Source organism: Mustelus asterias, chromosome 12, assembly GCF_964213995.1.
Source record: "Mustelus asterias chromosome 12, sMusAst1.hap1.1, whole genome shotgun sequence".
Lineage (NCBI taxonomy): Eukaryota > Metazoa > Chordata > Chondrichthyes > Carcharhiniformes > Triakidae > Mustelus > Mustelus asterias.
In genome coordinates, this window is record NC_135812.1 from 44,721,960 (window position 1) to 44,852,521 (window position 130,562).

The 130,562-nt window shown below is 44.4% G+C and overlaps 1 protein-coding gene across 7 annotated transcripts; it reads right to left on the reverse strand.

The window, feature by feature from the left end:
- Positions 1–22,838: 22,838 nt before the first annotated feature.
- rhbdd2 (rhomboid domain containing 2) lies at positions 22,839–110,411 on the reverse strand. 7 transcript variants are annotated; one of them, XR_013499104.1, is made up of 5 exons: positions 110,046–110,411; positions 101,101–101,499; positions 99,455–99,611; positions 49,914–52,323; positions 22,839–22,848 (listed from the first exon to the last, which is right to left on the reverse strand). XR_013499104.1 is itself a non-coding variant. In XM_078225143.1 (5 exons), the coding sequence occupies exons 1-5, from the start codon at positions 110,248–110,250 to the stop codon at positions 51,716–51,718; spliced, it is 1,296 nt and encodes a 431-aa protein (XP_078081269.1). In that variant the 5' UTR covers positions 110,251–110,411; the 3' UTR covers positions 45,937–51,715. The 7 variants fall into 7 exon arrangements, 5 of the variants coding, with proteins under 5 accessions (XP_078081269.1, XP_078081268.1, XP_078081270.1 ...); XR_013499103.1 differs by lacking the exon at positions 22,839–22,848 and adding an exon at positions 41,131–41,238 and having other exon boundaries at positions 48,154–52,323; XM_078225143.1 differs by lacking the exon at positions 22,839–22,848 and having other exon boundaries at positions 45,937–51,987; positions 52,061–52,323.
- Positions 110,412–130,562: the final 20,151 nt, after the last annotated feature.

Below are 130,562 nucleotides of genomic sequence, written 5' to 3' on the forward strand. Positions count from 1 at the left end.
ATCTTATTGCAAACCATTTTATTACAACGACAGTGAAGTGCAGTCACTGTTGTAAAGAAGTTAAAGTTTAGAGTTGATTTATTGGTGTCACAAGTAAGGCTTATATTAACGCTGCAATGAAGTTACTGTGACAATCCCCTAGTCGCCACACTCTGGCGCCTGTTTGGGTACACTGAGGGAGAATTTAGCATGGCCAATACACCTAACCAGCACGTCTTTCAGACTGTAGGAGGAAACCTACGCAGACACGGGGAGAACGTGCTGACTTCGCCCAGACATTAACCCAAGCCGGGAATCGAACTTAGGTCCCTGGCGATGTGAGACAGCAGTGCTAACCACTGTGCCACCGTGCCATACCCATGTGAGGGTTAAGAGTGCTCTTTTGCCCCTGGTCATTCCCCAGTCATGAATGAAATCTAACAGCCAATTCATGCACAGAAAGGCCCTACAAATAGCAAAATGATAATGGCCAGGTCATCTATTTCCGATGGTACTAGTTGAGTGAAAGAAATTGGCCAGGCCAAATCCTTTACTCTTTGAGTAAATTCCGCCCCATTGTCTTTTGCAGGGTGGGCAAAACCTCAATTTAGCATCTCATCTAGCGAACTGTGCCTCCCAAAGTGTAGCGCTGCCCTCAAATATTCGCCCCAGGAGTGTCAGGCCAGAATCGGTGCTGAAGTCTCTGGAATAGGATCTGAACCCACAATCCTGGGCTCACACCTGAGAACGGCACACACTGAGCCTCAGCTGACATTGCACATCTCCACTCCCGGAGTAGAGCTTCAGCAAACTGGAATGCAGGGTTGGACAGAGTCCAGATACACTGCCTCTACCACCCCCACTGCCCAAAATGGAGGCTCTGAGCTAGTGCCTTCGTTGTGTGATGTTATTGAGACAGAGTTGAAGGATCTGACCTCTGCACCCAATTTAGACTCAGTGCCAGCACTGGATGCAAAACTTGGTCAAATATTCTTTCCCCCTTGTCTTGAGCGGATACATCCAGAAAATGTTTTCTATTTTGGACAGAACTATAACAGACAGAACCGTGCTCCTTAAACTTGAGGCTACACTAGACCAGAACATGATAATGACTAAATCACCTGCTTTGTGATGTTGGTTGAGTGATAGATAGATATTGGTTGGAATACTGGAAGAAATCACCATCTTCAAACAATGTCATGGGATCCTTTACACCCACCTCAGTAGGTAGCTAAAGCTTCGATTTAATATCACATGAGGTCATGGCAGAATCTAAGTTGGAGAAATTAGATTGGAATTTTTATTCATTATTTTGTTCATCCGTGGGATGTGGGCATTGCTGGCTGGCCAACATTTATTACCCAACCCTAGTTGCCCTTGGAGGGCAGTTGAGAGTCAACCACATTGCTGTGGCTCTGGAGTCACATGTAGGCCAGACCAGGTAAGGACGGCAGATTTCCTTCCCCAAAGGACATTAGTGAACCAGATGGGTTTTTCCGACAATCGACAATGGTTCCATGGACATCGGTAGAATCTTTATTCCAGATATTTTTTATTGATTTCAAATTCCACCATTTGCCGTGGTGGGATTCGAACCCGGGTCTCCAGAACATTAGCTGAGTTTCTGGATTAATAATCTAGCGATAATACCACTACGCTATCGCCTTCCCTTTTTAAGGAAGTTGACATTCCTAAATTGATGGGACAGCTACCTTGTACCCTCTCATCCTTTCATTATGCTGCAGAAATATTAGTCTTCCTCAAAGACTTAATACACCCATGACTGCCAGTGAGATTTTAGTGAGCTGGACTGTTTCCATTGCTCTGCCTTTCACCTCTGGCAATCTCAGCTGAGTGACAAGTTTCAGAAAATGTCACAGAAGATGCTGTTTTATCAAAGTGGTGGCACACTTTCTGAACACCAAATGGAAGCCTTACATCGTGAATAGATGTATAAAATGTTGCCACATCCCACTGTGGCTTAATCATTTATATATTAATAGAGCTATCAACTTGAAGTGGTAAAAACAAAATAAATATTTACACTTTGGACACTGAGGAGTGCACGGCTCTCACAGTCAATGTGAGCAATCTGCACACACCTCACTTCACTTGTCCTTGTCTTTCATGGGTGTCACTTCAGTCAGGCCAGTAGGAAAAAAGCTATGCAGACAGAAACCAGCGGAATGTGGCAACCTTGTGCATGGGCAACAGTCAATAAAATGTCTCATGGGCCGCACTCAGAACCTTGATGGGTCGCATGTGACCCCCAGGTCGCAGGTTGCCCACTGCTAGCTGGTCTTGACCTATAGTTACCTCTCAACCAACACTTAGAAAGCAGCCATTTTCACATTGCTGGATGTGGAATCTTGCTGTGTTCAATTTGGCTGCCATATTACCCACATTACAAAAGTACCTTAGAGGCTGCGAGGCATTCTGGGGCATCCTGAAGTCATGAAGGGTGCCACACAAGAGCAAATCTCTCTTTCCTGTCGATGTGACTAAAGAAGAAAGGATATATTGAGAGAGATATGACTCAAGTCAATTCAGCAATATGGGTATAACCAGGTTGTTTAAGCTGGACAATGTATATATAACTAGGATGCATTCCTATCGAATTATCAACTTTCAGGCAGATGTCGCAGCCAGAGGGTAATTATTCGAACTTTTCACACTCATCAGGAGTTCTCAGCTACCAGCTGGGAGACAATGGGGGCGATTCTCCCATCAGCGCAGCGGGCCGGGAGACTTCAGCGGGACCAGATTAGCGCGATCCACGCTGGCTGTCCGGTCCCGAGCACCACTCCCAGTGCCAGATTTCTGGCGCCGTCAGCTCTGTGCCAGAAATAGGCGCAGATCTGTATTACGCATTCAGGGATACATTTAAATATGAGCACCTTAGCACCTTGGCACTGCCTATCAGGCATGGGGCAGTGCCAAGGTGTGGGGCATATGGGGGGTGCGGGGCTTAGGGAGTGATTGGTGGGGGTCGGGGGGTCCTGCAGCCACTTTGCAGTCGGGATCAGTGGGGGAATGAGGAAGGCCAGCAATCGGGGCGGGCTGGGGAAGTGGGATAAGCCGGGGGGGGGGGGGGGGGGGGGGGCGGCAGTCAGCCTGCTGGGGGGTCTGATGACAAGGACTGCCCCCTGCCTTTGAGCTCCTGATTGTGTCAATCATTGAACAGCTTTGTCCTGTGACCACAGGATAGGTACCCAAGAAGGTTAACCTCCCCATTGTCCATCACATTAGCTCGAAGTAATCTTTTAATTCTTAGCCTGTATTAGACCTGGGGGTCACATGCGGCCCATCAAGGTTCTGAGTGCGATCCATGAGACATTTTATTGACTGTTGCCCATGCACAAGGTTGCCACATTCCGCTGGTTTCTGTCTGCATGGCTTTTTTCCTACTGGCCTGACTGAAGTGACACCATGAAAAACAAGGACAAGTGAAGTGAGGTGTGTGCAGATTGCTCACATTGACTGTGAGAGCCGTGCGCTCCTCAGTGTCCAAAGTGTAAATATTTATTTTGTTTTTACCACTTCAAGTTGATAGCTCTATTAATATATAAATGACTAAGCCACAGTGGGATGTGGCAACATTTTATACCTCTATTCACGTGTAAGGCTTCCATTTGGTGTTCAGAAAGTGTGCCACCACTTTGAAAAAACAGCATCTTCTGTGACATTTTCTGAAACTTGTCAGCTGAGATTGCCAGGAGTGAAAGGCAGAGCAATGAAAACAGTCCAGCTCACTAAAATCTCACTGGCAGTCATGGGTGTATTAAGTCTTTGAGGAAGACTAATATTTCTGCAGCATAATGAAAGTGGGAGTAAGGTTCTGTCTTTCAGTTCAAAGGCGAAGCAGAGTTTGCTAGCTTAGTACATAATTCAGTGGAGCGTTCCAAAATGTGTGTGACTGTGATAGTCCCCACCCACGCTGAGGTCCTGGTCTTAGCTGTGTTACTAAGTAAACAAGACATGAAGATGGAGATGTACGTGGCCCACAAGCCCATCTTTTTTTACTCCACCATGGGACTTCCTTCAGAGGGACATGTTTGAGTCTGAGGACGGTGGCACAGTGGTTAGTACTGTTGCCTCACAGTGCCAGGGACCCGGGTTCAATTCCCAGCTTGGGTTTCTGTCTTGTGTGGAGTTTGCACATTCTCCCCATGTCTGCGTTTCCTCCGGGTGCTCCCGTTTCTTCCCACAGTCCGAAGATGTGTGGGTTAGGTTGATTGGCCGTGCTAATTTGATCCTAGTGTCAGGGGGATTAACAGGGTAAATGTGTGGGTCTAGGGGAATAGGGCCTGGGTGGGATTGTGGTTAGTGCAGGCTCGATGGGTCGAATGGCCTCCTTCTGCACTGAAGGATTCTTTGAGGACAATGCCAGTCCAAACTTCTCTACCTCTCTGGAAACTGGTCTTGACTGGTGTGTGAAATGTGCGATAAATTCAGCAGCTTGCTTTACACTCTGCCAATGGAATAGACAATTGGGAGGGTATATGCCTCGCTTCTGATTTTTACCCCTCGTTTTCCACGACAACCCAAGAACATCAACCAATACCATTACAATGTTCGCAGAGCAAACTACTTCAATCAAGATTTGGCCATCTTCCATCACTCTCCTCTGAAGATTCAATCACTGATTGAAGGCACTATGTAAATGGAAGTTACTGGAAAAAGAGAGACGGGCCGGAATTTTATCGGGAGTCAGAGTGGGTGAGGGGTGGACAATGGGAAGGTCCGTTTTCCTCGAACAGGATCTTATGTTTTCGGGACGAGCGAGGCTGTATAATCCCTGCCATGATGTCAAAGCTTTTCATCTTGCACTCATCAGGACACTTTGCAATAATGTCAATAGTAGAGGGAACAAATATTTATACTGCATGAGAGTGCTAATTGTTTAGCAAGCAGACTCTGATTGGTAGAGGTGTTGCCATTGGAGAATGCACCAGTGAACAGTTAACTGCCGAGCTTTTGTTCAAATTCAAACCACACAGGTCAAGGCAGTGCCACAGGGAATGAATCAGGAAATGGCTGACCCCCCAAAGCTTTTGATTAGTTGAAGAAAGTGTAATGCGTGGACATGCTCCTTGTGCCTGTATGTTGATGCTGCATGGTAGGATTAGATTGGAGAGCTCTTTCTCAGACAGCACAGATACAATGGGCCAAATGGCCTCCTGTGCTGTAAATATTTCTATGTTTGTATGAGAGTCACGAAGGCTGTATTGCCTACCCAGTGCTAGGGTTAGGGGATCTCAATGCAGGAAAGGAATTTGGAAAGGGAGAGGCAAATCTAACTGGCATCTTGGAACAAACAATGTCGGTAGGATGAGATTGGGTTTACTGGGCTTCTTGTCTGCTCTATACTCTGGAAGTAACATCTGAAACCAACGCTGCATTTGAGTTGCAAGTTAACAGAAGATTATTTGCTGCTTTCACATAGACTGTAACGTGGACAGCAAACAGAGCGATAGTCTTGTCTAGCCATTTATGTGTTGATCATAAAAGCTGATATGAAGAATAGAAAAGAATTTCTTCAATCTGTTATTCCATTCATTTATCAGATCTAATATATTACCTGCTGAGCTTCAGTGGCTAAATCTAAAGCATCTGATTCACAATTCTTGGTATTCTTCCCAATTCTCTTTATAATTCAGACCTGGGTGAGTGCATGTTCAACAACACTCAAAAAGCTCAATACCATCCAGAATAAAACAGCCCACTGGCATCCCATCCACTTTAAACAAGCACTCCCTTCATCAACCCTCAGTGCATAGTGGCAGCAGTGTGTACCATCGACAGGTTGCACAGCAGCAACTTGCCAAGGCTCCTTTGACAGAACCATCCAAATCCAAGTCCTCTACCACCTGGAACAAGGGCAGTGTAGCATATGGCTCTGGCACATATAGGGTTAACCTGGGGCTGAATAAAGTATTGCCCACACAGTGATGTAAGATGGCATTGAACCCGTACCGAGAGGCAGTTGAGTGTTGGGCAGAGCTGCGTGTATCAGCAAGCACAGAGACGACTCCTGGCTTGTATCCTTTACTGTATATTTATATATAGTTCTAAGAGTCAATAAACACTTACAGTTCACCTACATATGATTATGAAGAGTTATTCAGACCTACAAACTGCACCAATTCCCAACAACAGGCAGCACATTCATGGGAACAATACGACCTGGAGGTTTCCTTCCAAACACTGACTTGGAAATATATCGCTGTTCCTTCACTGTCGCAGGGTTAAAATCCTGGAACTCCCTCCCTAACTGCACTGTAGGAGAACCTACAGTACATGCAGTGGCTCAAGAAGGCAGCTCACCACCACCTGCACAAGGGCACTTAGGGATGGGCAACAGTGATGCCCACATCTCATGTATGAATAAAAGCAAGCTCAGGCAGATTCCAGACAATCATTCTCATGTCCAATTTAAAAGTCCAGTTCCACAGGTAAACCCATGCTACCTGCATATGAACAAAAAAGTGACTTTATGCTTGAAGTATTCTGGAACAATGAGCCACCAGGTGAACAATGAACTATGTTTTAATGAGGTATTTCTGTAAATAACACAATTTAGCACAGTAAGCTCCAGTTTGCACTGTCTGATTGCCTTGTAGCACTCATAACAGCTTATAAGTCACTGGCTCCAAACTAGGTAGGTTAGTAAAATTAAACACAAGAAGCTTAATGAAAGCACAGACGAATTCAGTACTAGATTACAGAATTTCTCTTGTTATATAATCCGTTTCAAAATGTTAATATTTATAGTCAGTTGATAGTATAGAACTTGAGTATTGCTGAAAAGAAGTATGTGTTGTCAAAACTTTTTGTCCTGCACCCATCTGGTCAATTTGCAAGAATACCACATGTAGAGGGAACAGCAAATTATACTTCATGACCAACCAACCAACATTCTCTTCTCATGAAGTATAAATTGTTGTTACCTTTACGTTTGGTACTCTTGCAAAAAGTCCTGATGAGTACAACTTGAAAAGCTTTGACAGCACGTGTCTCTTTTCAGCAATATTAATATCTCTGGAAACTCTTAAAGGTCCAGAAATAACTCTTTTCATTTGGAGTATTGACTAAAAGATGAAGTTTGACATGGAATGAGCTCCTTTGGTGTCCTTCATGAACCAAAATCCATAAAACATTATATCTTGCATGCTAGCATAGTGGTTAGCACTGATGCCTCACAGTGCCAGGGACACGGGTTCGATTCCTGGCTTGGGTCACTGACTGTGCGGAGTCTGCACCTTCTCCCCGTGACTGCGTGAGATTCCTCCAGGTGCTCCGGCTTCCTCCCACAGTCCAAAGGACATCCTGGTTAGGTACATTGGCCATGCTAAATTCTCCCTCAGTGTACCCAAACAGGCGCCAGAGTGTGGCGACTCGGGGATTTTCACAGTAACTTCACTGCAGTGTTAATGTAAGTCTACTTGTGACACTAATAAATAAATTTAAAAATCTTTTGGCAAGAGTGGAGCTGAAGGGTCAATATTTTTCCTGTCATTTGTTTTCAGATTGCGACATGGCATCATAATTTAACCGGAGAATTGTTCACAAGGAAATAACATTTGTTAAACATATGTAGATTTTAAAGATTTTTTTCTGACATATCTTTATATCTCTAAATCCAGTGACTGATGCAGACCATGAAAGCGTTTGCCCCCCACCCAGTAGGTCATGCAGCATCACAAACTAATGCCACAGGTGGAGACGGTGGCGTAGTGGTAAAGTCACTGGACTAGTAACCTAGAGGCCCAGGCTAATGCTCTCGTGGGACATGGGTTCAAATCCCACCATAGCAGTTGGTGCAATTTAAATTCAATTACCAAAATCTGGAATTGATAGCTAGTTCCAGTAATGATGACCATGAAACCATTGTTGTAAAAATCCATCTGGTTCACTGCTGTCTCTTTGGGAAGGAAATATGCCATCCTTACCTGTTCTGGCCTGGCCTACATGTGACTCCAGATCCACAGCAATGTGGTTGACTCTGAACCACCCTCTGAAATGGTCTAACGAGCCACTCAGTTCAAGAGGCAATTAGGGATGGGCAACAAATGCTGATCCAGCCAGTGACATCTCATGGAAAAAGAAGTGAGTAATATTTTATGAATCAGGCCATGGATAGACATGTATTTATTTTCTGGATTATGATCAATAATAATCAATTCTAACAACTAGTGAACTTTGCATCTAATGCTTGTTAAGCAGTCCAGCTAGACACAGGCAATCCATCTGCCTTTGAAGTGGTGTCTATATGAGACAGCTGAGGTATATATATTTCAAGCATACACACAGACAACAATTGAAGTAGCTACTAGCTAACTGGATGCCAAAATTCAATAAAGTGCTAAAAATACCTTTTATCCTTTGAAGCAAGAAAGAGCCAAGTCTGGATTTGCAGGTGAATGGGAGAGGATTTAGGATCCCATTTTTTATTCTGTATGTGAGGACCAATTGTTCAGCTTGTGTTCCTGCCAGTGATTCTCAGCCACCAGCTGAATATTTAAGGGAGATCCCAAGGCCACTGTCTAGGATGCAACCACGCATTACAGATGGGCAGCATGGTGGCACAGTGGGTAGCACTGCTGCCTCACAGCGCTAGGGACCCGGGTTTGATTCCTAGCTTGGGTCACTGTCTATGAAGAGTCTGCACGTTCTCCCCGTGTCTGCATGAGTTTCTTCCGGGTGCTCCGGTTTTCTCCTACAGTCCGAAAGATGTGCTGGTTAGGTGCATTGGCCAAGCTAAATTCTCCCTCAGTGTACCCGAACAGGCGCCGGAGTGTAGCGACTTGGGGATTTTCACAAAAACTTCATTGCAGTGTTAATGTAAGACTACTTGTGAGACTAATAAGTAAACTGTAAACTTACATTTATTTAGTAGTGTCACAAGTAGGCTTACATTAACACTACAATGAAATTACTGTGAAAATCCCCTAGTTGCCACACTCCAGTGCTTGTTCGGGTACACTGTGGGAGAATTTAGCACGGCCAATGCACCTAACCAGCACGTCCTTTGGACTGTGGGAGGAAACCAGAGCACCCGGAGGAAACCCACGCAGACACGGGAAGAACGTGCAGACTCCGTACAAACAGTGACCCAAGCTGGGAATCAAACCTGCGTTCCTGGCACTGTGAGGCAGTGGTGCTAACCACTGTGCTGCTGGGAGGCTGAAGGTAAGAGCACCTGAAATGTCCTGCAATGCAAAGCCACTGAAGTGACTCCATGCCAGATTCACAGACTTGTAGAATTTCCACACTATTAACCAACCACTCCTACAGTCAGTTTGAGATAAAGCAATGTGCTGTACCTGATTTTCCTGCCTCTTAAAAGAGCCACAGCAAATTTTACAGAATACACCCTCAGCCCTGGAATCATGTCAGCAACTTGTGCAGAATGTGCAGAACTGCAAACTTCACAAAAGATCACACAAACTGCTTCCCAACTTTCAGAAACTATGTAAGAAGAAAGGGTGACATTTATTTGGTGAACAATCCCCACCAGGGTAGATTGGTATTACTCCCAATTTATCCACTACACACAATCGCCGATAAAACAGATATAGAAAAGTAATCAATATATTTTAGAAAATGGACAATCTCCACTAAGCAACTTCCCCAACTAAACATTATCAGCTGCATCGAGCATCTCATCACCAAAATAAATGTACTTCAACCAACGAAGTGCAAGCAGCTAAATTAAATTGTTTGAATCTCAACTTTGAACAGCCTTTTAAATTGGCATCTGTAATTACTTATTCAACTGTCTGAAATAGCTGATTACCACTTCACTTGTAAGGCTATAAGCGAGGTCTTTGTAATTACATCATGGTTATGATTGGTGTTGTTTGTTTGATACAGATGGCTGCCTGTGATAAATGTGGACTGTGCCACTGGTGGGAAGACTGCATTCATTTTCCAATGGCTGACCCGCTTACTTTATGGCACTGGAGAGAGTGGGGGCGAGAGCCGAAGACATTCCAAATGGTGCGGTCCACTAGTTAGTAAGTTGATAACCACTTGGAGCTTGCCTGAAATACCTATTGTTGATTTAACCTTATTGACTAATCTATTGTTGATTTAACTTTATAGATTAACAGGTTGTTGATTTAACATAGAAACATAGAAAATAGAAGCAGGAGGAGGCCATTCAGCCCTTCGAGCCTACTCCAACATTCATTTTGATCATGGCTGATCATCCAACTCATAGCCTGATCCCCCCCCCCCCGCCATATCCTTTGATTCCCTTCACGCCAAGTGCTATATCTAACTGCTTCTACTTTCTGTGGTAACAAATTCCACAGGCTGACCACTCGATGAAGACATTTCTCCTCATCTCTGTACTAAACAGTCTACCCTGTATCCTCAGATTGTGATCCCTGGTTCTGGACACCCCCACCATGGGGAACATCCTTCCTGCATCTACCCTGTCTAGTCCTGTTAGAATTTTATAAGTTTCTATGAGATCCCCCTTCAATCTTCTGAGCTCCAGCGAATACAATTCAAACTGACTCAATCTCTTCTCATATGTCAGTCCCGCCATCCCCCGAATCAGCCTGGTAAACCTTCGCTGCACTCCCTCAAGAGCAAGAACATCCTTCCTCAGATAAGGAGACCAAAACTGCACACAATATTCTAGGTGTGGCCTCACCAAGGCCATATATAATTGCAGCAAGACATCCCTGCTCCTGTACTTGAATCCCCTCACTATGAAGGCCAACACACCATTTACCTTTTTTACTGCCTGCTGCACCTGCATACTTCAGCAACTGGTGCACGAGGACACAAGTCTTACACATTCCCCTCTCCTAATTTATGGCCATTCAGATAGTAATCTGCCTTCCCATTTTTGCTACCAAACATACCTTAGATTTATCCAAATTATACTGCATCTGCCATGCATTTGCCCACTCAGTCAGCCTGTCCAAATCGGGCTGAAGCATCTCTGCATCCTCCTCCCAGTTTACCCTCCCACACAGTGTAATCTGCAAATTTGGAGATATTACATTTAGTTCCCTCATCTAAATCATTAACATATATAGTGACCAGCTGGCGTCCCAGCACTGATCCTTGGGGTACCCCCCTAGTCACTGCCTGCCATTTGAAAAAAGACCGGTTTCGTCCTACTCTTTGTTTCTTGTCTACCAACCAGTTTTCTATCCATCTCAGTACACTATCCCCAACCCATGTACTTCAATTTTACATGCTAATGTCTATGTGATACTTTGTTGAAAGTCTTCTGAAAGTCCAAATAAACCACATCTACTGGCTCCCCCTCATCAACGCTACTAGTTATATCCTCAAAGAATTCCAGTAGATTTGTCCAGCATCATTTTCTTTTCATAAATCCATGCTGACTTGGTCCGATCTTGCCACTGTTTTCCAAGCACTTCGCTACAAAATCTTTGATAACAGATTCTAGAATTTTCTCCATTACCGACGTCAAGCTTACTGGTTTATAATTTCCTGTTTTCTCTCAACCTCCCTTAGTGGGGTTACATTAGCTACCCTCCAATCTGTAGGAACTGTTCCAGAGTCTATAGAATCTTGAAAGATGACCACCAACCCATCCACTATTTCTTAGGCCACTTCCCTAAATACTCTGGGATGTAGATTATCAGACTCTGGGAATTTATCGGCCTTCAATCCCACCAGTTTCCCCAATGCCATTTCTTTACTAATACTGATCTCCTTCAGTTCCTCCCTCTCACTAAACCCTGTGTTTTCCAACATTTTTGATATATTATTTGTGTCCTCCTTTGAGAAGGCAGAACCAAAGTATGTATTTAGTTGGTGATGATGTGGATTCTAGAATTTCCACTCCATTTCCACTCCATCTGACGAAGGAGCAGCGCTCCGAAAGCTTATGGTATTTGCTACCAAATAAACTTGTTGGACTTTAACCTGGTGTTGTGAGACTTCTTACTTTAGTTGGTCAGCCATTTCTTTGTTCCCCATTATAAATTCCTCTGTTTATGATTAAGGGACCTACATTTGTCTTCATCAATCTTTTTTTCCTCACATACGTATAGAAACTTTTACAGTCAGTTTTTATGTTCCCCGCAAGCTTACTCTCATACTCTATTTTCCCCATCTAAATCCATCCTCTGGTCCTCCTTTGCTGAATTCTAATCTGCTCCCAATCCTCAGGGCTCTTGTTTCTCTTGGCCAATTTGTTTGCCTCTCTCTCGGATCTAACACTTTCTCTAATTTCCCTTGTAAGCCATGGTTTGACCATCTTTCCAGTTTTACTTTTTCACCAGACAGGAACAAAATTATTACAGTTCACCCATGTGCTCCTTGAATGTTTGTCATTGCCTATCCACCATCATCCCTTTAAGTAATGTTTCCCAATCTATCTGTCAACTCGCGCCTCATATCATCGTAGTTTCCTTTGTTAAGATTCAGAACCCTGGTCTCAGAAACAACTACGCCACTCTCCATCTTGATGAAGAATTCTATCATGTTATGGTCACTCATCCCCAAGGGATCTCGCACAACTAGATGACCAATTATTCCTTTCTCATTACACAATACCCAGTCTAGAGTGGCCTTCTCTATAGTTGGTTCCTCAATGCACTGGTCCAGAAAAGCATCCTGTATACATTCTAGGAATTCCTCCTCTACAGTATTGTGACTAATTTGATTTGCCCAATCTATATGCAGATTAAAATCACCCATAATTACAGATGTTCCTTTATTGCATGCATCTCTAATTTCCTGTCTAATGTCATTCCCAACATCACCACTAAATTTGAGGGTCTATATACAACCCCTCCTAACATTTTTTGCCTTTGCTCTATCCAAATAGATTTGACATTTGGATTTTTTTAAAGTATGCTGAACAGTGTGGTTGTAAATTACTGTAGGAATAATTTGGGACAGGCTGTCAAAGAGACAACAATCTCATTAAGAGCTAATTTCCTCTTTAACCAGCAATGCAATTCCCCAGCCTTTATCTTTTTGTCTGTCCTTCCTAAATACTGAATGCCCCTGGATGTACATTTCCCATCCCTGGTCACCCTGCAGCCATGTCTCCGTAATCCCAACTCTTTCATACCTGTTTAAATCAATTTGCACGATTAATTCATCCATTCTATTAGGAATGCTCCATGCAGTGCTCCCTGGTGGTCTAGTGGTTAGGATTCGTCGTTCTCACCGCCGCGGCCCGGGTTCGATTCCCATTCAGGGAATGTTATTTTCATTCCCAAAACAACTGATCACATCACATCGGGCTTTGGAAGAGAACTTAAAACACAAAACCTTTTAAGCTCATCTTTTTAACATTACTGGTTCTATTCCATTATTTTTTTCTGTGGTCCTGTTTGAATCTGACCCTTGGTTTCCAAAAATGTGCAGGTTAGGTTGATTGGCCATGCTAAAAAAAAAATTGCCCTTAGTGTCCTGAGATGCGTAGGTTAGACGGATTAGTGGGTAAATCTGTAGGGATATGGGGGTAGGGCCTGGTGGGATTGTGGTCGGTGCAGACTCGATGGGCTGAATGGCCTCTTTCTGTACTGTAGGGTTTCTATGATTCTCTGCCTATCACTTTTCTTATTCCCCTTTCTGTCTTCGGTTTTTGTCCTTGATTCCCCTTCCTCTGACTCCTTGCATATGTAACCAACCCCCTGCTGTTTTAGTTTAAACCCTCCCCAACCACTCTAGAAAATACTCCCCCTGGGACATCAGTTCCCCTAGGACAACCTTACGAATTGACCTGTGATTTCAAGAGATGGCATTTCAGTTCCATTGTATTCAAGCTGCTTCAAATGAAGTTGGTTTATATCCAATGTTTAAAAGCCTGCTGTTGAAAGCTACACTTAATTTTGACACAAGCTTAGCTAATGAGACACTCTGAGATGACAGGAGACTATCAGCTGCAGCAAATGTGCCGCAAACAGTTACTAATTCGTTCGCTTCAAAGAGTCCATTTGGCACAGGGAATTCATGGCATCCAAGAATAAAGGGCAAACAACAGCAGTCAAGGGCTGGTGTCATGTTCTTGGATAACAGCTAGTTTAGGTTGGAAGGAACATTGATTGTCCTGATTACTCTCTGTGATGTTTGCTAAGATATTGGGATTTGTCTGTGTTGATACATAAGGGCGAAGCTTGCTAATAAAGTTTAGTTATCACATTTCTGAAGTTATTTTTCAATTTAACATAAAAACAAAATACGCTGGGAAAACTTGGCAGCTCTGGCAGCGTCTGTGGAGAGAGAGACACAATTAATGTCCTAAATCCAATATGACTCTTTGTCGGAATTCATTTTCAGTTTGCCCTGGGCATAAAACTAACCTAATAGATTAGCTTTATAGAGGAACATTATTGATTAACTTTATGGATTAACATTACAGATTAACCTTATAGAATAACTTTATTGATTAATTTTATAGATTGATGTTATAGATTAATTTTACAGATTAACTTTATAGATTAACTTTATAGATAAACCCCATAGAGTAACAGTATTGATTAACCTTGCCAATTAACTTTATAGATTAACTTTATGGAGTAACATTATTGTTTAATTTTATGGATTACCTTTATGGATTAACATTACAGAGTAACATTATTGATTATAGATTAATTTTATAGAATAATATTATTGATTAATTTGATAGATTGATGTTATAGATTAACTTTACTGATTAATTTTGTAGATTAATTTAATAGATTAACTTTATAGATTAACCGGTTACTGATTTCAATGGAAATGATCGTTGGGTAGATTCTATAATGGGGAAGCTATCTGAAATGCCAGTTTCATGCTTGCCTGACAAGCTGGGAAGTTGATCATGTGCTATCTTGGGGATTGTGAAAATATGATAGTGCATTTCACAATCCTGGTGGAAGGGCCACTTGAGATCATTGTGGTTGACCTCATAAATGTATCTCAGAGTGGGGGAGCTGGAATTGCTCGGATCACAAGCCCAACTCAAACTTCTCATGTAAATACACTTGAACAGGCTAAGTGGCTGCATTATGAGGGGGCATGTGGATTCACAACCCTTGAAAGGGGCTACAGCTCAAAATAAGAGATCACACTATCCAACAAACATCCATATCCCAGATTGTAGGGACGAGATCCATGTTACATAGTATTACCATCAACCTGCTCTACAAGTTTTCCTTGGTTGGGGAATCTAGAACCGGGGGACAGAGTCTCAGGACACGGGATAGACCATTTAGGACTGAGATGAGGAAAAATTTCTTCAGGGGAGGAGGCGATGGCTTAGTGGTATTATTGCTAGATTATCAATCCAGAAACTCAGCTAATGTTCTGGGGACCTGGGTTTGAATCCCACCATGGCAGGTGGTAGAATTTGAATTCAATAAAAAATATCTGGAATTAAGATTCTACTTATGACCATGAAGCCATTGTCGATTGTCAGAAAAACCCATTTGGTTCACTAATGTCCTTTAGGGAAGGAAATCTGCCATCCTGACCTGGTCTGGCCTACATGTGACTCCAGGGTCACAGCTGCCCCCTGAAATGGCCTAGCCACTCAGTTCAAGGACAACAAAGGATGGACAATAAATGCTGGCCAGCCAGCGACTCCCAAATTAAAAATAACCTGTGGAATTCTCTACCATAGAAGGCTGTGGAAGCCAAGTCACTAAATGTATTCAAAAAAGAGTTTTTTTTTTAGATTTTAATGGCATCAAGGGGTTTGGGGAGAAAGCAGGAATATGGCATTGAGATAGAGGATTAGCCGTGATCATATTGAATGGCTTGAATCAGGCTTGAAGGGCCGAATGGCCTATTGCTGCTCCTACTTTCTAAGTTTCTATGCACTGTTCATCCATGTCAATCCCAAATTTTAAATAAGTACTGTAGATTTTTTTAAATTGCATCTCATGTTTACCCATGAGTAATGAATTGATTCAATCAGTTCACATTTCATGATGATTTTCCAGATTATAAAGTTTCCCTTATATTTACAATGTGGATTAAGAGATTACACTGACAACTTCAATGCAACATGTTTTCCACACGTTTCATTGTTCACTGTAGAAATGCTAAGCAAAGCAAGTGTTCCTTCCCCATTGTGGGAATCATAAGGTTTGTTCTGTGAATGCACAGGAAAATACAAGGAAGAAAGTTCCACAACAACTTATAACCAACAAAGCACTTTTTGAACTTTTAAATAATTTATTCTTGGGACATGGGTGTCCAATATTTGTTGTGCAGAATTGCCCTCAAGGTAATGGTGAGCTTCTTTCTTAAATAAACCGAATGCCTTCAGCTCTGAAGAAATATATTGGACTGGAAACATTAACTCTGTTTCTCTCTCCGCAGATGCTGCCAGAGCTGCTGAGTTTTTCCAGCATTTCCTGTTTATAGCGACTTTGGCTCATGCAGTCAGCAATCAGCACATCTTGCTTTATGTCTGGATCCACACATAGGCCAGACCAGGTAAGGACAACAGATTTCCTGCCCTGAAAGAGATTACTGAACCAGATCCATTGTTCACCATTACCGTCATGGGCGGGACAGACAACTCGATGGATTGTCTAAAGGTCCGTTGATCTTGAGCAGGAATTTCCAATATTGGGGCTGGTGCGACTGGAAAACTCCGTCCCGAGAGTGCCCCATCGCAGACACAGGATATTTCCATGTGCCACAATTCCAGGGAGTGACATCCACCTGAGCAGATAGACAATAGTCTTGATTCAACAGTGCATTGGAAAGACAGCAATATAGCACTCTCTCAGCACTGCCCTGAAGCCTTAGCTCAAATCATGTGCCTCATTCTGCAGCAGGCTCTGAATTGTTTGATTCAACCAACAGAGTTAGAGGCGAAAGTGCTATCAACTCAGCTGGGATAGCACTTTGTTCTTGAACTTAGTCAATCAATTTTTATTTTTAATCAATACCAAATGAAAACTAATTCAAAAGGACAAGTCTATTCTCAATCACAAGGACTGGTTCCAAAGAAACTGAAGATCTAATCCCCTCGTTGTTTTTGTGGCATTTCAAGTAATTAACAAAACAAGGCTTTGATTAATCAGTTTAACAGTCATTGGCAAACTACCCAGGGAGACAATCCATCATGTCCCAGTAAGTTGTACAGTATAGTCAGATCATACTCACCACTGACTGTATCTAATGAACCTACATTTGCTGTATAGCTTCCAGCATCTCAAAGGTTCCAAAGTATCGTAGAATCTTACTGCGTTCGGCTCAGCTCCTTAGGAAGGGTATGATGAACCTTGGATAGAGCGGAGTACAAATTAATGGAATAATACCCGAACCCTAAAGATTAAACAGAGGAGCAGTCACACAGACTAAAGTTGTATTCCCCAGAGTTTAGTGAATTAAGGGATGATTTGATGGAAGTTTTCGGGACATTAGCAAGAATTGATAGGGAGTACCACCTCTTTGTCGCTTCTTTGGACACGGGTGAGGTCCCTGAGGATTGGAGGATAGCGAATGTGGTCCCGTTGTTTAAGAAGGGTAGCAGGGATAACCCAGGAAATTATAGGCCGGTGAGCTTGATGTCCGTGGTAGGGAAGTTGTTGGAGAGGATTCTTAGAGACAGGATGTATGTGCATTTAGAACGGAACAATCTCATTAGTGACAGACAGCATGGTTTTGTAAGAGGGAGGTCGTGTCTTACAAATTTGGTGGAGTTTTTTGAGGAAGTGACAAAAATGGTTGATGAAGGAAGGGCCGTGGATGTCGTCTATATGGATTTCAGTAAGGCATTTGACAAAGTCCCACATGGCAGGTTGGTTAAGAAGGTTAAGGCTCATGGGATACAAGGAGAAGTGGCTAGATGGGTAGAGAACTGGCTTGGCCATAGGAGACAGAGGGTAGTGGTCGAAGGGTCTTTTTCCGGCTGGAGGTCTGTGACCAGTGGTGTTCCGCGGGGCTCTGTACTGGGACCTCTGCTATTTGTGATATATATAAATGATTTGGAAGAAGGTGTAACTGGTGTAATCAGCAAGTTTGCGGATGACACGAAGATGGCTGGAATTGCGGATAGCGAAGAGCATTGTCGGGCAATACAGCAGGATATAGATAGGCTGGAAAATTGGGCGGAGAGGTGGCAGATGGAGTTTAATCCGGATAAATGCGAAGTGATGCATTTTGGAAGAAATAATGTAGGGAGGAGTTATACAATAAACGGCAGAGTCATCAGGAGTATAGAAACACAGAGGGACCTAGGTGTGCAAGTCCACAAATCCTTGAAGGTGGCAACACAGGTGGAGAAGGTGGTGAAGAAGGCATATGGTATGCTTGCCTTTATAGGACGGGGTATAGAGTATAAAAGCTGGAGTCTGATGATGCAGCTGTATAGAACGCTGGTTAGGCCACATTTGGAGTACTGCGTCCAGTTCTGGTCGCCGCACTACCAGAAGGACGTGGAGGCATTGGAGAGAGTGCAGAGAAGGTTTACCAGGATGTTGCCTGGTATGGAGGGTCTTAGCTATGAGGAGAGATTGGGTAGACTGGGGTTGTTCTCCTTGGAAAGACGGAGAATGAGGGGAGATCTAATAGAGGTATACAAGATTATGAAGGGTATAGATAGGGTGAACAGTGGGAAGCTTTTTCCCAGGTCGGAGGTGACGATCACGAGGGTTCACGGGCTCAAGCTGAAAGGGGCGAAGTATAACTCAGATATCAGAGGGATGTTTTTTACACAGAGGGTGGTGGGGGCCTGGAATGCGCTGCCAAGTAGGGTGGTGGAGGCAGGCACGCTGAAATCGTTTAAGACTTACCTGGATAGTCACATGAGCAGCCTGGGAATGGAGGGATACAAACGATTGGTCTAGTTGGACCAAGGAGCGGCACAGGCTTGGAGGGCCGAAGGGCCTGTTTCCTGTGCTGTACTGTTCTTTGTTCTTTGTTCTCTTTGTTCTAAGATGTGCAGCCACAGATGTACCAAGCAGCAAGCAGTGTGATATTAAAGCCTTGCACAAGCAATACTCTTTTTAAGATTCCTGCCTACACACAGCAATCTTGAATGTACCACACAGTGTATACAGGCCACACAGAACAAAGACAAATTAAAGGGTGCCTTGCTGTTGAGGTTGATAGGGAGAAACTATTTCCATTGTTGGGCAATGTAGGATTAGGGGACAGAGATACAGACCTTTTAGGAGGGACATTAGGAAACAACTTCCATGCAAAAAATGGGAGAGGTTTAGAATGCTCCTCCACAAATGTCACTTGATGCCGGGTCAATTATTAATTTAACTCTGTTAAATTTAAATGTTACTTGTTAATTTTCAATTTGAGATGGCTAGGTTTCTGTTAATCAAAGATATTAATGGATATAAGACAAAGGCAGGCAGCTGGAGTTAGGTTACAGATCAGCCATGACTTCACCAGATGACAGAACATGGGAGTAAATGGCCTATTCCTATTACTATGCACAGCACAGTAGGCCATTCAGCCTATCATGTCAGTGCTGGCTCTTTGGAAGAGCTGTGCAGTCAGTCCCATGCCTTTGCTCTTTCCTCATAGCTTGGTAAATGTTTCCAAGATTTATCCAAGTCCCTTTTTAAAGTTCGAATTGAATGTGCTTCCATTGTCCTTTCAGGCAGCGCCTTCCAGATCACAACAACTGTGTGTGTTTAATCAACAGGGACAGGAATAAGCATGTGGGGATGGGAGGGCAGGAAAATAATGGAGAAAGAGGTTGAGCAGGTTTCACAGTGTGTTCCCAACTCCATGTCCTTTTCCCAGAGGCTCCAGACAGGTGACAGCAACCTATCCAGCAGCATTGGAGCAAGTGTAGGCCATCCAGCCCATTGAGCCTACTACACCATTCAAATGGATGATGGTTGATCATTATGCCATTTTCCCACACTATCCCCACATTCCTTGATGTCATTAGTATCCAGAAATCCATCAATTTCTGTCCTGAACATACTCAGTGATTGAGCTTCTACCACCCTCTTAGAGAAGGAGACCAAATCTGTACACAAAACTCCAGGTGCGGTCTCACTGAGACTCTATATAACTACAGCGAGACACTCTTACTCTTGTACTCAAATCCTCTTGCAGTGAAGACCAACATACAATTTTTTTGGACTGTCACATTGCTAATTCCACAGACCAGTCTATCTCACAACATGTCATTCAGGGGTGGCCCGAATTCACTGCTCTGCCAAATATTGCAACCTGGTTAAAAATTTGGTGACCGATTCCCCAGGGGTTTGCGCTGCTGTGTTAAAGCAATGTCACTGGAGTAATACAGAAGGTTTTGGATCATAGCTTTTAACCAAGTCCAACAATTCATTAAAAGTTTTGGAGTCGGGGCATCTGGGTCGGATTTTTATTACACTGAAGGGGGGGAGGGAGGAGGAGCTGACCTAAATCTGCATCGTGTCCTGTCCTCAAACACTCGGTTAAGTTTCAGAGTTGAGAGTTCAGATTTCTGTGGCACTGCAGTTACTGATGTGCTGTAGCCGTCTTCCCCCCCAAATCCTCCTGCTTTCTAGCTGAGCCTGGGTGCCTCCAGCTGTATTGACTCCTCCAGTATATCCAGCCTTCACTATTCCCAATACTGTGCAGAAATTCGCTGCTGCCTTTCTCATATTACAACAGTGATTACATTTCAAAAAGTACTTCACTGGCTGTCAGAAGCTTTGGAGCATCCTGAGGGTATGAAAGGTGCTATATAAATGCAATTCTTATGTGGTATTGGAATGTTTTCTGTTCATGCGTCAGGGTGAGCTATCACCTAAGACTCTTAAAACTAAGGAGATGCTGAAAATAACTCAATCACAAAGTGAGTGAGTCTGATTTTCCTGCTGTTTATGTATTTGGCTAAGTTACCTAGAAACACTATTTGTTTTACATCGCAATTAGCAGCTGACTGAGAGCTTAGCTACACCTAATCGCACACACAGTGAAGGTGGCTGGCCTTGCAGACTCACTCATTGACTGGCCTCGCCATCTCCACAACCTGCTCCTTGTCCCGAATTGGACGGTGATCTTGGGGAGTGGCCTCTTGTGAAATTTGCCCTAAGGGGCAGGCTGCTGCAAAGGAGGTTGGCACCCGAAAATGGTGCCGACTGCAAGAACTTTCCAAAGTCCTCCGAGCCGAAACCTTGCTTCACAAGTTATCTTACTTTGGTGACTGACACACTCAGCAATTTCTTTTTATTTTCTCTATCAAAACTATGTCTACATCAATGGGGACGAAGTAGAAAGGGTCGAGAGCTTCAAGTTTTTAGGTGTCCAGATCACCAACAAACTGTCCTGTTCCCCCCATGCTGACACTATAGTTAAGAAAGCCCACCAATGCCTCTACTTTCTCAGAAGACCAAGGAAATTTGGCATGTCAGCTACGCCTCTCACCAACTTTTACAGATGCACCATAGAAAGCATTCTTTCTGGTTGTATCACAGCTCGGTATGGCTCCTGCTCTGCCCAAGACTGCAAGAAACTACAAAAGATTGTGAATGTAGCCCAATCCATCACGCAAACCAGCCTCCCATCCATTGACTCTGTCTACACTTCCCGCTGCCTTGGCAAAGCAACCAGCATAATTAAGGACCCCACGCACCCCGGACATTCTCTCTTCCACCTTCTTCCTTCGGAAAAAAGATACAAAAGTCTGAGGTCACGTACCAACCGACTCAAGAACAGCTTCTTCCCTGCTGCTGTCAGACTGTTGAATGGACTTACTTTGCATTAAGTTGACCTTTCTCTACACCCTACTTATGACTGTAACGCTACATTCTGCACTCTCTCGTTTCCTTCTCTATGAACGGTATGTTTTGTCTGTATAGTGCGCAAGAAACATGTTAATACATGTGACAATAATTAATCAAATCAAAACCAAGCGCCTCATCCTTGGTTAAAGGCAAAATACTGCAGATGCTGGAATCTGAAACAAAAACAGAAAATGCTGGAAAATCTCAGCAGGTCTGACAGCATCTGTGGAGAGAGAATTTAGCCAATGTTTCGAGTCAGGATGACTCTTCGTCAGAGCTGTACGATGAGTTGTTGGAGCTTCCTCATCCTTGGTGCCAATCTCTTCATAGAGTCATAGAATCGAACCCAAGTCCCTGATGCTGTGAGGCAGCAATGCTAAATTACTGTGTCCACTGTGCTGTGCCTCTTCTTTGAAATCTCTGACCACAGGCTACTGTATATTCTGGCTTCAATGTATGTAAAGGTACATTCTTTCTCTGGACTCATTTACACTATTGTAATAGCCGAAGTTCTCTGACTTCCTCGATAGCTGGGATTCTCCAGTCCCGCTGCAGCGAATGGAGTTTTGGCTGAGCTCCAAATTCTCCATTCTCACTGTCACCGGTGGCAGGGCATCCGACATTGGAGAATTCTGGCCTATGTATTTTAGCTGTGTAGAGAACAGACCAATAGATCTTTGGCTTTTTGATTTCTCTTTTAAGAGGCTTCAGATTTTTCCTTTTGTTTGGTTGGTCCCCTTGCCTAATGTATCCCCCCCCCCAGGCACTCTAACATCTTTTACTTGGAGAAATGCTTCCAAACTTCATTCCTGAAGGACCTCCTCATTGTTAGGCTATGTCTCCTCGATCCTCCCCAATTGGGCAGACATCCCAAAGGATGGGATTGTCCAGCCCCACCCACCACCGGATTCATCCGGTTCCGCCAAAAGTCAATGGACAGTTGGCTGGGCCACCACATCCCCCGAAGGGGTCTCTCCACAGCAGAACCGGAAAATCTGGTCCAGAGCCTGACTGATATGTGACATTGCAACCAGTCACGTGAGGGCACTACACTCTATCTTTGAGCTCTGAACCTCTGCTGTGTGACAATCAAGGTCACGTTACTTTGAATTTTATTTTTTGCAGTTTGAGAATGCACGACCAGTCTTTGTTCAAAAGGGAGGAGACTCCTCTAACTCTATCTTAAGTATGGCTAAAGTGTTACGGAGTAAGCAAAGGGGTCAATGCCCCCTCCCTCCATCCAGAATGCAGGGCACATGCATGCCAGTATCTCAATCCCTGATTTCACAGTATATTAGGACTAAGAAGTCTACATTCAGGAGTTCTGGGTTCAAATCCCGCCTCAGAAACTTGAGCTGTTACACCCAGGGCAGTATTGAGGAAGTGCTGCACTGTTGGCAGTGCCACCTATTGGGTGAATGCTAAATTGAGGTCCCATCTGTCCTCTCAGGTGGGCGTTAAAAAATCCCATGACACAATTTTTGAGGAGGAGCAGAGAGATTTCCCTGGTGTATTTCGCCCCTCAATGGACACCGTGAATGACTAAGCCACACACATTAGAACATTCCGGATTCTATTCCTAGGATTGTGCCATCAACTAATCTAATCCAGGTGCCAGGCCTTGGTCACACCCTCAGGTGGTGGGGCGGGGGTGGGGGGGTTGTGTAACCACTTTAATCAGGCAATTGAGGTTGGCCTGTTAGAATAGGAACTCCCTGATTAAGGGCCAAATTGATGGGCCAATCAGGGAGCATCTTGCTTTGTATTTAACCAGTAGTGTCAGTTCCTCTGGCACTCCTAGTGTAGACTGTTAACTGAAAACAGTATGAAAAAAAAAAATGCTGTTGTCAGACTTGTAAATAAAGGGATTTTGGTGAAGGGACTTCTGCCCCCGGGAACTTATTACAGGTTGCCAGTCTTCCCCAGTCCCAGCCAATATTTATCACTCAATCACCATTAGAAAATGGGTGATCTGGTCACTCTCGCCTGGCTGTTTGTGGGAACTTGCTGCAGAAAGATCAAGGTCACGTCACTGTAACAGTGAATACGTTACTGTGAATACATTTCAAAAAGTATTTCATTGGCTGTGAAGAATTGGAATGTCCTGAGGTTATGAAAGTTGCTATATAAATGCAAGTCTTTCCTATGTAGCAGGTACTGGAATGGTTACTGCTCGAGAGTCAGGGTGGACTGTCACTGATGGAGTAGGCTGATTGTTTTCCAAAGACCTCGCTAAAGCAACAGCCTTTAAAACTAATGGGATCCTGAAACTAAATAAATCACTAAGTGACTGGGTTACATTTTCCTGGTAAATCTATTTATGGATCAGACTAGCTACCAGGAAAAGCTTGTTGCTTTGCATCAAGATTAGCACCTAACTAAGAGGACAAGTGTTCATGTGACGATAGATCTTCCTTAAACACTTCCCCTTATCAATCAAGCCTGGGTTAGCGGTGGAAAGTTAAACTTCCTTACATTCAGTCTGACTACACTCCATCATCGGAGAGTGAATTTCAACGCAATGAGTGTATGAACAACCTGACCTCAACATGATGAAAGCAAAATATGCAGATCTTGGAAATCTAAAATCAAATCAGAAAATGCTGGAAAATCTCAGCTGGTCTGGCAGTATCTGCGGAGAGAGAAACAGAGTTAACGTTTTGAATCTGTGTGACTCTTCTTCAGAGCTAAAGAGGAGAAATATGATGGCTGTTATACTATTTAAGAGGATGTGCAATAGATTTGTTAAATCTCTCCTCTTTCCCACCTACCCTGGATCTATTTTGCTCCACCTCTCAAACAGTGTAAGGCCATCACATTTCTCCCTCTCTTTAGCTCTGAGGAAGAGTCATACAGACTTGGAACGTTGGCTGGAATTTTAAGGAGTGTCTTAAAGGAGTATCGAGGGAGAGAATTTTAGGATTGGTTATGTCAGGAACACAGGACCTAGACATAGCTGCAAACTGAGGTGCTGTAATGACTTTAATCAGGCAATTGAGGTGGGCCATTAGACTATGAACTCCCTGGAGCCTCTTGCTTTGTATTTAACCAAGCGTGTCAGTTCCTCTGGGACTCCTAGTGCAGACTGTTAGCTGAAAGCACTCTGTATGCTGTGGTCAAGCTTGTAAATACGCGGATTTTGGTGAAAGGACTTCTGCCTCCGAGGACTTATTGCAGGTGCAAAGGAAGTGAATGACTCATTAAAAGGCCGGTATTAGAGGAATGTACAGCTCTCCGAGGGTGGTAGCACTGATGAAATTCATACCAGAGATAATGTGAATGGTTGCACAACATGAATAGGGCATAAAAACACCTGTGAAAAGCTGGAATCCCTGTTCCGCAATCTCGATACCAATGGACGTCGTTAAGGAGATGGAAGTGTGGCTGAAGTCAAGAATAGTCTGAGTGGTTTATGGTGCAGAAAGCATGTGTAATCTCTCTGTCCACAGCCATAAATGTGTCAACACTCGAGCACAAAATGTGCATTTTACCAGCTCCGGCCTCTGATAACAACGAGGAGGCTGTGTTTGTTCTGGAGGAGCTGAAGGCAACAGCTCGGCAGTGTGGGGAGGGTGTGTGATGTTAAAACATAAAGCACAAATCAGATTGTGTGGGTCAGAAAGTCACCCGTTCATCAACAGCAAGCCACTCTGATTTCTGTTTTTCTCCCTGCTTCTCAATTTACTTCTGAAAACAAGGAGCTGTGTTAGAGGAAGGTGCAGAAACCAAGTTTTGTTAGCAATTGCCCTGGAATCTTCTGGAATTGAAGGTTAATCTCCCGCACACCGCAATCCTGTACAACAATCATAGGGCCATTCAAATAGATTGTGTGCTTCATTTAATTCTCATTGGACACTTTTGTTCAGTAGTCATTAAGCAGCACAGTGGCACAGTGGTTAGCGCTGCTGCCTCACAGCGCCAGGGACCTGGGTTCAATTCCCAGCTAGGGTCACTATCTGTGTGGAGTTTGCATGTTCTCCCTGTGTCTGTGTGGGTTTCCTCACACATTCTGAAAGACATGCTGGTTAGGTGCATTGATCCGAACAGGCACTGAAGTGTGGCGACAGGGGGAATTTCATAGTAACTTCATTGTAGTGTTAATGTAAGCCTTACTTGTGACTAATAAATAAACTTTAACTTTACTTTAAAAGATATTGGAGAAGCAGGAAAATGGCTATTTGACTGGGTGGGGCAGTTCAAAGTGGGAGGTCACATGATAGCGTTGACAATCTTGTGCTTTGCTGACTTGTCTCTATTTCAGTCCTGAGTATCTAAGGTTTTGGACAACAATTTTCTGTATCCCTTGATTAGATTCCGCTTAACAGACTAAAACTCCTGCTTGTTTTTGGAACCCAAAGACCTCCAGTATTCTCAGAACATAAGAACTAGGAGCAGGAGTAGGCAATTTAGCCCTTCAAGCCTGGTTCACCATTCAATACTGTGGTAAGGTGGCCCCATTAAGGGGCAATCCTTTGAGAACCAGATGATTGGGCTGAACCCTATGGAGCGCCCACGTGGGAACCTGGACCAATCAGGAGCGAGGGCGCAGATCCTGGGATGGGCAAGGGCCTTCAGTTGGAGCCAGGGAGGAAAAGAGAGTAGACCTGTGTCTATGTTCTTTCAGACCCTTGTCTTGTACATATACATTAGTCAATAAACCTTTCCTTGTTGGAGCCACATCGAGACGCCTTCACCAAATACGTTCATGGCTGATTCTATCTCAGCCTCATCTCCACCTTCCTGCCTGTTCCCCACAACCCCTCATCCTGCCACTAATTAAAAACGTATCCATCTCCTCCTTAAATTTGTTTCCTGTTCCGGCGTCCACTGCACTCTGAGGTAGAGGATTCCACAGATTCACAACCCTTCGAGTAAAGTAATTCCTCCTCGTTTTCTGTTTTAAATCTGCCACTCCATAGCCTAAAACTGTGGCCTCTCGTTCTAGAATGTCCAACGGGGAAATAGCCACGCTATGTCTATCCTGTCAATCTTGAATACGTGTGCAGGATTGAGGCAGTCACGCAGCCACCCACAACCTGCTGACCCTGCCACCTTGACAAGAGAATGCAGCAAAAGAATGAAGGGGTGCTTTCCCTCCTCACACAGTGGCACATTTGGAAGGCGTGGTTAAGGGTTTCCTCTCCATGGAGCTTTGACTCTTTGCTCCGTGTATTGTGGCGAAGTCGGGACAGCCTGTGCTGGTACATGGCACACTGAGGTTCATCAGGGTCCATTGTGATTGCCCTTCCATCAGGCTAACTAATTCTGCAGCGCCAAATTTGCCCTTTGGTTTTGCCCCTGTCTGGTTACAAACGGACCTTGAGAAAGTCAATTAGTGATGGACAACAGACTTTGGCCTCACCATAGATGGCCAAATCCCATGAAAGAATTTTTTAAAAGCACAATATACAAACGTAAAGATGCTCAACCCGTCCGAGCATTGACATTAAAATATTTACACAGAAACGCAGATTGCTTGTAGTGCAAAGAGCAGGTGGGCACATGGGTTGGTGCAGTACAGGGTGAAGAGAGTTCGAGGGCACACATGGTATAGAGAGGGAGAGAGAGGGATAATGAAATAGCTGAAGAGAGATAAAGAGATAGAGATTTAGTACTGGATACTGCTGCCCACTGCTGGGTGTGTTTTTGATGGGGGAGAGATAAAATTTGTTGGGTAGCTAGTCCACCATTTCCCTGCCCATCCCCACCCCACCCCTTCGGTCTCCAATATATGGTGGGCGTGGGTAAAACGCCCATTAACCTTCCTGCACTTAGGCCTATTCTCCCCTCACCCCACCACCAGCACCCCTCCCTAGCGTGCCTGATCCCTCCCCACCCCAAATTAGCCCAGTTGCCACGAGCATCTTTATGGAGATGCTTGCAGTACCAGCAACGGCCACTGCTGATTCCTGGTGCTGCTATGATGGCAAGGGCTGCCAGCCAATCATATTGACCCGTAGTTCTCGAGGGCAGGGCGTCCTTCCACTATGGGGAGGAAAGTTTGATAAGGTCACCTAAAATATCGCTGTGGCCTTTTGCTAAACTTTGTCTGTTTCCAGCTGATTTTTTTAAAGTTAGTGTCACAAATAGGCTTGCATTAACACTGCAATGAAGTTACTGTGAAAATCCCCTAGTCGCCAAAGTCCGGTGCCTGTTCGGGTACACTGAGGGAGAATTTAGCATGGCCAATGCACCTAACCAGCACGTCTTTCAGACTGTGGGAGGAAACCGGAGCACCCTGAGGAAACCCACACAGACAGCAGGAGAACATGCAAACTCCACACAGACAGTGACCCAAGCTGGGAATCGAACCCGGGTCCCTGGCGCTGTGAGGCAGCAGTGTTAACCACTGTGCTGCCTTTTTTACAAGGGAGTGAGCAACACACCTGGATGGCAAAGTTGATCTCTCATGAAGCAATATAAAAACATTATTAATTACAGATATGAAGATCCTGAACCCAGGTCCCTGGCTAACCATTGTGCCACCGTGCCCAGTCTGCATCGACTCTACAAGAGAATATCTTACCCAAAATTTATCCCCATAACACCACATATTTACCCCACTAATCACCCTAACCTATACATCTTGGAACATTATATATATGTGAGAGATAGAGAGAGATATATATATTTAAAGAGATGAGATAGACACAGATATATAGAGAGAGACAGAGAGAGATAGTGAAAGATAAAAGGATAGAGAGATATATATATTTAGATAGATTGAGAAATAAAGAGGTAACGATAGAGAATAAAGCATCCCATCAACCCAGAGAGAAAACTGAAAGACTGCTCGCTGTTGTGAACTTGTGACCAATAATGTATCATCTGTGTTTTGCAATAACCACTCGTCACATTTAATTGACTACTCAAAATTGTGTACAAAGAGAGAGGATAATTGTTATAAAATGACACGCAGTTTAAGGAATGAATGACACAATGAGTCTCTCAAAACCTAGACTGTAATATATGTTTGACTTGACATTATCGAACCCCTCAGTATGATATCCCACAGACGGGCATTTAGCCACAAAATATATCATAGAGTTTCCTTTATGTTCCGGTGGATGTTTAATCTTCAGTTAATGAAGGTTCATTGACCCCAAATTCTTTGAATGTTGAATTATGAGTGCTTTTATAAATAATACTGAGAAACGTTTGAACTATGCAGAAGAGTATGCAGTGTTTGTAATAGTTTTATAGTAAATCTGTGGAGAAATACATTCTAACACTAATCTGACTGAAAATAGCAATTTACTGACGCAATTCACTTCACCAACAGCCTGGATTTACATCACGCCTTTGGCATGGTAAATCATGCCCAGTCGCAAACTACATGGTAAATCAGCCCAGAGATCACAGCTGAGGCAAGATTCAGAACCAGATACTGATCTGCAAAACAACTCCACTTCCTCACCTTTCCTTGCTGCTCTCACCCACACAAAAACAATCTCTTGATCTCACTGTAGAAAATTCCAGTCAGTGTAGCATTCCAATTGCCAGCTTGACATTACTGAATGTTGGCAATGCCAACGTGTTACTGGTGCCAGCACTGTTGAGGACAGACACAAGGCACTTTGAAATATTCATCTGCCTCCTACTGGCCAAGTGGGCATTGATACAGGAGTCACTGACTCACTCGGTTCCCATTCACTGAACAGGAAACACCCCCCCCCCCTTATCTACTCCTGAAAGATGCCTCCTCCCTAATCCAAACACCCCCTCCCTACTCCACATATCCCCTCCCTATTCCATTCAGGCACCCCCCTCCCTACTCCAGATATCCCCTCTCTGCTCCGGACACCTCCTCCCTCCTCCAGACACCACTCCCTAATCCAGACACAACTCCCCACTCCAAACACCCGCGTCGCTACTCCAAACACCCGCGTCGCTACTCCGGACACTCCCTCCCTACTCCGGACACTCCCTCCCTACTCCGGACACTCCCTCCCTACTCCAGACACTCCCTCCCTACTCCAGACACTCCCTCCCTACTCCAGGCACCTTCCCTACTCCAGACACTTCCAACCTACTCCAGACATCCCCTTCCCTACTCCAGGCACCTTCTCTACTCCACACAGCCCCTCTCTACTCCAGACACCCCCTCCCTACTCCAGACACCCCCTCCCTGCTTTACACATACAACCACTCCTTGCTCCAATATCCCCTCCATGCTCCAAAAAGTTGATCCCTTCATGGTCCAGACTGATGACCCATCCCGCTCCGGACTGCCAGCCCATCCCTGCTTTACACAGACAACTCCCTCCAGCCTGCTCCAGATAGACAACCCATCACTGCTTTAGACAGGCTCACTCCTACCTGTCCAGACAAAAAACATCCCCATCTTCCAGATTTACTCATCATTCCTGCAGTCAGGCCCTCACTCCTCACTACTCCAGACAGAGGCCCCTCATGTCTCACTAGTCCAGACACAGCCCCTTATGCCTCACTACTCCAGACAGAGGCCCCTCACTCCTCACGACAGAGGCCCCTCACTCCTCCAGACAGTCAGCGCCTCAGTCCTCACTATTCCAGACAGAGACCCCTAACTCCTCACTATTCTAGACAGAGACTCCTCTCTCCCTGAACTCGAAAGTCCTGCTCCAAAGCTGCGGGCACTGACAGCCCTTCTGGAAGGTACGTATAAATGACCCAGTGCCAAGGTCAATGATCGGAAAGTCAGGTGGCATGAATCTCATCCGCTACCCTTACACAGGGATCTGCCAATACAGAGAATCTGCACTGTATGGTTGGACAAGTGGAATGGTCATTTGGAATGCACAGAGTCTGGCAAACCAGACAGCCGTGCACAGGATAAACCGAGGGAGCCATTTCCAGGTGGTGGTTTGAAGGTATTTGAAATTTATTTCCTAGCTGAAGATGATTGAACCGTAGCCAACATGTATCAACAGGATCTGGAGTGACAGGGCAGGGGATTGGTAAATAATTCCATTTGCTTTCCATATCAAACATTCCTAACATTTGATCATCACAATCTGTGGCTGCCTTACTGCAACAACTTCTCTCTGGCTCCGAGAAACAATGTCCCACCCAACAGCTTGTGACTCAGGTGCCTATTAAGAGGCGCCCGTCATCCAAGGCAAACAAAAACACCAGCAACACTCCACCTCAAACAAGTTCCAGCTGCACACAATGCCAGAAGCATTAGCAAATCTTGTCACACTACCGGGGCAGGTGTGGAGTTGACGTGATTCAGGGGCACCAAACCCTCAGAGGCTTGTCACGCCTGTGTTAACTCATAACCCTGTGTCACTGGAACCACGTCAGACTACCAACACCCAGAACAATTTCGCAACACATCTCACTGCTAGCTGAAAGCACAGACATTCCTATGTAATCTCTAAGAGCTTTGCTTTGTACTGTCTCCTCCCGATACCGACCCTCCTGTCAGTGGGTACAGATTCTCCTCATTTATTTCATCAAAGACCCTTAACAAATTTGGATAGCTCAATTAAATCTCACATTTCTGCTCTAAGGAGAACCTAGAGTAATATAAAAAGTTCCAATTATTAGATTTGCACAGACTGCCCTACCTCCTAGCAGCCAGTACAGGTAAAGTATCACAAATCTCTTCAGAAATCCATAAACCTTAACACTATAAATATTTCATTCATTTTGCTTATTTTACAAGGGATTTTCCAATTCCTCTTATTAATCTGGAATAGTTACTGTCAATCCACTTTTTTAACGTTTGGATTTACATAACCTTGCACATAGAATTTGTCACAAAAAGAAAAATATATATTACCCATGCACAGTTACATTAAATTCTGTTTGATTGTGCTCGTGAAGCGACTTGGGAGAGATTCTGCATCGAAAATAAAAGTGGGTTATGCTTTAGCCTGCCAGGTTGGTGAATCTTTCCCTTCTCTCCAATGAGAAGATGACAACAGTGTACAGAAGTCAATAGAACAAAGAAAGGCACAGCACAGGAACAGGCCCTTCGGCCCTTCAAGTTTGTGCCGATCATGATGCCCTAATTAAACTAAAGAAAGCCTTCTGCCCTCACTCGGTCCGTATCCCTCTATTCCCTCCCTATTCATGTACCCATCCAAATACTGCAAATGCTGGAAATCTGAAATAAAGACAGCAAATTGAAACATTCAATACCTCTGGAGAGTGAAACATTGTGGGTGGGATTTTCCAGTCTTTCCCACTGACAGTGATCCCTCTGCCATGTGACTCCAGATCCACAGCAATGTAGTTGATTCTCAAGTGCCATCGGACAACTAGGGATGGGCAATAAATGCCGGCCAGCCAACGATGCCCAGGTCCCACCAATGAAAAAAAAAGGTGTTCCAAATGTTCACTAGATTGGTCCCTTGGGTTGTCCTATGATGAGAGACTGAGTAAATTGGGTTTATATTCTCTGGAGTTGAGAAGGATGAGAGGTGTTCTCATTGAAAGCTACAAAATCCTGAAGGGGCTTGATATATTTGGATAGCTCAACTAAATCTCACATTTCTGCTCTAAGGAGGACCTAGAGTAGAAACATAGAAACATAGAAAAACTACAGCACAAACAGGCCCTTCGGCCCACAAGTTGTGCCGAACATATCCCTACCTTCTAGACCTACCTATAATCCTCCATCCTATTACGCTCCATGTACTCATCCAGGAGTCTCTTAAAAGACCCTATTGAGTTTGCCTCCACCACCACTGACAGCAGCCGATTCCACTCGCCCACCACCCTCTGTGTGAAAAACTTACCCTTAACATCTCCCCTGTACCTACCCCCCAGCACCCTAATCCTGTGTCCTCTCGTAGCAGACATTTCCACCTTGGGGAAAAAGCCTCTGAGAGTCCACCCGATCTATGCCTCTCAACATCTTATATACCTCTATTAGGTCTCCTCTCATCCTTCGTCTCTCCAAGGAGAAAAGACCAAGCTCCCTCAGCCTATCCTCATAAGGCTTGCCACTCAATCCAGGCAACATCCTTGTAAATCTCCTCTGCACCCTTTCAATCTTTTGCACATCCTTCCTATAGTGAGGCGACCAGAACTGAGCACAGTACTCCAAGTGGGATCTGACGAGGGTCTTATATAGCTGCATCATTATCCCCGGACTCCTAAACTCAATCCCTCGATTGATAAAGGCCAGTAATATCAAAAGTTCCAATCATTAGATTTGCACAGACTGCCCTACCTCCTGGCAACCAGTACAGGCAAAGTATCACAAATCTCTTCAGAAATCCATAAACCTTAACACTATAAATACTTCATTCATTTTGTTTAGTTTACAAGGGATTTTCCAATTCCTCTTATTAATCTGGAACAGTTACTGTTAATCCACTTTTTTAAAAACTTTGGACACTGCAAAATTGTTTCCGTTAGTCGGGGGATATAAACTCAGGGGCACAGTCTCGGGATAAGGGGCCAATCGTTTAGGACTGAGAAGAGTGGAAATTACTTCACTCAAAAGGTTGTGAATCTTTGGAATTCTCTGCCCCAGAGGATTATGGATGCTCCATTGTTGGATGGGTGGACAGAGTTTTGGTCTCAGGGAATTAAGGGATACAGGGAGTGGGCAGCAAAATGCAGTTGAAACCTAAGATCAGCCATGATTGTATTGAATGGCAGAGCAGACTCAATGGGCTGAGTGGTCTACTTCTGCTCCAATTTCTTTTGTTCTTGTGCTTTGTTCTGAGTTCTGTTGAGCTTCTCAAGCATTGTTACAGTTACCCTCGTAGAAAATGCAGAGATACTGAATACATAAGCTGAATCCAGGAATCATTAGTGAATTAGCCCAACTCCTGACTTTCTGATGGAGGAATAGGTGATGATGATGCAGTTAGATATGTTTGGGTTCGGGATGTAGCCCTGGAGAACCCCCCGCAGCAAATTCTTGAGGCTGAGAAATGGCCAATCCTCTCAGCCTCACTGTCGCTGGATCAAAATGCTAGAACGCTGCTCCTAACAGTGCTGTGGTTGTACCCACACAATGGAGACTGCAGCGTTTCAACAGGGCAGCTCACCACCACCCTCTCAAGGACAACTAGGGATGAGCAATAAATGTAGACTGATACCCACATCCCATGAATAAACTTTTAAGAATTATATCTGTCTGGCTCATATGGTTGCTAGGTAACCTATTCCCAGGGTTCTGCCTGTACCATAATACAAAAACCTGTATTAATCATATGAGAATTCCTCATGGGTTGGTCTAGTCTCTGGTCTTCTCCCACCTTCAGAGAAGCGTCAGCATCTGGCTCATTAACTCAACCATTCCCCCAATCCAATCTCCCTCGGCAACCAGGCCCAAGAAAGAAATTGTGGGATAAAAGCAAATTGCTGTGGATGCTGGAATCTGAAACAAAAACAGAAAATGCTGGAACATCTCAGCAGGTCTGACAACCTCTGTGGAGAGAGAACAGATGATGACGGAGCAGCGCTTCGAAAGCTAGTGGCTTTTGCCACCAAATAAACCTGTTGGACTTTAACCTGGTGTTGTCACACTTCTTACTGTGTTTACCCCAGTCCAACACCAGCATCTCCACATCGAGAGAGAACAGAGCCAATGTTTCAAGTCAGGATGACCCTTCGTCAGAGCTCAAAGAAATTGTGGGTACCATTTCTGACAAGAATGAGAAATAAGTTATATCTTTACATAAGTTTGGGGCAGGATGGTGACACAGTGGTTAGCACTGCTGTCTCACAGCGCCAGGGACCCGGGTTCGATTCCGGCCTCGAGTGACTGTCTACGTGGAGTTTGCACATTCTGCCCGTGTCTGTGTGGGTTTCCTCCGAGTGCTCCAGTTTCCTCCCACAGTCCGAAAGATGTGCTGGTTAGCTGCATTGGCTATGCTAAATTCTCCCTCAGTGTACCCGAACAGGTGCCGGAGTGTGGCAACTAGGGGATTTTCACAGTAACTTCATTGCAGTGTTAATGTAAGCCTACTTGTGATACTACTGAATAAACTTTTAAAATGTTATCTGTAATGCATGGTTAAATCCCTAGACAGTGTTAATGTAAGCCTCCTTGTGACACTAATAAATGAACTTTAAACTTGCTCATACAAGTTTATTCTGGTTGTGAAACTGGTGATGGTTGATGGGCCAGCCATCTTGACTGTCATTGTTGGATGTTCCCATTGAAAACCAAAGTATTTGTTTGTTTTCATCGAAACACACAAAGGAAAATCCTCACGCCAACTGTGCGTTTGGGAAGATTGCATTTGTGGAGAAGCGTTATGCTATGACGGCCAGGAAGGACATGGGGGGAACCATCGATAGATCTCCCTGTGGACTTCATGGAGTGCCAACTCCCTTATTGAGTGAGCGGAGGTTTGCCCAATGGGAAGTGAACAGCAGGGAGTTAAAACCAGTTGCTCTAACCCGAACAGTTGTAAGTCCCCAGGGTACAGTGTTGTTTGCTGTAATCCACGGGTGTGGTTCTTCCTTTGATTTCCAATAAAGGGTTTCTTGGCTGAATTACTGCAGGTTACAAGGGGAGCTATTCTGGGCATACAGACTGTGCACTAAGATATAGAGCGGGATTTTCCAGCTCCCCCCCCCCCCCCCCTACCCCCACAGCGTGTTTTCCAGCGGTGGAGGTGGCCCGCTGGGATGTTCCAATCCCGCTGATGGGGTTTTGCATGGCTGGCACCCTCCGCTAGAAGATCCTGCTGGCGGGAAGGGCTGGAAAATTCCAGGCATCAATGTTAATGTCATAAATCAGCTGAAAATGACACATCTTCACAATCCGTATGGTTCTTTGTGAGAAATGGGGGACTGAGTCCAATTTCCCAAGAGCCAATCAAACCGCCATTTTGTTTTGCTGAGGAGCAGTCTGATTTGTTTAAATAATGTTGTTCATTGGCTAATAAATTCCAGCACCTCATCACTGCAGTTAGCAGAAAGGTTAGCATGAACATTTTTAACAACAAATTGTTGCACCTTTAATATGTAGTAAAACATTTCAAAATGTTCCATGGGGAGGGAAGGGGGTAGGACCCATCTTGCTGCTCAGTGAGTTGACAAGTTTTCAGCTCTGTGAGAATAACAGAGATCATTGGCTGGATTGTTGAGCTCCAAAATGGCTGGTGTCAAATCGGTGTGGCAACTGGTGTCTGAAACTACAAAGAAACTACAAAGGGTCATAAACAAAGCCCAATCCATCACGCAAACTAATCTCCCTCCCATTGACTCCATCTACACTTCCCCCTACCTCAGAAAAGCAGCCAGCATGATCAAGAACCCCACGCACCCCGGACGTATTCTATTCCACCTTCTATTGATGAGAAAAATATACAAAAGTCTGAAAACACGTATCAACCGACTCAAGAACAGCTTCATCCCTGCTGCCATCAGACTTTTGAAAGGTCTTATCATATATTAAGCTTATCTTTCTATTCACACTTTCTGTAACTGCAACACTACATTCTGCACCCTATCCTTTCTTTCTCCCCCTACATACTCTATGAAAGGTATGTTTTGTCTGTGCGGTACGCAATAAACAATACTTTTCACTGTATCCCAATACATGTGACAATAATAAATCAAATCAAATCAAATTGCGATCTGCCGGGCCTGCATACTTCCCAGCAGTATGAGCCCTAACGTCTGCACCAAATAGCATCTGGTGTGATTCCTCCATACGTATGTGCGCCATTTTGGATCCCTAAGTTCACTCATAGCACCGGGTGCTAACATTTTCCACCAAGTTCTTTCTTTGCTATTTCCTCTCTACATATGGAACAGAACATTGTAAAGCAGAGCTGGCATTTAAAAGGTCTACTAAATCCACAGCCAAGCTCTTGTGTTGATAGGCTAGAATGTGAAGCATTTCTGACCGAGCCTTTGGTAATGCGAACTAAAGTTGTTACTGAGCAAGAGACAATGGAACATGAAATAGTTTTCAGCCTCCCCCAGTTTTCCCAGTCACGAATAAGGCCCGAGGTTCAATTTCTGTGCTGTACTGGTTCCAAGAAGAGTTGATTTGAAAGAGATCGATGTGCCTTGTGCAAAAGGTGGGACCTAGAAACTGAATGCCTCAATCTTTAGAAAACATTAAACAGGTTCAGCTGCCTGGGCTCTGAACTCTGTAATTCCCCCTCCAGCCTTTCACTCTTCACTTTAGATGCTTTTTAAAAACAGACTCCTTCATAGAATCCGACAGTGCAGGAGGAGGCCTTTCAGTTCATTGAGCCTGCACCGACTACAATCCTACCCAGGCCCTATCCCCACAACCCCATGTATTTACCCTTAGCTAGTCCCCCTGACACTAAAAGGGGCCAATTTAGCATAGCCAATCAACCTGAGTCGCACATCTTTGGACTGTGGGAGGAAACCAGAGCACCCGGAGGAAACCCACACAGACACGGGGAGAATGTGCAAACTCCACACAGTGACCCGAGGCTGGAATTGAACCCAGGTCCCTGGTGCTGTGAGGCAGCAGTGCTAACCACTGTGCCACCCCCATGACCGACCATGTCCTGATAACACCAGATGTGTGGTCACTGTCAAGTTTTGTTTGGGAGATGCCAACATTGGACTGGGGTGGGCACGGTAAGAAATGTTATACACCTGAGGGAGGAGCAGCGTTCCGAAAGCTCGTGATTCCAAATAAACCTGTTGGACTTTAACCTGGTGTTGTAAGTTTTGTTAGATGATGCGTGATGGACTGGGCTTTGTTTATGACCCTTTGTAGTTTCTTTGTAGTTTCAGACACCAGTTGCCACACCGATTTGACACCAGCCATTTTGGAGCTCAACAATCCACCCAATGACCTCTCTTATTCTCACAGAGCTGAAAACTTGTCAACTCACTCAGCAGCAAGATGGGTCCTACCCCCTTCCCTCCCCATTAATTTTATTTAAAGGAATGGGATCATGGAATGTGTATAGCAGTGAAGAAATCCAGAAGATTATTAATTACTAAAAGGATGATTTAATTTTTTCTGAGTGTTGCTACAACACTTATAATTCTACAAGTGGTTGGTGCTTTCTACTGTTGTTCCAAATTGCGTACTTTTACAGGGAGTTGGTGTGACAGGTACTCAAGACGTTTTTGCTGATTCTGCACAAAGCTAGCTGCTTCCGAACACGAGTAGCCATTCTCCTGGGAATACCACATGGTGCGGAGAATGAATAGAGATCACACAGAGCAGGACAAGCTGTTGGAAGAGCGAGGAGAAGGGGGTTGGAGGGAAGAGCTCTCCAGAGGAGGCTATATCATAGATTCTCTACAGTACAGAAGGCGGCTATTTGGCTCATCGATCTGTACCGACCACAATCCCACGTAGGCCCTATTCCTGTAACCTCACATATTTACCCTGCTAATCCCCCAACACCAAGGGGCAATTTAGCATTTCCAATCAACCTAACATCTTTGGACTGTGGGAAGAAACCGGAGCACCCGGAAAAAATCCACGCAGACACGGGGAGAATGTGCAAACTCCACACAGTGACCCGAGGCCGGAATTGAACCTGGGTCCCTGGCGCTGTGAGGCAGCAATGCTAACCACTGTGCCACCGTGCCACCCACTCTCTGCTTGAGATGTTCTTAGAATCTTAGAATCTTAGAAACCCTACAGCACAGAGAGAGGCCATTCGGCCCATCGAGTCTGCACCGACCACAATCCCACCCAGGCCCTATCCCCATATCCCTACATATTTTACCCATTAATCCCTCTAACCTACACATCCCAGGACACTAAGGGCAATTTTTAGCATGGCCAATCAACCTAACCCGCACATCTTTGGACTGTGGGAGGAAACCGGAGCACCCGGAGGAAACCCACGCAGACACGAAGAGAATGTGCAAACTCCACACAGACAGTGACCCAAGCCGGGAATCGAACCCAGGTCCCTGGAGCTGTGAAGCAGCAGTGCTAACCACTGTGCTACCGTGCCGCCCCTTCAGGGAGCAATTCCCCTAACTTAACCTGAGGGTGTCCTCACCCTCACATCTGTACCATACTTTCCTCTTGCATCAAAAACAGAAAATGCTGGAAAATCTCAACAGGTCTGACGGCATCTGTGGGGAGAGAATAGAGCCAACGTTTTGAATCTGGGTGACCCTTCATCAGAGCTGAGAGCAAAGAGAATCAGCAGAGATTTATACTGTGAGGGTGGGGGTGGGGGTGGGGGGGGGGGGTGGAATGGATTGTTAAAGGACTGCCTGAGGAATGTGGCAGTAACCCTGAAAGCGGGAGGGAGGGGGCAAGAAGAGCTGCAATGGAGAAGTGGAAAAATGGAGGTGAGACAGAAAGATGATAAAATGGATGAATGAGATGAAACAAAATGAAATAAAATAAATGGAAATGTGGTGAAAGTGGAGGGGAGAGTTCACGCCCTGAAGTTGTTAAACTCAATGTTCTGTCCAGAAGGCTGTAAAGTGCCCAATCGGAAGATGAGCTTCTGTTCCTCCAGTTTGCGTTGGAGTTCACTAGGACATTGCAAAAGGCCAAGGACGGACATGTGGACAGGAGAGCAGGGTGGTGTGTTTGAAATGGCAAGTGACGGGAAGGTTTGGGTCCTACCTGCGGACGGACCGAAGGTGTTCAGCAAAGTGGTCATCCAGTCTGTGTTTGGTCTCTCCGATGTAGAGTAGACCGCAATGGGAGCAGCGAATGTAATAGATCAGATTGAAGGAGGTGCATGTGAAGCACTTCTGTACCTGAAAGGACTGTTTAGGACCTGGGACGGCGAGCAAGGGAGAGGTAAAGGGGCAGGTGTTGCACCTTCTACGATTGAATGGAAAGGTGCCGTGGGCAGGGGATGAGGTGTTGGGTGTGATGGAGGGTGTCCCAGAGAGAACGGTCCCTGTGGAATGCTGACCGGGGGGGCGGGTGGTGGGGGGAAGATGTGTTGAGTTGTGGCATCATACAGGAGTTGGCGGAAATGATGGAGAATGAAACTTTGAAAGCAGAGACTGGTGGGTGAAAAGTGAGGTCAAGGGGGACTCTATCCTGGTTCTGTGAGGGATGGAAGGCAATGAGAGCAGTGGCGTGGGGGATGGGTTGGACACGGTTGAGAGCTCTGTCAATATGTCTTCCTTCTTCCTCAATCGTGGTTTTCTACCCACTGTGGTTGTTAGGGCTCTCAACCGTGTCTGGCCCATCCCCCAGGTTGAATAGCTAAAGGTATGTGCGAGGTTAGAGATGTGGATTTGAGGTGTGTGGCAGTGCCACGAGTGATTTAGGTTAAGAGGAAGTATATCTCCATTATGTATGAGTCCTGATCAATAGAGATGGTAGGTGGGTGAGTGATGAGGAGATTTGAGCAGTAGCTGAGACTTCTGGTGCCATTGGTAGGGTGTAGATTTGAAAACACATTCACTGACCTTGACCACTTCTATGAGGTGATTAGATGTCTTACAGCATTGCTTCCAGATCCATTGCCTGTGTTGTAATCAATGGGCTTTGAATGGTGGAGCTGACTTGATTGGCTGAATGGCCTAGTTCTCCTCCTACATCTTATATCCTGTGGGAGTCCTGCATTGTCGGAGGCTATACAATTTAGCCCCATATAATATATATATTATATAGCATTTTACATACTCAGGCTGCTCTATAATGCTTTGCAGGCACAGAAACATTTTCTGATGTCTCTACCCAAAAGTGACAACCAATTTGTTCACAGCAAGCTTCCACAAAACCAGTGGGATGACGGACAGGGCATTTGCTTTTTATAATGATATCATCTGAGTCATTATTGTTATTGACCCATACACAGGGGGCACAATAAAGTGGAAACCACTTAGAACCGAGATGAGGAGAAATTTCTTTACACAGGGGGTTATGAATCTTTGGAATTCTCTACCCCAGAGGGCTGTGGAAGCTCAGTCATTGAGTATGTTTAACGCAGGGATTGATAGATTTCTGAGTAACAGTAACATGAAAGGTTCTGGGGATAGTGGGTGTAAAAGGCATTGAAGTGTCCAATCAGCCACGATCGTGTTAAATGGTGAAGCAGGCTCAATGGGCTGAATGGCCTACTCCTGTTCCTATGATTCCTCAGCCATGCCCCCAACCCTTGTACAAAATAGTGCCTTGGCATCTTTTAGGCCTATATGACAGGACAGACCTGACATCTGGGGGTAGAACAACAAAGAACAAAAAACAAAGAACAATACAGCACAGGAACAGGCCCTTCGGCCCTCCAAGCCCGCGCTGCTCCCCGGTCCAGGATTGAATCCTGAATCCAGGATCCCTGCCCAATTTTCCAGCCTATCTACATCCTAATATCCTATCCACCGAGCTGTCCCTCACAGCTTCGATGCTTTGTTCATCACAACCTATTAACTCACCCCCACCCCCCATTCCAGACCATGTGATCTCCAGGGAGAGGCGAAAACCCAGAGTGAAAACCCCAGGGCCAATATGGGGAAAAAAAAATCTGGGAAATTCCTCTCCGACCCCCTGAGGCGATCGAAACGAGTCCAGGAGATCACACTGGCCCTGATCAGAAAATGCTTCCCAACCCTATTCATTTCCACTTCTGCTTTACGAACACCATCTGAATTCCCTGCCCCCGAGACAGGTTCCCAACTATCCGCAGTCTCGCTCTGTACTGGCACCAGCAAGATGATCATAGAATGAAGCCTTGAAACGAGAAACAAAGAACAATTAGCCCGCGCCGCTCCCTAGTCCAAACTAGACCACTCTTTTGTATCCCTCCATTCCCACTCCGTTCATATAGCTGTCTAGATAAGTCTTAAACGTTCCCAGTGTGTCCACCTCCACCACCTTGCCCGGCAACACATTCCAGGCCCCCATGACCCTCTGTGTAAAATATGTCCTTCTGATATCTGTGTTAAACCTCCCCCCCTTCACCTTGAACCTATGACCCCTCGTGAACGTCACCACCGACCCGGGGAAAAGCTTCCCACCGTTCACCCTATCTATGCCTTTCATAATTTTATACACCTCTATTAAGTCTCCCCTCATCCTCCGTCTTTCCAAGGAGAACAACCCCAGTTTCCCCAATCTCTCCTCATAACCAAGCCCCTCCATACCAGGCAACATCCTGGTAAACCTCCTCTGTACTCTCTCCAAAGCCTCCACGTCCTTCTGGTAGTGTGGCGACCAGAACTGGACGCAGTATTCCAAATGCGGCCGAACCAACGTTCTATACATCTGCAACATCAGACCCCAACTTTTATACTCTATGTCCCGTCCTATAAAGGCAAGCATGCCATATGCCTTCTTCACCACCTTCTCCACCTGTGACGTCACCTTCAAAGATCTGTGGACTTGCACACCCAGGTCCCTCTGCGTCTCTACACCCTTTATGGTTCTTCCATTTATCGTGTAGCTCCTCCCTACATTATTCCCACCAAAATGCATCACTTCGCATTTATCAGGATTGAACTCCATCTGCCATTTCTTTGCCCAAATTTCCAGCCTATCTATATCCTTCTGTAGCCTCTGACAATGTTCCTCACTATCTGCAAGTCCTGCCAGTTTTGTGTCGTCCGCAAACTTACTGATCACCCCAGTTACTCCTTCTTCCAGATCATTTATATAAATCACAAACAGCAGAGGTCCCAGTACAGAGCCCTGCGGAACACCACTAGTCACAGGCCTCCAGCCGGAAAAAGACCCTTCCACTACCACCCTCTGTCTTCTATGACCAAGCCAGTTCTCCACCCATCTAGCCACCTCCCCCTTTATCCCATGAGATCCAACCTTTTTCACTAGCCTACCATGAGGGACTTTGTCAAACGCTTTACTAAAGTCCATATAGACAACATCCACGGCCCTTCCTTCGTCAACCATTCTGGTCACTTCTTCAAAAAACACCACCAGGTTAGTGAGGCATGACCTCCCTCTCACAAAACCATGCTGACTATCGTTAATGAGTTTATTCCTTTCTAAATGCGCATACATCCTATCTCTAAGAATCTTCTCCAACAACTTCCCCACCACGGACGTCAAGCTCACCGGCCTATAATTACCCGGGTTATCCTTCCTACCCTTCTTAAATAACGGGACCACATTGGCTATCCTCCAATCCTCTGGGACCTCACCTGCGTCCAGTGACGAGACAAAGATTTGCGTCAGAGGCCCAACGATTTCACCTCTCGTCTCCCTGAGCAGCCTTGGATAGATTCCATCAGGCCCTGGGGATTTGTCAGTCTTTATATTCTCTAACAAACCTAACACTTCCTCCTTTGTAATGGAGATTTTCTCCAACGGTTCAACACTCTCCTCCGAGACACTCCCAGTCAACACATCCCTCTCCTTTGTGAATACCGACGCAAAGTATTCATTTAGGATCTCCCCTACTTCTTTGGGCTCCAAGCATAAGGCCCCACTTTTGTCCCTGAGAGGTCCGATTTTTTCCCTAACAACCCTTTTGTTCCTAACGTATGAATAAAATGCCTTGGGATTCTCCTTAATCCTGTCTGCCAAGAACATTTCGTGACCCCTTTTTGCTCTTCTAATTCTCCGTTTGAGTACTTTCCTACTTTCTTTGTACTCCTCCAGAGCTCCCTCCGTTTTTAGCTGCTTGGACCTAACATACGCCTCTCTTTTCTTTTTGAACAGTCCCTCAATTTCCCTGGTTATCCACGGTTCTCGAATCCTACCCTTCCTATCCTTCTTTTTTACAGGCACATGCTTGTCCTGTAGCCCTAACAACTGTTCCTTAAAAGACTGCCACATACCAGATGTGGATTTACCCTCAAACAGCCTCTCCCAATCAAGAGCTGCCAATTTCTGCCTGATCCCACTAAAGTTAGCCTTCCCCCAATCCAACACCTTACCCTTGGGACACCACTCATCCTTTTCCATCACTATCCTAAAGCTAACAGAATTGTGGTCACTATTTGCCACATGTTCCCCTACCAAAACTTTGAAGACCTGACCGGGCTCATTCCCCAGTACTAGGTCCAGTATCGCCCCCTCTCTAGTCGGACTGTCTACATATTGTTCCAATGAACCCTCCTGTACACATTTTACAAATTCCTCCCCATCCAGAGTCCCTGCCCTCAGCGATTTCCAGTCTATACCAGGGAAATTGAAGTCTCCCACTACAACAACCCTATTTTTCCTGCACCTATCCAGTATCTCCTGACATATCCATTCTTCCACTTCCCTTGGGCTGTTGGGGGGCCTGTAGTACACCCCCAACATAGTGACTGCGCCTTTCCTGTTTCTAAGCTCCACCCAGAGTGACTCGTTACACGACCCCTCTGAATTGTCCTCCCTCTGCACCGCTGTAATATGCTCTCCAACTAATACCGCTACTCCCCCACCTCTTTTGGCCCCTCCTCTGTCTCGCCTAAAACACTTGTACCCTGGAATATTCAGCTGCCAGTCCTGTCCCTCTTTCAACCAAGTCTCTGTCACCGCAACCACATCCAAATTCCTCGTGCGCATTAAGGCCCCAAGTTCGTCTGTCTTACCTGCTACGCTCCTTGCATTGAAGTATAAGCACTCCAGACCTCCAGGCCCAGTGAGGTCGTCCTCCCCCAGAGTGCTCTTCTTCTTTGCCAGCCTTGTCCCAGCCCCAAGCTCGTCCCCAGCCTCCACACCTGTAGACCTAATATTTTGATCCCCACCCCCCTGCCATACTAGTTTAAACCCCCCCGAACTGCACTAGCAAAGCTCCCAGCCAGGATATTTGTGCCCTTCCAACTTAGTTGTGACCCCTCCCTCTTGTACAGGTGCCATCCTCTCCTGAAAACTTCCCATTGATCTATGAAAATGAAGCCCTCCCTCCTGGACCAGTCCTTTAGCCAGGCATTCATTTGTACCAACTCCCTATTCTTAGCCTCACTGGCACGAGGCATTGGGAGCAGCCCAGAGATGGCCACCCTAGTGACCCTACTTTTTAACCTATTTCCCAACTCCCTGAATTGCTCTCTTAGGATCCCCCTACTTTTCCTATCTACGTCATTTCCACCAATGTGTATAATGACATCCGTTTCTTTATCTTCCCCTTTTAATATGCCTCCTATCCTCTCGGAGACATCCGTGACCCCAGCACCAGGTAGGCAGACTACCATCCTGGAGTCCCGTTCGCACCCACAGAATCGCCTGTCTGTGCCTCTAACTGATGCATCCCCCACCACTATCGCTCTCCTAACCCCTCTCTTCCCTTTCCGGGCCACAGAGCCTGACTGTGTGCCAGTGACCTGGTCACTGTGTCTTTCCACTGGAGAGGCACACTCCACACTATCCAAAACAATATACCTGTTTTGGAGTGGGACAACCACAGGTGACCCCTCTTCTAACTGTTCACTCCCCTCCCCTCTCACACCTGTCACCAAGCCCTTCCTATTTTGAGAGACCGCCACTGGAGTACTCCCTGGTACTTTACCCTTCTGCCCTTTTCTCCTCCTAACTGTGACCCACGTATCTTCCTCCTGATGCCCCGGTGTAACTAGTTGCCTATAACTCCTGTCAATTTTTCTCCCATTTTCCCTGACTAGACTAAGGTCAGCGATCTGCAGCTCCAGTTCCATGACATGGGTAGCATGGTGGCACAGTGGTTAGCATTACTGCCTCACAGCGGCAGGGACCCAGGTTTAATTCCGGCTGCGGGTCACTGTGTGGAGTTTGCACATTCTCCTCGTGTCTGCGCGAGTTTCCTCTGGGTGTTCCGGTTTCCTCCCACAGTCCAAAGATGTGCGGGTTAGGCTGAATGGCTGTGCTGAATTGACCCTAGCAGGGTAAATTTGTGGGGTTATGGGAATAGGGCCTGTGTGGGATTGTGGTCAGTGCAGACTCGATGGGCTGAATGGTCTCCTCCTGCACTGTAGGGATTCTATAACCACATCTGAAAGGTGACCCCTCTGAGCTCTGCAGCAATTCAGTGCTGCATCAGCCCGTAATTCCGTGCCCCACTCACTGGCATGGGATTTGAACCCACAACCTTCAACTCAAGAGTGCTATCACAGATCCACACGAGTATCAAGTGGCTTTCATTTGTATTTCCAATTAGCGAATCTGGCACGGCCAGTGCTGCAGCTAAGCGTGGCAGGGGCACTGGTGATGGTGGAATGGCAGCAGAAGCAACAAGGGGGATAGGGCAATAGTGGAGGGAGCAAGATGTCGGGGCAAGCGTTGATGGGAAAAGTGATGAAAGGCAAGCAAATCAATTTACTCCGAGAATGACAACCCATTACATATTGGAATGATGTTTGGGAACAGATGGAAGGAAGATGTTATTTCAGTATCTGGGAATGCTATTGAGTCGGATTTTGACACACTCTGAGTAGCATGCGAGTTCAAAATGTTCAAATGGCACAAAAATAAAACACATCACAAGGATTTTAATATTTCCCAGTAATCTAATTTTGTAGTTAAAAGCGGTTAATTAAATAATTGAGGACAACAACAACTTGAATTTAAATAGCAACTTTAATATAATAAAATGTCCCAAAGTGCTTCACGGTGGGCGGTTATCAAAGAAAATTCAGTACCAACACAACAAGATACCAGATCAGATGCCCAAAAGCTTGGTTAAAAAGTTTTGAGGAGCATTGTAAAAGTTGTGATACAGAGCAATAATTTGCATGTGTATTGTCTGGCCATGCAAGTTCTCGGAAGATACTGTGCTGGTCTTGCAAGTTCCAGCAAGGCAATTTTCTATGTATTCAAACCAATGAAAGGATTCGGAGAGGATGATGCCACAGTGGCGATGAGGTTAGGGGAAGGCATTCCAGAGCTTAGGGTCTAGGCAACTAAAAACACACCCACCAGAGTTAAAATCAGGCATGTGCAAGAGGCCCTGGATCTCAGAAGGTTATAGGGTGAAAGAGAGTGACAGAGAAGGGAAGGGGCAAGACCATCGAGTGATTAGAAAACAAGGGGGAGAATTTTTAAATGGTGGTTAGCGGACTGGGAGCCAGTGCAGGTCAGCAAACACCCAGGCAAACAGGACCCAGTGTGAGTTTGGTTACGGGCAGCAGAGTTCTGTTTAAATAAATTGGAAGATGGGAATCCAGCCAGGGGAGCTTTGGAATAGTCAAGTCCAGATGTAACAAAGTTATGGATGAAGGTTCCAACAGCAAATGAGCTAAGACAGTGGCAGTGTCAGACAACATTACAGAGGTGGGAGTAAGCAGTACGCTGGTGGAGCATATATGTGGTTGTTATGATCCAACTGGGGCCATGCAAAGCAAATCCCAAAGGGAAGACAAGACTGAGATGAGCTAGAATATTGCTGAAATGTTACCGAAGCTTTCCATCTTGCATTTATCAGGACAAACATCAGAATGTCAAATTTCAAACAATCACAATTGATACTTCAAGAGAAAAAGGTACTGATTGGTTGGCAAGTCAGCTCTGATTGGCAGAGGTATTCATGCTGGAGAAAGGACAATGGGGAACTTTAGGTTCCCCAAGCTCCTGGGTAATTCAAAATGGCGCAAGGCTGGAATATATTCCTTTCGTTTGTAGGGACTGGGTCCGAGAGTATGAATGTACATCACTTCTCAGAAGTGTAAGTGAGCCACGATATGAGCCCACCTGATTACCTTAAACTGATTGCTAGTGTAGCTATTGGCACACTCAGGATTGTCCAACAAGTGCTGCCCAATCGCAGAATCACATCAAACAACTATTTTATTTTGGATGAAACAAGTGAGTTAGAATCCTGACAGTGCAGGAGGCCATTCAGGCCATCGAGTCTGCACCGACTCTCTGAAAGAGCATCTTACCCAGACCCACCCCATCGCCATAACCCCACATATTACCTCGCTGATCCCCTTAACCTGTACCAAGAGCAATTTAGCAAGGCCAATCCACCTAACCCGCACATCTTTGGACTGTGGGAGGAACAAAATGATGTCAACAAAACGAAGGAGATTGTCATCGACCTCAGGAAGTATAAAGGAGAACATGTCCCTGTCTACAGAAGTAGAAAGGGTCGAGAGCTTCAAGTTTTTAGGTGTCCAGATCACCAACGACCTGTTCTGGTTCCCCCATGCCAACACTATAGTTAAGAAGGCCCACCAACACCTCTACTTTCTCAGAAGACTAAGGAAATTTGGCATGTCAGCCAATTTTTACAGATGCACCATAGAAAGCATTCTTTCTGGTTATTCACAGCTCTGCCCAAGACAAAAGGTCGTGAATGTAGCCCAATCCACCATGCAAACCAGCCTGCCATCCATTGACTCCATCTACACTTCCCGCTGCCTCGGCAAAGCAATCAGTATAATCAAGGACCCCATGCACCCCTGGACATTCTCTCTTCCACCTTCTTCCGTCGGGAAAAAGATACAAAAGTCTGAGGTCACGTACCAACCAACTCAAGAACAGCTTCTTCCCTGCTGCCATCAGACTTTTGAATGGACCTACCTCGCATTAAGTTGATCTTTCTCTCCACCCTAGCTATGACTGTGACACTACATTCTGCACTCTCTCGTTTCCTTCTCTATGAACGGTATGCTTTGTCTGTATAGCGCGCAAGAAATAATACTTTTCACTGTATGTTAATACATGTGACAATAATAAATCAAATCAAATCAAAATCAAAAACCGGAGCACCCGGAGGAAACTCACACAGACACGGGAAACATGTGCAAACTCCACACAGACAGGCCTGAATCGAACTTGGGTCCCTGGTGCTATGAGGCAGCAGTGCTAAGAAACTGTGCCACTGTGTTGCCCAAGTGCATTGCAGATTGAATACAGTTTGTACTCTGCCTATTATGAACAACCAAAGAAACATTCTGTTTGATCCAATGAGTCAACTCACTGGGATGTACAACCTCCATAAATGGCATCGCACTGGCAGAGAATTTCATACATGACATTACTCAACTGTGTGGTAAGTGGAATGTATTTTTGGAATGTGGGTAGCATAGATGGAGGAAATATCTGCTCATGCAATACTGGACATAGATTTGATTTGATTTATTGTCACATGTATTGGCATACAGTGAAAAGTATTGTTTCTTGCGTGCTATACAGACAAAACATACCGTTCATAGAGAAGGAAAGGAGAGAGTACAGAATGTAGTGTTAGAACGTAGAACATGCAGTGTGACAAATCAGGGCTGTGGAGAGATTGAGAGAAGTGGTGATTAGTTAGAGCTGGGTGTTATCAGTGAAAGATTCAATGTAAAAAAAAATTTGCACGGCCTAGTCAACTTCTTTTCAAGCCTTTATCTTTATGGCCTACCCAGGACCGTACCATTGAACCTCAAGAGATGTGATCAACACCCCCATTTCTGTTAATTGCCAGATAGCCGAAGTTAATAATACAAACTGGTCATGTTCCAACTTCAGATTCCTTCACCAATGAGACATCAGCACATTTTCAAGCCCCAAATTCAGCAAACAAATGAGAAGTATAACTGGACGTGGAAGTACAACCATAATTGCCCATTAGTCACGTAGAAGTCACAAATAGTTGGCAGAATTTTGTTCTAAACAAATTGCACTTTAATTCCCTTCTTCACAATGACATTGGCTTCTGCTCCAATCCATACACATGCAGAATTCTCTAACTGAAGTCGGGGGGGGGGGGGGGGGGGGAGATCTGAGGGTTTCCAGGTATAAAACGGTCCTATTTAAAAACACTTAAGGTCCAAATTGTGAATTTCTAACACTAGGATCCTCAGTTTTGCTTGACCTAGCAAGGTACAAATAACAAAAACAAGTTGATTGATGGCCCTGTGGAGGAAAGAGGGGGTGTTATGGGGCGTTGCATTTGGACAAACAAAAAACAAAAATGGGGCAAGATGGAAGGGAAAGTTCACAGGGCCATCTGTCACTCGTTAAGTTTCACTGAGCACTGACCTTTGTTCTGTTAACACATTCTGCTATCTTACCTTTATGCCTCTATCAGCACCTACTTCAGTCCTTAATGCCACCATGAACACATCTTTGTCTTGAGTCCATGACATCTTTGTCACTTCCTCCTTAGCTCTGACCTATTCCTGACCTTCTATTCTGCTCCACCCCCTCTCTCTAACTATATAATCCATCACATTTTTACCCCTCTGCAGTTTCCGAGAAGACTTGAAACATTAACTTTGCTTATCTCTCTACAGGTGCTGCCAGGCCTGCTGAGTTTATCCAGCACTTTGTGGTTTTATTTAAGGTACAAATAACTAGTATGCATGAATCAAGCGGAATTTATTAAACAAGATTTTACATAAAAATTAACACAAAGCAGTGAAGACAACATGGAAGTTCTTCATCCTCAAGTTCCTTGGAGTCCTTGAGGGTTGCCAGTCAGACAGTATCTCGCTCTCTCTCTCTGTTTTTAACGTGACGCAGAACTATGTCCAGAAGAGTCATACTCCACCTCTAACTGCGGCCATAAGGGCTAAAAATAAATATCCATCCCTTGTTTCCTTACACCCCTCACAGTTTACATTCCATTACAAAGAAGGAAGACATTTCCTTTGGATACAATAGTCACAAACAACGTCAACATATTTGAATCCATTCCCACAAATAACAAAACCATTACAAACACTTTGCATCATAATATCAGAAAATAAAGGTTTCCTTCTGGTACAGACGAATCAATGGTTTGTTTAAATATAAGGTGTCATTCTAAGAAAAAGCTGCTTTTAGCCATGTCTTCAAACAGAGCGACAGAATATGACACTCAGCCAACTCAAATCATAAAACAATTCAATGTAATTTCTCACCAACACCAGCTACAGAGAATCCCAACTGCCTTGACTGTCCATTATCTCACTAGCAGAAATTTAAACTGAATCATTTAAAAAGTAAAGGGATAAAACCCACAGACCTTACAGACCCATAACCAACCCTAAAATTAAGCAGAACTATCAAGATCTTACAGCATAAGACAAGTGACATGTTCACATACTCTTACCAATCCTCGTCTACGACAAGGTGCATCAACAGCAACTCACGATAACTCACCCTCTCGTTTCCTCCTCTCACAATTGGGTGAGTTCTGTCAGACCCTTGTCTTGCACATGTACATTAGTTTAATGGGGCACGGTAGCACAGTGATAGCATTGCTGCTTCACAGCGCCAAGGACCCAGGTTCAATTCCAACATCGGGACACTGTCTGTGTGGAGTCTGCATGTGTGGGTTTCCTCCGGGTGCTCTGGTTTCCTCCCACAGTCCAAAGAAGTGTGGGTTAAGTGGATTGGCTATGCTAAATTGACCCTAGTGTCAAAGGAATAAGCAGAGTAAATGAGGGTTACAGGAATAGAATAGGGCCTGGGTGGGATTGTGGTCGGTACAGACTCGATGGGCCGAATGGCCTCCTTCCATACTGTAGGGATTCTATGAAATCCCAGCCACTGCTTTCTACCTTTGGCAATTGAAGGCTTGGCTAATATTAGACTTGACAAAAGTTGAAACATATAGTCCTGGGGCTCTCCACGACTGCTTTCTCTGCCATTCTGTAACTCGTATGGCTGGCCAACATTTCTTTAATCTTGTTTCTTACACTTACATCTTGTAAGTAGCCTGACAAAACACTCAAAGTTGCTGCTCAACAGTGCAAGTCAGGTTCAAACATGCAGCATTGCTGGGACTCAAGACCACCTGGGTTGGAGATTCGTCCTTGTCCGAACAACTGATATTTGTTCATTGGCATATTCATTGAATACAAAATGAGCCAGTTCATGTACTTCAACTGCTCCATTATCCTAGTTGTACTAATGTTGACCTATAGGCACTGCCAGGTGACATTGAAATGGACAATGTAACAGGGTAAAGTCAGGCTCTAAAATTCTATGATACTCTGCAACCACAAACAATGCTCCAATCCATGCAACCTGTCCTAATGAGCAATGATTATAATGCAAATACAAACAAGGAATTGATTGTTAAACTTACTAAAAAATGAAAACTATTGAAAATATGACAAGATTTTTAATAGCAATATTTGGTACAAACATAGTTGTACGTTTTCAAATCTTTCATTCACGCAATGCGCAATTTTCTACTATCCCACCCTTGAACCAGCACTTGGGAACTTCAATGTTTCTTATTATCTGAAAACCAGTCATCAAAAAATAAAATGGTATCTTTGGCAGAATATTGTGTTCTATGATGATGGCATAACATCTGTATGTTGTGCAGAGGCCTGTGCCAGTAAAGGACCAGAGAGTAGAATCTAGTTCATGACGACAGAACAGGAACCTTCAACATCTTTTGTAACAGCAGGGTTCTGATAGTAACTCTGTTGGAGCACAGGAGAATTAAATGGTGCCTTTCCAGCATATTGATAATCATGTTTGCGGTCACAAGTTTGTGCCTGCCCAGGATTATGTCCAAGATCGTGGCTGTGCCCATGCCCAGATGGGTGTCCAAGATCATGGCTGTGCCCGTGTCCAGGTGAGTGTCCAAGATCGTGGCTGTGCCCATGCCCAGATGGGTGTCCAAGATCATGGCTGTGCCCATGTCCAGATGTGTGTCCAAGATCGTGGCTATGCCCATGTCCAGATGTATGTCCAAGATCGTGGCTATGCCCGTGTGCAGATGTGTGCCCAACAAAATGGTCGTGTCCACGTTGTGATATGTAACCGAGATCATGGCTGTGTCCAGGTCCAACATCATATTTAAGGCTCGGAGCAGATGCAACACCATAATTGAAAGGTTGTTGATGACCGGGTCCGAACCAATGTATCTGTTCGTTTGCATGCTGTGAATATTGGTAGTAATGGGAATCAGTGGCTGAAGGAAAGTAATATGTTTGAGTAGGATAGGACCCTGGTTTAGGATTGCACCTAAAATAAAGAGAAAAAAATGTTGAACTGCGGTATATACATATTTATCCAGCAAACATTGTCTGCAAATACGCAAGCCAACATCATGTTTAGTTTTGGTGTGAAGTTGTAGAAAATGACATGAATCACAATATCCAGGATCAATGCCAACGGGCTATTAAAAAAAAACATTTTTCATTTGCAAGAAACTAGTTCCTAATGTAACACTTTCCATTCCAATCGCACCAAGTATCCCATATATGGTTGGATGGTGCAGGAATGTTTGGCAACAGCTACCCCAGTGAAAATATATACAGGCAAGTACATTCTAAACCTCTGTGTTGTATAAACACTGAATAAATTGCTGGAGCTGTGCAAGGCAAATGACAAGCAGTCAGAAATCACATCAACCAATGTCCAAATAGTGAATGCACCCAAATTGAATCCTTCAGACGCTTGTCAGATTCTGAAGCAGTTATTTTGCAATATGCATTAAAAACCAACAAGATTTTACAGTGATACGGTCCAATTATAACTTCCAAAATTAACCCTGTGCTCCCCCTTTCAGGCATCTCCTTGACCTATAGGATGAAGCTTCAATATGTAAACTTGTGTTGCTCCCAGCAGATTCAATTATCATAGAACCTTAATGTCACGATGGACAGCATGGGATTAAAATACACAAGTTCATGTCACGTGTATGGGAAAACATAAATCCAATTGAAGAAACTAATGTCCGGCATGTCCAGCTGTGAAGCTAATAAAACTTTGGGAAATTTACCAAAGGCTGATTAATAAAGTCAGTAGATGCAACATTTAGAACCTAGGAGTGTTCCAGTTCCATGCCAAGTTAGCTGACCTCAGGTAGGTCAGAATGGAGCAGTCATCTTTGGTTAGTGCTGAGAAAATTGGGCAGACTCTGGCATTACAGGCTGGAAGCGAACATGTCGGGAATGAATGAAGGCCTGACTAGAATATTGCTGAAAAGAGAGACATGTTTTTCATCTTGAACTCATCAGAATGTCAAATTTCAAACTATCACAACAATTTGGACCACAGGAGAAAACGATGCTGATTGGTTGGCAAGTCAGCTCTAGTTGACTGAAATCTTGCAATGGAGAAAGGGCAACAAGAAAATACAGACTCCCCAAGTTCCTGCTAATTCAAAAATGGCACGATGCTTGAACATATTCCTTTTGTTTGCAAAGAGCAGGCCACTGTATATGGATGTACATTGCTTCTCGCAAGTGTAGATGACCCATGTTATGAGCTTGACTGATTATCTTAAATTGGTTGTTAGTGTAGGTATTAGTGCCCTCAGGATTGTTTAGCAAGTGCTGCCCAATTACAGAATCACATCTAATAGAAGTTTTGTTTTGGATTTTGTAAGTGTGGGTTGGTTGAGGATGGTTTGTAAACAACTGAATAGCCTGTTAATGTGCAGTGTCATGCATGGAGCGTAACAAGTTAGCTGCGGTTGCTGTGAAACACAAAGTCAACACGTTCAGAAGAGATGATTTTTAAAAATTCAAAAAATCACGCAGAAGTTAATCGACAAATTTTAGAAGTGCATTTTATTTTTATGGATGTTATTAAAATAAGTCAGTTAGAACATTCTATATATAATTACCTAAGTTTATCACTTTTTCATGACATCTTCTGAATTCAAAATATGGCAAAGTTTATTAAACTGTTCTCCTCGATGGAACTGAGAGTTGGATCCTGATTTCCTAGTTTCAGCAGAATGTAATTCAGCTCCAAAAGGGGATGGGTGTAAGAGAGGGCAGAATTATATTGCCCCCTTATGCCAGCGGGATTTCTGAGTGGCTCAGTGTGTTTTCCAACCGCACGGTAAAATTCCTAAAAGTATCCCTCTATTTTACACAGCGAGTTGCTCCAGAGTCCATCGACTTTAGCAGGAATGGAAAATCCTGTCGGCATAAGGGACTGTAAAATTCCATCCCTGTAGGTTTTCCGAGAATTAGATGCAACAACGACACAATAGTTGTGTTCATGGTAAGGCCCACAACGTTGAAGAGAGGGAACACAATACAGCATAGTTTGCAGCACGGTGGCACAGTGGTTAGCACTGCTGCCTCACAGCGCCAGGGACCCAGGTTCAATTCTGGCCTTGGGTCACTGTCTGTGTGGAGTTTGCACATTTTCCCCATGTCTGTGTGGGTTTCATCCGGGTGCTCTGGTTTCCTCCCGCAGTCCAAAGATGTGTAGATTAGGTGGATTGGCCATGCTAAATTGACCCTTGGTGCCCCAAGATATGTAGGTTAAGGGGATTAGCAGGGTAAACATGTGGGGTTACAGGGGTAGGGCCTGGGTGGGATGCTCTGTCAGAGAGTCAGTGCAGACACGATGGGTCGAATGCTCTCCTTCTGCAATGTGGGGATTCTACGAATCGTAACTTTTCAGGACTTAGAAACATGATGCAGGAGTAGGCCATTCGGCCCTTCGATCCTGCTCCGCCATTCATCTTGATCATGGCTGATCATAGAATATAATATCCTGATCTTCCTTCCTCCCATTTCCCTTTAGCTCTAATTTCTTCTTGAAATCAGACGTTTTGGCCTCAACTACATTCTGTGGCTGTGAATTCCACACATTCACCACTCTCTGCGTGAAGAAATTTCTCCTCACCTCAGTTCTAAAAGGTTTACCCCTTATCCTCAAACGATGACCCCTAGTTCTGGACTCCTCCACCATTGGGAACATTCTTCCTGAATCTACCCTGTCTCACCTTGTTAGAATTTTATAAGATCCTATGAGATCCCCTCTCGCTCTTCTGAACTCCAGTGCATATAGTCCTAACCGACTTAGTCTCTCCTCATATGACAGATCTGCCATCCCAGGAATCAGCCTGGTAAACCTTCTCTGCACTCCCTCTATAGCAAGGACATCCTTCCTCAGATAAGGGCACCAAAACTGCACACAAAACTTGATGTGGCCTATCCCCATACTCAAAACCCTTGCTATGAAAGCCAACATATCATTTGCCTTCTTTACTGCCTGCTGTACCTACTTTCAGCATTTTGGGGGGATGAAGAGAAAACTAGAGGCGGTTGATTCAGAACACATTCTTAAAAGGAAGCAAAGTGGAGGATAGAAGGATACTTTGAGGATGTTGCAGAAAACGCAGAGTAGTTGTACAACATTTGAAGAAGAAATGCAAAAGGGAAAGAAAGAATCGATTCTTACATCCACTCAATAAGTTGCTGTATTTCAGGTGTTGTACATCACAATAAAGTGGCGTGCCCAGGGATCACACTGCATCCTGAAATCTATTAGTGATTGCAAAGCGATGATATAAAGGAAGAAATCTGATGTTTTAATTACTCGATAGGTAGTGATAACAAGTCCATCATCTAAATGGTTCACATGGACAATGGTATCGGAGAGCTGCGGTCTCCTCGTGTGGTTCAGTATCATAATGCTCCTGTGAAGCATCCTGGGATGTTTCATTATATTAAACATGCTTTATAAATATAAGCTGCATCTGTTGATGGAACCTCAACCACAGGAGTGACAGACAAGTGGGTTTAGGACAGTGTGCTGTTGACAGTACATGTCAACACACTATTCACCCGAGGATGATGTTAATCTTGAAGTTGTTCCAGGAAATTGTCCATTCTTGTTGTAATACCTATGGTGAGTCTTCATCAAAGGTTTTTATTTCATTCTGACTCGCCATTGTTAGATGGAAAGATTAGTGGCCATGTTGAGATTGCAGCAAGTTTATTAATGGCAATGGACAACCGATGAGGTGAAATAGGACGGGAAAATGTGCCACAGAGCCCTCAACTAAATGAGCCACTCAATTAAATCAAAGAGAAGTCTGACAGACTGGCTAGAAGTCTACCATGGGGATCCATCGGCAGAAAATAATCTGTCAAATGTGAGGTTAAGACGTGTTAAACAGTGAAAGTCTTGAAGATTATTTTTAAACCGTGGAGTGGATTCTGTGATGAGCAAGTAGCTACAGAATTAGTCTACTTTTTACAATAATGCCACGTTGACAGGACGTGACTGGTGTGTATGTTACAATTCAGGCCACTTCCCAATACATCTCTCATAAAAATACAGAAAATGGTGGAAACATTTGACAGAGGAATTTGTGCAATTAAAACATCGATGAAAGGTTAGTGACCCTAACCCTGTTTCTTTCTTCATAGATGCCGCCTGATCTGCTGAGTGTTTCCAAGGTTTTCTCTTTTTTTAAACAAAAAACAGGTTTCCAGCTTCTGCAGTACTTTGGCTTTTGTTTCCAAATATTCCTCAATTGTGTTCTTTATGAAAGCCAGTTTCTACGACCATACAAGCAGGAGTAGGCCGTTCAAACCCTTGAGCACGTTCCGTCATTCAATTTGATTGTGGGTCCAGCTACTTCATGCCCCCTTTCATGGTTCCCTCAGGCCCCATCCCCTTGGCACTGCCCTGCATCCAAAGGTGCCCAACATGGGCATTGCTGGGGTGCCAGGTTGGCACTACCAGGTGTTCACCGCCAAGCCATGTCCCTGGCCACCTGGGGGCTTCAATGGTTTCCTAGTCCCCCGGCATGGCCTTCAGGCCTGGTCTCCATTTGTGGAGATCAGCAATGATTCTCGCTGGGTTCCCTCTGCACCAGAGGGTCAAAGAATCCCGGACGCAGGGAGAATCTGGATTGAAACTGACTGAGCATATTTAAATACTTATTTAGATATGCTCACTGAGCGGGAACCAGATCACATCCAGGTGCGGTGGCTGGGAGAATTCCAACAGGGATTTGCGCAGGCGCTAAACGTGCTAGGCCTCTCGACTGCGATTCTCCGAACCCGCGCCACCCCAATGCAAACTACGCCGGGCGTGACGTGGCCACAGAATCACAGACACGGTCTTTGTTTGCACTTGGCGGCACAGTGGCACAGTGGTTAACATTGCTGTCAAACAGCGTCAGGGACCCAGGTTCAATTCAGGCCTCGGGTCACTGTCTGTGTGGAGTTTGTACATTCTCACCATGTCTGTGTGGGTTTCCTCCGGGTGCTCGGGTTTCCTCCCACAGTCCGAAGATGTGCGGGTTAGATTGATTGGCCACACTAAATTGTCTTTTAGCGTCAGGGATAAATATGTGGAGTTACGGGAATAAGGTCTGGGTGGGTTTGTGGTTGGTGCAAACCTGATGGGCTGAATGGCCTCCTTCTTCACTGTAGGGATTCTATGATTCTATAAAAACTCAATTTTCTCACCCTCTCCCTCACTGGTTACCATTAAAAGATTGTACCAATCTGTACCTAATCTCAGTGCCCAATTGATTATAAGCTGAGTTTCCACCTTCATACCCTTTCCGTCACAGAGATCACCTCATTCCATGTCCATAAGAACAGGAGTAGGCCATTCAGCCCATCGATCCTGCTCTGCCATTTAATTTGATCATGGCTGATTGGATATGTCAGTGCATTTTACACCCGCTATCCCCATAACCCTTTCATTATTGTTAATCAGAAATCTATCAATCTCTACCTTAAACATACTCAATGACTGAGCTTCCACAGTCCTCTGGGGTAGAGAATTCCAAAGATTCACAACCCTCTACGTAATGAAATTTCTCCTCAACTCGATCCTAAGTGGCTTGCCCTTGATTTTGAAATTGTGCCCGATTCTAGATTCCCCCCAACCATGGGAAACATCTTCCCTGCATCTACCCTGTCTATTCATAGAATTATAGGATGTACAGCACGGAGACAGGCCCTTCGGCCCAAACTGGTCCATGCCAACCAAAAAGCTCATCTAAGTTAACCCCATTTGCCTGCATTTGGCCCATATACCTCTAAACTTTTCCTATCCACGTGTCGCTCCTAATGCCTTTTAAATGTTATCAATGTCCCTGTCTGAACCACTTCCTCCAGCAGCTCATTGCATAATTTCATTCCTTTCAACATCTTGTGATTTCCCCATTTCCACAACCGTTTCAGCCCTTCTGATGCTGAAACTATCTCCTTTGTTTTTGGTTTCCTCCAGACTCCATCACCCCAGTGCTCCCCTGACCAGTCGACCAGCTTCCATAGTCCGTAAACTTGAGCTCACCCAGAACTCGGTTGCCTGTATCCGAACACACAACCAAGCCTGTTTACCCCTGTGCTCGCTGGCTGACATTGCTGCTCACTCCGCTAATGCCTGGATTGAAAGATTCTCACCTTCAACCTCAGATGGCTCCATAGCCTCATCCTTCCTTTCCTCTGTAACCTCTTGCAGTATACACCCCACAAGGTGGCACAGTGGTTAGCACTAGTGCCTTACAGTGACAGGGACCTGGGTTCAATTCCAGTCTCGGGTGATTGTGTGGGGTTTGCACGTTTTCTGAGTGGGTTTCCTCCGGGTGCTCCGGTTTCCTCCAAAGATATGCAGGTTAGGTGGATTGGCCATACTAAATTGCTCCTTAGTGTCCAAAAATGTGCAGGTTAGATGGATCGACCATGGTAAATGCACGGGGTTACAGGGATGGGTGGAGTGGTGGGATGATTCTTTCAAAGAGTCGGTGCAGACGCAATGGGCCGGATGGCCTCTTTCTGCACTATATGGTTCTAACTCAGTGCCCCCACCCCACCCCCCCCAACCACAATCTGACCTCTTCTGTATCACCCCCCCCCCCCCCCCCCCCCCCACCGCACTGGCAGTCTTGCCATCAGTCATCTGAGCCTTATTTTCAGAAATTTCCTCCCTAAAACCCAAATGTCCCTTGAAACCTACTGCTTTGATTAAATAGGGATATTCCTTAATCAGTGTCAATCTTTGGCTGATTACTCCCCAGTGAAGTGTCTTTACATTAGAGGCAGTATATAAATCCAAGTTATTTTTGTTACTGCCAATTACAGTTAAATTAAGAAATTGGAAAGTGGGTAATCAAACTTATGAAGAGTTGAAATATGCAGAATTTCCATAATTTGAAACAGAAAGGATCTGCTCCACAGATTTTGCAATCAAATCAACTACTTGGTCTTGGAATAACTTGCTCCTTACAAGAGACTCAGGTTTTTCATCTTAAATATAATTATTATAACTGAGTAAATTAAATATGGAACAATCCTTACCCTCTGTAACCTAGTTAATAAAACAAAACTAGCTGCAGGCTTTCGCATCATGTAGATGTTAGGCACTAGACGTCTAATAAATCATCAATGGCATGGAAAACATATGTGCCCTTTTGAAAGAGCTTCTGTGAATAATTGTAATCTCTCAAGCATTCAGCCATCACATTTGGAGAACTTGTTGGTTCTATATATATTTTGAAAAAACAGGCTCTGAAGAAGGCAGGTGGGATTAGTCTATAGGACCAATATACACAGGGGAGATGCCATACAGAGCTTCTTTGATGGGAGATTTGGACAGAAATAATGAGCACCACTAAACAAACATTGTTCAACCTTGTGTTCAGAGGATGCCAGCTGGTCTGTGACAATGTCACATCTGAAAATAATCCATCAAAGACCCAAGCGAACAAAACTGATGCTCGAAGCAACTAGGATTTTACTACTGTGCTGGCATTGGGCATTTTTGAACTGAGAGTCAGAGGTTTCCAGCATGGAAACAGGCCCTTCTGCCCAACTTGTCCATGCCGCCCTTTTTGTTAAGCACTAAGCTGGACCCAATTGCCCGCGTTTGGCCCGTATCATCTTACCCAGGTAACTATCCAAATGCTTTTTAGAAGACAAAATTGTACCCGCCTCTACTACTACCTCTGGCAGCTCGTTCCATACTCACCACCATCTGTATGAAAAAACTGCCCCTCTGGACCCTTTTGTATCTCTCCCCTCTCACCTTAAACCTGTGCCCTCTAGTTTTAGACTCCCCTACCTTTGGGTAAAGATGTTGACTATCTACCTTATCTATGCCCCTCATTGTTTTATAGACCTCTAATAAGATCACCCTAAACTTCCTACGCTCCAGGGAAAAAAGTCCCAGACTATCCAGCCTCTCCTTATAACTCAAAACCATCAAGTCCTGGTAGCATCCTAGTAAATATTTTCTAAACTCTTTCTAGTTTAATAATATCCTTTCTATACAATGGTGACAAGAACTGTGCACAGTATTCCAAGTGTGGCCTTACCAATGTCTTGTACAACTTCAACAAGATTTCCCAACTCCTGTATTCAATGTTCTGACCAATGAAACCAAGCATGCTGAATGCCTTCTTCACCACCCAGTCAACCTGTGACTCCACTTTCAAGGAGCTATGAACTTGTACCCCTAGATCTCTTTGTTCTATCACTCTCCCCAACGTCATAACATTAACTAAGTCCTGCCCTGGTTCAATCTACCAAAATGCATCATCTCGCATTTATCTAAATTAAACTCCATCTGCCATTCATCAGCCCACTGGCCCAATCGATCAAGATCCCGTTGCAATCCTAAGTAACCTTCTTCACTGTTCACTATGCCACCAATCTTGGTGTCATCAGCAAACGTACTAACTATGCCTCCTAAATTCTCATCCAAATCATTAATATAAATGACAAATAACAGTGGGCCCAGCACTGACCCCTGAGGGACACCACTGGTTACAGGCCTCCAGTTTGAAAAACAACCCTCTGCAACCACCCTCTATCTTCTGTCATCAAGTCAATTTTGTATCCAATTGGCTACCTCACCCTGGATCCCGTGAGATTTAACCTTGTGCAACAACCTACCATGCGGTACATAGAATCATAGAATCATAGAAACCCTACAGTGCAGAAGGAGGCCATTCGGCCCATCGAGTCTGCACCGACCACAATCCCACCCAGGCCCTACCCCCACATATTTACCCGCTAATCCCTCTAACCTATGCATCTCAGGACTCTAAGGGGCAATTTTTAACCTGGCCAATCAACCTAACCCACACATCTTTGGACTGTGGGAGGAAACCGGAGCACCCGGAGGAAGCCCACGCAGACACGAGGAGAATGTGCAAACTCCACACAGACAGTGACCCGAGCCAGGAATCGAACCCGGGACCCTGGAGCTGTGAAGCAGCAGTGCTAACCACTGTGCTACCGTACCTTGTCAAAGACTTTGCTAAAGTCCATGTAGATAATATCGACTGAACTGCTCTCACCCACCTTCTTGGTTATCCCTTCAAAAAACTCAATCCAATTCGAGACATGATTTTCCACTCACAAAGCCATGCTGACTGTCCCTAATCAGTCCTTGCCTCTCTAAATGCCTGTAGATCCTGTCTCTCAAAATACCTTCTCACAACTTCCCTACTACAGATGTTAGGCTCACCGACCTGTAGTTCCCAGGCTTTTCCCTGCAGGCCTTCTTAAACAAAGGCACAATATTTGCCACCCTCCAATCTTTAGGCACCTCACCTGTGGCTGTCGATGATTCAAATATCTCTGCTAGGGGACCTGCAATTTCCTCCCTAGCCACCCACAGTGTCCTGGGATACACGTCATCAGGTCCCGGGGATTTACATTTTAGAAGTTAGATTCTGTTTATAAAGGGTTAACTCCCAAGGCTGTACACAGTATTTCTAAATGTTAGGCAGTGGTTTGGAGTCGGAATTGGCGGAAGGAGGTTGTAGTGTGCAATCTGAAGCATTTCGTGCTAATGTGGGAAAATGGCTCCCTCGCCACACCAGAGCGCCCATTCCATTTGTCCCTGGAACGCTCGGCAAAGGCCACTGCTGGGGAGCCTCGTGCTCACATGTCAAAGGGCAGTCGCTACAATTGGCAGCTCACTGGACCACAAGAACAGAAGAAATAGGAGCAACAATAGGCCATTTAGCCCTTCAAGCCTTTTCCGCCATTTAATGCCATCAAAGCCTCCATTTTTCTGCCTGCCCCTCCCTTGTCAATCAAAAATCTGTTGGACTCAGCCTTGAATATATTCAATGACCCAGCCCCCCCTGACCTCTGAGGAAGAGAATTCCAAAGACCTTCTGAAAAAAGAAATTCTTCCTCATCACAAACTTAATTTGGAAACTCCTTAGTTATAGATTCCCTCAGGAGGGGAACTATCCTCTCATCAACTACCCCGCCCTTAGAATATACTTCAATAAGACCCACTCTCATCCTTCTAAACCCCAATGAGTACAGACCCAACTTGCTCAATGTTTCCTTGTAAGACAACCCCTCCATCCCAGGAATCAGCCTATGGAACCTTCTCTGAACGTCTTCCAATGCAAGTACAACCCTACTAAAGTAAGGAGATCAGAACTGTGACACAGTGCTCCATGTGCAGTCTCACCAATGCCCTATATATAGTAACACATCCCTACTTTTGTACTCCAATTCCTTGCAATAAAGGCCAACATTCTATTTGCTTTCCCAATTACTTGCTGTACCTGAATGCTAACGTTTTGTAATTTATGAGGATCAGCCAGATCACTCTGTACTATAGTCTCTCTCCATTCAAATAATATTCTGCTTTTCTATTCCTTCTGACAAAGTGGACGTCACATTTCTCCATATTACACTCCACCTTGCCTACTCACTTAACCCATCTTAAATCCCTTAGCGCACATTCTGTACCACCCTCATAACTTGTTTTCCTACCCATATCAAAAGATGTGCAGGTTGGGTGGATTAGCCATGGTAAATGTGCGGGGTTACAGGAATAGGATGGAGGTTGGACCTGGGTAAGATGCTCTTTTGGAGATCTCTATTCTGATCCCTCGTGCTTGCTGTTATTCAGTTAGCTATTTGGCAAAACTGCCTGGCAGATCATGAGGAGTACCACAGCCTTAGGATTTTTAAAATGAATCATTTCTGGAATGCACTCACTGATTGCATGGCGGTATTGATTGTCCAGCCTAATTCCTGGAATGGCAGGTCTGTCATATAAGGAGACTAAGTCAGTTAGGTTTATATTCACTGGAGTTAAGAAGAATGAGAGGGGATCTCATAGAAACTTATAAAATTCTAACAGGGTTAGATTGGGTAGATTCAGAAAGAATGTTCCCAGTGGTGGGGGAGTCCAGAACTAGGGGTCATAGTTTGAGGATAAGGGATAAACCTTTTAGATCTGAGGGTGGTGAATGTGTGGAATTCACAACCACAGAATGTAGTTGACGCCAAATACTGTCTGATTTCAAGAAAGAATTAGATATAGCTCTTGGGGCTAAAGGGATCAAGGGATATGGGGGGTGGGGGAATCAGGATATTGAATTTGATGATCAGCCGTGGTCAAAATGAATGGTGTAGCAGGCTCAAAGGGCCGAATGGCCTACTCCTGCTTCTAGCTTCTATGCCCTGGCGAAGAATGATGCAAGGCCATCTTCCTGAACTATTGCAATCCATGTCATGTACAGAGATGGAGACAAACAGTTCCCAGATTGTGACGGAGCAAAGTGAGAGGATAGCAACATATCCCCAAGTTGCATAAATGTTACATGCCACTTATCAGCTCAAGTTTGAATGTCGTCCAGGTCTTGATGCGTGTGAGCACAAACTACTGTATTCTCTGAGGAGTTGCGTACAGTTCTGAGCTTCACACATTAGGAAGATTTGGAGAGACTGCAGAAGAGGTTTACAAGAATGGTTCCAGAGATGAGAACCTTCAGTAATGAGGATAGATTGGAGAGGGTGGGACTATTCTCCTTCGAGAGAAGAAGGCTAAGAGGAGATTTGATAGAGTTGTTCATAATCATGAGGAGGTCGGACAGAGTAGATAAAGAGAAACGCCGCTGTTTAAAAAAGGAAATAGACAAAAGGTGGGTAACTACAGGCCGGTTAGTTTAACGTCTGTAGTTGGGAAAATGCTGGAATCCATCATTAAAGAAGAAATAGCAGGCCATCTGGATAAGAATGGTTCGATTAAGCAGACGCAGCATGGATTCATGTGGGGAAAGTCGTGCTTGACGAACTTGTTGGATTTTTATGAAGATGTGACTAGTGCGGTTGGCGGAGGGGAACCGGTGGATGCGGTGTTTTTGGATTTCCAAAAGGTGTTTGATAAGGTGCCTCACAAAAGGTTGCTGAAGAAGATTGGGTCACACGGAGTTGGGGGTAGGGTGTTCGCGTGGATTGGGGATTGGCTATCCGGCAGGAAGCAGAGAGTTAGCAGAGAGTCGGAATTAATGGGTGCTTTTCTGGTTGGCGGATGGTAACTAGTGGTGTGCCGCAGGGATCGGTACTGGGGCCTCAACTATTTACCATTTATATAGACGATCTGGAGGAGGGGACTGAGTGTAGGGTAACAAAGTTTGCAGACGACACAAAGATAAGTGGAAAAGTGAATCATGTGGAGGGCGTAGAAGGTCTGCAGAGAGATTTGGACAGGCTGACTGAGTGGGTGAGGATCTGGCAGATGGAGTATAACGTTGACAAATGCGAGGTTATTCACTTTGGAAGAAATAATAGCAAATTGGATTATTATCTAAATGGAAAGAAATTACAACATGCTACTGTGCAAAGGGACCTGGGGGTCCTTGTGCATGAGACGCAAAAACCCAGTCTGCAGGTGCAACAGGTGATCAAGAAGGCAAATGGGATGTTGGCCTATATCACAAGGGGGATAGAATATAAAAGCAGAGATGTCTTGCTGCATCTGTACAGGGCATTGGTGAGGCCGCAGCTGGAATACTGTGTGCAGTATTGGTCCCCTTATTTGCGGAAGGATATATTGGCCTTGGAGGGAGTGCAGAGAAGGTTTACCAGGTTGATACCAGAGATGAGGGGTGTTGATTATGAGGAGAGACTGAGCAGATTGGGTTTGTACTCGTTGGAATTTAGAAGGCTGAGGGGGGATCTTATAGAGACCTATAAGATAATGAAGGGGTTGGATAGGGTAGAGGTGGAGAGATTCTTTCCACTTAGAAAGGAAACTAGAACTAGAGGGCACAGCCTCAAAATAAAGGGGGGGTCAGTTTAGGACAGAGTTGAGGAGGAACTTCTTCTCTCAGAGGGTGGTGAATCTCTGGAATTCTCTGCCCACTGAAGTGGTGGAGGCTACCTCGTTGAATATGTTTAAATCACGGATAGATCGATTCCTGATCGGTAAGGGAATTAGGGGTTATAGGGATCAGGCAGGTAAGTGGAACTGATCCACTTCAGATCAGCCATGATCTTATTGAATGGCGGGGCAGGCTCGAGGGGCTAGATGGCCTACTCCTGCTCCTATTTCTTATGTTCTTATGTTCACATAAACTGTTCCTGTTTGGAAAAGGATCAAGAACATGAAGGCACAGATTCAAAGAGATTTGCAAAAGAAGAAAATGTAATGTGAGAAAAAAACTTTTTCACACAACAAGTCGTTTGGGTCTGGAATATACTGCCTGGAAGTGTGATGGAGGCAGGTTCAATCGAGGCATTCAAGAGAGCATTAAATGATTACTTGTTTAGACACAATGTGCAGGAGTATGGGGAAAAGGCAGAGGAATGGCACTAAGTCATGATGCTCATTTGGAGAGCAGGCATAGACATGATGGGCCAAACGGCCTCCTTCTGCACCGCAACAATTCTGTGATTCTGAATTGCGAGTGGAATTGACCACACTCCATCAACAAACATCCCGAACTCCGATGGTAGAAAAGTCATTGCTGATGCAGCTGAAGGTGGTTGGGGCACGGACACTGCTCTGAGGGACTGAAGTGATGTGCTGGGGCTGAGATATTTGGTTTCCAACAATCACAGTCATCCTCTTTTGAACTAGATATGTCTCCAGCCAATGGAGAGTCTCGGAAATGTTCAAAATTTCTCAGCTTCCCCTACCCCTCCCACAAACTCAGCATGTTCCACCTTTGCAGGGGTGGGACTGGAGTTTACATGAATCACAGAGGCAGCTGGCCTTTACAATCACCAACAGCTTTTTCAGACTTCTGATTTCTGAACCCTGGCTGCGTAAATCGAGTGTACAGAGCAGAGTAGGTAAGAGGAAGTAGGAACTTGGTGGATTCTTTGGTTAGCCAGGGTAATCCTTTGGAGATGCAAGATATCAACTTTGTAGGCTCGTGGGACATCTTTCAGTGAGGCAAGACACCTTTAGAGAGCCTTATTGGAACTGTCTAGCTGTCATAGAACTGCCATCACTGTCAAGAAACTGTCAAAGCTGTTCAGGACAGGTGAGTTGACATGGGGTTGAGTGCAAATGGCGGTGTGAGGCTGATATAGGTGGTATGAGTTAACACCAAGTTGGCATGGTAGCATTAGCGACATGGGTTGGGATAAGGAGTTTGTGGATAATGGAGGTGGATAGAGGGACATAGGGAATGCGTGAGGATTTGGGGTGGGAGATGGGAGAGCCGGAGGGATGCTTTTAGTTTTAGTATTTTCTTTAAGTATTTAAACAGTGCTGGAGCACAGAGACTGGCCTTGCACCCAGCTCATCTCTGCACACAACAGCCTCCAATCCACTCTGGGGTTGCCCACCACACCCGACTGAAATTTTGAGCTACGGACAGACAATTTTAAAGGTCATATTTGCCGAGATACCTTGCACCTGACTTGGGAATGAAAATTTGGATCTTTGGGTCCAAGACTGAAATGGCAGGGTTTTAAATGTGTTGAAATCTCACCCTTAGATTCCAAGGGGAACATGGTCTCCCTATTCTCCATACCAAAAGATGGAATTTTCTATATTAAAGTTCATACTTGCCCATTCAGCACATTTACTAATGTCTTCTTGTACATTGTCACAGTATCCCTCTGCATTAACTAGACTTGGCAAATGGGGATCACCCACAAATTCTGAAATTGTAAGTCTGATTTCCTAGTCAATTTATATGTAAATCATAGAATTTACGGCACAAAGACAGGCCCTTTGGTCCAATCTGGTCCATATCGACCAAAATGCCCATCTAAGTTAACTCCATTTGCCTATGTTAACAACAGTGATCCCGCCAATGATCCTTGTGGAACACCTCTTCCCATCTCAGTGACTATCTTTAACTCCTCTCCATTCTGCTGCTCATCCATCCTAGGGGACAGACTCTGGGAGGAGTTTTGCACTCCCATTTTCAGGGGACAGGAATGACGGCGGGAGCAGGAAATCCTGTGGGAGTCCTAAAACGTGGATTGCGCCAGTAGGATTTCCTCTTACGATTGTTTCCCCCCCACCCCCCACCAATGATGCAACGGGAATTCTGACGTTGAACATTGTTCAAAGTTTTAAAGATTAAAGTTTATTTATTAGTGTCACAATTACATTAACACTGCAATGAAGTCAGTGAAAATCCCCCAGTCGCCACACTCTGGCGCCTCTGGGTACACTGAGGGAGAATTTAGCCTGCCAATGCACCTAACCCGCACGTCTTTCAGTCTGTGGGAGGACACCGGAGCACCCGGAGGAAACCCACGCAGACATGAGGAGAACATGCAAACTCCACACAGACAGTGATCCGAACCAGGAATTAAACCTGGGCCCCTGGCGCTCTGAGGCAGCAGTGTTAACCACTGTGCCACCGTGCTGCCCCTAATTGGGATTCCCATTTGAATACATTGAAATATAATTATCCACCCACCATTAAATTGCCCATACATGTCGGCGTGCATCACGACAGGACCTCCACATTGTACACCGAGCAAGCAGAACCTGCCAGAGATGCACACAGGGGGCGATTCTATTTTAAATCGTTTGTAACGGATGCCCCGATCTTTGGAAAGCAAAGTTGCTGACAGGACGGGCTCGGAATTGGCATCATGGGACCCACCCCTTCACTCTTTCTTTTAAACCAAATCCCTAACAATCCAGTGGAGAAAGCCGCCCTTGGGGTCGGTGACTTCCATGCCACTGTGCCCACTGCGCCAGAAAAAGAAAATTCCGCCCTGACTTGATTTAAACTCGTATCTGATGAGCAGAACCTCCCAACAGTGCAACCCTACCAGCACCACATTTGGGAGTGTCAGCCTAGATTCTGTACTCATCTTACTAAAGTGGAATTTGAACCCACAGACATTGACTCAAGAGACAAGAGTGCTACTACTGAGCTGCAGCTACACCCAAAATAATCAAATTTTAACCAGCATTTGTAGTTTACTCTGCCAGACAAAGGCTGGTTTAATATGCTAATGCCAATTGGGTGCAAAATATTTAATGTTATTCTATCCATTATCAGTGTTCCTGATGCTGCCTAGTTAAAGTCTAAGCTAGATCTGAAGTCACATGTAGGCCAAGATGTTAGTTACATGAGACTTTTGCTCTAGTCCCTTTGACTGGAGCAAAGGTCTCATGTAACTAACATCTTGGGAATCCTTTCTGAAGTAAGAGGTTTGATTGACGGCTGTGTCTGAACTGAAGTATTTATTTCAGTTTGGTGCATGGCCTCGAGTCTTTGTCATTCATTTGACAGCACAGCTGTCTGGCCACGAACTACTCATTTGTGGGTTTTGCTTGAAGCTGGCGCCCAGCTCACTGGGCAAGTCTGAAGCAGCAGCCACAGAAGATCTGTAATTATTTCATAAAAGCTTTGGTGTGTCTGCTCTTGGACCACTGGATTTTGTGTGTGATATAGGATATCACATCTGGAGCAGGTGCATTAAAATGTGACTGGAATGATGGTGCTGGTGAGATATTGCAGGTGCCTCAGGAGTCTGAGTTTCTGAGGCAAAATGCATTTTTCCCATGCACGTTGTAGCCTGGAGCACTATGGATAATGATGGTGGAGGTTCCAACGCTCTTTCCCTCACATGGCTGAGCAGAAATCACTCCCGCACTTATCCCCAGCCACTGGCAAACTTTGGAAAGGCTTGCAGGTTGACGCTAATCCTGTGTGGCTGTGTTATGAACATATCTTCATTAGCCATCAAGTCCTGGGATGTCCCAGAACCTTCAGCCTGGAGGCAGGGGAGCTACCCACTGCGCCACAAAACCTCCAAAACTAGAATGATACTTCATCTAATTATGGGTAGAGGCTCCTATACTTAAATATTAATCAGGTGTTTATATCATAAAGGAGTGGATTCTGTCCAGGTGGAGGGTGGAGTGGGGGGCGTAGTAATCCAAAGACACAGGGTAATTCTCTGGAGACCCAGGTTCGAATCCCACCATGGCAGATGTGAAATTTGAATTCAATTAAAATGAATTAAAAGTCTAATGGGTGAAAACTATTGTCAGAAAAACCCACCTAGTTCACTGTCTACTCGGGAAGGAAATCTGCCATCCTTTCCTGGCCTGGCCTACATGTGACTTCAGATCTACAGAAATGTGACTGACTCTCAAATACCCTCTGAAATAGAGGGGGCGGGCATAAATGTTGGCTCTACCAGCAACATTCATGCCCCGTCAATGATTTTTTAAAACGCTGGATAAGTTATTGGAGATGGATTGGGATGCTATGACAGGAAGGCACGGATACAAAATCCATTGGCCATGTTGGACGATATATCAGGAAGTATTTCTCCTGGTTAAAAGTCATCACTCTCCGGAATTGAATTCAATACATAGAGGGGGTCTGGATTTGCTCACTCCTTTCAATCCTGCTCACATAATTCCAGAATGAAGTGGAGGTTCGCAATAGGGGAACACATTGCTAATTAACCGCAATTATTAGGAATTAAACTTCTGAAAGCTAGCTTGATTGCCCTGGGGAGTCAGAGCAATATTCCAGTGACTTGCTGAACGGGCTGCAGGTTTTTATTTTTCTGAACATCTCTCAGAAGATTCTGTAGTTGTTTGGGGGGGGATTGTCAATGATGCACCTTGCTGCACTGTACCAGACAAGGTGGGCTTGATTTAACCACCTTAATTACATGCTTTGCTTTCTATGTGATCTTTATAACCACAAGCAGAACCATTCTCTGCATGCATAGTAACGTTTCAGCTCAAGCGGATTCAACTTCAGTGGGCCTCAGTTTTGCCAACTGAGAAACAATTATATTTTCAACTTCTGCTCTTTCTACTTCATTTTATTTTATTCCAAAAAATGTACTAAGAGTCCAGGTCTGTTTCACAGTAAAGTGGGAGATCTCTTTATTCAAAAGTCATTTATTTAAAGTGCCCAGTTTTCAGAAAATACCCTGTGTATATGGGTGTTCACACTGCATGCCAGGTTTTGTGCTGAATTAATATAATTTAATACAATATTGTGCCAATAGTCAGCTTTATACATTTACCTAAACAGGAGAGTTTCTGCAGCAGTTCAGATATCTCACTATAACATTCAAATGTTTTAAAGTGCCCCCTCTTTTACCCACAACAATTAATTTGCCTGGCCTACACTTGATTCGCTGCAAAACTGCAGAGAGTCTGAACTGTCTCTAGTTTTACCCTACTTGCAAAGGCTGATAGTATAGACACCAATGACGAGGTTTCCCATAATAAGGGTCTTCAAATATTACTTCAGACTATCAACCTTCTGCCCAATTACCAGAGCAGTATGCATGTAAATAAATAATATACACACTGGTACCGTGCCAACTGCATGCCTGGTTTGCTTATACTTTAGATGCAATATTTTTTCCTCATAGTACTTTCAGGCAAAACATTAATTACTGAGTACTACATTTACAAAAGGTTTGCCAGGAGTTTAACGTTCTCCTGGTGCCCTTCTCATTAAATGCAGTTTTCTTACTGATGTAAGTTTGGAGATCTAAGTTTTTATTTCAGTTAGAGTTCTGCTTCTACTTAGCTTCAGTTTTTATATTTGGATTTAGTACAGCAATTAACTCTAAAGCCAAGAACAATACAGATTTACAAGACTTTAAAAAAGAGTGAACTTGGACTATGTAGAAGGTCCGAGGGAATTTCTCTCTATGTGGGAGGTGGCACTTGAAATTAAAACAACAGAAACATATTTTCAAAGGTCAGTTTATAGTGTGTAAAGAACAAAATAAAAGCATTAAACTTGAGACCAAAAGCAGTAACCCAAAAAGATCTGGAATAGCCAAATAACTACAATTCATTCAAAAGATACAAGTCAAAAGAGACCACAAAGAAATAAGTTACAATAAACCAATGTGTAAAACTGGGAAGAGCCCCACCCTTGCTGAAATTGCAATGACTTGGATATCTAGTAAGGCCACGAATGGATTCCACTCTGAAGCTCCAGCTGTTTAAATTTTCAACTCTCTAGCCCAGGGACACTGAGGTCAACTGCAGCACTAAGATAACTACCCAGAGCACGATCAGCTAACTCTGGAGACACAAAGAATCAGAGCTGTGAGCACTAAATTTCATCTCCCCGGCACAAATCCTGTTACGGCCCACTTGCGAGAGTTAGCTGCCTCAAGTCCGAAAGGCGTGCTGGCTAGGTGCACTGGCCATGCCAAATTCTCCCTCAGAGTACCCGAACAGGTGCCGGAGTGTGGTGGCTCGGGGATTTTCACAGTAACTTCATTGCCGTGTTAACGTAAGCCTACTTGTGACACTAATAAATAAACTTCAAGCAACTTGAACTTAAAACTTAAAACAATCGGATTTAAGTCCACGGCAAAGGGACCCAAAAAATCACGACCTACATTCATCATGTAGCTTGGGTTATTTATTATGTGTATTTTCTGTTTGCAAATATGTTGGGAGTGTAGTTTTAAAATAAATTAAATCAATAATACTAGTAAGTTTGCATCTCATAAGCAAAATATTAATGAATAATGTCTGACATTCAAATTGTGAGGATAATATTCAAAGATTGATAATTAAATACTTCTCACAATTATATTTTCATCCAGCCTATAGTGCCTTTGTGGGATATAACAAATGTCATTTACAGAGATTTTTGAAATGCCAGTTGATAACCTGTTACATAAAGTGCTTTGAAAAAATTAAGGCACTTCAGATTAAAGAGAAGGTAGCCAAGGAATGGAAAACAAAATGGATTAAATACAAGCTTTTCTGATTGATGGGATATGGTTTGTCCGAGGGGTCTGTGCTGTGCATTATTTTCCATTTATACGATCTGGACACAGGCACAAATGGGATGGGTTTGAAGTATGCTGACGATAGCAAACTAGAGGGCACAATAAACTGCATGGATAATTGCAGAACACAGAGGTTAAGATGAGTAGGCAGATTGACAGAAGACAGATGCCAATGCAGAGAAATAAGCAGCAAATTTGGGAAAAGAGACTGAAATATCTTGAGTAGATGAATTACAGGTCAGGGTCCAGAGATGATGGGCAGCACGATGGTTAGCACTGCTGCCTCACAGTGCCAGGAACCCGGGTTCAATCCCAGCCTAGGGTCACTGGCTGTGTGAAGTTTGCACATTCTCCCCGTGTCTGCATGGATTTCCTCCGGTTGCTCCGGTTTCCTCCCACAGTCCAAAGATGTGTGGGTTAGGTTGATTGGCCATGCTAAATTGACCCCAGTGCCGGGGGGGATTATCAGGTTAAATGCGTAGAGTTGCAGGAATAGGGCCTGGGTGGGATTGTGGTTGTTGCGGACCCGATGGGCTGAATGGCCTCCTTCTGTACTCCACTGTACTCATTCCATGATTCTATGTGGATATATGGGTCATTAACGGATAGGAATGCATACAGAAAATGTCACATAAAGGGGAATATTGAATCTATACTTAACATTCAAGGACATTGAATATAACAGGACTTGGTGTTCAATTTTTTCATGAAACTGGTTACATTACAGTTTCATTTCTTAACATCTCATTGTAGCAAGGATATTAAATTAGTGGAAAGGGTACGTAACGGACTCGAGAGGTCACAAATATGAAGACTTAGAAAATTAGAGCTCTTTTTAAGAATCTTAACAGTGACAGCTATTGGGAACAAAGAACAAAGAAAATTACAGCACAGGAACAGGCCCTTCGGCCCTCCAAACCGGCACTGACCATGCTGCCCGACTTAACTAAAACCCCCTACCCTTCCGGGGACCATATCCCTCTATTCCCATCCTATTCATGTATTTGTCAAGACGCCCCTTAAAAGTCACTACCGTATCCGCCTCCACTACCTCCCCTGGCAACGAGTTCCGGCACCCACCATCCTCTAGGTAAAAAATCTGCCTCGTACATCTCCTTTAAACCTTGCCCCTCGCACCTTAAACTTGTACACCCTAATAATTGACTCTTCCACCCTGGGAAAAAGCTTCTGATTATCCACTCTGTCCATGCTGCCCATAATCTTGTAGACTTCTATCAGGTCGTCCCTCAACCTCTGTCGTTCCAGTGTGAACAAACTAAGTTTCTCCAACCTCTCCTCATAGCTAATGCCCTCCATACCAGGCAACATCCTGGTAAATCTTTTCTGTACCCTCTCCAAAGCCTCCACATCCTTCTGGTAGTGTGGTGACCAGAATTGAACACTATATTCCAAGTGCAGCCGAACTAAGGTTCTATAAAGCTGCAACATGACTTGCCAATTTTTAAACTCAGTGCCCCGGCCGATGAAGGTAAGCATGCCGTATGCCTTCTTGACTACCTTCTCCACCTGCATTGCCACTTTCAGTGACCTGTGTACCTGTACACCCAGATCCCTTTGCCTATCAGTACTCTTAAGGGTTCTGCCATTTACTGTATCTTTCCGATCTGCATTAGACCTTCCAAAATGCATTACCTCACATTTGTCCGGATTAAACTCCATCTGCCATCTCTCTGCCCAAGTCTCCAACTGATCGATATCCTGCTGTATCCTCTGATGGTCCTCATCGCTATCCGCAAAATCCACCAACCTTTGTGATGTCCGCAAACTTACTAATCAAACGAGTTACATTTTCCTCCAAATCATTTCATAGATCATAGATCACAGTGCAGAAAGAAGCCATTTGACCCATCGAGTCTGCACCGACCACAATCCCACCCAGGCCCTATCCCCATATCCCTCTAACTTTCACATCTCAGGACACTAAGGGGCAATTTTTAGGATGGCCAATCAACCTAACCCGCACATCTTTGGACTGTGGGATGAAACCGGAGCACCCAGAGGAAACCCACACAGACACGAGGAGAATGTGCAAACTCCACACAGACAGTGACCCAAGCCGGGAATCGAACCGAGGTCCCTGGAGCTGTGAAGCAGCAGTGCTAACCACTGTGCCACCCTTATTATTTATATATATTACAAACAGCAAAAGTCCCAGCACTGATCCCTGAGGAACGCCACTTGTCACAGGCCTCCATTCAGAAACGCACCCTTTCGCTGCTACCCTCTGTCTCCTTTGACCGACATGATGTGGAGATGCCGGCGTTGGACTGGGGTAAACACAGTAAGAAGTCTAACAACACCAGGTTAAAGTCCAACAGGTTTATTTGGTAGCAAAAGCCACTAGCTTGCGGAACAGGCTGTTCCTTCGTCAGGTGGGTGGGAGTTCTGATCACAAACAGGGCACATTCATTATTCATGTAAATTGAGTTTGTGTCTTTGTGCCCTGTTTGTGATCAGAACTCCCACCCACCTGACGAAGGAACAGCCTTTTCCGAAAGCTAATGGCTTTTGCTACCAAATAAACCTGTTCGACTTTAACCTGGTGTTGTTAGACTCCTTCCTTTGACCGAGCCAGTTTTGTATCCACCTCGCCAGCTCACCTCTGATCCCATGCGCCTTCACGCTCTGCACCAGTCTGCCATGAGAGCCCTTGTCAAAGGCCTTACTGAAGTCCATGTAGACAACATCCACTGCCCTACCCTCATCAATCATCTTCGTCACTTCCTCGAAAAACTCGATCAAGTTCGTGAGACACGATCTCCCCTTCACAAAACCATGTTGCCTCTCACTAATACATCCACTTATTTCCAAGTGAGAATAAATCCTATCTCGAAGAATCCTCTCCAATAATTTCCCTACCACTGATGTAAGGCTCACCAGCCTGTAATTACCTGGATTATTCTTGCTACCCTTCTTAAACAAAGGAAAAACATTGGCTATTCTCCATTCCTCTGGGACCTCCCCTGTAGCCAGTGAGGATACAAAGATTTCTTTCAAGGCCCCAGTAATTTCCTCCCTTGCCTCTCTCAGTATTCTGGGGTATATCCCATCAGGCCCTGGGGACTTGTCTACTTTAATGTTTCTCAAAAGCCCCAATACCTCCTCCTTTTTGATTTCAACATGACTCAAACTGTCAACACACCCTTGCCCAAACTCATCATCCACCAAGTCCTTCTCTTTGGTGAATACTGACACAAAGTACTCATTTAATACTTCGCCCATTTCCTCTGGCTCCACGTATAGATACCCTCCCTTGTCCTTGGGTGGGCCAACCCTCTCCCTGGCTACCCTCTTGTTCTTTATATATGCATAAAAAGCCTTGGGAATTTCCTTAATCCTGCTGGCCAGTGCTTTTTCATGACCCCTTTTAGCCCTCCTTACTCCTTGCTTAAGTTTCTTTCTACTTTCCTTGTATTCCACACTTGCTTCTTGTGTTCCCAGCCTCCTAGCTTTGACAAATGCTTCCTTTTTCTCTTTGACTAGGCTCACAATATCTCTCGTTATCCAAAGTTCCTAAAACTTGCCATACTTATCCTTCATCCTTTCAGGAATGTGCCGATCCTGAATCCCTCTCAACTTACACTTGAAAGCCTCCCACATGCCAGATGTTGATTTGCCCTCAAACATCTGCCCCCAATCTACATTCTTCAGTTCCTGCCTAATGTTGTTGTAATTATCCTTCCCCCAATTTAGCACCTTAACTTGAGGACTACACTTATCTTTATCCATCAGTACCTTAAAGCTTACTGAATTGTGGTCACTGTTCCCAAACTGCTCCCCTACTGAAACATCAACCACCTGGCCGGGCTCATTCTCCAATACCAGGTCCAGTATGGTCTCTTCCCTAGTTGGACTATCTACATACTGTTTCAAGAAGCCCTCCTGGATGCTCCTTACAAACTGCCCCATCCACGCCCTAGCACTAAGTGAGTCCCAGTCAATATAGGGGAAGTTAAAATCTCCCACCACAACAACCCTGTTACTTTTACACCTTGCCAAAATCTGCCTACATATCTGTTCCCCTATCTCCCGCTGGCAGTTGGGTGGCCTATAGTAAACTCCCAACATTGTGACTACACCCTTCCTATGCCTGAGCTCTACCCATATTGTCTTGCTGTATGAGCTCTCCTAGGTGTCCTCCTGCAGTACAGCTGTGATATTCTCCAACAAATATTTTCACAGTTGTGAGAAGTTTTGCGAGAATAACTAATGAAGTAAACTATGTAGGTGTGAGCTGTGAGTTAGTCAAGGTAGATTGGGAAAACGCATTAAAAGATAGGGAGGTAAACATAGAAACTAGAAGCAGAAGTAGGCCATTCGGCCCTTCAAGCCTGCTCCACCATTCATTTTGACTATGGCTGATCATTGAATTCAATATCCTGATCCCCCAACCTTCCATATGCCTTGATCCCTTTAGCCCCAAGAGCCATTTCTAATTTCTTCTTGAAATCAGACAATGTTTTGGCCTCAACTACATTCTGTGGTAATGAATTCCACACATTCACCACCCTCTGGGTGAAGAAATTTCTCCTCACCTCAGTTCTAAAAGGTTTACCCCTTATCCTCAAACTATGACCCCTAGTTCTGGATTCCCCCACCATTGGGAACATCCTTTCTGAATCTACCCTGTCTAACCCTGTTAGAATTCTAAAAGTTTCTACGAGATCCCCTCTCACTCTTCTAAACTCCAGTGAATGTAATCCTAACTGACTTGATCTCTACTCACATGGCAGGCCTGCCATCCCAGGAATCAGCCTGGTAAACCTTCGCCGGTTTAGCAAGAACATCCTTCCTCAGATAAGGATACCAAAACTGCACACAATACTCCAGGTGTGGCCTCTCCAACACCCTATACAATTGCAGCAAAACATCCCTATCCCTATACTCAAATCCTCTCCCAAGAAGGCCAACATACCATTTGCTTTCTTTACTGTCTGTTGCGCCTACATGCTTACTTTCAGTGACTGATGCACGAGGACAGGTTTCATTGAGTATCCACCTCTCTCAATTTACACCCATTCAAGTAATAATCTGTCTTTCTATTATTGCTACCAGAGTGGATAACCTCACACTTATCCACATTATACTGCATCTGCCATGCATATGCCCACACACAGCCTGTCTAAATCATGCTGAAGCACCTCTGCATCGTCCGCACAGGTCATCCCCCACCCAACTTTGTATCATCTGCAAATTAAGATATAATACATTCAGTTCCCTCTTCCAAATTATTAACATATAATGTGAACAGTTGAGGTCTGAGCACAGATCCCACTAGTCACTGACTGCCACTCAGAAAAAGACCCATTTATGCCAATTCTTTGCTTCCAATCTGTATTCCAGCTGCTATCAATCTCAAGATATTACCTGCTTTAACTTTACATAGATAGACAAGCAATGGCTAGCATTTCAAGAATTAATACACAAGTTTCAACAAACATACATTCCTTCAAGACACAAAGGGCCCGATTTTACCATTTTCATTCTAGTGCTGAATCTAGAAATAATGGAGATCTGACTTAGAAATCTGCTTTCAGGCGCCCCCATATGCACTCAGCCATCTCCAGTCCCATTCGCGCTGTGCGCGGGGCTTAGCGCGGCCGAAACAATCGGAGCTCTGAACTGCGAATGCGCAGTGGAAAAAAATTTGGAAAAGCTTGCCGTGTCAGATCGCTCCCAAGCCGGAGAAAGCGGCACGGGAGCGACAAGCGGGAGCGATGGCCCCCACACATCACTGTCCCCCTTATCCACTTCCCCCCACTACCCACACACATCACTGTCCCCCTTATCAACCCCCCCCCATTACCCACACACATCACTGTCCCCCTTATCCCCCCCCATTACCCACACACATCACTGTCCCCCTTATCCACCCCCACTACCCACACACATCACTGTCCCCCTTATCCACCCCCACTACCCACACACATCACTGTCCCCCTTATCCACCCACACTACCCACACACATCACTGTCCCCCTTATCCGCCCCCCCCCACTACCCACACACATCACTGTCCCCCTTATCCGCCCCCCCCCACTACCCACACACATCATTGTCCCCCTTATCAACCCCCCCACTATCCACACACATCACTGTCCCCCTTATCCATGCCCCCCACTATCCACACACATCACTGACCCCCTTATCCACTCCCCCCACTACCCACACACATCACTGTCCCCCTTATCCACTCCCCCCACTACCCACACACATCACTGTCCCTCTTATCCACCCCCCCACCCACACACATCACTGTCCCCCTTATTCACACCCCCCACTACCCAGACCGATCGCCACCTCTGCCCCCCTCCCCACCCATCGCCTGCAGAATGGCAGCGGACCCCCCTGCCCCCTCCACCAGAGATCCATCTGCCCCCCCCCACCAGTGAGCAATCGCCCCCCCCCCGAGATACATCTTACCCGCCTCCCTCCTCCCCCACCCCCAGACAACGATCTAGCCTCACTCTCCCCCCCCCCCCCCCCCCAAACAACATTCTAGCCTCACTACCCCCTCCCTCCGCCAGAGAATTATCTGGCCTCACTACCCTACACCCCCCTCCCCCGAGGAACATCTGACCCGCCGCCTCCTCCCTCCCCACCAGAGGATGATCGGCCCTCCCCCCACCCTCCACCAGAGATACATCTGACCCGCCTCCTTTTCCTCCCCCCCCCCCCCCCCCCCCCCCCAACCAGACAACGATCTGATCTCATTTCCCGCCAACCAGAGAATGATCTGACCCGCCTCCCCCCCACCCCTCCACACCACTGATCTGAGTCAGGGAGCCATTGGAAGCTCTGAACACGCTCTACAGCAGTTGGAGCGCCCGATTCAGACTTTTATTTAGCAGGCCCATTACGGCGCAGTTCCGGATTGGCAAACGCGGTGGTAAAGGGGGAGATGGGCGGGCAGTTCATTAATTTGATTTAAATGCATGTAACTGCATTTAAATCGTCACTGCGCCCGTTTTGGGCGCAAATCGAATCGCCGCCATTCCCGGGTTTCGGTTAAGTGGTAATCTGCGCGGATGCGGGTGCAGATCGCATTAATGGCCTCACCCCCGACTTTACCACGTTTTACCACGCAATGGTAAAATCGGGCCCAAAGACTCCGCAGAAGAAGGGGTCCAACTGTGACTAATACAATGAGTTAAAGACAGCATTACAAGTTTTTCTTTGGTCAAATGTTGACAGAATAGAAAGCCTGAGGGTCGGAAGGATTTTAGAATTCAGTAAAGGACAACCACGAAATTGATAAGGAAAATGAGAAGAAAATATGACAGTAGGCTAACCAGAGACATTAAAGCAAATTGTAAATTTAGCTATAGGTATGTAAATAGAATAATGTAGGGGCGATGCGCTCCAACAGCAAGTTGAAATAGTATTAAAGGACTTGCGCTCCAGAACTAAACACATCCCCAGTAAAGTTATTCCAGTACAGCTACGACATTAGTATCTACCCAACAATGTGAAAAGTTACCCAGGTGTGTTCTGTCCACAGAAAACAAGATAAATCCACTCTCGCAAAGCTTTATTGCATCAGTCTACTTTCAAACATCAGCAAAGTGTTGGAAGGTGTCATCAACAATGCTATCAAGCAATTACCTGATTGATACTCAATTTGGGTTCTGCCAGGGCCATTCCTGACCTCACTACAGTCTTGGTCCAAGCACAAAACATTCTCTGCACTATAAATCTTTTCTTTCCCTATCCGTCTTTTACTTTTTGAATGCACAGGAGGCAAAGTTGCAACCCACCCTCCCACATTTTGAGTGTGTGCAAATCAACTTTGAGGTCATCCTATCTCAAGTTTACTGTGGGATTAGTAACAGAAATTGAATCACACCAAGGCTGAGAGGCTGGAAATACATCACCACTTATAAAAGAGAGGAGCAAATCATAAGCATCTTTCCATTTAGAGTCGCGTGCTGAGAGGAGAAATTAGTGCTGTTTAAATTAACCGCCCTCCTGTCCGTAACAAAGGAAATAACAGATATTAAACATATGCTTTGTAATCTTATTCATTTTAGAACACAAAAAGACATTCTGCAAATAATGGAGCATGAAGGGTCTAATAAGAATCAGGAGCTCAAAGGAATCAGTACTAAATAGCACTAGATAAATGAATGGAATAGAGTGGTGTCAAACACCCTGGATCCGAGTGTTTTAAAAGAGGTAGCTGCAGAGATAGTGATGCGTTGTTTTTGATCTTTCAGAACTCCTTAAATTTTAGAATAGTTCCCAAGAACTGGAAAGTAGTAAATATAAGGAGGAGGAAGAGTGAAAACATGGACCTATCGGCCATTTAGCCTAACTAATATCAGTGGTCAGCAAAATGCTTGAATCATTCTTTAGCGCCATGGTAACAAGGTGCTTGAGAAAATCATCATATGTTTAGCAGTCAACAGAGACTTAAGAAAGGGAAATCATGTATGACAAATCTGTTAGTCCTTTTTGAGGATGTAACTAGTAAGATGGGTAAAAGGGAGGCAGTGGATGAGTGTAGCTGGACTTTCAAAAAAACATTCAATAAGGTGCCACACAAGAGGTTATTATACAAAAATAGGACTCACCTGGATTGGACAGTGGATTATTACCATGAACTGAAACTAGATAGGAAACAGAGGACAGCAGGAAAAGGGACATTCTTGGGTTGAAAGGCTGTAACTTAGTAATTAGGCCCCAGCTATTTACAATCTACATTAACGACACAGGTGAGGAGACTGAGTAGAACATATTCAAATTTGCTGTCGGTATAAAGTTAGGTGAGAAAGTGAGTGGTGAGGAGGTCACAAAAAAATTGCAGAGGGATATAGACAGGTTGGGTAAGTGAGCAAGAACATGATAGATTGAGTACAATGTGGCGACGTGTGATGTTAAAGATGGGCATTTCCTGGTCCTGTCAGGGGTGGGCATCATTGCAGGCAGGATTGGAAAATGTGGAGACCGGCCAAAAGCCCCTTTCCAAATTTTCCTGTCCCATCCGCAATGATGCTGGCCATTGGCGGGACTGAAGAATTCTGCACAAAGTGTGAATTTTAAAAAAGAGTATTTTCTGAATGGTGACAGACTGAAAAGACAGATTCAAAATGACCTGAGTGCCCTTGTACGTGAACCATGGAAAGTTAACATGCAGTAAAGCAAACAATTAGCAAGGCAAATGTGGTGTCAGCTTTTGTTACAAAGGGATTGACACAACAGTAAAGAAGTTTCCCTACAGACATTAAGGGCATTGGTTAGGCCAAACCTGGAGTATCATGTGCAGTTTTGCTACCCTTACCCAAGGAAGGACATACCTGCCCTAGGAAGAGAGCAATGAAGGTTCCCTAGACTGGTATTAACGATAGAGGGTTGGTAGGAGGAGAGGTACTCAATACAATTAATGTTACCAGGGAGGCAGTGCTTGGTAGACTAACGGGACTGAAGGTGGACAAGTCCCCGGGCCCAGATGGAATGCATCCCAGGGTACTGAAAGAAATGTCAGAGGTAATAGCGGATGCATTAGTGGTTATTTATCAAAATTCGTTGGATTCTGGGGTAGTGCCGGCGGATTGGAAAACGGCTAATGTTACGCCGCTGTTTAAAAAAGGAAATAGACGAAAGGCGGGTAACTACAGGCTGGTTAGCTTAACGTCTGTAGTTGGGAAAATGCTGGAATCCATCATTAAAGAAAGAATAGCAGGCCATCTGGATAAGAATGGTACGATTAAGCAGACGCAGCATGGATTCATGAGGAGAAAGTCGTGCTTGACGAACCTGTTGGATTTTTATGAAGATATTTAAGAAAGGGAATAGAAATGACCCTGGTAATTATAGACCGGTTAGTCTTACTTCGGTGGTTGGTAAATTGATGGAAAAGGTCCTTAGGGATGGGATTTACGACCATTTAGAAAGATGCAGATTAATCCAGGATAGTCAGTATGGATTCGTGAAGGGCAAGTCGTGCCTCACAAATTTGATTGAATTTTTTGAGGAGGTAACCAAGTGTGTTGATGAAGGTAGGGCAGTTGATGTCATATACATGGATTTTAGTAAGGCGTTTGATAAGGTCCCCCATGGTGGCTTATGATGAAAGTAAGGAGGTGTGGGATAGAGGGAAAGTTGGCCGATTGGATAGGTAACTGGCTGTCTGATCGAAGACAGAGGGTGGTGGTGGATGGAAAATTTTTGGATTGGAGGCAGGTTGCTAGCGGAGTGCCGCAGGCATCAGTGCTTGGTCCTCTGCTCTTTGTGATTTTTATTAATGACTTAGAGGAGGGGGCTGAAGGGTGGATCAGTAAATTTGCTGATGACACCAAGATTGGTGGAGTAGTGGATGAGGTGGAGGGCTGTTGTAGGCGGCAAAGAGACATAGATAGGATGCAAAGCTGGGCTGAAAAATGGCAAATGGAGTTTAACCCTGATAAATGTGAGGTGATTCATTTTGGTAGGACTAATTTAAATGTGGATTACAGGGTCAAAGGTAGGGTTCTGAAGACTGTGGAGGAACAGAGAGATCTTGGGGTCCATATCCACAGATCTCTGAAGGTTGCCACTTAAGTGGATAGAGCTGTGAAGGAGGCCTATAGTGTGTTAGCTTTTACTAACAGGGGGTTGGAGTTTAAGAGCCGTGGGGTTATGCTGCAACTGTACAGGACCTTGGTGTGATCACATTTGGAATATTGTGTGCAGTTCTGGTCACCTCACTATAAGAAGGATGTGGAAGCGCTGGAAAGAGTGCAGAGGAGATTTACCAGGATGCTGCCTGGTTTGGAGGGTAGGTCTTATGAGGAAAGGTTGAGGGAGCTAGGGCTGTTCTCTCTGGAGCAGAGGAGGCTGAGGGGAGACTTAATAGAGGTTTATAAAATGATGAAGGGGATAGATAGAGTGAACATTCAAAGACTATTTCCTCGGGTGGATGGAGCTATTACAAGGGGGCATAACTATAGGGTTCATGGTGGGAGATATAGGAAGGATATCAGAGGTAGGTTCTTTACGCAGAGAGTGGTTGGGGTGTGGAATGGACTGCCTGCAGTGATAGTGGAGTCAGACACTTTAGGAACATTTAAGCGGTTATTGGATAGGCACATGGAGCACACCAGGATGATAGGGAGTGGGATAGCTTGATCTTGGTTTCAGATAAAGCTCGGCACAACATTGTGGGCCGAAGGGCCTGTTCTGTGCTGTACTGTTCTATGTTCTATCCATGTGACTAGTGCAGTTGACGGAGGGGAACCGGTGGATGTGGTGTTTTTGGATTTCCAAAAGGTGTTTGATAAGGTGCCTCACAAAAGGTTGCTGAAGAAGATTGGGTCACATGGAGTTGGGGGTAGGGTGTTAGCATGGATTGGAGATTGGCTATCCGACAGGAAGCAGAGAGTCGGAATAAATGGGTGCTTTTCTGGTTGGTAGATGGTAACTAGTGGCGTGCCGCAGGGATCGGTACTGGGGCCTCAACTATTTACCATTTATATCGACGATCTGGAGGAGGGGACTGAGTGTAGGGGAACAAAGTTTGCAGACGACACAAAGATAAGTGGAAAAGTGAATCGTGTGCAGGGCGTAGAAGGTCTGCAGAGAGATTTGGACAGGCTGACTGAGTGGGTGAGGATCTGGCAGATGGAGTATAACGTTAACAAATGTGAGGTTATTCACTTTGGAAGAAATAATAGCAAATTGGATTATCTAAATGGAAAGAAATTACAACATGCTGCTGTGCAGAGTGACCTGGGGGTCCTTGTGCATGAGACGCAAAAACCCAGCCTGCAGGTGCAACAGGTGATCAAGAAGGCAAATGGGATGTTGGCCTATATCGCAAGGGGGATAGAATATAAAAGCAGAGATGTCTTGCTGCATCTGTACAGGGCATTGGTGAGGCCACAGCTGGAATACTGTGTGCAGTATTGGTCCCCTTATTTGCAGAAGGATATATTGGCCTTGGAGGGAGTGCAGAGAAGGTTCACCAGGTTGATACCAGAGATGAGGGGTGTTGATTATGAGGAGAGACTGAGCAGATTGGGTTTGTATTCATTGGAATTTAGAAGGCTGAGGGGGGATCTTATAGAGACCTATAAGATAATGAAGGGGCTGGATAGGGTAGAGATGGAGAGATTCTTTCCACTTAGAAACTAAACTAGAACTAGAGGGCACAGCCTCAAAATAAAGGGGGGGTCAGTTTAGGACAGAGTTGAGGAGGAACTTCTTCTCTCAGAGGATGGTGAATCTCTGGAGTTCTCTGCCCACTGAAGTGGTGGAGGCTACCTAATTGAATATGCTTAAATCACAGATAGATGGATTCCTGATCGGTAAGGGAATTAGGGGTTATAGGGATCAGGCGGGTAAGTGGAACTGATCCACTTCAGATCAGCCATGATCTTATTGAATGGCGGGGCAGGCTCGAGGGGCTAGATGGCCTACTCCTGCTCCTATTTCTTATGTTCTTATGTTCTTATGGTTCCTGGAATGAGGGGTTTGTTCCACAGGGAGACACGAATAGAAGGTTATATTTCCTGGAGTTTAGAAGAACGAGAGATGCTCAAATGAAACATGTAAAATACTTAAGGGGTTTGACAGGGAGGATGCTGAGAAAATACTTCCCTTGGCTGGACAAACTAAAACACAATCCAACAGTCTCAGCATATTGTGGAGGGGTCAGCAATTTAGGACTGAAATTAGCTGAAATTTCCTCACTAAATTGGCTGCAAATCTTTGGAATTATCTACCGCAGAGAGGAGTGGATGCTCAGCTGTTGAGTATATTCAAGACGGAGGCCGGTAGATTTTTGGGTACTGAGAGATATGGGAGAACGTGGGAAGAGAGAGTGGAGGTAATTATCTGTCATTATCAAGATGATTGGCAGACCAGGCTATAAGGTCAAAATGATGCACTTCAGTTCCTATATTTACTTTGGTTAGAAAATAAGGCATAAACTCAGGTGTATCACTACAGCAAGAGCAATAGAGAATCTCTACAGTGCAGAAGGAGGCCATTCAGCCCATCGAGTCTGCGATGACTCTTCAAAAGAGTATCCCACCCGGGCCCACCCCTTTGCCCCATCCCTGTAACCCTGGGCATTTACCATGGCTAATCCATCTAACCTATACCTCTTTGGACACCAAGAGGAATTTAGCACGGCCAATCCACCTAACGTGCACATCTTTGGACTGTGGGAGGAAACCCACGCAGACATGGGGAGAACATACAAACTCCACACAGGCAGTGACCCAAGCTGGGAATCGAACCCGGGTCCCTGGTGCTATGAGGCAGAAGTATTTTATTCCCCACTGTTATTAGAACATGGACAGTTTCACCATAAGTGGCTACTGAGGCAAAAACTCAAACATCATTAAAAGATAATTGGATAAATGCTGCAGTTGGAGCATGGATGCAGACATGGTGGACTGAATAACCACTTACTTCAATTTCAATGGCTCATCAAGCCATGATGTATTTTCCAAGATACTTCACTAAAATATATTTTAAAATCCAGCATCCTAGAGATTATTTCTTTGTTTTTTAAAACATTTTAAATTGCTGAGCCAGACTGTTAGGAACCTGATTTACTGTTAATAGCTTGAGTAATTTAGAATCAAATAAATAAATGATTTCTATTTCCCGTGCATTGCTGGGCTGGCTAATTCATCCAATGCACCTTCACCCCATCCAGATATAAGTCTCACTTAACTCGACAACGAGCAAAACAAAACGTTACATTGATCCAAATTTCTTAACTGATCTGTAAAAAAAACTGGTTGATGTTGAAACCTTCCCTTAAATTGATAATTCTATTGATTTCTATTAACTGAGGTTTTGAACAGAGCAGTTTGGTGTAAATTCTTCCTATTGCTTCAAGTATTTTACATGAGAATTTGTCATTTTAACCAGTGCAAATCTCAAAAGTTATTCTGCACCAATACATTTACAATTTTTAAAAAGAAAAATCACAACTCAACAGCTGTCTCAAAAATCACAACTCAACAGCTGCTTAAATGATTCATATCCTGAGTGTTTATTAGTAAAGGCATTGGAGAAAGAACAAAGAAAGCATCTGGGCATGAAAGAACGAGACAATAAAGCAGCCAAACATGAACTTAAAATCAGCAGAAAAAATTAGACCTGAAGAAAGCAAAGCCCAGATCACACCGAGCTTAGCGTGAGTTTCATACAAATCCTTTCCAGTAAATTAGGCAGCACTTACACTATGCTATTAATTCCCTTGCATTCAGTAGCCCCAAAAATATTTCTATCAGGGTGGCCTAAATGCTTTCGCTTTGTTTTTCGACTCCTTAGTGGGAGGCTGCTGGCCTTTGATTGGCATCTTAGCCAGTAGTGTGGCCGAGATTGGAAATTCCATAGCTTTCGATTGGCACAAGACCTTGGGTACATATTGACCTCACTGTAATTATATTTAATTCAAAACATCTTAATCTTTCACTTGAATACTCTGCTTTTGTGTTAGATTGATAAGCAGTGGTAACTGCGCTCTTGTTGTTTAAATTTAATCTTTAAAGAAAGGATACCAATACTGTAATGTGCAAAGTAACACTATAAGGCAAGAGAATTTTACAGTTGGATTCATTCCTTGCAAAAGCAATAATTAACAACCTGCTGAAGAATGCCACAGCCAACCCAGAATAAAGGATAAAATCACATCAACTCATTTTAAATTGGTGGCTTTTCACAGAGGCTGGTGTCAGACTGCCTTTAAGAAATTCACGAGATAACTGGACTGGAGGACATACATGCCTGTTGGTAAGCAGTGAACAGAGAGCAGCTGCTGCAAGAAGTAGATACAGTTCTGTTTGGCAATGCTATACAATTCTGAATTAATTCAGGATTACTCAACCTCAATTTGGCTTTACATTCAGAGATTATTAATGAATGTCATTCTTCATGTGTTAAAGGTTAATCTGTGACTAACTGACATATATCTCAATGTAAAATTCATTGTAAATATGAAACTAGAAAAAAGTCAACAATAAGAATTAAGAAAACGGTGGGCGAAATCTTACCAAAGTATGGCAGTGTTGTTTCCAGCAAAAAAACTGGCGTGCTTCTCTCCAGATCTTATGACACCCGCCAAAAAAAATCAAGGGGCATGTTAACTCACTTAATTTTGTGGAAGTAACGATTGATAACAAAACTGTCAGTGCTCTGTCAAAACCGACAGCAGCTTTTGGAGTCTACACATGTGCAGTTAAATGTGGAAATCCAGAAGTGGCTGCCAATTATACTACATTTTTCCATAGGTGCGCCATTGAAGCCCACTCAGGCTGCAAACAAGCAGCAATCACAGATCTAATGAGCAATTGCCATTCTACGATATCAGTTACACTATAAAAACTCCGGAAAAAATAACACCTCATCGAATGAAATGAAAATTAGTGTCTAATGGCTGGCTAAGTACATAATAACTTCTGACCAGCCTCACTGTTCCTGAAAAACTCATTTTATATTTATGGATGTCAAATTTCTTCATCATAAAAGTCATATTTTTATGATAGTACAGCTTTTAATTTAATCCCTTGCGTCCAAGTTCTTTTACACTCCAAACTTTTAATTAAAATAAATCAGCGCATTTTACTTCCTGGCTTGCTGTGAGAATACTCCAGTGTGATTGGTTGTTTACCCTGCCTGGTGACATCACTGTCACTGGACCCAGGGGATGCCCTAACTTGGAACCACATTTAAACAGAAATCGGGAAAGGGAAAATCCAGGCCACAGATCACCAGCCCTGAAATTCAGCTAGTTTTTGTAAACTACTTTTTTCTCCTCTCTTGAAACATCAGGGACAAAATGGCAAACTGACTCAGCCTCTGCCAACATTGTTCTTTCACTGGTGCTATAAAGTCAATGACTTCACTGGCTGGTGTTGTAAGATCTTAAATTATGTTATATAAGCGGTAGTCTTTCTGTTCTTAACTTTACAAGATTAGCCCAATAGGTTGAGCTCTATTAACTCTCTCTTTCTTCCTATCCTATTTGCTTATGGTTGGGCTGAGTTTGGTGTCTCCATAGAATGCAACAGCAATCATAAATTTGGCTGGCATGGTGTCATGGTGGTTAGCACTTCTGCCTCACAGCGCCAGGGACCCGGATTCGATTCCGGCCTTGGGTGACTGTGTGGAGTTTGCACGCCCCCCCCCCCCCCCCCCTCTCCCCCTCACCCCGTGTCTGTGTGTGTTTCTTCCCATACTCCAAAGATGTGCAGGTTAAGATGGCCATGCTAAATTGCCCCTTAATATCCCAAGACATGTAGGTTAGGTGGATTAGCAGCAGGAAATGCGTGGGGTTACAGGGATAGAACAGGGGAAGAGGGCGTTGGTAAGATACTCTGTCAAAGAGTCGGTGCAGACTCGATTGGCCGATTGACCTCTTCTGTACTGTAGGGATACTATGATTCATCTATGAAGAATTCAACAATCCCAATTCTATCACTCGATGGTGTCACATGATGGGAGTTCTACCATCAACCAAAAACAAATCCATTAACACAGTGAACACCATTTTATCTCCAAAAAAGTATTAAAATTATGATGCTTTCCAGAAAATGTTGATATTTGAGCTTCATTTGAAACAAATTTATAGTCTAAAATGTTTGTACTTTTAGTACTTGCCCGACTAAAAGTTCAATTTTTTATTCCTCCTCATAAAAGGAGGTCATGCATTACTGAAATTATAATGCACTTGCCTGTTGGCACAGTCTGCTGTACCAATGTGAGTTTACACATTCAGCTCCCATTTAGTGAACCCTTGATCTCTTCCAAGGGGAGTAGAAAGGGAAGAAAGGGAAAAGGAAAGTCAAAGAGAGCGAGGGGGAGGCTGAAATGGGAATTGGGACCTTACTCAATACAAGAAAGGAAAAAAGCTAAATATTAGTTACAGGTTTTTTTGTTACAGCTTAAATTGCCCAGTCTTAGCGCAGCATTGCAAGATGCTTTGAGGAAATAGGCTACAAGCACATTCTGCTGGGCAAAGTGCACAGTTTGGGGAGGTGCAAAAGACTTCGAAAGAGAACCTAAAGATGACAAAACTATGAACAAATTGTCTAACTCTTTAATTTTTCTTATTAGGGAGAATGTCGTACAGTTGGTTCTCATCACCTTGCTTCATTGATATCATCTGGCCTGTATAAATTTGACATGGTTCACAGCTATTTAAAATGCATCGGATTCCAAGACAAAAGGACACCAAATTCATTACTGAGAAATCCTCTCTCTGAACTTATGCAACAGTCACTCCCACCTGTCAAACCACCTGGAAACAAAATAGTTCTGTTAGACAGGGTCTGAAATAACTATGTATTTGAAAGAGAATGAAACACTCATTTTTCCCTCTCAATGGAAGGAGGACCCCACAGCAATTCTTCAATATAATTGGTATTTAAAACACTAACTACAATTAAGACGAGAGCTACAAATTAGGGCATTTTACTAGTAACTTTTATTAACTAACGTATTCTGATTTTTCTTCATTTTTTCTTTAAAATGAAGGTGAGCAGGTATTGCTCTCAAGGTGAGCAATATTAGAGATGGATATTTAATATTGGTTTCAAACATTTGAAGGTAAAATTGGCTAGAATGTGCAGCAAGAGCCCTTTAATCTATCCCAACTTCGGAACTACAACTCCGACTGAGTTAGTGAGACCTTTCTTCCATTTCCAGCACTTGCTATCCAAGATGTTATATCATGACTACATCCTGCTTAACACTCAACTATCTCACTGAATTAATTGCAAGAGAGTACCCATTTAAACAGCTTGATGTTAACTCTATGGGTAGCAGCCAATCATGGTCTAGTCATGTTTACACTGGCACATTTTGGTATATATTTATATCTACCTCTGTTATACCTGTGACAGAAACATAAGATTCATACAAAGAATAAAACTGGTTCTACAATTCCAGCTAGTGGATCTATAACCAGGAGAAAGAGAGATGGATTTAGTCTAAATGCTGGGAGTCAAATAACTGGCGTTGGTCTCACAGTGTCAGTGTAAAAGCTGCCTATGTAACACCTCCTCTATCAGAACACAGGTTTTAGCAAAGAATGTCTGACTTCAATGCAAATTTGAAGAAATAATATGTAGTTGTCTGTTCACCCATTCTTCTGAGAATTTAGTAATTTGGCTTCTGGTGAATGGATTGTTCTTAAACACAGGCCAGGATTTGCCGCTCCTCAGACAGGCTGGGCGACAGGAGCGGAAAATCTCGCAAGATATCCAAATCACGTTTCATGACCAAGTAAAAGCCTGACTCGATTATCCCGATCATCTGCCAGTGACGCAACACATTTCCCAACGTTCATTTCCATAAACTATCAGATTATTATCACGCCTCAATGCCTGAATAATTCCCCAATGTAAGAAAGTCCACTCATGTCGTCATGAGGGCATGAATCATGACTAGTCTCCTGAAGCGTGCAACTGGCAAGCAGACCTCCCAGAGGAGCTCAGGTGAGTTCATTGCTCAGTGGAGAGAGGGTCATGCCTGGACACGACCTCCTGGGCAGGGGAGGTGGCATGGAGGTGGCTTCAACGCTGTTCTTCCAGTCTCCCTTTGCAAGATTTAGGGAAAATTCTGCCCACAGAGTAAGCTGAATAACCCAGTCCATTCACCGGAGTTTTCAATATTCAAAACTCCCATTTTAAAGAGGAGTCTAAGTGCCAGTGAGTGGATCATGATTGATGTGTGACAATACAATGGGTTTGAACAGCCAACACACAATTCATTTACCAGCATTTCAATGGTATTTTCCCTGTTAAAAAGTTATTTTTAAGTTTATTTATTAGTGTCACAAGTAGGCTTATGAAGTTACTGTGAAAATCCCCTAGGCCCTACACTCTGGCGCTTATTCAGGTACACTGAGGGAGAATTTAGCATGGCCAATGCACCTAACAAGCACGTCTTTTGGACTGAGAGAGGAAACCAGAGCATCCGGAGGAAACCCACGCAGACTTGGGGAGAACATGCAGACTCCGCACAGACAGTGACCCCAGCCAAGAATTGAACCCGGGTCTTTGGCACTGTAGGACAGCAGTGCTAACCACTGTGCCACCATGTGATAAGTCGGGACTCGAGCACCTCCCATCTCCATCCCGATTAAATATGGAGCAGGAAGGCAGTTGGACAGCCTTCCTGGTCCATCACCAATTGAGGCCCTTAAGTAGCTAATTAATGTCCACTTAAAGGTCTTATCCTTTCATTGTGGTATTAACCTAATGGCAGGTGGGGGACTTGCCAAGCAGTAGGTGCAATAAGAAACCTGTGTGGAACGCCTTGCAGGCTCCCAGGGTGAGAGGTCCCCCCTTCAAAAGGCACCAGGAGTGGGGGCAGGAGCAAGAGGCTGCTGAGAGCCACCGGGTGTTATACACCCAGCAACCACTGCTTCTCCAGTGATGCTGCTATTCCATAGAGCTGCTAGCCTCTGAATGGCCAGCACCATTGACAAAAAAGTTACCAAAATAGTTAACAAAAGCAAACAAAAATCACAATTTTTAATAACAGTTTCTCTTAAAATAAAAATAATGATGAGAGTTTGTTCCACAGGGTCTGGTAGTTATTTTGGAAATTCATTCAGACGTTAATGCAGTTACATCCCAAACTGGATGAACACAGGATAGATATTGGCCTCAATCTCAGGACTTACTGAAAAATAGCATCACACTAAATCCCATCCTTCAAGATAGGCTACAGTGCACAATATTTGCAAGTCAAGTATTGTCATTGTGTTTGTGATCGTTTCCAAAGGAGGAAGGTGGCATTTTCCAAGAGACGATTGCTCAGTTGCTTACAGTTCTGCCCTACAACTGGGAAAGATCTGCCAAATGCAGAGTATCCTGTTGTCACATCATTGTACAGCACATATAGGACACTACTGTGGATTGGGAGGTGATGCAGGGGGAAAGATTTCAGCAAGTATCATAAGGTCATTTAAATGCAGCAATTGACATAATGGAGAACATTTTAATTTGCATACAGATGAATTTTAAAATGAATAATACCTTATGTAAGGAAAGGGAGTAAGAATTTTTATGAGCAGACAGACATGGCTGAATTTCTGGAGAGAGAATAGAGTCAATGTTTCAAGTCAGGATGACTCCCTCAGGGTCACCCAGACTCGAAACGTTAGCTCTATTCTCTCTCCACAGATGGTGTCAGACCTGCTGAGGTTTTCCAGCATTTTGTTCTTTGTTCTGTTTTTCTTCAGATTCCAGCATCCACAGTATTTTGCCTTTAGACGGCTGGATGTTTGTTTTGCATCATAAGGCCCTTTTAAAATGCGAAAATGGGACGGTCTGGGGCAAACTGGAATGAGGTATTGGCAATTGTAATGGAACAATGAACTGCTTTTAAAGAGAAGATTGTTTGGATACAGTCCAGGTATATTACCGCATGGGAAAACAGGAAAAAGGTCAGACAACCAAAGTCAGAGCTCCCTGTTTGACCAAAAGGACAGAGAGTGTGATGAAGCAGAAAAGCATGACAGATGTCAGATTAATAAAACAAGTTAGAACCAGGCTAACTACAGCAAATTCAGAGAGAAAGTGAAAATGGAAAATAGAGAGACAAAGAGAGAGTATGAGAAAAAACTGGCAGCTAATATAAAAGGGAACGCAAAAGTCTTCTACAGGTTTACAAATAGCAAAACATAGTAAGAAGAGGGGAGGGGGTCAATTAGGGACCAACAAGGAGATATGCATAGCAACAGAGAGCATGGCTGAGGTACGAAATAGGTACTTTTCATCTGTTTACTACAAAGTCATAGTGAAGGAGGAGGTCATTGACATACGGGATGGGCTAAAAATTGATAAAGAGATATTAGAAAGGCTGGCTGTACTTAAAGCTGATAACTGGATAGGCTGTTGGGAATGGCAGAAATTGCAGAACTACTGGCCATAATCTTTCGATACTCCTTAGATATGGAGGTGGTGCCGAAGGATTGGAGAATTGCAAATGTCACGTGGTATTACCTTTTTTCAAAAAATGTGCTGAGGATAGAATCATAGACAATTTATAACATTGGGGGATATTCAGTCCATCTCATCTGTGCCAGTTGACAAAGAGCTGCCCAGCCTAATCTCACCTTCCTACACTTGTTCCATCGACCAGCAGATCACAGTTCTTCAAGAAGACACAAAGTACTTTTTAAATGTGGTGAGAGTTTCTGCCTCTATAACATTTTCAGTCGGTGATGCCTTGGTCTCCACCACCCTCTGAGTTAAAAAAATGCTTCCTCATCTACCCTTTAATCCTTCTACCAATTATTTTAAAATCTATGCCCTCTGGTTTTTGAGCCCGCTGCGAAGATAAACAGGTCATCCCCACTTATTATACCCAAGTCCTTCCAAATTGTTATTCATTCATTCATTCTTGTGCTTTACCCTAAGGCAGGTCTTTGACTTATATCTGCTGGTGCTTCATCCTGAGCCACTATCTTGGCTGTTTTTTCAGTGGTGGTTTCCCATTGCCTTTCACTCTCAGGGGCAGGGTGAGGAGGCAGGTCCCATGTCTACCTCTGCTGGAACAGGACTCAAATCCAAATTTTTAGCCGTTATTCTGAACCACCTGCTAGCCACCTAAGCTCAATGTGCTCCCCCACCTAGCCCCCCTCAACTATATACACCTCAATGAGCCACCCCTCACCCTCCTCAGCTCCAAGGAAAACAATCACCCAATCCGATCTTTCTCCATAGCTAAAATGCTCTGGTTGCGGCAACATTCTCATAAATCTCCTTTGCACCCTCTCCACTGCAATCACATCTTTCTTGCAATGTGGTGACAAGCACTGTACCCAGTATTCAAGCTATGATCTAATTGTGTTGTGTACAGTTCTAGCATAACCTCCCTTTCTTACACTCTATGCCTTGGCTCAAAAAAGGAAGGCATGCCATAGTGACCTGTCCTGCTACCATTGAGAATCTGTGGATATGCTCCAAAGTTCTTCTGTTCCTCCACACTACTCAGTATCCTCCCATTTATTGTGCATTCTTTTGCCTTGTTGCACCTCCAAATGCTTTACTCCAGATTGAAGTCCATTTTCCACTTCACTGTCCAACTGACCAGAGTAAGAAGTCTCACAACACCAGGTTAAAGTCCAACAGGTTTATTTGGTAGCAAATACCATAAGCTTTCGGAGCACAGCTCCTTCGTCAGATGGAGTGGATATCTGTTCTCAAACAGTGCAAACAGACACAGAAATCAAATTACAGAATACTGATTAGAATGCAAATCTCTACAGCCAGCCAGGTCTTAAATGTACAGACGATGTGGGTGGAGGGAACATTAAACACAGGTTTCCATGCTGAGCAGAAACGGATAGCCAAGTTCCGCACACATGAGGACGGCCTAAACCGGGATGTTGGATTTATGTCACATTATCAATAACCCCCACAGCTTGCCTCCTGGACTTGCAGAATTTCACTGTCTGGAGACAATACACATCTCTTTAACCTGTGTTTAATGTTCCCTCCACCCACATTGTCTGTACATTTAAGACCTGGCTGGCTGTAGAGATTTGCATTCTAATCAGTATTCTGTAATTTGATTTGTGTGTCTGTGCACTGTTGGAGAACAGATATCCACTCCATCTGATGAAGGAGCTGTGCTCCGAAAGCTTATGGTATTTGCTACCAAATAAACCTGTTGGACTTTAACCTGGTGTTGTGAGACTTCTTACTGTGCTTACCCCAGTCCAACGCCGGCATCTCCACATCACAACTGACCAGATACATAGAAACATACATGAAAACATATATAGAAACTAGAAGCAGGGGTAAGCCATTTGGCCCTTCCAGCCTGCGCTGCCATTCATGGCTAATCATCAAATTCAATACCCTGATCCAGTCTCCCCCCCCCCCCCGCCCCTATCCTTTGAAGCTTTAGCCCTAAGAGCTACATTTAATTCCTTCTTGAATCACACAATGTTTTGGCTTCAACTACTTTGTGGTAGTGAATTCCACACATTCACCACTCTCTGGGTGAAGAAATTTCTCCTCAGCTCAATCCTAAATGGTTTACCCCTTATCCTCAAACTATGATCCTAGTTCTGGACTCCCCCACCATCGGGAATATTCTTTCTGAATGTACCCTGTCTAATTCTGTTGGAATTTTATAAGTTTCTATGAGATACCCTCTCACTCTTCTAAACGCCATAGAATATGATCCTAACTGACTTAGTCTCTTCTCATATGACAGACCTGCTATCCCAGGAATCAATCAGCCTGATTAACCTTTGCTGTACTCCCTCTATAGCAAGGACATCTTTCCTCAGATAACCACATCAAAACTGCACACAATACTCCAAGTATGGCCTCAGCAATACCGTATACAATTGCAGTAAAACACCCTATTCCTATACATAAATCCTCTTGCTATGAAGGCCAACATACCATTTGCCTTTTTTACTGCCTGTGGTACCTGCGCGCTTATTTTCAGCGACTGATGCAAGAGGACAACAAGGTCTTGCTGAGTATCCATCTCTCTCTTTACACCCATCTAAATAATTATCTGCCTTCCTAGTTTTGCTACCAAGTGGATAACCTCACATTTATCTCCCACTCACTCAGCCTGTCCAAATCACACTGAAACATCTCTGCATCCTCCTCATAGCCCACCCTCTCACCCAATTTGATATCATCTGTAAATTTAGAGGTAATACATTTAGTTCCCTCATCCAAATCATTAAGATAAAATGTGAACAGTTGGGGTCCTATCACAGATCTGTGTTACCCCACTAGTTACTGCCTGCCAATTGGAAAAACACCCATTTATTCCAACTCTTTGCTTCTTGTCTGCTAACCAGTTTTCTATCCATCCCAAAACACTGCCCGCAATCCCATGCGTTTCAATATTACATAGTAATCTGCTATGTCAGACCTTGTCAAAAGACATCTGAAAGTCTAAAAACCACATCCACCAGTTCTCCCTGATCAACTCTACTAATTACTTCTTCAAGGAATTCCAGTAGATTAGTCAAGCATGATTTCCCTTTCGTAAATCCATGCTGACTTTTTCTGATTATACCACTGCTCTCAAGTGCTGTGCTATGAAATCCTTGATACTGGACTCTCGCAACCTGCCCAGTACTGACGTTAGGCTTCCTGGTTTATAGTTCCCTGTTTGCTCTCCACCTCCCTTTTTGAATAGCAAGCTAACATTAGCTTCCCTCAAATCTGTAGGAATGATTCCAGAGTCCAAAGAATTTTGGAAAATGATCACCAATGAATCTACTATTTCCAGGGCCACTTCGTTAAGTACTCTGGGATGAAGGTCATCAGGCCCTGGAGATTCATTCACCTTCAATCCCATTAACTTCCCCAAGACTATTTGTCTACCAATACTGATTTCCTTCAGTTCCTCACTAAAACTTGTTTCTCTCAGAACTTCCAGTACACTATTCATGTCTTCCTTTGTGAAGTAAGAAGTCTCCCAACACCAGGTTAAAGTCCAACAGGTTTATTTGGTAGCAAATACCATAAGCTTTCGGAGCACAGCTCCTTCGTCAGATGGAGTGGTTATCTGTTCTCAAACAGTGCAAACAGACACGTGTCTGTTTGCACTGTTTGAGAACAGATAACCACTCCATCTGACAAAGGAGCTGTGCTCCGAAAGCTTATGGTATTTGCTACCAAATAAACCTGTTGGACTTTAACCTGGTGTTGTGAGACTTCTTACTGTGCTTACCCCAGTCCAACGCCGGCATCTCCACGTCATGACTTCCTTTGTGAAGACAGAAGCAAAGTAAGAATTTAGTTCCTCTGCCATTTCTTTGTTCCCCATTATGTATTCCCTTGTTTCTGACTGTAAGGCTCCTATATTTGTTTTTGTTAATCTTTTTCTCTTTACAAACCTATTGAACATTTTAGTCACTTTTTATGTTCTCTGCTAGCTTACTTTCAAAATCAATTTCCCCAAGTTAATCAATCCCTTGGTCCTTCTTTGCTGAATTTTAAACTGCTCCCAATCCTCAGTCTATTGCTTTTTTTTGCCAATTTGTATGCTTCTTCCTTGAATCTAATATTATCTCTAATTTCCCTTGTAAACCATGGTTTGGCCACAGTTCCCTTTCCACTCTTCATAGGAATAAATAACTTTTGGATTTCACCTATTCCTAGTTCCTTGAATGTCTGCCATTGCCTGTCCACTGTCCTTCCTTTCAGTAATGTTTCCCAGTCACTCACAGCCAACTCATGTCTCATACCATAATAGTCACTTTTATTGAGGTTCAGGACCCTGGTCTCATAATCAACTACCTCACTATCCACTTTGATAAATCATCTATATCTTCCTGCAGTATGAAGCTTTCCTGCTCACTGTCAACCACAGTCATTTTTTGTATTTCTGCAAATGTCTTTATGAAAATTCCTATATCAGTCTTTAATATAAACTACAAAAAACAAAGGACCGAGTACGGAGCACTGCAGAACACCACTGGTAACAGCATTTCAAGCTCAAAAACACTTTCAAACAATTTCCCTTTTCTTTATTCTTTCAGAGCATGCGGGCGTTTGTTGGAAAGCCAGCATTTGTTGCCCATTCCGAATTGCCTTCAAGAAAGTGGTGGTGAGCCATCTTGATCAGCTGCAGTCCATGTGGTGTCGGTACCCTCAGTACTTTTAGGAAGGGAGTTTCAGTATTTTGACCCAGCGACAGTGAAGGGAAGATGATACTGTTCCAAGACAGAATGGTGTGTGACTTGGAAGGGACTTTGCATGTGATGGTATTCCCCCGCATCTTCTGTCCTGGTTCTTCAAGGCGGTAGATGCCATGGGGTTGGAACGTGCTGTTGAAGGCGCTTGAGCAAGCTACTGCAAGGCATCTTGTAGATGGTGCACATTGCTGCCACTGTGCGCCCTGCCACCAAGCCAATTTTGGATACAATTTGGCACCTGGGAACACCACCACCTGGTCCAAGTCACCCACTACCCTGACTTGGAAATATATAGCCGTTCCTTCACTGTCGCTGGGTCAAAATCCTAGAATTCCCTCCTTAACAGCACTATGGGTGCACCTACACCTCAAGGACTGCAGCGGTTCGAGAAGGTAGCTCACCACCACTTTCTCAAGGGCAACTAGAAATGAGCAATAAATGCTGGCCTAGCCATCATGTAAATGAATAAAAAACTCTATCCGTGATCCCATGAACTATTGCATTTTTGATCAGCTTGCCTTCATCAATTGCACTTGTGATCTTCTCAAAAAATGTAACTAAATTAAACATAATTTGCCTTTAACAAAGCCATGATTTTCCTTGATTAAACTATGCTTTTCTAATTGAAGGTTTATACTGTCCCATAGAACTGATTCCAATAAGTAGCCCACAATAAATTAAGGTAACTGGCCTATAATTATTTGCATTATCCCTTGGTCTCCTTTCTAAATAATAATCCCAGAAATTATAGACCAGTCAGTTTACTCTCAGTGCTGAAGAGCTAATAGAAACCATAATTAGTATAACATTAACAGCCACTTAGACAAGTGTGGATTAATTAAGGAAAGTCAGCACAGATTAGTTAAAGGCAAATCATGTCATGGGGTAACAGAAAGGGTTCATGTGAATAAGGCGGTTGATGTGGTCCACATGGAATTCCAAGAGGCGTTAAGTGCCACAGAATAGTTTGTCAACAAAGTTGAGCCGCATGGAATAAAAGAAACAGTGGTGCCATGGATACACAGTGGCACAGTGTTAGCACTGCTGCCTCACAGCGCCAGGGAATCAGGTTCGATTCCCGGCCTGGGTCACTGTCTGTGTGGAGTCTGCACGTTCTTCCTGTGTCCATGTGGGTTTCCTCCGGGTGCTCCAGTTTCCTCCCACAGTCCAAAAGACATGCTGGTTAGGTGCACCGGCCATGCTAAATTCTCCCTCAGTGTACCCAAACTGGCGCTGGAGTGTGGTGACTAGGGATTTTCACAGTAACGTCATTGCAGAGTTAATATAAGCCTACTTGTGACAATAATAAATATATACTTTAAAAACAAAGTTGGCCGAGTAACAGGAAATAGAGAGTAGGGATAATGGATTGCTTTTTGGGCTGGAGAAGGATGAATATCCCTCACTGATCAGTATTATGCTGCTTTTCTTGATATCTATCAATGACTTAGATTTGGGAATGCAGGCACAATTTCAAAATTTTCAGATTCCAGCCTCCGCAGTATTTTGCTTTTATATGAAGACAGAATTGTGTTCATCTGCACCAGCTACACAGTCTAAGAACCAACACTCACTACTCAGGCTCTCATCTCACTGCTTACAATGGTCACTTGGGTGAAGCACTGGAGACCTGAGAGTTGGTGAAACCGTACCTGGATGAATCCAGACCCTTGGGACAGCAAGGGTGAAAAGGGTGAAACATGTGCCTTTAAAAAGTAACTTTGTTGGAGTAAACAGCTGCTTACCTGGTGGTTACCTCGACATTTCTCACTTCCCATAAAGCTGAATAAAATGTGATCCCTGGTATGTTCTTCAGATAGTTGAATGGAAAATACCTCTCCATAGATGCAGCAGACATCTCATGCAGATCCAGATAAGGAAAGAACTGTCGCCCATAAGCATCTTGGAAAGGGGGCATTATTAAGGACAAATATGATAGATCTCATTGAATACAATAACTGACTTAGTTTCTTTAGTAAGAAGTTTAACAACACCAGGTTAAAGTCCAACAGGTTTATTTGGTAGCAAAAGCCACACAAGCTTTCGAGGCTCTGAGCCCCTTCTTCAGGTGAGTGGGAATTCTGTTCACAAACAGAACTTATAAGACACAGACTCAATTTACATGAATAATGGTTGGAATGCGAATACTTACAACTAATCCAGTCTTTAAGAAACAAAACAATGGGAGTGGAGAGAGCATCAAGACGCCTGTCTTGATGCCCTCTCCACTCCCATTGTTTTGTTTCTTAAAGACTGGATTAGTTGTAAGTATTCGCATTCCAACCATTATTCATGTAAATTGAGTCTGTGTCTTATAAGTTCTGTTTGTGAACAGAATTCCCACTCACCTGAAGAAGGGGCTCAGAGCCTCGAAAGCTTGTGTGGCTTTTGCTACCAAATAAACCTGTTGGACTTTAACCTGGTGTTGTTAAACTTCTTACTGTGTTTACCCCAGTCCAACGCCGGCATCTCCACATCATGACTACCTTAGTTTCTTTACTCAGACATTATAGTTAAACATCTCTTCAAGAAACCTAGGGTGAAACAGTGAAGAAAATTAGCAAGACTGAAAATAGCATCAGCTAATCAAGCAAATAATAGCTAGACTGTGTCAAACTTGTGTCAAGCCTGTAAACTATGAGAGGAATGCTGAAAGACAAAGAACTTCACTAAAATCTTGGTAAAAGAATGAAGTAGAAGAAGAAATAACACAAGTCCTGATTTAGCCATGACGAGGATCTAAGGAGCAGGAAGAGTGTGTAGATTTGCTTATTTACCGTGTAAAGGAATAAGGGATAAAAGAATAAAATTCTGCAGTAGCATGATCAAAGTGAAAATATCAAAGGAACATCAAGACATAAGAAAGATGTAGGCATAACAACCAGCTGGAGACTGGAAGCGAGAAGGATTGCCTAAGAGATGGCAAACCTTTTTTCCGACGCAGGACTCTCAGAGGTATTAGAAAAACAAGTCCAGATGTGCAAAGAGCATTTCAGTAAAGAGACTCGAGTTGATATGTAAACAACATGGAACATTTTCTGATTCTTGACACCAAGCGAATCAGGTGCAACACTGGCCAAATCTTTGTGCACCACTCACAAAGTTTCTTGCTGTCTGATGATGGGTGAATAAAATGGCTCAAACTTTGTGACCTTGGCTGAAGACATCTCTCCATTTCAGGTATCCATAACCTTAATTTATCACATCAGATTTGACTGTCATTTTTGCAATGTATACATGATAGCTAAGATTTTGATGACAACTAATCAAAACAGATTATGGTTAGACACTCAAACTATTGGAGGGAGGAGAGATTTTGGCCAAACACAAAATTGCGCGATATTTCAGATTTACTTAGCAAGGCTTTTTTGAGAGGGAAAGAAAAGGATACATACAACTCCTGCTCCCAATCCACAAACGTTGCCTAGGATTGATGATTCCGGTATAAAGAGTGCCAGGAAGAGTAAAATGAATGGGAGGTAAACCAATTTGATGGTTGTTATAAAGATAACGTGATTCATCGGCGAAAGAAATACCGACATCCCCACAAAGGCAAATACAACTACAGTAAATCCCTGAATGTCTTTTAGGTTTTGCAGTCCGTAAAACATTGAACCAATCAAAGCATAGATGATTCCAGCGAGAACTGTAAACAGGAGAGTGAGGTACGCATACTTGACTGTTCCGACGTTCTTCTCCATAGCACCACCGAAATACCACAACGTAAAAACGTTGCACACCAACGCACTCATACTCTTATGGATGAACATATAACTAAGCAACCTGTATACTGTAGTTAAACAAAAAAGAAATACATGTTAGTGATACAATATAGTTTATATAATAGTCATTGTGGTTGAAAGCAACAATGAATTCCCTCCATTCCCAGAAGATGGTGACCTCCATCTTACATCCTGTGCAAGTGGACATCCTTAAGCTGAAATTCTCCAACTGTTCACACCCTATCGTTGTTGCCAGAGAAAATTTGACGCTCAGCTAAATCTCCATTCACTGCAGCAGGACCAGAGAATCCCAGCTGCAGACAAGGTCAGAGAATCTGGCCCTTAATTTGGAGCGTGTTAGCAGACTATTCAACTATGGAATGCTAGTTATCATTTATTACTCAAACACACACTTATTCAGCACTGGGCACAGAAAAGCAATCAGAAGCTGAAGCCATAAAGGATTAACCTTTTCCTACTCTTGGGGCACTGAGATCACCTGTCATACATCCATGACATACAGTTCCGACGTGCCACAGCGAAAAACCACACCGACCTCCTCAGAAGACAAACACGGGACACGGTGGACAGAGTACCCTTCGTCGTCCAGTACTTCCCCGGAGCGGAGAAGCTACGGCATCTCCTCCGGAGCCTTCAACATGTCATTGATGAAGACGAACATCTCGCCAAGGCCATCCCCACACCCCCACTTCTTGCCTTCAAACAACCACGCAACCTCAAACAGACCATTGTCCGCAGCAAACTACCCAGCCTTCAGGAGAACAGTGACCACGACACCACACAACCCTGCCACAGCAACCTCTGCAAGACGTGCCGGATCATCAACACGGATGCCATCATCTCACGTGAGAACACCATCTACCAGGTACATGGTACCTACTCTTGCAACTCGGCCAACGTTGTCTACCTGATACGCTGCAAGAAAGGATGTCCCGAGGCATGGTACATTGGGGAAACCATGCAGACGCTATGACAACGGATGAATGAACACCGCTCGACAATCACCAGGCAAGACTGTTCTCTTCCTGTGGGGGAGCACTTCAGCAGTCACGGGCATTCAGCCTTGGATCTTCAGGTAAGCGTTCTCCAAGGCGGCCTTCACGACACACGACAGCGCAGAGTCACTGAGCAGAAACTGATAGCCAAGTTTCGCACACATGAGGACGGTCTAAACCGGGATGTTGGATTTATGTCACATTATCAGTAACCCCCACAGCTTGACTCCTGGACTTGCACAATTTCACAAGCTGTACTGTCTGGAGACAATACACATCTCTTTAACCTGTGTTGAATGCTCCCTCCACCCACATTGTCTATGCATTTAAGACCTGGCTGGCTGTAGAGATTTGCATTCTAATCAGTATTCTGTAATTTGATTTGTGTGTCTGTGCCCTGTTTGAGAACAGAGACCACTCCATCTGACGAAGGAGCATTGCTCCGAAAGCTTATGGTATTTGCTACCAAATAAACCTGTTGGACTTTAACCTGGTGTTGTGAGACTTCTTACTGTGCTTACCCCAGTCCAACGCCGGCATCTCCACATCATACATCCATGACCACAGATTGAATTTATAAATTCCTGATCCTTGTGGATCAGTATCACAGTAAGTGATTAATTTACCCACTCAAATCACCAAGGTGCCTAAAGGAAACAAACTCAATCCAAAGTCCTGACGTTAAGACCAGGCAAACGGTACACATACACAAAGTGTCAGTATTCCCGACTCTGACATGATAATTTAGGAGCAATGAGCCTGGTGCAGAACACATAAGAACATGTTGCTTTGTCAAGTTAATTTGAGTACCCCATCACACAAGGGATAGATTAGCATGCTGTTCTCTGTAAGCTTTTCGTATTTATAAGCTGCATATCCAACTCAAACTCCTCTCAAGGGGGCAAAAGAAAAAATTGCAACTATTCAATATGCACCACATGAAAGTATACAGTTTTAAATAGAACTTTAATTGTGAAGAGCTGTAGAAATAACAAAATGTACTATTACAGCTGTCATTAAAACAGAAAAGTAGTGTCTTCATATTTTTTCTTCTCCCAAATTTCTGAAAAGAAAAATGAAAACACATTTTTCCTCGATTTTCCATTTTGGGGATGGTAGCAAATTATACTACTCTGGCATTTATTATCCAAGCTCAAATCTCAGCAAGTAGCCAGATCAATATCACCAGCCTAACTTCAGGTTAACAGAAACGCAGTGTAACCTATTGTTCTGTGAACATTAGGCAAGAACAGAGTTAAAAGGGGGCATGAAAAAGCACTGGCAGGTAAGATTAGTGAGAATCCCAAGATATTTGATAAGCACATTAAGGGGAAAAGGATAGCCACGAAAAGAGTAGGGAAGCATTCTGTGCGTGGAACCAGAACATTGGTAGAGTGTTAGACAAATACTTCACATCTGGCTTCACTTGGGAGAAAGAGGATGTAGGTACATAATTCCGGGAGAGGAATTGTGAGATTCACTAACAGTTTGACATAGGGAGTGACAGGATAACTATTGGAGAAAGCTCTGAAGAAGAAAGTGAATATCCACTAGGATAGGTAAGGTTTGATCAGGGTTAGTCAGCATGGCTTTGTCATGCCTAACAAATTTGATTGAATTTTTCATGGTGCCTGAGAGTGCAGTTGAGGGAAGTGCAGTTGATGTAGTTTATATGGATTTCAGCAAAGCCTTTGACAAGGTCGCACATGGGATCCACGGTAACTTGGCAAGATGGATCCAAGACTGGTTTAGTGGTAGGACACAGTAAGAAGTTTAACAACACCAGGTTAAAGTCCAACAGGTTTATTTGGTAGCAAAAGCCACACAAGCTTTCGAGGCTCTGAGCCCCTTCTTCAGGTGAGTCCAACGCCGGCATCTCCACATCATTAGTGGTAGGAGGCAGAGGATGGTGGCAAAAGGCTGTTTGCGTGACTGGAGGCTGGTGGTGTACCGCAGGGATCAGTGTTAGCTCCCTTTTGTTCGTGATAAAGATGAGAATGTGGGGGGACAAGTACGTTTCCGGATGGACAAGTACGTTTGCGGATGACATGAAGATTTGCAGGGTAGTTAATAGTGAGGAAGAAGGTTGTATGTTACAGAAAGATATGGACTGGTTGGCCAGATGGACAGATCAGTAGCAGATGTAAGGTGATGCACTTTGGAAGGAGTAAAGACAAGGGAGTACTCAATGAGTACTCTGTTCCTCTTAGTGTCCTGAATGGCAGGACACTAAGAGAAACAGAAGGATCTTCATGTGTTTGCCACAGATCCCTGAAGGTGGCAGGACAGGTTAGCAGGGTAGTTGAGGGCATACAAGATATTTGCCTTTATCAGACTTGGTATAGATTATAACAGCAGGGAGGTTATGTTGGGGCTCTACAGAAAAACTTTGGTTAGGCCATAGCTGGAGTTTTGCTCGCCTCACTATTGGAAGGATGTGATTATACTGGAGAGGGTACAGAGGAGGTTCACCAGGATGTTGCCTGGGATGGAGCATTTCAGCTATGAAGGGAGGCTGGTTAAGCTGAGGTTGCTTTCTTTAGAACAGAGAAGGTTGAGGGGAGAACCTGATTGAGGTGTATAAGATTGTAAGGGGTATGGACAAGGTGAATAGGAAGCAGATGTTCCCCTGGATTGAAGAGTCAATAATGAGGGGGCATAATTTTAAGGCGAGGGGCAGGAGGTTTAGAGGAAAGGTTTACTCACCCAGAGGGTGGTGGGAGTCTGGAATGCACTGCTTGGGAGGGTAGTAGAGACGGGAAACCTCACAACCTGGAAAAAGTACGTGGATGAGCACTTAAAATGTCATAACGTCCAAGGCTAAGGGCCAAGTGCTGGAAAGTGCAATTAGTGTAGGTTTAGTGCATTTCTGCTGGTGCAGATGCGATGGGCTGAAGGGCCTCTTCTGTACTGTATGACTCAGATGAGCACAGTAAGAAGTCTCACAACACCAGGTTAAAGTCCAACAGGTTTATTTGGTAGCATGAGCCACAAGCTTTCGGAGTGTTGCTCCTTCATCAGGTGCGTGGGAGTTGTGTTCACATATAAAGACTCAAACTCAATTTACAAGATAATGGTTGGAATGCGAGTCTTTACAGGTAATTTTGCAGATTACCTGTAAAGACTCACATTCCAATCACATTCCAAGATTGTCATCTATATCAATGATCTAGATGATAATGTGGTAAATTGGATCAGCAAGTTTGCTGATGATACAAAGATTGGAGGTGTAGTGGACAGTGAGGAAGGTTTTCAAAGCTTGCAGAGGGATTTGGACCAACTAGAAAAATGGGCTGAAAAATGGCAAATGGAATTTAACGCAGACAAGTGTGAGATATTGCACATTGGAAGGACAAACCAAAGTAGAACGTACAGGGTAAATGGTAGGACTCTGAAGAGTGCAGTTGTACAGAGGGATCTGGGAATACAGGTACAGAATTCCCTAAAAGTGACGTCACAGGTGGATAGGATCGTAAAGAGTGCCTTTGGTACATTGGCCTTTATAAATCGGAGTATCGAGTATAAAAGTTGGAGTGTTATGGTAAGGTTATATAAGGCATTGGTGAGGCCGAATTTAGAGTATTGTGTACAGTTTTGGTCACCTAGTTACAGGAAGGATGTAAATAAGGTTGAAACAGTGCAGAGAAGGTTCACAAGGATGTTGCCGGGACTTGAGAAGCTGAGTTACAGAGAGAGATTGAATAGGTTGGGACTTTATTCCCTGGAGTGTAGAAGATTGACGGGAGATTTGATAGAGGTGTATAAGGTTTTGATGGGTATAGATAGAGTGAATGCAAGCAGGCTTTTTCCGCTGAGGCTAGGGGAGAAAAAAACCAGAGGGCATGGGTTAAGGGTGAAAGGAGAAAAGTTTAAAGGGAATATTAGGGGGGGCTTCTTCACGCAGAGAGTGGTGGGAGTGTGGAATGAGCTGCCGGATAAAGTGGTAAATGCAGGGTCACTTTTAACATTTAAGAAAAACTTGGATGGGTTCATGGATGAGAGGGGTGTGGAGGGATATTGTCCAAGTGCAGGTCAGTGGGACTAGGCATAAAATGGTTCGGCACAGACAAGAAGGGCCAAAAGGCCTGTTTCTGAGCTGTAATTTTCTATGGTTCTATGTGGCCCTGGCTCACCAATCAACACGATCATGGCAGATCTTCTACCACCTTCCCGCACTCTCCCCATATCCCTTAATTTCTTTAGTATCTAAGTATTTCTTGACTTCTGTCTTGAATATGCTCAGTGACTGAGTATCCACAGCTCTCCAAAGTAGAGAAGTCCAAAGATTCACAACCTTTTGATTGAAAACAAATTCTCATCTCAGTCTTAAACGGCCACCCCACTATTCTGAGACTGTGGTACTGTGTCCTAGATTCCAAAAGATTTTCTGACAAATTATATTCGATTAGTATTTGTACTGCTGATTATTACAATTAGCTCCTCTGCAATAATAAATCTTGCAAATGAGTCTGACTACAGTATTTAACTTCAGCTGTACGATGTGACTGCTTAGTGTTTTCCAACTTTCAGAGACTGCTTAGCCATGGATTAGTGATCAACATCCTGACACTCCAGTGCAGTACTGGAGAGTTAAAGATGTGCCTTTTTTCAGATATGTTGTTAAGCCAGGGCCCCACCTGCCCTCTCAGATGGATGTAAAAAAATCCCATGGCAAATATTAAATACCAGGAAGGGTACGGCTAACGTCCTGAGCATTATTTATCTCTCAATCAATATCCCTTGAAGAATACTGAGAGTCAATGGCTTGAGGTTGGACTGGTTTTAGATTGAAGGTGGTGTAGGGTGAACAGTTTTGTGCGTGCTCTATAGTCTGTGGGGAATTTTCTGGAGGTGAGGTGCAGCATTTGCAGCAAGTAGAATGGAGAGCAGTGTTGTTATAATGACAGCCTTGGTTGACCCCAGTTTTCGCTGAGATAGGGTTTGTAGGATTGGAGTGAATCACGGCTTGCATGTCACTGTGGAGCAGCCAGAAGATTGTGACCAATTGAGGGCAGCCCAAATGTAAGAATGCTCCATAAGCCTTCATGGTTGATAGAGCCAAAGGCTATTGTGAGGTTAAAAAAAAGCCACGTACAGTGAAGATGACGTGGTGCCTCTCAATGGGTGAAACTACACTGCGGCCGGAGTGTCATCACCATTTACGCCAACGGAATTTTCTCATCCCGCTGCAGTGAATGGAGATTTGACTGGCCAGCAAATTCTCCAACCTCGCAGCAGCGGGAGCATGGCGTGAACAGCTGGTAAGATCCCACCCTGTGTTTCTGGAAAGAATTACTCTGCCACTGGGAAACAGTTGAGCAGGATCCTTGCAATCATCTTCTTTGTGGCAGTCAAAGGGAGAGGCTCTGTAGTTACCAACATCGTTCTTGTTTCCCTTCTCGAATATAGTCAAGATCACAGTGTGCCCAAGATTTCCTGGCATACATTCTTTCTTCCCAGATAAGTAATGAGGTAGTACGCCCTGTCAGAAATGTATCTCCACTGCTTTTCAGAATTTCAGTAAGAAGTCTCACAACACCAGGTTAAAGTCCAACAGGTTTATTTGGTAGCAAATACCATAAGCTTTCGGAGCTCCGAAAGCTTATGGTATTTGCTACCAAATAAACCTGTTGGACTTTAACCTGGTGTTGTGAGACTTCTTACTGTGCTTACCCCAGTCCAACGCCGGCATCTCCACATCATTTCAGAATTTCAACAGGGATTGCATCTGCTCCAGGGACTTCATGGTTTGCAACCTTCAAATTTTTTTTTCAAAATTAGGCCAGACTGGAGTAACACCGACGCTGAGCCCGATGAAGTTTTGAGCAATGGGGTTGAGGATGTTTAAGTTGAAGAGTCTCAGTTGAGGAGTTCTTCAAAATGTTCTCTCCAGCAAGCACTGGCTGCCTCCCTGTCCTTGATGAGCTCCTCTCCACATGTGGCTCTTAGTGGTGTACGGCCTTCCACAGATCAGCTTGATAGCACTGACAATAATCCTCTCAATATCAAGATGTTTTCTGCTCTGGACTGCACTGGTTATATCGTAAGATCTAAATTCTGTCTCTGTCTAGCTAATATCCTACTACATTTAAATTATCTCACCGATCTACTGCCCTCCCTAACCACTGCAATGATTGAGAATTTGAGCCTATGTCTGACTACTTGTTTGACTGGTTTTTCAGCTTCACCTGTTCCTGGCCAGAGGTCACGTACATACCTGCATATGAGCGCACACAGATCATGCTAACATCTCACAGTAACACCCACCTAATCTCACTGCACACCCAAATCCATCATCTAAATACTCTGAGGCTTGGAAGATGTCATCATTACACCGCTGGATATTTTGCACATCTCAAATATGGAAAATGGAATTTGAAACATCTCACTATCCAGGCGCCCAGACCAAGATAAAAACAGAAAGAAAAGTTGAAAAAACTCAGCAGGTCAACCAGCATCTGCAGCAGAGTATTGACGCTTCAAGTCCAATACGACTCTTCACTGAAGCTGAAAAGATGTGACGAGTTTTGTGCTGTTGAAAAGGGGTCGTATAAGAGAAGATCAAGGATATGCTAGAGTGCAGGATCAGTGAATCACTAGAGTGCAGAAGGAGGCCATTTGGCCCATGGGCGGCATGGTAGCACAGTGGTTAGCACTGCTGCTTCACAGCTCCAGGGTCCCGGGTTCGATTCCCGGCTCGGGTCACTGTCTGTGTGGAGTTTGCACATTCTCCTCGTGTCTGCGTGGGTTTCCTCCGGGTGCTCCAGTTTCCTCCCACAGTCCAAAGATGTGCGGGTTAGGTTGGTTGGCCAGGTTAAAAATTGCCCCTTAGAGTCCTGATACGTAGGTTAGAGGGATGAGCGGGTAAATATGTGGGGGTAGGGCCTGGGTGGGATTGTGGTCGGTGCAGACTCGATGGGCCGAATGGCCTCCTTCTGCACTGTAGGATTTCTATTCAAAAAAAGCCTGCTCCAACAATATCCCACCCAGGCTCTATCCCCATTACCCCTTATATTTATCCTGCTAGTCCCCACTAAGGGACAATCCAACATGGCCGATCCACCTAACCTGCACATCTTTGGACTGAGAGAGAGGATACACACGCAGACACGGGATGTGCAGACTTCACACAGACAGTGACCCAAGGCCGGGAATCGAACTCGGGTCTCTAGCACTGTGAAGCAGCAGTGCTAACCATTGTGCCACCCTTATAGAAAGAAACCCTCCAGTGCAGAAATAGGCCATTTGGCCCATCGAGTCTGCACCGACCACAATCCCACCCATATCCACCCGCTAATCCTTCTAACCTACACATCTCAGGACACTAAGGGGCAATTTTAGCATGGCCAATCAACTTAACCCACACATCTTTGAACTGTGGGAGGAAACCGGAGCACCCGGAGGAAACCCACGCAGACACGAGGAGAATGTGCAAACTCCACACAGACAGTGACCCAGCCGGGAATCGAATCCAGGGACAGCTGTGAAGCAGCAGTGCCAACCACTGTGCTACCGTTGCCGCCCTTGTTCCTTGTCATGGAACAATAGGTGAAGGCTACCCCCCTCCCCCCTCAGTCTGGGAGCCGCAGCACCCTTACCTTGCAGGCGGCTCTGGAAGTGTCCCAGGGTGAAGGTGTGCTCATCCAGCACCTTGTACCTGCAGGTCAGGTAGAATATGATCCATCCGAGCAGGGCCGTGGAGACGGTGGCACAGGGCAGCACGGGGATCACCGATTTGACCATCCGCACCAGGCTGGGCGGCTGGCTGGGACGACGTGTGCGCTCCTCCCCGCGCTCCGCCATGACCGGCAGCAGCAGCAGCAAGCTCTCCTGGTCCCTCTCCACCACCCGGCGGCCCAGGCCTCACAGTGACGCGGCGTGCATGCGCGCCGGGCCACCGCACAGCCCGTCGCCATAGCGACCAGTCCTTCCCCTCTCACAGTGTCACTCTCACAATGTTCACTGCACTGGAGCATTGTGCTCCTGATTGCATCCAGCTCCTTCCATCCACAGCTTTACTTCAGTTAGCTCACTTTTAAAGTATGTTTATTTTATTTCTTTATGCTTAATGTTTATTTATTAGGGTCGCAAGTAGGCTACATTAACACTGCAATGAAGCTACTGTGAAGATCCCCTAGTCGCCACACTCCGGTGCCTGTTCGGGTACACTGAGGGAGAATTTAGCACGGCCAATGCACCTAACCAGCACGTCTTTCGGACTGTAGGAGGAAACCGGAGCACCCAGAGGAAACCCACGCAGACACGGGGAGAACATGCAGACTCCACACAGACAGTGACCCAAGCTGGGAAGCGAATCTGGGTCCCTGGCGCTGTGAGGCAGTAGTTCTAACCACTGTGGCACTGTGCTGCCCCCAGACTTCATAAAGTTGCCCTTCACACCCACTGGACTTCTCAAAGTGCTTTACAGCCAATTATGTTCTTTTGAAAGTGTTGTCACCGCTGTAATGTATAACCCAGCTGCCATTATGCACACAGCAAACTCCCGCAAACACCAAAATGATAATGATGAGATTATTGCCCAGGTCTTCTGGTTTGATTTATTATTGTCACATGCATCTGGATGCAGTGAAACAAAGTTTTTTATTGCACGCCATACAGACAAATTCATAGGGGAGAAGGAAAGGATAGGACACAGAATATAGTGCCACAGTTACAAATGGGGGGGGGGGGGGGGAGAAAGATCAACTTAATATATGATAGGACCATTCAAAAGTCTGATGGCAGCAGGGAAGAAGCTGTACTTGGATCGGTTGGTACGTTGTTTCAGACTTTTGTATCTTTTTCCTGACGGAAGAAGGTGGAAGAAAGTATGTCAGGTGCATGGATTCTTTGATTATACTGGCTACTTTTCCGAGGCAGCAGGAGTCAATGGATGGGACGCTGGTTTGCGTGACAGTCTGAGCTACATTCTCACCTCTTTGTAATTTCTTGTGGCCTTGGTCAGAGCAGAAGCCATAACAAACTGTGATACAACCAGAAAGGATGCTTTCTATAGTGCATCTGTAAAAATTGATGAGAGTTGTAGTGGACATGCTGAATTTCCTTATCCATCTGAAAAAGTAGAGGTGTTGGTGCGTTTCTTAACTATAGTATCGGTGTGGAGGGACCAGGATAGATTGTTGGTGACCTGAACACCTAGAAACATGAAGCTCTTGGCCATCTCCTCTTCATCACTGTTGAATGGACAGGGGCATGTCCTCCACTACGTTTCCTGAAGTCGGTGACTCTTCGTCATTTTACTGACATTGAGGGAGAGATTATTGCCCTTGCACCATTTCACCAGATTCTCTATCTCTTTCCTGTACTCCGTCTCATCACTGTTTGAGATCCGACCCACTACAAATGGAGTGGAATTTGGCCACGGAGTCATACATGTATAAGGGGTATAGTAAGGGGCTGAGGATACAGCCTTGCAGGGCACCAGTGTTGAGGATAATCATAGAGGAGGTTTCGTTACGTATCCTTACTGATGGATATCTTTCCTGATGGTCGTAGTCCAGGGCACGGTTGGAGACTAGACATACTCCAGAACGTGCACTACAGGACATCTCACAGAGGTCCCAATGCAAAGACTCCCTGGGAATTGCACAGGAAGTTCCAACTCCTGATAGACAATCCCCTTTGTGTCTGGAATTCTGTGCAAGATTCTTCAACTCTGACTCAGAGTCAAAGATTTTGGGGAGGGTTCCAACTTACAGAATAGTCACCCAGAAAATGTAGAACAAGAATAACACCATGTCTAACTCCTGGTATAATACAGCTGACACCACATAATTTCCCCCCGACCTCCCAACACATCCTGACCCTCCGACAGCCCAACTCCCCATTCCTATGGCACTCTGACTCTGATGTGGAGATGCCAGCATTGGACTGGGATAAACAGAGTAAGAAGTCTCACAACACCAGGTTAAAGTATTGTCTCCAGCCAGGACAGTTAGTGAGATTTTGCAAGCCCAGGCAAGTCGTGGGGGTTGACGACAATGGATGAATGAACACCGCTCGACAATCACCAGGCAAAAGTGTTCTCCTCCTGTTGGGGAACACTTCAGCGGTCACGGGCATTCGGCCTCTGATCTTCGGGTAAGCGTTCTCCAAGGCGGCCTTCATGACACATGACGACGCAGAGTCGCTGAGCAGAGACTGATAGCCAAGTTCCACACACATGAGGACGGCCTCAACCGGGATCTTGGGTTCATGTCACACTATCTGTAACCCCCACGACTTGCTGGGCTTGCAAAATCTCACTAACTGTCCTGGCTGGAGACAATACACATCTCTTTAACCTGTGCTTAACCCTCTCTCCACTCACATTGTCTGTACCTTTAAGACTTAATTACCTGTGAAGACTCTCATTCCAACCATTATTTTATAAATTGAGTTTGTGTCTTTATGTGCCCTGTTTGTGAACTGAAATCCCACTCACCCGATGAAGGGGCAGTGCTCTGAAAGCTAGTGGCTTGTGCTACCAAATAAACCTGTTGGACTTTAACCTGGTGTTGTGAGACTTCTTACTCTGACTCTGCCCAGTACTGCCACCCAATGACCCTCTGAATCCCCCCCCAACCATCCGACTCCTGCTGAGCCCCCTCTGCTGACCCAACCTCACCACCCAATCACCTTACCACCCTACCCAATAGCCACACATACTCATTCAGTAACACAGTGAAGAGTTATTTAAATGTCCCAAAATTTTTCATGGTGATAGTGAATGATAGTGATAGTGAATGAAATCTTACCAAAATATAGCAGTTAATGCCACAAAAAGGTGCTGTGGCTTGGCTTCCTCTGTTGCTCCTGCCCCAAGAATAAATTTGAGGACAGACAAACTCTGCATTTCTTGAGAGGTTTGAAAGCCTGGTGGGAAATGTGAGGCTCTGGCACTGTGTAAAATGATGGTAGCAAAGTGGCAATTGGACGGTGATAACCACCCCTTGGAAGATTTGGCCCAATCTGTTTTTGTGATGTTGATTGAGGGATACCAGGGATAAGTCCCCTGTTCTTCTTTGAAATAGTGCCATGATGTCTTTTACATCCACCAAAACTGACAAATGTACCCTCAGTTTAACACTCCATCTGAAAGACAGCACCTGCAACAGATCAGCACTCCCTCAGTACTGCAGTGGAGTATTAGCCTTGATGTTTCAGCTCATTTCCTAGAGTGAGGCTATTTTGATCAACCAATTATAGCAGTGGTTTGCTGTTGTTTTCTGCAGTGTGGTTGACCAGGAAATACTCCCGCACTTACTGCCGACCTTCAGGATTTAAAGGCTGATAATCAAGCTCAACCAGAGGGAGAGTCACTATCACTGCAGAACAGGATCTCCTGGTTAATTAATAGGGTGATTAAGTCATCAATCAGGGACATTTAAACCTCCAAGCCATAGGTGGCTGCTTTGTTATAGAGACACAAGCAAATACTTCCAAATTATGACAAAACTAATATAAAAGTGAGTCAGATCCAATTCATATCCCACAACTCCACATTGACTGTAAATCATAGATGAGTGATTAAAACTGTAATTTTTTTGTAATACAGCAAGTGATTAGGATTTGGAATAAGGCAATAAATCAAGGGTGACTTGATGAGGCTTAGGAACGAAAGCCTTTATTGCCAACAAACAAATAACCATATCTACAAATAGGGTCAGACAGAATAACTACACGACTGTTAACTTCTCCCACCTGACTCCAACTGCAGATCCTCCCCGTACCTGGGATTCCCCACTCACGCTCAATTGGCTCAGCTTTCCGACTCAATACCCGCTAGGGTCGGGCCCGACCATGTGGCCCTCAGGGAATGCATCTTTAAAGGGGCCACACTTCTCTAAATACACTGCCTACGAGGGCAATGGGGGCAGAATCAATGAAAAGGGAATTAGACAACTATCCGAATAGAAAACATTTGCAGGGTTGAGAGAAAAAGGTGAGGGAGTGGGACTAGCTGAGTTGCTCTTGCAGAAAATAGGGACAGCACAGTGACACAGTAGTTAGCACTGCTGCCTCACAGCGCCAGGGACCCAGGTTCGATTCCCGGCTTGGGTCACTGTGTGGAATCTGCATGTTTTCCCCATGTCCGTGTGAGATTCCTCCGGGTGCTCCGGTTTCCTCCCACAGTCCGAAAGACGTGCTGGTTAGGTGGATTGGCCATGCTAAATTGCCCCTCAGTGTATCCCAACAGGCGCAAGAGTGTGGCGATGAGAGGATTTTCACAGTAACTTCATTGCAGTGATAATGTAAGCCCACTTATGACACTAATAATTAAATTTTAAAACTTGAAACTTAGGGACAGAAACAATGCGCCGAATGGCCTCCTTCTATGCTGTAACCATTCTATGTGAGGGTCAGTAACATTTTAATTTTGGGTCAGAACTAAGTAGATCTGTAGAAAGGCATTGCTCTACATTCTTTTGAAGAAAACAAAATGAAAATTGCTGCCTAATTCTTCAAATGATGACAACGTGCAAATCTTCAATAAGGTGACGACATGCTCGGTGGAAGAAATTGTATTTCTTCACTCTTCAAGATACTGTTTGTATATTATCATATTCATATTGTAGTATAATACTGTATTATGAAGTTAGTCAGTAAGAAAGAATTTGTGTTTACATAGCTTATCGTATATTTAAAATGTTTCATAGACAGTAAATTGCCCTTCTGCAACCAATGGGCAGCTCAAGGAATGGAGTATCCAATAGCTGTGTTACTTTGTTTTAAAACATGTTTTTGGTTTCTTGAAAAGTATATCTCAATTTATGTCATTTAAAAAAAAGGTGAGGCCATGCAAATTTGATTTGTTTTCTATTGATGGCAACCCAGTTATCCATAGCGATCATTTACAAAAAGCCATAAATTGCTATCATTGTGGTGGATAGAAAATGCCATCAGCTCATTTTCACCTAGTAATTAAATTGTTTAAAGAATGAACATTGCCCAGGACAGTGGGAATATTTTCTGTTCTTCAAGTAGGGCCACGTGATTTTCAATAGCTGTCCGAACCACTGGAATAGGATGTCGGTTTAACATGCAAATACTTTGAGCGGTGCAGCCGCCTCTCTGTACTGCTCTTTTGTTGATTTAGAATTTGCCCTCAAATCCTGGAGCACACAAGTTGAGCCCACACAATCTTCTGGCTCGGAGGTTAGAGTGCCACACAACGTACAGGTGATATGGTCATATGGTCAAGAAAGAACTTGCACTTTTTTGTACAGTGCCTTATTATGCCTCTCAGACACATCTAAAAGTATTTCACATGCGGTTCAAGGACTTAATTTACAAGTTGTCACCCCCCCACAGGGCTCAAGATGTAACACCTGTGGAATGGAACGCTGCTAACCTCTATGTGTTGTCCCAGGAGTAATGAAGCATGAGGAACAATGTGATCTAAGTTACCAATGCTTAGCTGTCCATCTCCTCCCAAAGCTCTCTCATTCACACCTTTGTATTCAGCACTCTTTACCTATTCTGATCTTCAATATCCCTTTTCATAGAGGAGTCAAATGTGAGAATGAATCCAATGGTCCAGGAGCTTTTCTATGAATTTTCAATCGAGGCAGGAGGCGAAGGAGGGAAAGGTGTGTGCACGCACAGCTCCAGCAGGAGGCACTGCATGTGGGGCAAGGGCAGGGGGAGCGTGAGCATCAACAAGAAGCTAAGGAGCAGAGGCCCAGACTGCAGAGATGACTGGCGAAACCAAGGGTCTATCTCACCCATGAGTCTCCTTTCAACAAACAAGTGAGAGGCAAGGCTGCGACTGTCCAGAGATCTGTCCACCTCATATGACACTTACAGAATCATAGAATCCTGCAGTGCAGAAGGAGGCCATTCGGCCCATTAAGCCTGCACCGACAACAATCCCACCCATGCCCTATCCCCATAACTCCATGCATTTATCCTAGTTAGTCCCCCTGACACTAAGGGGCAATTTAGCATGGCCAATCCACCTAATCAGCACAACTTTGGATTGTGGAAGGAAAGCGGAGTATCTGGAGGAAACCCACGCAGGAGAATGTGCAGACTCCACACAGACAGTGACCCAAGCCGGGAATCGAACCCAGGCCCCTGACGCTATGAGGCAGCAGTGCTACCATGCTGCCCCTTGCTCTGAGAAGACCTGGCACTGTGGAATTGGAGGCTTCCCCCACCAATTCCTATATGGGAGAAAATTCATTTTATCGATGGACTATCATCCACTTACAACGATGTTTGGACCTCATACCGGGATTCCATCACAGTCAGTGAGCAGAATGCAGAGATGGGCATTTGTGTTGTCAGCACACATGTAAACAATCAAGTATCATCAGTCAAACCTGCACAGAAACGCTGACGGACTCTCCCAACTACCTTTACCTAATAGCTTTTCAATAAACAGTTTATGTGGAAATATTTTCTACTTCAAGCAAGTAGATAACACTCCTGTAACTACAGGACAAGTTAAGCAGCATACCAGAAATAATCCAGTAGTGTCAAAGGTTTTGGACATGGTGCTTTGAGGCAAAACCTCAAAAGCAAACAACACAAATACACACCCATCCACCATGCCGCAGAAAATAAACTAACATGAATAAAAATGGAAAAGCTCCAGGGGACAAGAAGACAACAAGCCACAGTATAAAGGCATGGCATCACAAGGGGCAACAAAGGTTGGACGTGGGCCAAACAAAAAGTGGCAGAGCAAATAAAAAAGGGGACATGTCCTCCCTCAGATCGACCCCACAAACCTGAGTTAAAGCCATATTCCACCCGAAGACTCAAACTATCTGTCCAGGGAGGTTGTTTCTCCTGGGGAATGAGAGTCACCATTCCACCATTATTAAAGAACTGTGTATTGAACCAATTATTGTAAGGATGAAGGGGATAGCCAGAAGCTATATTTAGTGGCTGGGGCTTGATGCTGAAATCAAGGAAAAGGCAGGTGTAGTAATTCAGCCAGTTTCCTGTCGCCAACACCATTTATTGCACACCAAAGGAAAATGCCGCTCCCATGGCTTACAGTTAGGTAGTCTTCACCTCAGGATCTACAACTCTGATCCAAGTAAGCTACAGACTTAAAAACCCTGGCTGGCTGCTTCCTGTCGGGCAAGCCTCCGCTCAATCAATAAGGTCACTCACACTCCATGAGGCTAGACCTATTAATGATCCTCTGTGGCCTTTGTGATCATCCTAACAGCAGGAATGTGTTCGTCTTGTGCAAAAGTGCGAAACCTGCTGTCATCAAGTCCATTACACCCATGGGAATGCTAGAAGTGGCATGGCAATGGGTACATGTTGAAAGGCCATACGTTTCTCATTCTAGTCAATGCTCACTCAAAATGGCCTGAAGTTGCCATCATTAAATTGAATTTAAAGTGACCAGGTGTGTAGATGAGGGTACTGCAGTCGATGTGGTTTATATGGATTTCAGCAAAGCCTTTGACAAGGTTCCACATGGGAGACTTATAAGTAAATAAATGCACATGGGACACAGAGTAATTTGATAAAGTGGATTCAAAATGGGCTCAGTTGTAGGAGACAGAGGGTGATGATGGAAGGCTGCTTTAGTGACTGGAAGCCAGTGTCCAGTGGCGTACCACAGGGGCCACTGGACACTGTTGGGCCCCCTATTATTCGTCATTTATATAAATGACGTAGATGACTATGTGGGGGATAGGATTAATAAGTTTGCGGATGACACAAACACTGGCTGTGTGGTTAACAGTGAGACTGAGTGTTTTGGGCTACAAGGAAGATATAGATGGAATGATCAAAGGGGCAGCTAAGTGGCAGATGGAATTTAACCCTGAAAAGTGTGAGGTAATACACTTAGGAAGGAGTAATTTGACAAGGAAGTATTCAATGAATGGTAGGACACTAGGAAGTTCTGTGGAACGAAGGGGCCTTGAATTGTTTGTCCACAGATCTCTGAAGGCAGAAGGGCATGTTAGTAGGGTTATGAAAAAAAGCATATGGGATACTTGCCTTTATCAGTCAAGGCATAGATTACAAATACAGGGAAGTCATGTTGGAGTTGTATAGAACTTTGGTAAGGCCACAGCTAGAGTATTGTGTGCAGTTCTGGTTGCCACATTATGGGAAGGATGTGATTGCACTGGAAAGGGTAATCTATTACCTTAAACTACTTGTCTTGGAATCATAAAACCATGTAAACTGAATGAGGACATTGGGCAATGCAAAGGGACCTGGGTGTCCTAGTGCATGAATCCCAAAATGTCGGTGTGCAGGTGCAGTAAGTAATTAGGAAAGTTAACAGAATGTTATCATTCATTGTGAGAGGAATTGAATACAAAAATAGTGAGGTTATGCTTCAGTAATACAGGGAATTGCTGAGACCACTGCTGGAATGGTGCGTACAGTCTTAGCCACCTTATTTAAGGAAGGATATAAATACATTGGAAGAAGTTTTGGGAAGGTTCACTAGACTAATTTTTGGAATGGACAGGTTGTCTTATGAGGAAATGTTGGACAGGCTGGGCTTGCATCTGTTGGAGTTAACAAATGTAAGAGGCAACTTGATTGATCTTGATAAGGTCATGAGGGATCTTGACAGGATGAAAATAGAAAAGTTGTTTTCTCTTGTGGGAGAAGTTAGAACTAGGGGTCACTGTTTAAAAATAAGAGGTCGCCCATTTAAGGCGGAGGTGAGGAGAATTTTGTTTTCTATTAATCCTGGGGACCCGGGTTCAAATCCCACCACGGCAGCAAGGGGAATTTGAATTCAATTCTGGAATTAAGAATCTACTGATGACCATGAAACCATTGTTGATTGTCAGAAAAACCCATCTGGTTCATTAATGACCTTTAGGGAAGGTAATCTGCCATCCTTACCTGGTCTGGTTTACATGTGACTCCAGTGCCACAGCAATGTCTCTCAACTGCCCTCTGCCTAGCAAGCCACTCCTTCTCAAGAGCAACAAGGACTGGGCAATAATTGCTGGCCAGCCAGCGATGCCCATGTCCCATGAATGAATTTTAAGAAACAAGATTGTCCCTTATTTGAGGCCACTATCCTGTGTCCCAGGTCAAATGCTGGCAGAGTGCTGTTTTTCCTGTAATTTGGTCATTTAATTAATCTCGGGGAAAAAGATACAAAAGTCTGAGGACACGTATCAACCGACTCAAGAACAGCTTCTCCCCTGCTGTCATCAGACTTTAAGTGGACCTACCTCACATTAAGTTGATCTTTCTCTACATCCTAGCTATATAGTTAGTGGATCCCAAGAAAAGGAATTGTGGAATGTCTAAGAGATGGTTTTTTGGAGCAGCTTGTAACAGAGCCTACTAGGGAACAGGCAATTCTGGATTTGGTGATGTGTAATGAGGCAGACTTGATTAGGGAACTAAAGGTGAAGGAACCCTTAGGGAGCAGTGACTACAATATGATAGAATTTACCCTGCAGTTTGAGAGGGGGAAGCTGGAATCAGATGTAACGGTATTACAATTCAATAAAGGTAACTACAAAGACGTGAGGGAGGAGATGGCCAGAGTTGATTAGAAAGGGAGACTAGCAGGGAAGACAGTGGAACAGCAATGGCAGGAATTTTTGGGGGTTATTTGGGAGGCACAACAGAAATTCATCCCAAGGAGGAGGAAACATGCTAAGGGGAGGACGAGGCATCCATGGCTGACGAGGGAAGTCAAGGGCAGCATAAAAGAAAAAGAAAAAGCATACAAAGTGGCGAGGATTAGTGGGAAACTAGAGGATTGGGAAGCCTTTAAAAGCGAGCAGAGGACAACTAAAGAAGCAATAAGGGGGGAAAAGATGAAATATGAGTTTAAGCTAGCTAATAATATAAAAGTAGGAGGAGTTTTTTTCAATATATAAAAAGTAAGAGAGAGGCAAAAATAGACATTGGACCACTGGAAAATGAGGCTGGAGAAGTAATAATAGGAAACAAAGAGATGGCAGAGGAACTGAATAATTACTTTGCATCAGTCTTCACGGTGGAACTCACCCGTGCTCCAGGAGAATCAGGGGCACAGGTGAGTGTAGTGACCATCACTAAGGAGAACGTTCTGGGGAAACTGAAAGGTCTGAAGGTGGATAAATCACCTGGACCGGATGGACTATACTCCAGGGTTCCAAAAGAGATAGCTGAGGAAATTGTGGAGGCATTGGTGGTGATCTTTCAGGAATCACTGGAGGCAGGGAGGGTCCCAGAGGACTGGAAAATAGCTAATATAACACCACTGTTTAAGTAGGGAGGGAGGTCGCAGACAGGAAATTATAGGCGAGTTAACCTGACTTTGGTCATTGGCAAGATTTTAGAGTCCATTATTAAAGATGAGATCACAGGGTACTTAGAAGTGCATGATAAAATAGGACTGAATCAGCATGGCTTCATCAAGGGGTGGTCATGTCTGACAAATCTGTTAGAGTTCTTTGAGGAGGTAACAAGGAAGTTAGATAAAGGAGAACCAGTGGATGTGATTTATTTAGATTTCCAAAAGGTCTTCTGGTCTTACGGACTGTAACACTACATTCTGCACTCTCTCCTTTCCTTCTCTATGTATGGCATGCTTTGTCTGTATAGCATGCAAGAAACAATACTTTTCACTGTATATCAATACATGTGACAATAATAAATTAAATCAAATCAAAATCATGCATGCGCAGTACCTGCTGTCCCGCTGTTTCGGAGCTCTCACAACCCTGGCAGCACATTCTCCCTCTCCCCACCACCACCTTATTCTCACAGACCACATGAGTGTCCCTTAGCCTTCTCCGAGTTGAGTTGGTCACCGTGGTAACATCTTTGGTAACTCTCGATTTTGTTGCTGTCTCAACTCATCCGATGCAGAAGCCCTCATCCATGCCTTTGTTACCTCTATACTCGACTATTCCAAACACTCCTGGCTGGTCTCCTACATTCTATCTTCCATAAACTTCGGGACAGCAAAACCTCTACTGCCTGTGTCTTAACTCATAGTAAGTCCTGTTCCCTTATCACTCCTAGATTTGGTTGGCTTCCCAGTCAAGTGCTGTCTCGATTTAAATATTCTTATCCTTGTTTTCAAATCTCTCCATGGCCTTGCCCCTCCCTATCTCTGTGATCTCTACAACCCTCTAGATCTTTGTGCTCCATTAATTCTGGTCCTTTGTGTAATGCCAATCATTATTGCTCCACCATCGGTGGCTGTGCCTCCAGTTGCTTAGACCCCAAGCTTTGGAATTCCCTCATAGTATTCACTACCGCAGAATGTAGATGAGGCCAAAACATTGCCTGATTTCAAGAAAAAATTAGATATAGCTCTCGGGGCTAAAGGGATCAAGGGATATGGGGGGAAGGAGAGATCAGAATATTGAATTCGATGATCAATCATGATCAAAATGAATGGCGGAGCAGGCTCGAAGGGCCAAATGGCCTACTCCTGCTTCTAGTTTCTATGTAGTCATATAATCCTAACGGTACAGAGGGGGGCAATTTGACCCATTGGGTCTGCACCAACTCTCCAAAAGAACATTTCACTCAGGCTCTAGCCTCTTATTCCCATGTATTTATCTTGCTAATTCACCTAACCTGCATATCTTTGGACTATGGGAGGAAACCGGAGCACCCAGAGGAAACCCACGCAGACACGGGGAGAACGTGCAACCTCCACACAGACAGTCACCCAAGGATTGAACCCGGGTCCCTGGCGCTGTGAGGTAGCAGTGCTAACCAGTGTGCCACCGTGCCGTCCACACCATGCCTCCCTATATCTCTCAGCCTCTCTACTTCACATTTCTCCTACTGTGGCTCAGTGTCATACTTTGTCTTATAATAAGAACATGAGAAATAAGAGCAGGAGTAGGCCATTCAGCCCTTCGGGCCCACTCCACCATTCAGTGAAATCACGGCTGATCTTCTACTTCAACATTATTTTCCTGTCCTATCTCCATGTCCCTTGATGTTATGAATATGGAAAAATCTATCAATCTCAGTCTTGAACAAACTCAACAACTGAGCCATCAATCCCTCTGGAGAGAGAATTCCAAAAGATTCACCACCCTCTGATTGAACAAATTCCTCTTCATCTCAGTCCGAAATGGCTTGCCCCTTATTGCGAGACTTTGTCCCTAGAACCCCCCCCCCCTCCCTCCCCCCCCTCCCCCATGCTCAGGGGGAACATCCTTCCTGCATCTATGCTGTTGAGTCCTGTAAGAATTTTCTATGTTCGAATGACATGATCTCTCATTTTTCCAAACTCCAGAGAATAAAGGCCCGGTTTATTTAATTCTTCCTCATAGGACAATCTCTCCATCCAAGGAATTAGTTTGTTGAACATTTCACTCCCTGTGAATTCTCCTATGAAGTGCCTTAGGACATTTCATTGTTAAAGGCACTATATTGTTGTTGATGATTTAGTGTGGTGTTTGCAGCAATACAGCTATAAGTGCAGAGAGCAACATCAGGATTTATATATGCTGTTCAGACCAAACCAATGTTTCTGACAGTGCGAGTCAACCTTATCTAACGCACTTACTCTGTAAGGTATGAGGTCCAAACACATTTGTCAAAATGTTTCGCCTACTCCATGACGGCATGGTTGGACATGTTTGTATCACTGGCAAGATGTCTGATGCCTTTGTGATAACCAGTGGCATAAAGCCTTGTAGCTCTCCAACCTTTTCTTCAATCTCTCCTTTGCTGTAATATTTAAGGAAGCCAACAGGGACATGCCTCCAGGAGCAGCAACATTACATTCAGTTCAGTGAAGCTCTTCAATCTTTCCAGACACTGCGCCTCCACCAAACTCACCTGAAGAAGGGGCTTAAGTCTCTGAAAACTTGTGGCTTTTGCTACCAAATAAACCTGTTGGACTTTAACCTGGTGTTGTTAAACTTCTTACTGCCTCCACCAAACTCACAGAGAAAGTAATCAGAGGATTCTGCGTGCAGATGACTGTGCCCAAGCTGCCTACTACAAGGAAGACATCCAAACCTTGGAAAACAATTCTTGACTGCTGCAAAAACTTTTTGTCTCTAAATCAGTATCTCCAAGACCAAGGTGATATTTCAGCCAGTACCAGGCACATATTATGAAGGACCAGATATAAATGTTGATGGCACCAGTCTCAAGGTTGTATACCTTGCTCTTTCAGGATGCTAAACCCAAATCCATGGAAGCAGCATGGCATTAAGCTGAAGACTAAAATCAAACTACTCGGCCACAGTCCTCACCGTCCTGCTGTAGGATCCAGAATCCTTGATCCTTTACAGTTGCCACATCAAGGATCTTCCACCAGTGGTACCTGAGGTCCTTCACAAGAACTCAGTGGCTGGGCCTTCAACGTGCTGGGCTCAAAAGCATGGAGACCACCCTCCAGAAAATTATACTTAGATGAGCAGGCCATTTCTCCTGATGAATGATTACAGAATCCCCAAGCAGATATTCTCTAGGAACTGTCTTAGGACAAATTACATCAAGGTGGTCAGTACAAATGATACAAGGACTTTCTGAAAATGAGCCTTACTAACTTATGCATTGCAGGCCAGCTCTCTTGGGAAAAGACTGCAGCTAACCTGACCACGCAGAAATGTTTGCTTCAGGACCACCTGAGAAACTTGAAACATCTAACATGCCCAGAGAAAGGCCAGAGGTGGCGCGGCTGCAGAAGTTCCACCCACCCACACAACCATCAACCTTAATATGAGCTGCCAGTTCTGCGAACACCCAAGCTGATTTCACATTGGACTCTGCAGTGAGGCGAGGACACAAGAAGACACTGAAGTTACTTACAGCTGGGACATACTCAAATAACAAAGAGTCTACCACCCGAAGAAACTACCATCAGGCAAACCAGCCTCCCATCCACTGACTCCATCTACCCTCCCTGCTGCCTCGGAAAAGCAGCCAGCATAATCAATGACCCCATGCACTATGGACATACTCTCTTCCACTTTCTTCTGTCAGAAAAAAGGTATAAAGTCTGAGATCATATACCAACCGACTCAAGAACAGCTTCTTCCCTGCTGCCATCAGACTTTTGAATGATCTTTCTCTACACCCTTAGTTTTGACTGTAACACTACATTCTGCACCCTTTCCTTTCCTTCTCCCAATGTACTCTACGTCTGTACAGCATGCAAGAAATACTTTTCACTGTATACAAATACATATGTCAATAATAAATTGAATCAAATCAAGTAATTTAATGTATGATTTTTTTATGTTGGTAAAGGGGAAATAGCAGCTTTTAACCCAAAACTGTGGATCTGATGAGGAAAATAAAGTAACTAACACTTCATGAACTGAATGCTGCTTTGTATGATGTGTATAATTCTTGTGTGAAGCAATCACTATAGAAAGCAAATTGCTCGCCATAATATTTATTGTCTGCCTGCCTTTCAGATGGACTTAAATATGGAACATAGGAAATAGATGGAGGAGCAGGCTATTCAGCCCAGCAAGCCTGCTCTGCCATTCAATATGATCATGCTTCATCTTCTGCCTCAAAGTCACTTTCATGTACTATCCCCACATCCCTTGGTGTGTTGAATGTGTAGAAATCTATCAATTTCTATCTGAGACATACTCAGTGACTGAGCCTCCACAATCCTCTGGGGTAGGGAATTCCAAATATTCATTGATTTATTAGTGTCACAAGTAGGCTTACATTAACACTGCAATGAAGTTCCTGTGAAAATCTCTTTGTCGCCACTCTGGCGCCTGTTCGGATACATTGGGGGAGAAGTTAGCACGGCCAGTGCATCTAACCGGCATGTCTTTTGGACTGTGGGAGGACACTGCAGCACCCAGAGGAAACCGACGCACACACGGGAAACATGCAGACTCCGCACAAGACAGTAAATCAAACCAGGGTCCCTGGTGCTGTGAGCAGCAGTGCTGACCACTGTGCCGCCCGCATGGCTCCCCCTGACCAAAAAGCTTCCTCCTCATCTCAGTCCTAACTGGCCTACCTCTTATTCTGAGACTGCAAAATACTGCAGTTGCTGGAGATCTGAAATAAAAACATAATGTGCTGGGGAAAAAAACTATTTCTATGAAGAGAGAATCAGAATTAATGTTTCAAGTCCATTGTGACTTTTCTTCAGAACTGAAGAGAAGGATGAACCTGAATTATTTGAGACTGTGTTGCCTAGCTCTGGAAGCCCACTACTCCCACCCCCCCCCTACCCAGCCAGGGCAATTCTCTTATGTACTATGTCAAGCCCTGTAAGAAATTTGTATGTTTCAATGACCATCCAATAGATTACCTCTGGAGCTTTGTCCAGAGAATGCCAGTCCAGTCTCCTCCATCTCTCTGCAGAGGACAATCTCGCCATCCCAGAATTCAGTCTGATAAACCTTCATTGTACTCTATTTACGGCAATTAGGTATATTCTTCCTTAGGTAAGGAGACCAAAACTGTATGCAATATTCCAGGAGCGGTCTTACCAAGGTGCTATACAATTGCAGCAAGACATCTCTCTTTATGCCTGTGCTCAAATCCCCCCTTGCAAAAAAAAATTGAAAACCTCATGGTTATTGTATTATCTTTGTTACATGCACCTCAAATTTCCTGATTTATACCGTGCCCAACATTACCACCACTGTTTGGTGGCCTATGTTCAACTCCAACTAATGTTTATAAGTGGTACAGTGACACAGTGGTTAGCACTGCTGCCTCACAGTGCCAGAGACCCGGGTTTGATTCCCAGTTTGGGTGACTGTCTGTGCACGTTCTCCCCGTGTCTGTGTGGATTTCCTCCGGGTGCTCTGGTTTCCTCCCACAGTCCGAAAGACATTCTGGTTAGGTGGATTGGCCATGCTAAATTCTCCCTCAGTACCCGAACAGGCACTGGAGTGTGGCGACTAGGGGATTTTCACAGTAACTTCATTGCAGTGTTAATGTAAGCCTACTTGTGACACCAATAACTAATCTACTGCCCCCTTGCTGTTTCTTAACTTCACCCAAACTCATTCTTGATCTCCTGATCTGAGATCCTCTCTCACTAATATATTGATCTCATCCTCCATTAAGGCGCTACCCCATCTCCTTTCCTTTTTGCCTATCCTTCCTAAATGTTGAATACCCTGGAATATCCAGTTCCTCGCCTTGATCTCCCGGCAGTGTTCTAATGTAACCAATGGTAGCATGTTGAGGGTCAGCTGACCCAGTAGACAATGTAACCAATGAAAAAAATGATGTGGTGGTCAGCTGACCCGGTATAAATAGAAAGCAGATGAGAATTGTGGGGAGCCTTTGGCCAGGGTGTGGCCTGAGAGTTGGTATAATGAAATTTATTAAACGTTTTTTGATTTACTTTGTGAAATTAGTTATTTTATTGCTTGCAACTGAAATAACCAGGTACCAATCCACCTGTGAAGCTAGTTTAAACTTTTACGAAAGCACTGACAAATCTTCCGGTAAGGATATTGATCCTGGTCCTGCCACGGTGGAACCCATCCACTTTGTAGTGGTCCCACCTACTCCAGAAATGATCCCAATGGCTTTTTTTAATATACTAATTTACAGGATATGGGCATCGCTGACCAAACCAGCATTTATTGCCCAATGCTAGTTGCCCTTGAGAAGGTAGTGGTGAGCTACCTTCTTGAACTGCTGCAGTTCTTGAGGTGTAGGTATACCCACAATGCTGTTAGGGAGAAAGTTCCAGAATTTTGACCCAGTGACAGCGAAGGAGCGGTGAGATATTTCCAAGTCAGGATAGTGAGTGATTTGGAGGGGAGGCTTCAGATGGTGGTGTTCCCAGGTATCTGCTGCTCTTGTCCTTTGCTGAGCACTGCTGCCTCACAGTGCCAGGGACCCAGGTTCAATTCCTGGCTTGGGTCACTGTCTGTGTGGAGTCTGCACGTTTCCACGTGTCTGCATGGGTTTACTTCTGGTGCTCCAGTTTCCTCCGAAAGACGTGCTGGTTAGGTGCATTGGCCATGCTAAATTCTCCCTTCAGTGTACCCAAACAGGCGCTGGAATGTGGCGACTAGGGAATTTTCACAGTAATTTCATTGCAATGCTAATGTAAGCCTACTTATGACACTAATAAATAAACTTAAAACTTAACTTAAAAACTTCTAGATGGAAGTGGTCGTGGGTTTGCCAAAGGAGCCTTGGTGGGTCCCTGCAGTGCATCTTGTAGATGGTGCACATGGGCTGACACTGTTCAGTGTTAGATGGATTGAATATTTGTGGAAGGGGTAGCAATCAAGCAGGCTGCTTTGTCCTGGATGGTGTTGAGCTTCTTGAGTGTTGTTGGAGCTGCACCCATCCAGGCAAGTGGAAAGTATTCCTTTACACTCCTGACTTGTGCCTTTTAGATGGTGGACAGGCTTTGAGAAGTCAGGAGGTGAGTTACACATGGCAGGATTCCTAGCCTTTAACCTGCTCTCATAGCCACTGTATTTACATGGTTAGTCCAGTTCAGTTTAGGGTGATCCCCCAGGATGTTGATAGGGGGGGATTGAGTGATGCAATACCATTGAATGTCAAGGGAAATGGTTTGGTCCTCTCTTGTTGGAGACTCATTGCCTGGCACTTCGTTGTCACGAAAGTTACTTGACACTTTTCAGCCTAAGCCTGGATGTTGTCCAGGTCTTGCAGCTTCAGAAATATAAAGCCCTCCCTCTTGCACCATCTATCAAACCACGCATTCATTTGCTTCATCTTCCTATTTCTGTTCTCACAAGACATAGTGGTACTGGAAGTAATCCTGAGATTACCACCTTTGAAGTCCTGCTTTTTCTTTCCTAGCTCTCTGAAATCTGCTTTCATGACTTCATCCCTCCTTCTGCCTATGTCATTTCTACCAATGTGGACAATGACCCTCCCCAATAAGAATGTTCTGCAGCTGTTCAGTGGCATCCTTGACCCTGGCACCAGAGAGACAATCCTGGAGTCATGTCTACAAGTGACAGAAACACCTGTTTCTGTCTGTTCCCCTATGGCTATTGCTCTTCCACTTTTCTCTCTCCCCTCCTGTGTAGCTGAACCACCATTGTGCCATCTGCACCAGTGTCCAAAATAGAAAACTAAGTGAGATTTTGACTTGATTTGATTTATTATTGTCACATGTACTAGTATACAATAAAAAGCATTGTTTCTTGCGCACTATACAAAGCGTACCATTCATAGAGAAGGAAAGGAGGGAGTGCAGAATGTAGTGTTACAGTCATAGCGAGGGTGTAGAGAAAGATCAACTTTATGCAAGGTAGGTCCATCCAAAAGTCTGGTGGCAGCAGGGAAGAAGCTGTTCTTGAGGCAGTTAGTATGTGACCTAAGACTTTTGTGTCTTTTTCCCAATGGAAGAAGGTGGGAGAGAGTATGTCCGGGGTGCGTGGGGTCCTTAATTATGCTGGCTGCTTTTCCGAGGCAGTGGGAAGAGTAGACAGTGACAATGGATGGGAGGCTGGTTTACGTGATGGATTGGGCTACATTCATTACCTTTTGTAGTTTCTTGTGGTCTTGGGCAGAGCAGGAGCCATACCAAGCTGTGATACAACCAGAAAGAATGCTTTCTACGGTGCATCTGTAAAAGTTGGTGAGGGTTGTAGGTGACAGGCCAAATTTCCTTAGTCTTCTGAGAAAGTAGAGACGTTGGTGGGCTTTCTTAACTATAGTGTCGGCATGGGGGGGTCCAGGACAGGTTATTGGTGATCTGGACACCTAAAAACCCGAAGCTCTCAACCATTTCTACTTCATCTCTATTGATGTAGGCAGGGGCATGTTCTCCACTACGCTTCCTGAAGTCGATGACAATCTCCTTCATTTTGTTGACATTGAGGAAGAGATTATTATCGTCGCACCAGTTCACCAGATTCTCTATCTCATTCCTGTGCTCTGTCTTGTCATTGGACTCAGGGGATCGCTGTACGACCTGTTTGGTCCTCCCAGACTGTCTGGTAGTCACCCATTCCCTCCCTGTTCATACTCTCTTAACCTGCAGTGTAACCTCCACAGTTTCGTTTCATTTATTCATACAGTTAGAGCTTCTTTAATCTGCCCTCTATAGCTCTTCTCCTTTATACTTGTGATATTTCTGCTGTACTTCTCCAGTGGCTGTTCATCCTTTTTGTAATAAGGTAACCCAAAGTTGAATAGTGGAGCTTCATAGAAAATTTATGACTGAAGGAGGCTCCTGGCCTATCATGTCTGTACCGATTGGCAAAGAGCCACCCAGGCTAATCCCACCTTCCTGCACTTGGTCTGTAGCCCTGCACATCATAGCACTGGCCACCTGGACCTAGGCCTTGCCCATGTCCCACCATAGCTTTAAGGAGAGGAAGTCCCCAAGCCCAGAATGGACTTGTATGAGGATGACCCTACGTGTACCAACTCCGCCAACACCAGGACCCAGAAGCCTCTGGAATGACTGGCAAATGTAAAGGCGGTCGATTCTGGATCCTCCTGTTCCAGACCTTGGGCAAAATACTGGAGGTGAGGCAGAGATTCAGGGCAGATCATCAACAACCTGTCCTGGTTCCTCCATGACGACACTATAGTTAAGAAACCCCACCAATGCCTCCTTTCTCAGGAGACTAAGGAAATTTGGCATGTCCACTACGACTCTCACCAGTTTTTACAGATGCACTATAGAAAGCATCCTTTCCAGATGTATCACAGCTTGGTATGGCTCCTGTTCTGACCAAGGCCGCAAGAAGTTACAAGGAGATGTGAACGTAGCTCAGACTGTCATGCAAACCAGCCTCCCATCCATTGACTCTGTCTACACTTCCTGCTGCCTCGGAAAAGCAGTCAGCATAAGCAAAGACCCCACGCACCCCGGACATATTCTCTTCCACCTTCTTCCGTCAGGAAAAAGATACAAAGGTCTGAGATCACATACCAATCGACTCAGGGCAGCTTCTTCCCTGCTGCCATCAGACTTTTGAATGGCTCTACCTTATATTATGTCGATCTTTCTCTACACCCTAACTATGACCGTAACATTAAATTCTGCACCCTTTCCTCTATGAATGGTATGTTTTTTGTCCGTATAGTGCACACGAGTCGGGAGATAATGCTGCAGCTTTATAGGACCCTGGTTAGACCCCACTTGGAGTACTGCGCGCAGTTCTGGTCACCTCATTACAGGAAAGATGTTGAAGCCATTGAAAGGGTGCAGAGGAGATTTACAAGGATGTTGCCTGGATTGGGGG

What these genes read in the sequence shown, in the direction of transcription:
- rhbdd2 (XM_078225142.1), bottom strand. Translation starts at nt 110,250, where the DNA reads ATGGCGGAGCGCGGGGAGGAGCGCACACGTCGTCCCAGCCAGCCGCCC. An exon ending in CTTCCAGAGCCGCCTGCAAG is followed by an intron (nt 101,500 to 110,045) that starts GTAAGGGTGCTG and finishes GTTTAACTACAG; the next exon opens with TATACAGGTTGCTTAGTTAT. An exon ending in AATGTCGAGGTAACCACCAG is followed by an intron (nt 52,324 to 99,454) that starts GTAAGCAGCTGT and finishes TCTTTATTTTAG; the next exon opens with GTGCAATCCTAAACCAGGGT.